This window comes from Chanodichthys erythropterus, chromosome 12, assembly GCF_024489055.1.
Source record: "Chanodichthys erythropterus isolate Z2021 chromosome 12, ASM2448905v1, whole genome shotgun sequence".
In the NCBI taxonomy this organism is placed as follows: domain Eukaryota; kingdom Metazoa; phylum Chordata; class Actinopteri; order Cypriniformes; family Xenocyprididae; genus Chanodichthys; species Chanodichthys erythropterus.
In genome coordinates, this window is record NC_090232.1 from 51,098,894 (window position 1) to 51,239,837 (window position 140,944).

A 140,944-nucleotide genomic window follows, 5' to 3' on the forward strand; every position below is an offset into this window, starting at 1 on the left:
AAGTAAAAAATTATGACTGATTACATCTCAGACACATGCTAATGTTCTTTACAATTTGTCCATTAGTTAATAGTTATTAATGATGGTAATATCATTAGGTAATTACTGATTAGTTAATAAGGAACTATCTTCTAAATTTGATATTACTTACTGATTAGTTAAACTTGATTCTATAGTAGTTAATAGTAGTAGCTGAAGTGTTAATGTAGATCTACTCATTAGTCCTGCATTACTTCCTGCATAGATGTTTGTCTATTTTGGTTTTATTTAAAAGATTGCACATTTAATGCACATTTGCATTTGCTAATTATTTATTTCATGTTTTGTGACAGTTTGTATACAGAAGTTTAAGAATAAAGTATTTTAAGTATCGATTTTCTTTATTATTTATTTTGTATTAATACATAACCTCACTGTATTCATTTATAATGTAACATTATAGTGTGACATTTGTGTCAATAATCTTCGACCACAGGTGACTTCACGTGGTGGGAGGGGGGCCCCCAAATCAAATGCTGCTCAGGGCCCCCAAGAGGCTCGGGCCGGCACTGGCCCGAATCAAACCCAGATGAAGAGGAAAAAGCAAAACCTCTGCAATCGCGGCTTTTAAAGGACGGTTATGAATGGTATTTAATTTAGTATTTGTGTCAAAGTGTTTAGATGCTGTCACTGCTGTTTGTTAGCTTTCAATATACAGTTTTATCCTGATTAAAGATTTACTGTAGCTGAATACATAACTGAGTAGTTGCATTTTTGGAAAGGTAGCATTTAATTTATAGCATGAACAACTGTTTGTCTATGAACATAGACATTTGTTGGTGTTTGTTGCACTAGAATTTAGCTAACTGGCTAGCAAAAACAAGTTGCTCTTTGTATATGTCCTTGATGCATTAAACATAGCAACAGAACTGTAACATTACGTTTAAAAGACATGTACAAACAATAAAACGTACTTACAGTTTGAAGCCAATAAACAGCAGCTTTTAAAGTAGGAATCTTTCAGTAAAAGCTTTTGTGTAAATCCAGCATTAAACTCGTGTAGATTCTGGAAGCTTCTTCAGCGCCGCATTCAGTGTAGAAAATATCACAGATTATAATGGGTTCTATATCTTTTATGTTTTTGTAGGCAATAAACTGCCATAACTTTAAAAGACAATATCTCTGTTTGCATTGAACTTTCAGTGCTGTAACTTTGCAGATACTGTTTATGCTCAAGCAGCAACATTACACACTATCTAAAGTTAAAAAAGTGAAATTGCATTGAACCACCCCTTTAATGGAGTTGCGAGCTTGGGGGCGGGGAACACAAGCATTTAAAGATGTACACACACCAAATCGGCAAATTTTTCCCACCCCAAAATAGGCAGTTAAAACATGGTTTAATAAAAAAAAAAATCTATGGGGTATATGGGGTTTTGATTCTGAAACTTCACAGACACATTCTGGGGACACTTTAGACTTATATTACATCTTGTGAAATGGACATTCTATGGCACCTTTAAGAAACACTGAAACAGTGTTAAAGTTAATGAGATAATTAAGAGATACAATTCATACAATTTCTGTTTGGGGGCATAAAGATCATTATTTACTCACCTTCACACTGTTCAATCCCTGTGTTCATTTATTTTTTTATTTTTATTTTTTTTTTCTGAACACAAAAGGTGATTTTGATCAAGTTTTTTCCTGCTAGTTTCTGTTCATACAGTATCAGTCAATGGAGCCTGATTTCCAGAAGCTTCATGACATTATTTGATGATGCTTTTGAAGCTCCATTGTATGAACAGAAACCAGCAGAACAAACTTGACCAAAATCACATCCTCAAACTCCTTTGGTCTTTGTCTAGATTCTCTCGCTGGATCTGGACTCACTGAGGATGAAGGGACCACAGCAACATCAGTTCAGATGAGGCAGTAAGGGAAGGAGGAGTGATGGAGGGTCTCATCCATGGCTCTACACCATTTCCAGGATCTGCTGTGACATACTACAAAAATGCACAAACATAATACAAAAGCAGTCATTTTAGCAGGACACAATGTCATCTGATTTCTGTATTAGAAGTAAGAAAATGATCTTACTTTATATTTTTGTTTCAGGCTTTCCAGTTTTGTTTTTTGTTTTTTTTTCTCTCCCACAAATGCCGCAGTCACCTTGCCTTGCAGGTCTTGCTCCACCACAAAGCTCTGCAGCAAATGCACAGAAATCAAGAACCAGAAAAGTGCTGTAATAACTGTTTAAATTACAATAATTAAAATAAACTACAACTTAAGATTTAAATAGACTTTGTATTCATTTCTGTAGTATACTCACTCAAAGCCTTTGATGGCATCATTCCTTCATCAGTCTCTCTCCACCGGATAAACACACATGATCATCTGTCCCTCTGTCCCTGTAACATCAGACAAGATTCAAGTTTCCTCTGTGATTTATGTGCTCCAATCTACATTTAAATGTTGAGGTAGTTGAAGATTTGTTTTAACTCACTTTTTATCCAACACAAATGTTCCTTGTTTGATTAACAGTACTAACAGACAAATAAAATAGGTAACTTATGTCTGTCTGGTTAAGTGTACATTTGTTTATTTACATTACTTGCATTCATGTGCAGTGTTGACAACAGTGAATTTTACATAATACCACACACACATCACTCATAGAACATAATCCATCACTCATAAGTCATAATACTTAAAAAAATATTTTCCTGTCAGATGTTAAATAAACATTTAGTAAGCATCTTTATGATGTATCCTCTTCGGAAAATTAAGTTAGGTGTGTTTACTAGAGCTCTCCTGTTATCTATACATAATAAACTTGTATTATTAAAATGTGTTTTACAGTAAAATCACAACTATAGAGTCTAGCATCTTTACACATTCAGCAGTTTACTCTACAGTAGTTCAACAAATGTGACTTTTACACAAGGAACCGTGTTTTTGGTTTTCAATACTCACATTTGACAGCATCCGCGTCGCTTTTCTCCTCTGTGTTTGATTATGACGTATCCTCTCCTGTGGCCTCCTGGGATAGAAAAGTATCCAGCGAGGAACACTTCAGAATCTAGGCGGAAGCAGTAGGCCATCCAGGAACTTCTCGACTACTCATTTATGATTACTGAGGTTTCTGACATACTTATTCGCTTGCCTACTGCTTTTTCCCTATTGTATAGTAGGTAAGTAGGCAGTTTCGGACACACTTTAAGTAGGCGCACGACCGAATCTAGCGAGAATTAGTACGTCACCTAGGCAATTTTCGCCTACTCTTTTTGCTTTGGACATACTTATTCGCTCGCCTACTGCTTTTCCTCTACTAAATAGGAGAGAAGTAGTCGGACGCAGCCTGAGTGCGTGACTGAGTTGACTCCCTGACACGCACCGCAAAAGACTTAAAAAAAAAACAATGGTTGAAATAAAATGTTGCATGGAGTCAACCAATCAGCATTTTTAGCGCCCAAGTCCCACCCTTGAAAGTTCCGGAAAAAGTATGACCTTGTGAGCAGGGACTTTCTAAGGGGGAATTTTTTACTAACTTCATTTAGACCCTGGTTCCTATGGTTGAAACACACCGAGTACCACCCCAAAGCTCCTAGTTCCTGGGGATAGTTCATGCTGTGGAAATGTGGCTTTAATCAGACTATATTCACATATTAACCAGTGTAGCTCTTACCTTGTTCTGGTGAGTCTGAGCTCCAGCAGGCATTAAACTGATGAATTTCATTCATTTATTACACACTGTTTATTTTTGGAAATAAAAAAAAAAAAAAAAAGTTTCTTCCTCTTTCTGGACTCCTGCCCACACAAGCAGAGTAACAAGTGATGTAACAATGCTCTGCCCTGCCCAAATGTTGAATGGTCGGTGAATCAGTTTAACTGCTCACTGAATCAAATGTACTGATATACAGAATGTGAAACTAAATTAGCCTTTGTGTAACACTTGTTTAATTTTAGGTTAAATCCCTGGTGTAAAACCCCTGCGGTGAGCTCAGATTGAATCACCGCAGCCGCAGTGACATCTAGACATCTAATCCAATGCAGAACATGCTGTTTGAATAGCTGCTTCCCACGAACCTGGTAGGCCAAGCACATAAAAAAGCTGGCCAAAAGAGCCTGCATCTGCTCAATGTTTCTGCGTAATACACGCACAGAGCACATAGCATGAAGTCTCCTGTCTTTCTCTGACTCAATAGAGAGATGTTATAAGGCAGGCAGCTCAAACAAGAATGCACTAGGCTTGACCCATCACGCTTGACCCATCCAACGCAAATTAGACTCACAAGGAATGCACCAACAGCACATGAAGAATTTCAGTGCATTTCGCTGATGTCAGCACCAGGACTGTTTTCTAAGACAGCATCCTTAGATCCAAAGATTCTAAAGACCTCACAAACTGAGGTTCACACATAGCCTCCAGAACTACAATCAGATCCCATGATGGCACCATTGATTTAGTAACAGGCCTATAATGCCATGCCTCTTTTAATAGGTACTCTCTTTAGTGCCTGAATCCTTTAAAATCACGTTATGATAAATGTTGTTTGACCCATTTTATAATGGACTATTAAAGTCTGTATTACCAGTTATGAGTCAGAACTAATGATGGAGCAGAACTGTTGAAGGAGGTTTTCAATGCTGTGCCACGTCACCACCTGGGTGGTTTCTGCCGCGACCACGTAACACTATCTTGGTCACGAGCCACTTCCTCTATTCATATTACTCAACTCCTGTAAAAGGTTTACCTTTATAGATTCAGGAGGAGTCAGGTAGGCATATAATATTTTCTTCTTAGATTATATTATCTCAGGGTCTACTTCTGATCACTACCGTACCTCCTAGGTCTACGGTTCAGATATAATCCAAGCCTACCTGGGTGGTGTGGGTTAGCCTCCCATTCAGTGCACCACAGCTGGCTCTTCGCCCTTAGAGGACAGCTATGCCTGCTAATGCACTCCCACGGCCCACTCTGTTGCGACTGGTTGGCAACCTTGACTGACTTTGTAAAGTCCGTCGAGATATCTTTATAAAAATATATCTATAACATAACACATTATCAATTTATATTTTCAAATCCGTTAAAGAATTATTAGGCTGCATAAATTAGGTCAGCCGGAACCGGGAACACTTCCTATAACACCAGATGTACTCGTTACATCAGAAAAAGAATGGCATCTACGCTAATATTAGTCTTTCTGTTTATCCCGAGGTTTACCGTAGTCAACCGGATCGGGGCCGTATCCAGCTGAGACCAAGGACCTGTGCCTTGACACGACCACAACACAGCCCTGAAGTATCAGCAGAGATCGAGTCGACTAGATCATCCATTGTGAAGACATCATCAACACGACAGCCAGTGCCACAGTTCCTCAACAAACCGAGCTATCATGAGCTGAGCTGCCAGGAGAGTGGCAACTCCACCCCCAGGTGGTCCAGCTGATCTGGAGAGAGTTCAGAGAGGCTCAGGTAGACCTGTTTGCCTCACCGGAAACCTCCCACTGCCAGTTGTTTTACTCCCTGTCCGAGGGAACACTCGGGACAGACGCACTGGCACTCAGCTGGCCCCGGGGCCTTCGCAAATATGTCTTTCCCCCAGTGAGCCTACTTGCACAGACCCTGTGCAAAGTCAGGGAGGACGAGGAGCAGGTCCTCTTAGATACATGTTTATACATTTCCCAAGTGGTTATATAGAGAATACATAAGATTAAGAGAGTTTATTTGTCCTTCTCAAGAATGAGTCACTAGTCTCTACAGCATTCTTCCGGATCATAAAAGTACCATATATCTGTAACAGGACACATAGGTTGGCCTGTGTGCTGGTTGCAGTTTTAGGGGGATGGGTTCACAAAACTTTGATAAAGTGAGTTCATAGGTAATTCATTAAAAATATTGAATAATTTTGTGTGCCTGATTGGTCCAGACACTACAACCTGTTCATCGAGTGGTGTTCTTCTCGCCGAGAAGACCCCCGAAGATGCTCGATCGGAGTCGTGCTTTCCTTCTTGCAGCAAGGGTTGGAGCATAGGCTGTCCCCTTCCACCCTCAAAGTCCATACTGCTGCTATCTCCGCATATCACGACCACATAGATGGCAAGTCTGTTGGTCAGCACGACCTGGTCGTCAGGCTCCTTAGGGGGGCGAGTCGGTTAAATCCTCCTCGTCCTCCCTCCATACTCTCTTGGGACCTTGCTCTGGTGCTAAGAGCACTCCAGATTGCTCCCTTTGAGCCCTTGCAATCAGCAGACTTAAAGATTCTGTCTATGAAGACTTTGCTGCTGGGTGCATTGGCCTCCATCAAGAGGGTAGGGGACCTGCAGTCATTTTCGGTCAACGAATCGTGCTTAGAGTTCGGGCCGGGTGACAGCCACGTGGTACTGAGACCCCGGCCTGGCTATGTGCCCAAGGTTCCTACCACTCCCTTCAGGGACCAGGTAGTGAGCCTGCAAGTGCTGCCCTCGGAGGAGGCAGACCCAGCCCTGGCTTTACTCTGTCCAGTCCGCGCTTTGCGACTGTACATAGACAGAACCCGAAGCCCCAGGACCTCAGACCAGCTCTTTGTCTGTTATGGAGGCCAGCAGAAGGGAAAGGCTGTCTCCAAGCAGAGGATGGCCCACTGGATAGTGGATGCCATCGCCCTGGCTTACCAAGCTCAGGGCGTGCCCTGCCCGCTCAGGTTGCATGCTCACTCCATGAGAGGTGTCGCATCCTCCTGTGCGCTGGCTCGTGGCGCCTCGCTGACAGACATTTGTAGAGCTGCGGACTGGACGACACCTAACACGTTCGCTAGATACTATAGCCTTCGTGTCGAGCCGGTCTCCTCCCGTGTTCTCACCACAGGTCAGAGGCACGGAGAGGCCCCGGCTTAGTGTCGGCTTGCTGCGCTACATGCGCTTCTTTTCCCGTGTCTTTCCCTCTGGGAGAACTTACCCTTCATCGGGTTGGAGTCACCCCAGCTCTTCCATATGTAGCACAGCCCTACAGGGTTAGTCCATATGTACTTCTCCAAATAACTCCTTCGGGGAAGGATGTGGCTTCTGCAGTGTTCCTTTCCCAGCGAAAGGGTACGCTTTCCCAGTGTTATCCAATAGTCTCACTGAATGGGTTTTGGGGAACAGCAGTGATCGACACTCTCTGTGTTAGCCCTGTCCCACCATCCTCAGGCAAGGGGGTTCAGGTGGCTTACAACAGAGCACTGGAAGGGGGCAGCTCCTGTGGCGCTTTGGTAGGGATTCCTATTCGTCGGTCTGTCCGACGTACGTCGAACGTAACCGACTGAATGGGAACGTCTTGGTTACAAAGGTAACCCTCGTTCCCTGAAGGAGGGAACGGAGACAACAAACCGTCCATACCGACATGATGAATACGATCCTCAATTGGACACGACCACAACGCAGCCCTGAAGTATCAGCAGAGATCGAGTCGACTAGATCATCCATTGTGAAGACATTATCAACACGACAGCCAGTAGCACAGTTCCTCAACAAACCGTCCATACCGTGATGAATACGATCCTCAACTGGATGGAACTGAAATAAATACTTTGAATGTTGCGATCCTATCAGATTTATGATAGCAACCTGATTCGTAACAAAGCACTGTTCGCCAGAGGAGAACTGGGCCCCCGACTAAGCCTGGTTTCTCCCAAGGTTTTTTTTTCTTCTCCATTTTAACACCTATTTGCCACTTGTTTGCCACCTGATGTCACCTGTTGGAGTTTGGGTTCCTTGCCCTTTGGCTTGCTTAGTTGGGGACACTTGACATTTGATATTCAACAGTATTCTTGACATTTATTCAACAGTGCTTTTGATCTGCCTGCACTATTCTTGAAGAGCTGCTGTGCAGCAAAAATGATGTACCAGTTATCAATGTAAAGCTGCTTTGATACAATCTGCATTGTAAAAAGCGCTATATAAATAAAGGTGACTTGACTTGACTTATATATATTCTAATCACAAAGTAAAACTGTTGAGAATCAGCTGAGGCTCTGTCATATTTTAGTTTACTTTATTTTTCTCAGGAGTTTTTACCATGTGGCTGGGAGTGGGAAAGAAAGTGCACGAGATGAGAGCGCTACATTTCGGTTATTAAAGGGGATGTCCAATGCTATTTTGTGCATTCTGACTTATAAACACTGATAAAGAGTTGGATTATCATGCTAAACATGGCCAAAAGTTTCAAATGTATGACAGAGTATTTCTGTGCCAAATACACTCCTTCAGGGTTCTTATAAGTTTCGGAAAGTTTTTTTTTTTTTTTTTTGAGTATGGCCCTGTATGACATCATAAAGGGCGGAATTCCTTGTACAGGCTCTTCTCCCAGAAATGAGCGCCACACAGTGCACAGCGGCAGCGGCAGTGCTACACAGGACATACTTGAGAAAGATTTGTCATTTTGTTTTTAGACCACGAAATTAACAATGTCACCAAAGAAATGTGTTTTTGGTTGTGAGGGAAAGATAACCTTGTTCAGCTTCCCAAAGAACCCAGTGTTAAGGGAACAGTAGAACTCGGGGGCAGCAACAGAGCTGTGTGAGTGTGTTTGTTAGTTCCCCACATTTTGATGACAAATGTTTTATAAACAAGGCCCAGTTCGACGCTGGATTTGCAGATCATTTGAAACCGAAAGATAGAGCAGTTTCAGTGAGAAAAGATCCCGTTCATGAGTCAAAACCGCAAGCGGTAAGTAAAACTGCATCAAAAGTCTGTGTTGTTGGCAACTGGCTCTATACTACTCAAGACTGACATGAGATTGGCAGAAACTGTCTGTATGTTTTATGTCATCTTTGAGAGAATGGATTAAGAACACATTTACATAGTTAACCAAACCATAATTTATTTTCATATTACATGACAATTACAGTACAGCTTTAAATATATTATTAATCAATCAATAGCTGTATTAGTCAAACAAGTATATAATAAGCATTTAAGTTTTGATTATATTTATTAGATTCATGTGTGTATATGTATTTGCATATTTTACATTTTGGTAAATTACAATATTTGTGTTATATCATAATCTGTGTGAACCTGTTGCTTTTCTTTAGCCTGGGACACACCAGGCCAATGTCAAAAAACTAGTGGCGATGAAAGCTGACAGCAGTGAACACTCTGTAGGGACCATGTCAATCAGAATGCACCTTTTCGTTGCTCATTCATTCACACATAAACAAACCTTTACTATCTTTTACAGAAGTCACTTCACTGCAGAATGTAAACTCTTCACACAAAGTTCTTAGTTTTTATTGGTAGTTGTAATGTGGGCATGTCCAGTGCTGCGACAAAAGGTGAGTAAAGTTTAACTTTTGCTTCATCTTAACGTGGTGTCTTACTATGTGTGGAAGATCATTCATTTGTTGTTAGTTCTTATTGGTTCACTGTCAGGTGTGAACTGGTGATCAATTTCCTGTGGCGGATTGTTTGTAGAAAGATCGAGTAGCAGGGACCTACTTTCTGTTGACTGTATTGCATCGATTTCTGCTGTATCGTATTTTCATCAAATATAATCTAATGTAAGCTAAGTTCAGCAGTAATTCATTTGATGATGACCAACAGCGAATGAGTCACAAAGGACTATCCCACTATCTTGCCCATATGTTGCGACTGGATGCTGCTTCAATGTGGCTACAACAGAAATAAGACAAGGGAAACACATTTACACAAACATGAAAACACATATAATAAATCTACAGTACAATGGTATAATAATTATTTTACTTTTTTAAGATTTTATTACTGACAGCTAAATGTCTATTGTCTGTTGTAACTGAAAGAAAATTAAAAATTTATTGACTGGTAGATTAAGGATATTTTCTTCTTTACTGATTATAAAGAGAAGATCACATTGAGGAACTCACACTCATGGATTCTCATATTCAATAGAGCCTGACTGGTGAAGAGCAGGTCTGGGATGGACAGTCTATGTGAAAGACATACTGACTATTAGACAGATTACCTGACTATAGAAAGCACAAACTCTATCACATGTATAGTTTTTGATATTTTACTTACTGTGAGTGTGTTGTACACATCAGAAGATCTTGACTTCAGCTCAAGAGCTGCATATGTTCCTGTACTGGGAGAATCATTCTACAGGGAAACAAAGAGAAGGACTTGCACTACAAAACAGGTGTTTTTAAATAGTTACCATGACAGTGAGTGTCCCTAACAACACAGATGCAAAAGTGTCAATCTTAAGCAACTCTGGACCTCGAAATCCACTTTTTCCTCTCGAGTTTAGCTCCAACCCTAATGAAACACACCTACCTGCGACTCTGTAGTAATGCTGAAGGCACTAGCTGCATCTGAAAACCTAGGCAGCTGATTGTTGCCTCGCTGCCCTATCAGGTAATGACTTAGCAGGCAGCATTTACTCACACAGGTACCTCATGAAACTGATTTCAGACAGACTAATGATGCAGTATAACGGTTAAACAATCGACAACAAAACAGAGACAGATTTGGTGACAACAAAGTGAGTATTTAATTTCTACAATTCTAATTTCTCACTAGAAATGGCATCAAAAGTGGACAAAGTTGGTCAAAGTGTACATTTTACACACAGACTGGCCACCAACCTCTATTTTTTAGCTCATCTGCCATGGAATGCAACATGCAGGATTGTGGGATATTAAAGGCATGAAGGGATACATCTGTGCTGCCTTCAAAACCTGTTCAGGTGAAGGTATCTCAGGAGACAGGATGTGGAATGATCATTGGATTCGCATGTGACTCGTTACCTTCCTATTTCCCTATCCTGCCTGCAGAAGCAGCATTTTTACGTTTCTGGACGCAGACCTTGAGTAGCTTGTTCAGGTGTGATTGATTAGGGTTGGAGATAAACTCTACAGGACAGTGGACCTCAAGGTTCAGAGCTGATCTAAAGTGTAATCCCTCCACAGTCTCTTTCTTCTCACATTTTGACTGCAACAGTAAATCCTTGAGTGTGATAATACACATTTTCTACATGTAGAAAGAAGCTCCAATTAATTTATTGAATTATTTGATCATCTCACCTCATACTCGTGTATTGCTGATCTTCTGTTTTTCATTTTCCTCTGACTGTTAAAAGGAAACACAAACAAGCCATTTATTTTAATAATGTCCTATTGAATTCATTTAAAAGCACATTTTATTTCTACTCTTTATTGATCCATTTTATTTACATTATAAATATGATGATGATGATGATGATGAATAATCCTCCTGATGTCGCTGCGATCACAATCACATTCATACCAGCACCATGATGAACTGAAAGAGGAAGATCATCATGATTAACTCTCCAAACTGATGAATGATGTGAAGATCCAGGAGTGTGTTAATAAAAGCTTCACCTGTGACAGTTACAGCGTCTGATCTCTGAGATCCATGTTGATTGTGAGCCTGACAGTAGAAGCGTCCACTCTGTAGTGCACTGAAACTCTGTCCAGATCCAACAGCTGAGCTTTCATTCTCCTTAAACCAGCTGAAGTTCAGAGCAGGAGGGTTTGAATCACTGCTGCAGATCAGAGTCACTGAATCTCCTGACACTATTTCACCAGATCCATTTATCAACACTGAGACGTTCCTGGGAGGATCTGAAACAGAAAACAAAATACATTTCACATCACAGACTTTGTTTATAGGATTTAACATCACAATTATTGAACCACCATTAACTCACACATGACATTTAAAGTTACAGCATCAGAGTATTTCTCTCCATGTTCATTGATGGATCTGCACTTGTATTCTCCACTGTCATCAGATCTGATCTTTGAGTTGCTGTAGATTCTTCCAGATCCTACAAACGTTCCTCCTTTAAACCAGCTGATTTCTGCAGGAGGGTTTGAATCACTGCTGCAGATCAGAGTCACTGAATCTCCTGACACTATTTCACCAGATGGACTGATGGACACTGAGACACTCTTTGGAGGATCTACAGGAGAAATATGTAATATCAAGACTCCACATGAATAATAAGAGTGTGAATAATATGTACATGGTGTATGGCATATTTTATATTCTTAGAAATATTCAAACTTTTGAATGTTGATACTGTTTTCTTAGCCTTTTTAGATTATATTTCTTATATTGCTAATTATTTATATTCTATTTATCATTTTGTAAGGAACCCCCCATCGGCCCAAAAACAGAATTCGACGGCCTGGGCGAAGGTTAACGCGTGTATGCCTTTTCAGCGCCTCTGTGAAGTTCACTTAATTTCACTCGTTTAATCTGACTCCAATTTCAAATGATTCTTATTCTTAGGTTGTGTTTCCAATTAGAAATAAATCATTAGTTATGCCTTAATTTAGATTTTTGATTATTCGTATTACTCTGAGTAAAAATATATCATGCCAATTACATTACAGTTAGACAATTAGAAGCCAATTCAGAAATAATAAATGCATAACATCAGTTGAATTGCACATGCACACAGTGGTGGATTAGTGTTTGAAGACACTTTTCCATCACTGCATGGGGGTTTCTGGCTACAAAAAATCCCCCCTGACTGCTTTGCAATTTACCTTATATACAGACCAGAACAGAAAGGATCATAAATATTTACTACACCAACACCTGTTTTGGGGGAAGAGGAGTGGGTTTTTACAAAAGGCACCACCCAAAAGAGGATAGAATTTTCCTTAGTTTTCAATCTTCTTCATAGTATCAGTGACTGCTGTGAAATTGAGACCATCTAACCAATCGCACTGAGACATTTAAAATGATACCAAACATGAAAAGGGAAAAACAATAGATACACAAGTTACATTATATGATTTGAATAACTTTCAGTGAGTTGAGTCAGGGGGAAGGGAAGGTGTGTGTGTGTGTGGGGGGGGGGGGGGGGGGGATGGGGGCATTGTCCTTTTGGGGTTAGGGCAAGGCGTTGTCCTGTACTACTTCTTTGAGATCTTTTTTCCAGATAAGTTTTATTATTATATTGCAGGATGCTTTATCTCTGTTTTTGTCTAGCAGGAAATTCAAGTCTTTACAATTTTATAATGATAATTTATATAACTGATATGTTTTTTAATTAATGTTTTATTCTTGATTCTAATTTTTAAATGTACTCTGGATTTGAAATGAACTCTTCTGGCTTTAGAAATAAAACTTCAAAGAATATACTGACACATGACATTGAGCTCAGCAGCAGGAGAGATGTGATTGTGTCCGTGTACAGCACAGCTATATCTGCCTGCATCCTCTCTTCTGACTGACTGCAGCAGGAGTTCATTGTTTCTGTCTCTTCTCTCAGTTAATGGCTGTGAGTTTCTGTACCAGATGAATGTTGCTCTGTCAGTCAGAGTGCAGCTGCTTTTACATGTCAGACGGACTGAATCTCCCTCTGTCACTCTCTCAGGAGACTCCACCTGAAGATCTGAACACAACACACACATTATATCTAGTGCTGCTGTCATACACTGATTATTATTCAACATAATGCACAGAAGAAGAGAGAAACCTCATGAAAGTCACCTGTGACAGTAAGAGTCACTCCTGGAACACCAAGCCATTTTCCTTCTGTTATATTAGTGATGAATCTGAAATAGTACTCGTGTGAATCCTTCAGTGTCACATGACTCAGTCTCATGGTGCAGTTCTGCTGTTTATCTCCCAGATACTGAAGCCTCTGACTGTATTCAGGGTCCTTAGACAGATCTGGAAACTCTTCTCTGTCCTTTTTATCTTTTGTTTTGGTCCAGAAGACTTTCATGATCTGATATCTAGTAGGGTATGTATAAGTGCAGTTCATTATCACTGATGAATCCTTTAGTGCACAGATGTGTGAAGGACTGTAACTCACACCCCAACCAGCACTAGAAACCCCTGAAACACACATTAAAGGGATAGTTCACATAAAAATGATTCTTCCATAACTGACCTGACATGTTAATCTTTTTTTTTTTTTTTTTTTTTTTTAACTTTACCGACATTCACTGAAATTTAAAAAAAAAAGGGTTTTAACAGAGGGTTCAGTAACTTTTGAACACTGATGATTTGTAAGATAGCCCAAATTAACAATTTCCTTTAACCCTCTACCACATAGTGTTGCCATATGGCAACATACTCTTTGTGTTCATTTCCTTGCCACTGTCTCTTTAACAGAACATTCTAGATTTTTTTTGTTGGTAAGAGAAGACCATAGTTTAGCCAATGATGTGCTTTGGTTAAGTCACATGACATGCATTTTTTTTCTGTGACGCGATATCTGACAGACTGCCGTCTCTTGTCGGTAGTTGCTGAAAGCAAACTAAAACGTCAGTAACAAACAAGGACCCGCCCATGTCACATTCACAAAAAAAATGTTAACATCATCTCAGGTCAGTTATGATAACATATTCACCACTCAAAAAAGTTTTTATGAAATTAGTTTTTGGTAAATTGAGAAAATGTCTGTGTTGCCATATGGCAACACTGCGCAATAATGGAATGACATTATTATAATAGGTTAGATAGCTAGCAAAGGCCAGCTGCAGTCTGTTAATTTGTAACAATAATAACATTAATGCTAGTGATATAATGTTGATTAGTCGTATGTCAAGGACTGCCATGACATTTGTATTATGAATTAAATCATATCAGAGATCTGCCATCACAGCCAGTACTGGCCCAGACCTACCACTGGCCTACCATGGTGTCTCAAAAAGGCAGGTGCAAGTGGATGTAAGTGTATTTTTAGGGTGAAGAGCATCAAATGTGATGACATGTGTCTCACCTCTGAAAAAAAATGCTTTTTGAAGTTTCGTACAGAAAAAAGGTGAAGTTTCAAGGATTATGGGGGTTCATGTTCATAACCTTCCTCTCATAAGATTGTGTAATGTTGAATTTTCATGAACTGCAATATTTTTGGTTTTATGTTGGATGTTGGAAAATAAGTATAAGGTGTTGTTTATATTTACTGCTAAAGCTTATAATAGCACAAATTGATTCAATACAAACAACATTTTTGAGGAAAAATATTAACTATATACACTTACACTTATTCTAAGTTATTTCCACTAGGGATGGGCATGATTAATCGACGATCGATAATTGATCGTTAAGAATTTCGTCGATCACGTTAATTTGTTATCGATTAATGCATTTTTTGCATTGCGTAGTGTGAGTCTTGAAGCAATTAAATGAATTTCACTGTGTGACAGCAATTAAACATTTTACCACCAGGGTGCAATATTTGACACCATACTCGGATCTGTGATCTTCCGTTTTGATTCTGAGGGAGAATCCCCCACCCCTGAATCGCACACCTACAGACTGGAAAGTGAACGGAAATAGGTTCCCCGGGCTGGCCAAGTTAGCGCGCAGGTACCTGTGCATCCCGGCAACGTCAGTCCCCTCAGATCGGGTGTTTTCCGCGGCTGGACTGACGGTCACCAGGTTGCGGTCGCGTCTGACCCCAGATCATGTCAACATGCTTATATTTCTCAACAAAAATCAGTAGACTGGTGCAGAAGTTGTATGCGAGTTACTAAAGTTAGTTATTTTTCACGAGGCTTTAAGTAGCCTAATTTGTTAAGTTAGCCTAATTGTTAGGAAGGCTAATATCTGGCTCTTTCTTCTGGCTTGGATAGTTTTGAGTTACATTTTGACAAAACCTGTCAGATCTGACCTGTCAGATCAAGTATTATTATGTTTTTTAAGTTATTGTTTAACATGATTCTTTTTTATTATTATTATTATTTTGGAACAAATGAGGTCTCTGTTTAGAAACGCCGGCTCGCAGCTGCAGGTTCCACTGCTTTAGAGCACCGCATATGCACGCGCATATATGTTCGGTTTGCCTAACTGAATATAGTTTAACTGTCTGCCACAAGTTGATCTTGTAATAAAGGTCTCAACGAGGAAAAACACGCCGTGTTTTTGTATTCATTGCATTTTTGAATTATAAAAGTTAAATAATTAATTGTATTATAAAAATATTAATGATTAATCGATAGTCGATCATTAATTCTTCCGACGATCGACTAAGAAAATTTAATCGAATGCCCATCCCTAATTTCCACTATTGTACATTGTTGCCATATGGCAACATATCATAAAGTACCTTAAAATAATATTTTTTTCCAAATTTCTTTTTTACAGCACTTTATGTTAAGCCATTCTAAGAAAAGAAAAAGAGTCATTTATTTATTTATTTATTTATTTATTTATTTTTTTATATAGATTTATCATAATGGGTGCGGTAGAGGGTTAAGAAATTACTTTAAAAAATAAACAAACAAACAGAAAAACCTCTCCAGCAGAAGCGACTCACCGTGAATCATGAGCAGAAACACCAGAGGAAGAGGAGGAGCCTTTATTATCAGTGACATCACTACAAGAACAATACAGTATAACACAAACACACACACACACACATCATGAGAAAAACAAACTTTAGGTTTAAAAATATGTAAAATACTTTAATACATTGAAAGTATGACGCATATTCATAGAGAATATGTCATATTGAATAGGTCAGAGGTTTCTACAGCAGTATTAATCAGACTATATTCACACAGTAACCAGAGTAACTCTTACCGTGTTCTGGTGAGTCTCTCCAGCAGACGATAAACTGATGAAATTCTCAGTTAAGATGGTATATATGTTTCTTCCTCTTTCTTGACTTCTGCCCACACAAGCAACTTTTCATCATGATCCAGTGACATTTACTGATTTCTAAAAATAAAATAAATAAAATAAAAAAGATGAGTGAATCATGCACACAGATTTACAGTGTTTTTCAACTGCTTACACACAAAATCCTTACTTGTCACACTTGACACTCAAACACCAGAGCCACACAAATCTGCAAAACCATACACGAATTCTCAGCCTTCGACTCAGTTTTCAATTTCATAAAACACTTTTTACAAAACACAACTGTAATGTCTTGTTTTGGTGTTATATTTCACGTTCACGTTTCATGGTTTATTTTCTAGTTATGCTTTGTTTGTTTCTTCGTCTTCTTCTTTCTTTTTATGATGGGTGGCACCAATGTTAAGGTGCATTATTGCCACCTACTGTATTGGAGTGTTAACCAGAGTTTACCCATTTCATAATTAAAAAAAACAAAACAAAAAAAAACTAAATTCTCTTAATCAGTGTAACACGGTTAGTAGTTATGGGAAGAAGGAGGCGGGAACCGGCGAACATTCAACAAAACTTTAATATAAAATAAACAAAGAACAAAACGAAAGTAATTCCGGCAGACCCTCGCGGACGTCTGCCGGCCACACAAACATAACAAAACATAAAATAAAGTCTAGGTCTGGACCTCTCTCGTCCTTCACTGACGTCGCTCCTCGTTTTATGCCTCCGGAGCTCCTCCATGAGAAACTCGAGGCCGGTGTATGGCGGCATTTTAATGCCATTAATGACCGAGCGCACAACTGATGCTTGCGCGCGCAGTAAATCACTTCCGCGAGAGGAAAACAGATCTGCACGCGAGGAAACGGGTATGGCGCTCCCTTTGTGTCATTTCTTTCCTAACCAAGCTAAAAGACGTGTTAACGTGCGTGTGGAGAACGTCTGCACGTCTGCCCGTCTGAACGCAATACTTAACGTGCCTTGGCTAATTTAAAAATAGCGCTCCTACTTTTATGCTTGTATGATGGATTAATAAATGACTAACTAACTAACTGTATTTTTATATGTAGGCTATTTCTGAAATGCATTTTCTGTAAAGCTGCTTTGAAACAATATGTATTGTGAAAAGCGCTACAGCCTACAACTAAATTTGAATTTAACTGAATTGAACGGACTTGTCTTACTTGAGACACTGTTCGAACAGTAATTTAAGCTATTATTAAATTAGATTAAGTAATTTTCAGCAGAGAAAATCACATTAATAGATAGGCTACATAGGCCTAGCTTTTAACATCCTCAAAGGATATTAAGAAAATACTATTTAGGTTTGGATACATTAAAAAAAAAAAACTAATCTCAACAGTAAAAAGCTTTGAATGTATTTTGAAATATCAATTATGCACGAGCTTGCATGGGAATAGGAAATAGGCTATATAGGCTCCAATAATAATTTAAAAAAAGCTAGTAGAGTGGATGCATTACTTAATTATATGTTATAAAAATCGTTCTATGAACTTCTAGTAACCTCATTTAAACCGAGTTGTAAATGCTGAAATGAAAGGAGGCTAAATAAATATTATACTAAATATCAATATAAAATTGCCAGTAGATGGCGCCAAGGCCCTGTTCTATAGAGAATACTGGTTGATGTTCAACCTATTCTTTCAAAAACACAAATATATATTTAACACCCACACAACTACTTCTTTCAGACAATTGCAATTGTTCTGCTGTGGCGCTGTTTGGAACTGTATTTTCATTGACTATTGTGTGAAATGCCAGTCATTAATATATTGTTTATTTACAGGCATTCTGGTTTTCTAAAAACTGTTCATTACAGAAACATTCAAACACATATGTATAAATTTGTGTTTTACTTGGTATTTTTCCTCAACTTGTCTCAGTTGGCAATTAATTTTCATTATATTTAAATAAATAAATAAATATATATATATATATATATATATATATATATATATATATATATACACACATATTTCTGTTACTCAGAAGTGAAACATTATGTGAATTTAAAGTGGCTGCGATACAAATAGAAACTGGGTATAGCCTAAATGTATGTGCTGATGTTGGTTCCTATGACATGCTATTTTAACGTTTTAATTTTTCATTTCACTAATAAAGGAGAATGTAAAGCATTGAATCAACCAGGGGTGCGTTTCCCGAAGCGAACTATGGTCGCAAGTTCCGTCGTTACCATTAGAGTTCAATGGGACTTACGACCATAGTTCACCAACGATGCTTTCGGGAAACGCACCCCAGGTCTCTGAAATAGCTCAGAGGTGCATCTCATGAAGCTTCATTTGACAAGCATATATTGACAGAGCACAACTCAGTGTCACACATTTAGATAATAGAAGAACAACACAGAAACCAACAGTGTCAACAGCCGTGAAGAAGAGGAGTAATAATGTGTGGTGGAAGGGTACGGAGGCAAAAGAGTGGAAGAGTTAAGATTATAGCCGGGGAATCGATATTGGTCTTATGAATGTGACCAAAACAGCAAGGAGACATTTTAATTGTTTATTAATAAAGTAATGTTTTCTGAATCAGTGTCGACTGCAAAGATGAAGCTGACATTGACTCTCATCATTTCCTCATAGTGGATGCGCTTAGAGAGAGAATGCACATTTCATTCGGTTTATTCTACATAAACAGAGTAGCCTATTTCTTTTCGTTTTGAATTATTTCGTTTTCGTTAAAGTAGATATTTCATGCTTTCTATAGAGATATTTCTCATGTCTCTGAGGCAAGCAGCCGCTGAGTTTCGGTTTATTCATGTAAGACGCGTTCCAGTTCACGCGCCAGTGATCGCGCCCGCGCCTCCATGTCATGATTATATTGTCTACTATAGTTACTTCTTATTTATTACATCCAGGCAATTGGTTGATGAAACCAATTGCCTAGAGAGAGCTATATACTATTTTTGGCAGCTGTTACAGAAACATTTTTACAAAAAAAATCTGATTTAACTTTGAGATTTCAAGTATTAGATATAGCTTAGATATTTGCAGCACTACAATGACACTAATAATTCTTAATTTTTGATAGAAATGCAAAATCAATCGCGTTTGGTCCCATTTATGTATACACGTTTACCTCAGATTTCATTATATAGAATATAAACTGTGCTGTACACAGGGTTTCATAATTACCAGGGTCAGACAATGTAGTTTACTAGGGGGAACGTGGGCATGCTCCCCCGAGAAAATTTAGATTTCCCTGGTGTACTTATGTGCATTTTTAGGACGTTTTACGGCCAACAAATTGGATAACAATAGCTTTAAAACCATGTCAACAAATACATGCATGCACAGTTTTGAGGCAGCTTTAATCGCATGTTTGGTAATTTCATGACTTAACAGAACACCGACGGCTATTGCTCGTAGTTTCTTTTGCGCTTTGTTTAAGCTATAATAAAGTAATCATGCAGCGCGCGCCGGCGCATTTGCGCATGCAGTTCTTGAGTGCGCGCCACGAGCACAGTATAACGGCTGATTGGACAGTCATGTTCATTTTTCTGAGTTTTACTAACAACATCTGACCGCAGTTTACTGTTGCTCAACTGAAGCTCACTCGTTGTCACCTGCACCTTTTCCGCGCTTGTTTGACTTGCGCCTGGCGCTGAGGCAAAGTCGGATAATGCGCGTCTAAAAAGTGTCCCGTTTGTTGTGGTCGTAAAGAGACAGTTCTATATAAACGCAGCATTTTATTTAAAAAAAAAAAAGATTTATATTTTTGGTATTTTATATGCTCTGTTGGTGGTTTGTGGAGTAGCATCACCCAGGGGGGATATTTTTTTATATAATTCAGAAAAAATAATTTAGCAGAGGCAGGGATACATAGACCAGAAGGGGGAAATCCCCCCCGTCCCCCCTACAAATCTTACCCTGTATATATATATATATATATGTGTCATTGTGATATAAGGAATATAAATATAAATTGTAGCCATAGTTTAAATCTGAAAATACTGAACACTTATATTGACAGCATGACTAATCATTTTGAATCTTGTTTGAATCAACATCCTTTTTGATCATGGAGTATAGGCTATGACTGCATGGGCTACATTTCATAGAGTGCCCGGCTTTATAAAAACTTTAGTGTAGCTCTATTAAATGGAACGTTTATGTTAAACAATTTTAATTATAAGAATAGGAGTAACCGGCAATCAGAAGTATGCTAATTATTTTAGTTTAAAATCTAATAAGCTTTAAAGTGGTTTCTGAATGGTTAATTAATAATAAATGCAGTATCTATAAATGAACTTGAGGCATGCAGACCGGCTGCTGCAGGGCTTTAACAAATCTTAAACAAACAAATAATGATATGACCCTGAGTAAACTGCCAAAATAAGATTATGATAATGTCTATAACAGTAAATGTATGAGAAAATAAGGAAAATTAGGCGGGCAGACGTTCAGACGTGCAGACGTTCAGACGGGCAGACGTTAAGACGTGCAGACGTTCACACGTAATCCACACGTTAACTTCTAACGTGACGCCGCCGTCACGTCTGTAAAGATCAACAGCTACACGTTATTGACGTGTCTACGTGACGTGATGTTTGCGTGTACGTCTCCATATAAAACAAATGGAGACGTACACGCACGTATACACGTGTGTTATCCGTAGTGCTTGTCAGTCTCGTCACCGAATGGAACATTTGGAGCGCCATAACGGGAGACCGCGAGCTCATTTTAAACCCGCGCGCGCGCATGACATCTCCTCTGCGCGCAGATCAAGCCCTCGCGTTCTCGGACAAGACTCGCAGCACGCGCGTCATCATTCCCCACACTCGCGCTCAATCTTCTATTTCACTCGCTCGAACACTTTTGATTTTTGTCAGTCGTGGGGCGGGACTTTACTTATTTCAGTGTAAGCTCAAATGTCATTGGTCAATTCAGTTTTTCGGAAGTCTGTTGTGATTGGATGCCTGTTGTAAAACGATTAGACATGGCTTGGACCAGATGAAAAAATACTATAGTAATTTATAGTAAATACTATAGTGTTTTTGAACCATACTAAAGTAAAGTACTTTAATTTGCTGTGGTAATTCTATAGTTGTTGAGGGTAATATAAACAAATTGACTTTACTCAAATACTGTAATTTTCTACATCTATAGGGTATATTACTACAATATACACTAGAGTTTACTGTAGTAAAAACTAAAGTAGCCTATACAGTATTTATTACAGTTTATCAGTTCATCATAGTTAATACACTGTATACTGAAACATTCATTAACAAAGTGTTGTAAAAAGTATAATGTGTATACTACACTTTACTATAGTATGGTCCAAAACACTATAGTATTTACTATTATTATGCAAGTGAGTTAAACTTTATTTATTGACTGATTGATTGCATTATTATATTATTATTATTATTATATGTCCTTATTATATACTATATTAACTTGATTTATTATTTTTTCTATGGAGCTGTAGCTGCTGGGGAAAAATGAGAACATAGTAGTTCACTGCTACATTATCATTATACTTCCACTAAACAGTCTGTTTACCCATGATAGTATACAAAAACAACAACAAAAAAACTAAATATGTCTTAGATATAAAGATTTCTAAATTGGGTTTCGGGGGGTATGATCATTCATACTGTGTACTGTATCTTAACTTTAGCTGCAACCTTTCAACATAGTGAAATGCTGAAACCATTTTGTACTGTATTTAATGGAAAATATATTAAGCTGATAATATATTAAACTGACAAAGAATGATAACAAAAAGCTTACACAACAACTCTTGTTGATATGTATCTTTCATCCAAAGCCACATAAAGCAATTCTGGATTTAGAATCATAGTTACAACTATTTAATGGACACTTTTGACATTTCTGTAGTTCTCAGAACTGACATAATGTTGGCTGGGTAAACAGATACTGTTTAGTGGAAGTATAGTGGTAATGTAGCGGTGAACTACAGCAAATATAGTATGTGTTCTCTTATTTCCCCAGCAGCTACATCTCCATAAAAATAATAATAAATCAAGTTAATGTATCTAGTAAGGCCATATTATAATAATAATGCAATCAATCAGTTAATAAATAAAGTTTAACTCACTTGCATCTGGTCCATTGATGAAGCCATGTCTAATCGTTTTACAACAGGCGTCCAATCAAAACAGACTTCTGGAAAAACTGAATTGACCAATGACATTTGAGCTTACACTGAAATAAGTAAAGTCCCGCCCCACGACTGACAAAAATCAAAAGTGTTCGCGCGAGCGAAATAGAAGATTGAGCGCGAGTGTGGGGAATGATGACGCGCGTGCTGCGAGTCTTGTCCGAGCACGTGAGGGCTTGATCTGCGCGCAGAGGAGATGTCGTGCGCGCGCGCGGGTTTAAAATGAGCTCGCGGTCTCCCGTTTCCTCGCGTGCAGATCTGTTATCCTCTCGCGGAAGTGATTTACTGCGCGCGCAAGCATCAATTGTGCGCTCGGTCATTAATGGCATTAAAATGCCGCCATACCGGTGTTACAATATATTCGGTTCCTGAAATATTCTGTTCCACTGGGTGGCGCTTACGCGAATATTCATGATATCCTTCTATTGTGGGCGTGTCCTTGAGACAACGCGCAAGCGAATGGAACTGAAAATATTAGTACACGCTCCTGAAATCGCATCGGTTTAATGGATTATTTCGAAAAGGTAATAAAATATTCCTTTGGAATATAAATCTTTGGAGCTTTGTTTTGATGACAGTCTTCATGCCAGCAGCTACTTAAAGAATGTTATTTTTGTTTAAAATATTATAATTATGATAAGAAAATTATAGTTTAATTTAGTTTCGTTTTATTTAAAGTTTGACAAGGCAGTAAGCGCCACCCAGTGGAACAGAATATTTCAGGAACCGAATATATTGTAACACCGGCGCGCCTCGCAGGTGATGCTCATTATCACTCGCGTCACCGGCCTCGCGCCGTTCCCTCACGGCTCTCACCCGCCCTGCTCGTCACAATCAGCTCTGTTCTTTTGAGATAAAAATAAATAAATAAATAAACTCTCTAATCCATAAATAAATATATTTCCATATTTTACATCCACTCCCACCTTTCTAAGTTCGTTCTTCATTGTTTCTCGTTCATTAGTATACTTTTGACAGACACAAATAACATGATCTACTGATTCCTCTATTCAACGGTGCTCACATAATCCTGTTGGATGTTTATTTATTCATTTTAAGGTTTAATTCAGCATGGTATGTCCTAGAATAGTTTCCTCTTTAGTATTCCCTCTTGTCTTCCTCACCCCTCCTACTTCCCATTGTATTTCATAAACCTGACGTCCTGTATTTCCTGTATCCCATTTTTGTTGCCATTCCTATATGCTTTAATTATTGCTTTTGCTTCATATTTATAAGTGAGATATTCATGATGTCCTCATTTTCCAAAGCCTGCTTTGCTAATCCATCAACCTTTTCATTGCCCTTTATCCCCCTATGAGCTGGTATCCACATAAATATTATCATGATGTTCATATTCTTAAATCTATACAGATTTTCATATATCTCATTTACTATATCCTGTCGACTGTGAGATGTGAATGATTGCAATGACTGTAACGCTGAACATGAATCTGTACAAAGTATAATCTTTTTGATTCCAGTGTCTTCTAGCCACTGTAGAGTGCAGTTGCTATTGCCATCATCTCTACAGTGTATACTGATCAATGATCTGATGTTCTCCTATTAATAAAGACATTTAAGGATGGAATACTAAAAGCAAAACCTGTTCTCCCTGTATTAGGATCTTTAGATCCATCAGTATATTATGGAGTAAATGCTTGATACACAGTTTGTAGTCTATCTTCAACAATAGCTGCAATGCATCCCGATTCTTTAAATACCTTCATTAATTCTAACATATAAAAATCCAAGAACACTGCAGGAAACATCCAAGGTGGAGTTATTGATAACGGTACTGTAGGAATGTATCTTTTCTGACTTAAAACCATTTCTCTTGCTTCTTTGCTACTATTCCATGCAAAACACTTCTGTTTAGATCTTTCCTTTTCCCAGCAAGGAAGGAGTACCTTTACTGTTGGATGGCGGTCTTCTGAATGACCTTGAAGACTTACCCAGTAGTTCATCATTAACTGCTTTCGTCTGATTTGTAACGGCATTACACCCACTTCAACCTGAAGAGCAGATACAGGAGTCGTTTTAAAAGCACCACAACACAGTCTCAAACCTTGAGCTTGTATCACATCCAGCTTCTTCAATAAAGTTTTTGCTGCTGAGTCATAAACAATACTTCCATAATCTAAAACTGATCTAACCAATGCTATATAGATATTTTTCATTGCCACTCTACTCTCTCCCCATTCTGATCCTCTTAGGCATCTCATCACATTTAAAATCTTTTTTAGTGGCTGTCTTTTGAATATGTTCTTTCAATGATAATTTATCAAACCACAGTTTGTCCATACATCTTTATCATCTGTGTGTCAATGCCTCTTTTCCTGAATTACTGAGAAAGACACTCAGTACAGGAACTTATATTGAGTAAGACTGGATGTCTTCACTTTGACCACAAAAAGACAAGTTATAATTGGAAAATCTTGAGATTTTTTTTTTTTTTTTTTTGCCTTTAGTTTACTGGTGAAAAGAATAGCATGTAGAGGTGGGTGGGACAGGAAATGACCTCATCCAGCATCAGTTCACACATAAGCACCAGCCCATAATGAAGAACACATGTACGACACACAGTGTCTCAATATACGTCACTGATCAAAATTAATTCTCAGATAATGTTGCTTAATACGAAGCCCATAAAAGGACATGTGTTTGAAACAGAATGAGATGGGAGGAAACATTATATTTCAAAGCTTTTACATCTGCTTACAAAGATTTCCTGGGGAAGAGAGAATGCAAAAGCATTGAAGCGTAATTTTTCATACTTTTTTTCATCACATGTCCCTTTAGGGGCTCTGTAAAACATCAGTATTTTCATTAAACCAATATTTTTTAACACACTTGCACAGAAATAACCACTCTCAAGCTTGAATTTGGTAAAACTGATATGAATTTTTTTTATTTGGTCAAAGAAAACATTGAAGTCAAAAGTTTAAATCGAATTACCAGCCAGTGACAAATGTTTTTTAGTCTCATCAAAAATTCTTCATCTCGTAAAAGATCATATTCACTGCATTCCTGTCATTATTTACCTGAATAATAAATAATAAATAACTGATTATGCTACATTGACAGCCCTACTTCCAGAACATTAATTATCATTTGTTTAGGCCTTTGTCTTCATGATGGTCTCTGTTACTCATTTGACACGGCTGTAGATCACAGAAGCGTCGTCCACAGTTTCAACATTTGATCGCCTAAAGAACATAAAATTAAATAAAGGAAAATAGAAACAATGATCAGAGTGCATGACGATACAGTCATTTTAAAAGTAAAGACATCTTGTATATCACATTACTTAAACCTCAGTGGGACACAAAGTTAAGAAAAATGTCCAGATTTAAAGAACTATAAATTCTCCTTTCATCACAATCATAAACGTAACATGCGGATGAGTGGATGACAAATGTTTTATTTTGGGTGAAGTGTCTCTTTAAGCTGGTTCTTCTCACCTCACAGCAGATTCAGGCTGGTGAATCCTGATATTGCCGTACTGGCTTTCGTTCTCCTCTGATCTCTTGGTCTGGTTGTTTCTGTGATGTTGTACAGTTGCGTACTGGATCTCCTCAGTATCTCTGCGATCAGGAGCGTTTCTGTCTCTTCTGGGTTTGCTGGAAGTAACAGTGGCGTACTGAGCATCATCACAATCAGCTGATTCAGAAACATGAACGTCTCTCCCTGTTATGTTAGAGTACAGACTGTCCTGTAATGGAAGAAAATTAATTATCTATTATTATTCACATTTAAGGACTGTTCACACAGAACATTTTCCATTTCAGTTTGCTACTTTTCCATTGTTTTTCTATGTAAACACGCACTAGATGGACGTGTTTGACCGTTGCGCTCATCTGACATGGTGTTCTATAAATGCAGCACTCATTAAAAAGCTGTATACTTTTAAAAACGCATCTCTAGGCTTTCCTCTTTTTTTTCTCCTTTCGTTGCACTGAATTGTCTCTCACGTTTTGTATGAATGGCCTCGTCTAAAGAGATTATTCACATGTTGAGTCTGGATGATTTACCTGTTTCACTGTGAGGTCTTCAGTTTTAGCATCTCTTAGTTTTCTCCTGAAATAACATACAATAAACTGAAGTAGTTAGTCTTTAAAAGGCTGCTTATCACATGACATGAGGCATTTCTACCAGCACTATTCTGAAAGTGAATTACTGTACATGCACACACTCACTGTAATTGAGAATGACTCACATTATAAACAGAATGATGATGATGATGATGAAGAATCCTAAACATGCCACTGTGATCCCCAACCAGACATGCCAACCAAGACCATGATGCACTGAAAGATGAAGAATTTGAGTTCAGATTAAAGCTACACAACTCTCTTGAGCTTATAAAATAAGATCTTCACCTGTGACAGTTACAGCGTCTGATCTCTGAGATCCATGTTGATTGTGAGCCTGACAGTAGAAGCGTCCACTCTGTAGTGCACTGAAACTCTGTCCAGATCCAACAGCTGAGCTTTCATTCTCCTTAAACCAGCTGAAGTTCAGAGCAGGAGGGTTTGAATCACTAGTGTCAGGAGATTCAGTGACTCTGATCTGCAGCATTTCACCAGATCCGTTTATCAACACTGAGACGCTCCTGGGAGGGTCTGAAACATACAAAAAAAAAAAAAAATTATATATATATATATATATATATATATATATATATATATATATATATATATATATATATATATAATAATTTACAATTTTGTAAATTTGTGAACCATCATTAACTCACACATGACATTTAAAGTCACAGCATCAGAGTATTTCTCTCCATGTTCATAGGTGGACTTGCACTTGTATTCTCCACTGTCATCAGAGCTGATCTTTGAGATGCTGTAGATTGTTCCAGATCCTACAAACGTTCCTCCTTTAAACCAGCTGATTTCTGCAGGAGGGTTTGAATCACTGCTGCAGATCAGAGTCACTGAATCTCCTGACACTATTTCACCAGATCCGTTTATCAACACTGAGAAGCTCCTGTGAGGATCTAAAACAGACAAATGAAAAAAATAAAAAAAAAAAACAAAAAAAACATTTATAATCATTAGTAATTACAATAATTTTGAAATGTAATGTCACAGTTACTGAACCATCATTAACTCACACATGACGTTTAAAGTCACAGCATCAGAGTATTTCTCTCCATGTTCATTGATGGATCTGCACTTGTATTCTCCACTGTCATCAGAGCTCATCTTTGAGATGCTGTAGATTCTTCCAGATCCTACAAACGTTCCTCCTTTAAACCAGCTGATTTCTGCAGGAGGGTTTGAATCACTGCTGCAGATCAGAGTCACTGGATCTCCTGACACTATTTCACCAGATGGACTGATGGAGATCACTGGATTCTCTGGAGGATCTACAGGAGAAATATGTAATATCAAGACTCCACATGAATAATAAGAGTGTGAATAATATGTACATGGTATATGGCATTTTGTATATTCTTAGAAATAGTCAAGCTTTTGAATGTTGATGCTGTTTTCTTAGCCTTTATATACTTATTACATTGTTATGTTAATTATTCATATTCTATTTATAATTTAATTTCGTATTTAATTAATATGTTTTATTCTTGATTCTAATTTTTAAAAGTACCCTGGATTTACCACAAGAGTAATTTTGTTATGCGTCACACAATGACAGTATATAAAGCGTTTGAACTTGATCATGCATGTTCATTCAGAGTCAAAATATGAATATTACATACACACACACACATTATATATAGATATATATTATAGTTTTTTTTTTTTTTAAGTCATTATTGAAAAGTCATTGATTAATTTTGCGCAAAATATAATAATATCCGTCGTATTATTCTGTCATGTTTTCTCCTTTACTTTCCAAAACACGACAAACGCCAGTCTCCCTACGCACTGTAAACATTGAAGGCTTTTTTTAAAAGCTATTTTTAATACCAATGTACTCGGCAAATGTTTAAAATGTTTATTTAACCGTGCGGTGGCGCTAGATACTCTTTAATCGGTAATGACAAATAATTTATAACATTAACAGGATGACCATTTTGGGAGCGACGGCTGAATGTATTTTTTAGTAAAATGTCTGTATATAAGATAAATATTGGCAAAGTTTAGACTCTGTCATATATGTGAATCAACTTACTTTGTTGTGTATTTTCAATTTGAAAAATAACTTTTTTTTTTTATTGATGGATTAATTGCATTTTGGGAAAAAAATAATATGTTTTTATAATAAACTTTTGTAGATTTAAATTTTTAATGTTTTTATATCCAAAAGATGCTATATGAAAGTTTGAAACAGAAAATAGGGGTTTTCATCTTGCCACTTTCTTGGTAAAGAAAACACCTTTTTACTCAAATTATTGCGTTTTGGAACCAAACTCTTCATATATACTTGACTAATTAGATTTTGCACACATGGTCTGAGTCTAGAATCGCTTCACAGTCATGCAAATGTAGATTTTCCCCCAAATGGCACAAAACACCCTCAAAATATGTTCAAGCATCATTCACCCCACCAATGTACTTTTATATCAGTTTTTACAGAATTTAGCATAAACAACATGAATTATTGGATCCAACATGAATTGGGACATAAAAGTGAAGCTTGTTATTTCAGAGAAGGATTTTGAATCATTCTTCCATTAAAATGTATGTATGTATTATTTGAGCTTTAAAATGTGTTTAAAATCACATATATTGTTCACATCTGTACTGTTGAAACAGTATTTTAACGTTTTAATGATCAGCACAGTTTACTTTCACTTTTAAACAAAAGGAGGGACAATTTTAGAAATAAAACTTCAAAGAATATACTTACATCTGATATTGAGATAAACATCAGGAGATCTGTAACTGTGTCCATATACACCACAGCTATATCTGCCTGTATCTTCTCTGCTGACTCTCCAGAGGTCGAGCTGGTTTCCATTAATTCCTGTAGTTAATGGCTGTGAGTTTCTGTACCAGATGAATGTTGCTCTGTCAGTCAGAGTGCAGCTGCTTTTACATGTCAGACGGACTGAATCTCCCTCTGTCACTCTCTCAGGAGACTCCACCTGAAGATCTGAACACAACACACACATTATATCTAGTGCTGCTGTCATACACTGATTATTATTCAACATAATGCACAGAAGAAGAGAGAAACCTCATGAAAGTCACCTGTGACAGTAAGAGTCACTCCTGGTTTACCAATCCATTTGTCTTTATTAGTGATGAATCTGAAATAGTACTTGTGTGAATCCTTCAGTGTCACATGACTCAGTCTGATGGTGCAGTTCTGCTGTTCATCTCCCAGATACTGAAGCCTCTGACTGTATTCAGTGTCATTAGACAGATCTGGAGGCTCTACATTATTTATTACCAGTGTTTTGGTCCAGAACACTCTCCTGATCTCATATCCAGTAGGGTATGTATAAGTGCAGTTCATTATCACTGATGAGTCCTTTAGTGCACAGATGTGTGAAGGACTGTAACTCACACTCCACTGACTACAAACTCCTGAAACAAGGAAATAATGAAAATGTCCATCTATAAAAACTTTCTAACTGGTGTTTATATAAATGAAGAACTACACGTATCATGTGTAAAATATACAGACAGACAGAAGGTGATGAAATACAGGAAGCAGAAGAGAAAACAGTCTGCACTACACTGTCAGAAATAGGGGTACAGTAGGAGTCAATTTCTGTCCCCCAAGGTACAATCTACAGTAACATACCCCATAGGGCTTATTATTGGACCTCAAGGCACATGTTTGTACCTTTTTGAGGGTCAATATATCTTCCCAAGTATTAAAAGGTATGTACCGTTTCTTTTAAAGGTTATGGTACAAAATCAAGAGACAGTCTCTGCTAAGCCATTTTTTTTTTCCTATCATTAAAATCTTTAATGATATATTATATATATATATATATATATATATATATATATATATATATATATATATATTATATATATATATATATATATATAGATAGATAGATAGATAGATAGATAGATAGATAGATAGATAGATAGATATCATATATCATTAAAATCTCTAAACAACTTTAAAAAAAAAAAAAAAAAAAAAAAAAAAACCTTAGCAGAGGCTGTCCATCTTGCCGGGTGTTAAAAAGTAACACTGAAGCAGTGTTAAAGTTAATGAGATAATTGATTGATGATTGAGTGATGATTGACAATTAGTGGAGACACCTGATGATAAGAAGCAGAATCATTGAAGGAAAGAGAGAAAAAAGGTGTTAATTAATGTTTTATGGAATGTTTCATTTCAAGAATGTTTCATTTTCAAGTCAGCGTTTCCTTTAGTTGGGCTCTTGACTCTTTACCTTTTATTATTAATTTTTCTCTGGCTGCTCCAACTTTGTGTTTGTAAAGCACATTTGTTATGGTTAGAGAAAATATGATCTGGTCACAATATAATTTGATGATATAATCATCATGTGATGTTGTTTAGAGTCTAAATCTCTGACTGTGTACTTGATGTGTAGCTTTAGTATTAATGATTGTAGTCCTGTGATTTTACAGCTTGAGATCCAACAATAGTATGACTTTTTTTTTCTTTCCTTTAAGAAAAATACATTATGCACTGAAGCTTCAGTGTTTAAACACACACAGACATCAAGAATCAGCATCTGATTCTCAAGAACGGTGACGATAAATAAATACAAAATACTGACAAACAGATCAACTCTGAACATCACAAAACAAGCTACTGTCACAACAAAACAAGGTAACACTTTAGATTACAGCCTGGAAAGTACTGCGTAATTACAACAAATTTACAGCGTAGCTTTCAATAATTATAGTGTAACTATACAGTAAGTATGTGTAAGTATAGGGGAACAATATGTGAAGTATTGGGAATAGAGGGGTAACAACCAGGAAAAATAACAAATTATTCATACTTTTAATATTTTATAACGAAGGGGTACGTATGACATATAACTAAGGGGTAAATATGACATTACGGGCCGTAAATTAAAATGGAGCTTGTTACCCTCTTATTTCATGTAGTTACAGGGTAAGTAATTAATAAAAATAAATAAATAAAAATGCAAACAGTCATATCACTTGGAAAACTTTATTTGAAAAACAACTTATTTCAAAACAGATTTAAAGTTAAAACACTTCTTATTTGTTTCTCTTGCTTGGCTTCTTCCTCTTGTTCCTCTTCTTCTTTCTTTCCACTGATGAATCTTAAGAGGGAATCCCATTTGCTATTCTATATTTAAAAAACACAGTACACCCGGAAATGTGCTCACCGTTTACTCATCTTTTACCCTCATGCCATCTGAGATGTATACGACTTTCCTTCTTAAGATGAACACAAAAAGGATTTTAGGAAAAAAATAAATCATCTGGGAACGCTTTATAATGCAAGCTCACGTGTTCCTAAAAGTCGAAGCATCAAACAGCACAAACAGCAATAACTACAGTAATCCATACGACCCTAATGGATGAATCGATGTCTTCTGAAGTGAAACGATACGTATTTGTAAGAAAAATACCAAATATTTGAATATTTTTAAAACTTTCGACCAGCTGTCTTCTGCGCTTGCATGTGAGGGTTGAGAGTTCATGCTTGACGTAACTTGAAGCGTGACGTAAGCGTGCCGAGAAACTCACACAGATGTTGGATGCCGTCAGTTTTTTTTTTTATTATTATTTTTTTCGTAATGCTCACAACAAAATACACAGAATAACAGATAATGAGAATGAGAAACAAACAAGACCGAATAACAGAGACGGCAGTTCTTGCGCGAGTTTCACACGAATCTCCCGCGAGAACGTCATGAAAGATTCACGTTGCTCATTTCAATATGCTTCATCGAACGCGAAGTCGACTCTCATGCAGGCGCTGGTGACAGCTGGTTGGAACCGAAAAGATGAATAGCCTAAACCATGAGAAAATTTCGGGGTGTACTGTACTTTCATATAATACCGAATAGCAACGGGATTCCTTCTTAAGATTCATCAGCTGAGAAACAAGAGCAGGAGAAAGACAAGCGAGAAACAACAACAACCAAAAAACGGACAAAACTTGTTACTTTCTGTCAGGAAAGTAACTCTTTAGAGTTTGAAATGAAAAGTTGATTTAAAAAAATGAATAATAAGTGTTGTAGACCTGTTTTTAATAAAGTTGTTTTTCAAATAAAGGTTTCGGAGTCAGTGATATCAGATTGTTTGCATTTTATCAATTACTTACCCTGTAACTAAATGAAATAATAGGGTAACAAGCTCCACTTTAATTTACGGCCCGTAATGTCATATTTACCCCTTAATTATAAAATATTTAGAGTATAAATAATTTGTTATTTTCCTGGTTGTTCCCCCTTTATTCCCAATACTTTACAAATTGTTCCCCTATACTTACACATACTTACTGTATAGTTACACTATAATTATTGAAAGTTGTGCTGTAAATTTGTTGTAATTACGCAGTACTTTCCAGGCTGTAATCTAAAGCGTTACCCAAAACAACAGAAAAATAAAAGCAAACATGAACAAAAGGAAATGCTTTTCACCATCATGGTGACTTCAAACTAAACTTTCATTAAAACATTAACATCTAAACATCTGTTAATTCTCAGTAAGAACTTTTGTTGATGTATGACAGAAATCAAATCAAACTGGTTAATAATAAGTGTAATAATGTTTAATGGCTGGAAGTCAGTTGTAGTTGTTGTGTCTCTCTCTTTTTCTCTTGTTGTTTCTTCAGTGATTCTGCTTATTATCATCAGGTGTCTCCACTAATTGTCAATCATCACTCAATCATCAATCAATTATCTCATTAACTTTAACACTGCTTCAGTCTTACTTTTTAACACCCAGTAAGATGGACTCATATGGAATGTTTAAAAATGTGTTTCAAATGAAATGTTGTAAAATGTGAAAATGAAAAGGATTTAATAAATTTTAATTCAGCGCGCGCGTGTGTGTGTGTGTGTGTAATATTACATATACATATATATACACATATATATATATATATATATATATATATTCTCATTATAGTCAACGATTGTATGCTGTCAAAGCCAATTTTGTAAAAATTTTGTTAAATAAAAAGGTACAAATCACAAGGGTACAAATGTGTACCTTTGAGGGTACAGCCCCAGTGACAAACCATTGTACCCCTAAAGGTACAATTATGTACTTTATTTTCTGAGAGTATTAATTAAAATAAAAACCGCATGCATGATAAGTCTAAAACAAGTAGACAAATGTTAAGTAGATTAAGCAGAGCATATGACTGACCCCTAATGTATTTCTACAGATTTTGATATTATTATAATAATAATTATTATTATTATTAAAAGTTAAGTTCTTTTTGAGAATTGACAGAGGTTTGATATATGTTCAATATATGAAAGTATGTGGTTACCATTATGGTGATCAGTGCTTCCTTTAGTTGGGCAGTTGCTCTTGGTCTCTATGTTAAGATTATGTTAAACACTTTGTAACTGTATTTACAAAAAACATATCCTCCTGAGACCCAGAAAAAAAGTTTTTTGAATTTAGTATTTTTTCATGTTATTATATTGTTTAGAGCATAAGAAACAAAAAATAACATTTTTGAAAAATTATATTTTATTCATATGTTATGCTATGTCCTCTGTAGTGGACACCAGGACTAAGTTGTTTAAAAAAATAACATGGCATGAAATGACATGTATAGGCAAAAACAATGGGATCACCAATCAATTTATAGGCTTCAGGATTGTTTTTAACCAAACTTTGTATAAAGATGATTCTCAACTATGTTATGAAACATATAATGGAATTAATTGATATACCTTTTTACTTTATGCAATATGTGGGTAAAATTGTCATACATGGATTTTCCCATTCAATACAATGTATCTATACACTGTATCTAATTTGCATATTAATGTATTCTTGGAGCAACATGCAATGAAAAGTGTAATAATGGGAATAATAATTGGCAACATTTTCATAATAATATCTAATAATTAATAGAAATATTGATGCATAATTTCTTTCCCTATTCACTTGTTGTATCTCCTAAAATGCCTGATAAACATGATTTAAGTCCCGGTGTCCTCTACAGAGGTCATGTATGAAATCAATGCTCTGTTTCATAATAGAAAGTCATATTTTGATTTGAAACCCCATAACATTTTCCTGAGATGTTGATTTATAACAAACAATTTGAAAATTAATCTGATTTAAATTATAATTACAAAATATTATCATATTTCCATAAGAGTGCTAATTTTCATTTTCAGTCATATTTAAAGACCAAGAAGATGTTGTTGTCATGGTGAAACCTCTAAAGATTTGGTATCTCTGCAAAGCCCTGAATGTGCTCTTTACAGGACATCCAGACTTAAAACTGTGACATGTATGATGTCAGAGAAAATCCCTAAAATATAATGTCCACTACAGAGGACAAAAGTCTATTCCTGGGTCCCAGGAGGATATAAGTTTATACAAATAAGACATCAGATAAGAGCAGTCTGGTGATAGTGTTTAAACCATAAATAATAAAATCTAATCCCATTGTAACCCCTTTGAATTGTACATTCATATTTTTTTTTTATTTTCTTTATTTTTTTGTTCTACAGTAAAAAAAAAAAAAAAAAAAAATTAACTACTTTTGATTTGTATACTACAAAAAGAAGCCGGTATCTTTGGTGCAGTACTGTGATTAACCACTAGAGGGTTAACTCCGCAGCATGTTGAGAGTTGATTTATATTAAATTCAGACGAAGAAGCCAGCTGAACATGCACGCACGAGGTTAGCATGAGATTGCACAGATGATTCAATTTAGATTTTTTTCTTCGTTTTTATGTGTATATTCTTTTATAAAGAATGTTATTAACCATTTAGGTTACTAATTCATCCTGTTACTGAGGGGGAAAAAAAAACGGTCAATGCTTTTGATTACTGGTCTTTCTTTTACGAGAACTCTGAGTTTTGCTTGTTTATGCTTTACTTTGACATTCAAATTGACATTTCTCTTTCTCTTTATATGTCCTAAAAAAACAATCAGTTATATATGATGTTTTAGAAAGTATTTGTGTATGTTTAAGAGTTAATTAATTCGTGTACAATGTTAGTTTAACTGTTTTGGTTAAATGATTGCATCATCCATGAGTATGTAACTGCAACAAATGGAACAAAAACGTGTTGTACAACAAGATATTTTGTATATTTAAGCACTTTTATGTGTTTAAGCGTGCTTATGTGCACTTGTTAGATTAACATTTGTGCTCACAGATATTTTGTGCAGTTTACAGTAAATATCGGTGTAGAAATTGATGACATTTAGAAATGTTTTATGTGACTGCATTGTTTTGTGCAGATTGTTTTTTTTTGTTTGTTTTTTTTTTGCATGCTGATTCTGATTGAGAGATTTACCTTTGAACGGCGAGCCAGACTCTGATCTGCGATTCAAAATAATCATCGTGATTCAACACGGATCCGAACTGAGAGCTAAGCACATACACACTACCCGGGTAGAAAACACAAAAAGGCCTTTATACACAATGGACATTTGAGTATTTTACACACACACACACACACACACACACACATATACACACATACATGGAATCCAGAAGGACTATTAAGACTGTTTTGTTTTATTTTATTTTTTCCTTGACTTCACATTTTTGTTGAGTGGAAACTGGACAATTGTGATTTCATGTACATTGTGAACAATTGTTCACTCAAAGTTTTTTTTTTTTTTTTTTGAGTCTTTGTAATAAATTTGCCGGCTGTTAATTGCTTGAATTTAAATTTGGCCCAAACTTCTCATTTAAATCCTCCCAGAGCCAAACCTAGGCCTTATTTAACCTCTGTTGGGTTAAATACACTAACCTCTTATTCTGTCGTCCCTGTTACACCATCACTGACTGAAAGTGGTTGTTCATTCATTATTAAGTTATTTTAACAACAGTACTTTCATGCAACAGATCAGGCATTTTGAATTGAAATCTTAAACACACTGGGAGAAAATAAATATTTTGCCAATTTTGTACCCTTTTTGAAGGGTCAAATTTTGTACTGTTAAATAAAAAGGTACAAAATTGTCACCACAGGTACAAAACTGGTCTCTTAAGGTACAAATCACAAGGGTACAAAAACTGTACCCTTGAGGGTACAGCCCCAGTGACAAGCCATTGTACCCCAATTATGTACTTTATTTTCTGAGAGTGTAAATATTAGAAGTTTCAGCAGTTAGCATTATGCCAGCAAAAAAAACGAAATAATATAATTTTGTTTGGATGCGACAAATACATTTCAATACATATTTAGTAGATATTTTACTGATGATCATTTTTCCCCAGGGCTAACAGCAGGACTAACTGGACCAAGTTAATTAGTCACAATCTCTGTTTCTAATATTGAGTTATTATCAGTCACACATTTTCAGGAGAGACTCACCTGGAATCATGAGCAGAAACAGCAGAAGAAGAGAAGGAGCCGGTCTCTGTGACATCACTGCAGAAAACTAAATCATTTACACAACAGCACAACATGTCAGCTTTAGCTTCAAAAACACAATAACTTCAGTCTATTGTACTGTAAACACTGTAAAAATCACGACTGTTAGCAGTTTTCCACCGTTGAAACTCATTTAAAGACAACATTAGGCACACATGAGCTCTGGATGTTCAGAGATTATTATGAAAGAAAATGTTTCTTCTGTGAATGGAGATTCATTAATTATTCAATATTCATCACTGAACAAGTGTAACTCTTACCGTGTTGTAGTTTCAGACACAGCAAACAGACTCCAGGAGAGTGAACTGAAATGTGAGCTGAAAACTTTCTTCTGTAGTTTTTGCCTTCCTCTTTTTAAAGTCTATTTTAGTGACCTTCCCCATGCCGAGACAGGAACAACCCAAATGAAACCACTTGCAAACAATGAAAAAGTATGATTAAAAATTTACATGAATGATTAAAAAAAAAAAAAAAAAGATATATAAAGCATGACTGCAGATCTTTCATAATAATATTCAAATGAAGCTCTCCGCGTAAAGAGACTCTTCCTGTCACCATGATCAGTATTCATGAGGTTTCTGAATAGTTAGTGTTTGAAGAGGCGTGTCTGCTGTAAGAGATGCACTGCTATGATTGGCTGAAATAAAGATTTTTCTGGTTGACTAATAGTCATTTATTTTAAGTGATTATTCAATTAATCACATTTTTATTAATAAACCATATAAATAATAATGAGCCTTTAATTGCCTACATAGCCTACTGGCGCTAAACCACATGCGTACTGCGTAACAGTTTAACATGAAGGCACCAGTGTGGTCACTTGCAAAAGCGGTTCCCTTCCATCTAACTCAACTTGTGAAATTTCATCTAAGTTTTTGTAAGAGTCACACCAAAGAACTTAGATGGAATAAGTAAATTCAACATTTTTTACAAATTCTTCAGAATAAAACATGTTCCTAAAGTCAAATTTTACTGGGCATCTCTATTGCGTTTATAGACTAGAAAAGTCTGGCTGTTACTGCATAAGTATTGCATTCCTAGTAAGACTAGTACGTTCATTGTAAGATCTTGCATAGAATATATCCTGTGAATGATACCATGGTAAAATATATGATGTTGACCGTTATTACTCATTTTGTGGGAATAATGATGAAACACTGATCCATTTATTTTTTTCAATGTGAAAAACTTTCCGTTAAAATATATAATCTGTTACTATAAAAGTGCATCTAATAATCTAATGATTTACATTTTTTTTTTTATTATAAGCAAAAAATCTAACTTGCAGACTACTTTTTCACATTTAATTGAAATTGACATTTCTCAAAATGTCTTACGTTGATTAAGTGCAAGAAAAGTGACAGATTCTTGAAATATTTTTTTTTTTTTTGCCACTGATGCATAATGTTTCCGCTATATGTGTTCATGTTTTTCTTTTTTTGTTTTTGTTTTCTGAAACTTTAAATGAAGGTTTGATGTAATTTAATTCCTGTAGAGGTTATATCTGTTCTGTCGTTTCTATCTTTTTATTATTTGATAAACTATAATAATAATACTAAATTAAAAAAAAAAAAAAAAAAAAATTGCTTTCTGACGTTTTAAATAAAAGCTGTTTCTGGACTAACAAGGAACTTCAATTCTGAAACTTACACAATATTCTTATAGTATGAAGGCCCTTATATGTCAAAAGATGAAGGAAAATTGGATTTCTCAATTCATGCCCACATTAAAAGAGAAGTAGTATTTCATTTTTAGACTCGTGTGTGTTTGCACAATAAGACCAAACCATGTTCAAAGACATTTTACACATCTTAAAGGGATAGTTCATCCAAACATGAAAATTATCCCATGATTTACTCACCCCTCGAGAAAAACCTAGGTGTATATGACTATCTTCTTTCAGTCAAACACAATCAGGGAGTTAATAATAATAATAATAATAATAATAATAAAATATCTTCTGTTGTGGCAAAAATCAACTCCGACTCTACTGCATAAGTGACAAACACGTCCAATTGTCTTTAAAGCTTTTATTTCTTGCAAGAAATGTCAGACAGGTCATACAGAAACACAAGTAGCTGCAGAGTGTAAGATAAAGAACGAAAGCTTCCCCTCACTTTTATATCTCTAACCTCCAAGGCCGAAGCCTCTGTCCTTTTACCATATTAGGATATCTCTTATATCATGACATCTCTTAGCGGCTGTAACTTTCCACACATTGCTGGCACAGACATGCTTTTAACATACATCTTGCATTTCCCCATACCATATCTTACTCTTTCTATTTCTAACATCTATGTTAACACTATGTTAAACATTACCACTTAAGCCAACATCATACCATGTTCCATAAGCATCATATTTCACAAGAATACAGGTAAAAAGCATATGAAAAATTTAAATTCCCACAACATCTTCCAAGGTTTATAATGGTTGTTGTGGCTCGAAATTTTTAAAAAATGCATCCACCCATCATAAAAGTAATCCATACGACTCCAGGGTGTTAATAAAGGCCTTCTGAAGTGAAGCCATGAGTGTGAAAAATATCCATAATTAAACTTTTGGTTTGAGGGTGAGTAAATCATGGGATAATTTACATTTTTGGGCAAAATAACCTTTTAACTGTCTTTAAACTAGTTAGACATTTGTGGTTTGTATTAGCGAACTCTGTGCTGAACTTGAACGCTCCTCCCTGGATCTCACGGTGCTGTTTAGTGCTCACGTAGCTGAGACAGTCAGAATAAAACTGCATTTGATCAGAGATTGTCTTTGTCATTCAGGCAGATGTTCTGTATGGCACGCGGCTCAAACGAGAAGTTTTGTGGATTGATGGATGGATGGGTTTGTGGTTTGGATTAATGGATGGATGAATTTGTGAATGAATTTATGGATGCAGATGGAAGAATTTATGGATGAATCAGTAGTTGGATGGGTTTATTGGTGGATGAGTGGGTGGATGAATCAATTTTCGCATTAATATATGGGGCAGGAATATGCAATTTAATTCCCAAATGTAAAATAATCAGGCAACAGTATTGATGGATGGATGGATTGATTAAACAATTTGTGCATTAATAGAGGGAATATGCATGAATATGTATCATCTCATTTCGGAATGTTAAGTACATTGATCTATCTGCTCTTTCTGATGGACTTCATAATTTTCTTCATGAGAGATGTCTTTTCTACTCCGGACGGTTTTCCATTATAATGAGGGACTGCATAGTGTTTGATACGCTTGCACCTCTAAAAACTCGGACTGTATATTTTTCTCATTCTGCACCTTGGTTTACACCTGAATTGAGGCAGCTTAAAACTAAGAGACATCGCTTGGAACGTCTATGCCTTAAAACTGAATTATTGTTCATAAAGATATGTATGCAGATCACATGCTCTCTTACAAGAATGCTCGTTTAAATCTGATTACTATTCTACTATAATCAGGTCAGATGAAGGGTACACTAGATCTCTGTTTACCACAGTAAACATCTTACGGCCTCCTTATACCCTTCCTTCCCGCCTATACTCTAGTGATTTGTGTAACAAATGTATGACATTTTTTTATAACTAAATTGACAATATCCATCAACAATTGACTCCTCAAAATAAGATGGCATGTGATCTGTCGTTTCTGTTTTACCATGACTCACTTACTGGACATGGCTCATTGCATAGTACAGAGAATACCATGGTAAAAGCCGTTAATGATCTGCTGATGGCAGCTGATTCTCTTAACCATCTTGTGTGATTTAAGTGTGGCCTTTGATGCTATTTCCCATCAAGTTCTTTTAGATAGATTACTCTCTATAGGTATCACTGGTGTTCCTCTCACCTGGTTCAGATCTTATCTTTCCGGACGCACTCATTTTTTCAATCTTAAAAACTTCAGGGGCCTGTACCATGAAGCCGGATTAGCTGGCTAGCCAGATAAATTTCAGATTAGTTTGCGCCAATCCTGGGTTTTAGATACCATGAAAGTGACTTGGCTTTTAGTGGTGTTCATCACCATAGTAACTTGCGCTCCACGGCTAACTTATGTTCTGGATTAGAGATCTCAAACCGAAATTGGACCAATCAGATGTGAGCAAAGTGATAGTGACACATCCAACGCAATAAAGTCACTCCACCAGTTTCTCTTCTTCCAAATTAAAAGGTCACTATATAGTAAAAAAAAAATTTAAAGATAAAATTGATAATTGGAATTATTTTATGATTTATATAATTAGTATATGATCTATATTGTTATTAATCCAGTACACACAAGCAATTTTAGTTTAACAGTTATTTAAGCATTTAGTTTAAATGAATATTAATATATACAGATAATATGTAATATAAATAAGCTGTATATAAACTTTAAATATAACTACATGTGACCTTACATGTCTCTATCACTATATATTATCGATTAAATAAACTAATTCAAAAGTTTCACTTGCACTGATCTTCAATATAAATTATTTTAAATTCTTCATTTTCTTCAATTTCTTAACCTTCAGCAAAAGAGTTTTGAATCACGCTGGCTCTCTCGCGAGAAGCGAATCATTGTTTCTCTCTGTTGCAAGGCATGTGATTGGCTGTTCACCACTAATGTCACGCAATAATGTGCACGTGCTCCACAAAGTCAGGATCAAAGCCTGAGTTGACATTGATAATCTCTCCATCTTCCCAGGTTAAGAGTCTGGGTGTTGTCCTTGATAGTACTTTGTCTTTTAAAACGCATGTGAACAATATTACTCGGCCTGCATATGTCCACCTATGGAACATCAGGCGTTTCCGTCCATTTCTCACATCAATTTCCACAGCCATTCTTCTACACGCTCTATTCACTTCACGCATTGATTATTATAATAACTCAGCTGCCCGTATAATCACTAGAACCTCTTCCATTGAGCATATCTCTCCTGTCCTCATCTACATTGGCTTCCTGTTAAATATAACATACAAAATACAACATTCTGCTTCTCACTTTTAAAGCATTTCACAATCTCGCACCCTCATATCTACACCCCAAAACATACACTTTGATCTTCATCTGTTTCTCTTGTTGTACCCTCTGTTCTTTAAGTCACCATGGGGTCCAGTGATGTTCCACGTCTATGGAATTCTCTTCCACAGCCTTTACAAGAAAGGGATTGCCTGGCTACTTTTAAATCACGTCTTAAAACTTACGTATTTAAATTAGCTTTCTCTGATCAATTTTAAATATATGTTAAATAGTTGTTGTTTTGTTGTATTGTGCCTTGATCTTGATGGTGTAACCTTGAGGATGGCCAGACTTTACCTCTACTGTCCTGAAGAGGGAGCTGTTTTTCAGATCATATTTCTGACACTGTGTTTGGGTTTATCCATGTGCATTAGGGAAGTGTAACTCACACACACAATATCTATCCAGTATTTAGTGTGAGAACAGGTAGTGGGAGTCGAGGTTGAAGAGAACCGTCACCTCCATCAGTTTCTCAGGTACTATATCTGTCCTCACACTAAATAAGAGAGAACTGCACTTTTTACTCTTCAATATCACTGATAAACAACAATTCAGCATGATAACTCTGAATCGGTCTCTGTCAGCAGTGCTTGGTCTTTCAGCGCTGTGGCTGATGGAGAACTCACTGGCTCTTACCGTCACTGGATCTGTGGGAAGCAACATCTCAGTCGCCTGCAGATATCTTGAAACGTACCAGAATAACAGCAAGTTCTTCTGCCAGATGAACGATTCGTTTGCTCAGAGAGATCCTCAGTGTGTTCAGACGACCCGGAGAGAGACGAGGTCTGAACGAGGGAGACTGGCAAATTAAATTATTTTTCTCACACCTTGCGATTGTGGTTCAAAATCACTGAGAACTTAATAATACAAAATTACAATCTTTATGCTTAAGGGCGTTTTTACACCTGTAGATTGTTTGCTTTGTTCTGAAACAGGGACTTAATTTGTTACAATGTTGCATTTTCTTCTTGGTTCGGTTTTCTTTCACAAAGCAGCATTTCAATGTGTCATCTGTGCCAACTGTCATCTTATTGGTCAGTTTCCTCACGTCATCAATCAAGATGACTGACAAGTAGGGCTGGGTATCATTTAAAATTTTTCTATACCAATACTGATACCTGGACTTCGATACCAGTTCCTGAACGATACTTTTTTTCTATACCAATTTTATGACATCCATTTTAACAAGATTACATTACCTCAAAAACATGGCATTTATCTCACATAATGTTATTAGCTCATTCAGTGTATTTGTGTTTTTACAATTGGGTTATGAAAATGAAATTAAAGCTTCAAGCAGGGCCCTCGCACCCGAGCCACCGCCACCTGGTGGCCTTAGGAAAACAGTGAACAGTGAGTGACGCATTTAAGCGGGCAAATATAAGAGAAAAATAGCAAAGTCATTTTGATGTGCCACACTTCATGCAGCCAGTAGGTGGTGCTTTGACTATAACTGAATATTGCCATGTAGACGTCTTCAGGATAGGACTAATATCAAACAGTGCAGTTTGGGACAGATCAGACATGAGTTACAACAATTTCCTGTTTCATGGTGAAACATCGAATTTTGTCAGCCTGCCACAGATATGCCCTTCAGCAAAAACTCAACTTCCTGTTTCATGGTGTTAATCACATACTTTAGCACTTATCAAAGTGTTGCATGATTTAACGTGTTAATATGTTTCTGAGAGTGAATTACAGTGTAAATCATGCCATTTCCTGTTGCCAACAGACTCTTATAAAATGTGAAGTTTGGGGCAGGTTGGACATTGTATGCCTGAGTTACAGCAGTTTCATGTTTCATGTCAGACTTTGTCAGAACTTTGCAAAAAAATTACATCTCACAGAAAGAATTGCTGATCATATTACTGCTCTGATCATCTATGTGGATTAATTTCCTCATTCAGTCCACAAACTATACCTGCAATGCTATACACCTGCAATTGCGGAGGAAAAAAGCAACTCATCAAAAGTTAAGGGCTCAAGAGCTCACCTAAAGCAACCACAAACCTCCATGATGGTGACCTCAAACTAAACATCTAAGCCTCTGTAAATTCTCAATAAGAGCTTCTGTAGACGTGTGACAGAAATAAAGCCAGTCTGGTTAGTAATAAGTGAAGCTGGTGATGCTGTTTGTGGAGTTGTTTAATCAGATCTTCAGAGATTTAATGTCTTTTATCTTCAGTTCATCTAAGGCTGTGGCTGAAGAAAGTTGTAGTTTGTGTTCTTATTTCTCTTTCGTTCAGTGTTTGTTCACAGCAGGTGTTTAAATGATTGAAAGAATGTTTCAGGAACATCATACTAACCTTTTACAAAGGTTAACCTAAACCTTTTACCTGTTACAAATCAGTGTTCCTACAATGTTGAATTTTAGATCAAAATGAAGTTGAAAGAACGTTTGAGGAACATTATACCTTATAAAAACGTTCCTGTAACGTCAAGAAAACTGGACGATTTTTTACATTCCCAGAACCGACACTGAATATTTAGAAAACGTTCTTATAACAAAATTGTGTTAGCTGGGTATATGGGTAAAAAATGAACCAAACCAAGGAGAAAACGCACCAGGTTCTGAAACAAATGTTTCAGTGTGAAAGCATCCTAAGTTTAGAAGATACTACTGATTATTAATTATTACTAAACATAAGTTAAACTTTGTGTGAATGCAGCAATAGTTTAACTGCTGGAAAATATACCTTCATGCTCCATCTAAAACTATTTTAAAAGCTCTTTTTACATTGTTCTTGTGGTTTTTCAGACCTTGTGTAAATTGAGACATGACATATTTGTTGAAACAAACTAGTGAAACCTAAAATCTTGATGATCTGTCATCAACACGTTATAATCATTTTTGCAATCCCAATTTGTCTGGCATCATGAAGAAACACTGACCTTTATATTTGTTGGTGTGAATTTTGAGGTGCCACTGAGACTCACACTGGTTTCAGATGGGATGTGATACAGCATCTTAAAAGTCTCATAATGAGTCAGTGTGAGAACTGAATTCACACGTGTGTTGAATGAATGCCAGCTGAGGTTTCAATATACTGAATGATGAACTGTTATGAGCCCCTGCTCTTTCTTTTGTTTTGTTTTTCCTTTCTGAGCATAATTGCCAATTGGATGGGGGCGGAGCCTTATTATCTCCAACACCTGTGGCCTGCTGCTTGTGCTGGTGGCACTCCACTTGGGCCTACCTCAAGAAACCTGTTGTTGGTGGTTTTGGAGTTTGTTTTTGTACAGGATGGTGAGATCTGTATGTTTAGATGTATTAGAAAAGCGGGAAAACATAGGTAAGTAAGCTGACCTGGAAGATTCTTTTGTGTTTGTAATTTTTTTTTTTTTTTCGAGAGTGAGGAAAGTTTAACTCTGAGTTGTAGTTTAGATTAGTTATCTCACCTGTCCTAATTTGAACTTTGTATGTTTATTTGTTGCTTTGTTTTTTTTTTTTTTTTTCTTTGTTTTAGTTGATACTTTTACTGGCAATAAATTTGATCTTTTTTGCCCTGGCCATTGCGAATTTTGTTTTATAACTTCTTTTGAACAGCTTTTTATGTTGGTCCCTAATTTGGGTCGTAACATGAACTATAGTCCTTTCACTTTTGTTTTCTGTTCAGGGGATCCCCAAGAACAAACCACAGACCTGTTCCTGGGAAAACCTGGTGGGTGAGGTTATGAAACACACACACACACACACACACACACACACACACACACACACACACACACACACGGTTTACAGGAAACCTTGAAAACTTAACCCTAACCCTACACATTTAGATGGTGTTTGTTTTAAGCCTACTACCATCTGTCTGTTTGCATCTGTAGATTTCTTCTAAATTAACCAAAACAAGCTAATCTGCATATTTAAACACATCAAGAGTGTTTTTTTTTTTTTTCCTGAAATGTTATAAATACATTATATAGTATAACAAATGCCTGCAGAGGGTGCCAAAAGCCTGCTGATTTTTGTTGTTACACAGCACAGCACGATCAAAGCCAACCATCATAATTAAAAATATTATTAGTTAAATAATAATATTAGGCCACTTTTTTTTTTTTTTTTTTTTTGATAGAAATGCTACAGCCACTGTAATTTCAAGAATATGTGGACATCAAACATGCAAAGACAGAGCGAGGGTTTAAACAATGATAACATTATGCAATGCTGTATTATGATTTTTAAATAGTTTTAATAAATCGTGCATCCTTAAACTTCTAATAATGCGGTTTCCTTGATGCTCCTCTTCTGGTATTGACAGCCCTACAGATATCTTTACCATGGTCCAAAACGCAATGCGTAGCACATTAAAATAATTTAAATTATAATATGACATAAACTGCATTAGTATCAAATCAGGCAGATGTGTTGATGGTGGTTAACCCTTAACACAGTTGACTTACCCTTCCAATGACGACAAAGCAGGTTTTAGCCAGCAGACTCCAAAGTTGAATATTAATCACAAAATTTGATTGTGTCCATTTGTACCCCTCCAGGTTTTTGTAAGTTTTTAAAGAGTCTCTGGAGTAGGTTGATGAGGCAGTTGTACATATCTGGATACTGCAGGTCAGAAAAGCTATCCATTCCTTTATTGATATGTTAAAAGGGGACATAATAAGGATCTTTTATGTTTAATCCATTATATTTTGCTGTGTACATGTCTATGATTTTTTTTTTTTTTATTAAAGTGCACAGTGAACTCTGCTACCTTGAAACGGATGCTGGCACCATTCATTTCATATTCTCTCCCGGCTGTCATTGCCTGCCAGCATGGTGGTGTAAACACAAAGGGTCACGTGACTGCCGGAGCTCTATTGCAGGTTTCAAACAGAGATGGCGACTAAGAGTTAAATCTTACGGACAGCAGCTTTAACATAGATGATACCAGACAATGAACTGGACACAGGCAGGAACTTAAATACACAGAGGGAAATGGCGAACAGCGGTGATGATTGATAGTGGCGCTAAATGAGAATGAAAACAAACAAACAAAGGTCCATGACAATAAGAGACTTATTTAAAAGAACATCAAAAAATAGTAATGTGTCCAAACTTTTGACCGGTACACTGTAAAAAAAAAATCCCAGTAAAATTTACGGTAAAAAAAAAAAAAAACGGCAGCTGTGGCTGCCAGAAATTTACCGTAAAAAATACAGTAGCAACATAAAAAAAAATCAGTTAAACTTACGGTAAAATAAGGTATTTCATTAACTGATATAATGTTAATTTACCAACCTAATGAAGTACTAATATCTGTTTTGTACCTTTTATAATACACTGACAGTCACCAAACACAGTGGTGATGAGAGTCACATGATGAATCAAAGTTCATCACAAGCAGATTTCCCACAAGCTGAGAAAGACAACATTAACGTATAGAAGGCACACACAGTGTCATTCACACACCCACTAAACACCATCATGGTAACATGCATGAAATTTTAAAAATGCAATAAACATTAATTTAACAACATTAGATGTAACATAAAACCCTAATGTACATAACTGATTAGAAAAAAATGAGAAAAACTAAGAAGAAACAGAGTTATTTCAACGAAAATATATCAAATGTGAAGTGTCACGCAGGGAATTGTGGGAATGTCAATTTACGGTTTTTCACTGTAAATTTTTACAATTAATTGTTATTTTTCACTTCCAAAAACTGTGAATTTAACGGTATTTTACATTAATTACATTAAATGTACCGTTAGATCTATCACAGTTATTCACCGTATATAGTACGGAAACTTTCCTTAAACCAATTGACAGTTTTTCACTGCAGCATTTTTACAGTCTTTTACTGTTAAAATCACGGCCATTTTTTACAGTGTATAAAGAAAAATCACTGAACTGTATTGAATAAATACAGTTAGTCTTGATACAGTTAGTCTGTCTTGAATAAATAAACTTGAATGTCTAATAGTTGAAAACTGTAAGCATGGACATTATTTAGCAGTGCTGAGATCAGCACGGAAGTGTGAGTTTAGTGTGATCTTGTTACGTCACGTCTGCATCACTGCAGATGTCTCGAGGATGGAGAGACAAAAGCAGAAGTAAATACTTTTATCGTACCACAAAGAAGGAAGGCGAACTATACTATAGATTTCACTGTTTTAACTTTTATGAAAGTGTAAAGTATGGTAATTTTTTCAGCATGTAGAGCTTTCTAGTTGTCCTATCCTGCATATTTACAGGTGAGTCAATATTCACTAATCTTTTACAAGGTTACAAGATTACATTCATGACATTGATTCAGTTGATCATGTGATGTCACATAATTTCCAGTGGTGTCTTTGAATCCTGTAACTGCTCCAGTGGGAGGGAACGCCACATTTCGGTGTTCTCATTTTCTGGCCAGTGGAAACATCAAATATTTCTGCAGAAACTCTTGTGAGGATGAGTTTATTCTCATTCGATCTAATAAAAAACAAAACCCGACTCGCACAGACAGATTCACTCTATATGATGAAGGATCAGACTTCACTGTGACCATCACACGCCTGCAGCTTTCAGACTCTGGCACTTACATCTGTGCAGTGGACAGACTTTTTAAAGACACTTACGAACATGTGACTCTACATGTATTTAAAGGTAAGTTATTCATTGAATAAACCGTTATGGTTCATATCGTATCTGCTGTACATTTCTAATTATTTGTCGTGTTTATTGTTTGAGTCATGGCGTTCTGGGCGTGAATGTGGTCCTTACGTTTTTGTGCTCAGTTATTCAAGAGAGATTAATTTTTGTAATTTAAAAATGCTGCATTATGGAGTGCCACCAGCGCTGCACATTTTGTGCGTCTCCCTATTTCTGACACCCATTTCAGGTCTTGCAGTCTCTACTAATGAGGTGAGTTGAATCAAAACGTGCAAGGAGGAATTGAAGTTATTGTTACTGCAAAGGTCATTTACCTTTCATGCTATGTAAGACTTCACTAGAAGTTGGTTCAGACTACTGTAGTTGAGAGTTTTACCTCTTCAGTGTGTGGAAATATGAACACCAACAGGAAACATGATCAGCAACACCAGTTTGCTGTTAAATCAGCATATTTCAAGTTTATTTTAGGACATCCACTTATTTTTTATTTTTCAGCAATATTTTCATTATCCACAGTCTTTACATCAACACCAGTAAGTGCATCCAGACCACCTGCAAGAACAACAACTAGAAATGCAGCAGGTAATTGCCATCCATCCATCATCTTCTTTCAGATGAACGCAATCGGTGTTACATTAAAACATATACTGGCTCTTCCAAGCTATATAATGGTAATGAGTAAGGTTTAAGATTTTGAAATCCAAAAAAGTGCATCCATCCATCATAAAAGTAATTCACGTGGCTCTAGGGGGCTTCGAAGCTGAGTGATGGGTTTTTGTAAGAAAAATATCCATGTTTAAATTATAATAAACAGCTTCCGCCAAAAAGTCGAGTTGCGGTGGAAGAGTAAACTTTGCAGAGGAGAGAGCAAAACAAAACACCGGTCACGAATTATAAGTGAAAAACAAGAATTTTTAAAGGGAAATGTCAGAGAATTTCAATATAAGAGAAGAGGAGCTTGTTGTCCAGCCCTATTTGTTTGAGCCGTGAGAGGCATCCAAACTTACGCTACTCCTACGTGTGAGGTTATGCTTTCGCTGTAATGACTTGCATTCAGGCCGTTTGCCGGAAGCTGGTTATTTTAGTTTATAAAGTTTTAAATATGGATATTTTTCTTACAAAAAAATGCATCACTTCAGAAGGCCTTTATTAACCCCTTGAGCTGTGTGAATTACTTTTATGATGGATGGATGCACTTTTTTTTGGGCTTCAAAATCTCGAGTCCCATTCATTACCATTATAAAGCTTGGAAGAGCAAGAATTTTTATTTTTGGAATATATCTCTGATTGTGTTTGTCTGAAAGAATATACACCTACGATGGCTCGAGGGTGAATAAATCATGGGGTAATTTTCATTTCAATAGTAAATATTCATTCATATTTATATATTTTAGAGAATAATGAAAGATCAGTGACGATGCAGTCATCTGCAGACACATCACCAGAAACCATGCATGGATCAGCACTGTCTGGTAAACGGATAAATATAAAACTACTCAAAAATAAGATTGGAAAGAAGGAAATGTTTCATTTATGTGCTCGTTTCTGTCCTCAGGTCCTTTGTTTTATGTCGGAGTTGGTCTCGGTGTTCTCGCGCTGATTTTTACAGTCATCTTCATATTTATCCAGCTGAAGTATAAGCAGAAGCGATGCTCCTCCAGTGTGACAGCATCTACACATCAGCCCGACTCTCTGAATCACTCCACACTGAACATCACTGCACAATCAGACAGTCTCAACTATTCCTCTGTGCTGTTTATCAGAAAACACAACTGCACTGTGAAGAACAGCGAGACGTTTGAAATGAACCTGAATGAAACACTTTATTCATCTGTTCAAACTCCACTCCAATCAAACATCACTGATCCAAACTCACTAATCTATTCCAGAGTTACTAAAGGACTGTAGATCTGATATTTTAAATAGCTTTCTATTGTTGAAAATGCTATAAACCCTCTATTGAGCATATACTGTACAGTATAGAGGTGATCGCTAGAACATTGTTTTATCTACATGAATGGTTTCATACAGTAGAAATAAACTACATGTACTTTAAATTATGGGTCAGTATTGGAAGGTTAAGGATATTTAAATGTGTGGTTAGTCAATTTTGGGTGCTAAAATACATTCTTGTTTTCCAGTTGAAGTGCAGAGACTATAAATAAGCCAAACATAGGCTAACTTTTGCATAGGTGACTCATATGGGATTATTTTCCCGTTTGGAGAGACTTAAGTGTACAATGCACTATTAAATATTAAATTCTTCTATGATTTATGATTCATCATGCCCTTGAGTCACTGTAATTATCTCTGTGCTTATGTTAGGGAAAGATTCGCCAGTGCTTTTAGATGAAAATATGGGGTTGTTTTTCTTAGAACTTCACTGTATCCATTATATAGTGATCACACAACTTGCTTGTACTTGATAATCTTTATAGTTAACAGTTAACAAAATATCAAGTGGCATTTAAGAAACATGTACGTGATTAAGTTAGTGAAATTAGTTCTGCAGAATTTGCTATTTTATCTAATGCACTGACATTAACAGATTTATAAGTGAAGTATCTACATACTCTCTGAGGACACATAAAAAACACTGAAACATTGTTTTGAGCTAGAGCTGTGGTTATATTGTTTTGAAATGCAGTTAATGTCAAGCTATTTTAGGATGTGGAAATAGATGTGGAGTTTAAAGGGAAAGGAGAAGTTAAGCACCAGAGAAGTTGCACCATACTGTGTGTCAGCACGGAAGAAAGAGAAGTTTGTCAGTGTTTAAGGATTTTATTTAGTCAAAAAGTGCCTTAAATCTTCACCATGTGGAACCTTATTCTTCTTCTCTGGCCCTGCATTCATATCGGTGAGTTCAAGATTCGTTTGTGTGACTGTTTTATGAATTCTCTCATTTTCAGCTGGTCTTGTATTCCGCAATCAGCAGTCCGTATTTCTTAATATTGTAAATATGCTAATCCCGGCTAATGATATTTGTGTTTCAGCTGTTGTTGTAGGAGCTCGAGTTACAGTTACAGGACACAGAGGAGAGAGAGTTGAGATCAGATGCTCATATAAATCTGGATATGAATCAAATTCAAAGTATTTTTGTAAAGGCAAGTGTAGCTTTGTAAATAAAAACATCATGGTTAAATCAGGATTTCCAGCTAAAGACGAGAGATTCTCTCTGACTGACGACAAGAAGAACAGAGTTTTCACCGTCACCATCACTGATCTGAGAACAGAGGATGAAGGACAATACTGGTGTGCTGTGAAGAGGACTTTTAATACTGATGTCTATTCAAAAATGTTGTTGCTGGTTAAACTGGGTAAGTGCGACTTCTACTAATTTATCTATTGGAGAAATGTACTTGTAAATCACCAGCGGATATTAGAGGTCCAGCTGTGCGCACAGAAACATTCAGGAGCACAGAAACTTGCAACTTTTTTAATACATAAATTTGCTTCACTATTTAATAGCTAAGCAATGAGGTTGTTGCTGTTTTTTGAAGTAATTAAACTGACAGCAGTGTTAGAGACGCGACACAGATGCAGGTAATTCATACACACACATTTCTCCCTCTTTCTCTATCAATAGTTCTTCCCAGTAAACGAATAATTCATTCAAATAAGTATAGTCTTGCTCTACTTCATATGTGTGTGTCTGATTTAAAGTGAGAAGAATGCTCGTTCCTAACCATAATTTTTATCCTTTGGGACAGATTTTGTACTGCGGTCATCAGTTACAGCTTTAACTTGCATTGTATGCATGGTTATTGTATCAGATTTAATTCAAATTAAGTGTGCTAATGTATAAGTATAATAACTCTCGTCCATCCTTATTGTCACCCCTTTAGATAAGAAGACAACTGAGGTATCGACTATCAGCCCATTTTTTTCTTCAAGCACATCAGCTCCACTGACTCCTCAAACCCCTTTACCCCAAACCTCTTCACCTGACACAGGTAAACATCTCCACACACCTCACTCGCTGCTTTCTCTCTCACTCATGTAAACATCATTCAGTTAATCCTGTGAACCATTTAAGTAGTTTATTTTGTCTTTTTGTGTTTTCAGGTTCATTTGGTATCATCATCGCAGGAGTTTTGGTTTTTCTCCTGATAGGTGCTGCATTGCCTATAGTGGCCGTACGAAAGAAGAAGTTGACTTGTGGTAATACTTTTCAATCAATCTTATTTATTTCTATAGAACACTTAATAACAACACATGTTGGCCAAAGTGCTTTACTATATGTACTGATCTTAACTGTCTAGAACATGTGTTTTTCTGAGGAAGTGAAGTAATATAACTTGGTGCCAAGCCATTCAAACCCTTACAAACAAACAATAAAATATTGCGCTGAATTCTGAATTTGACTTGGACGTGCAACTGCAAATGTGATAATGAGGAATGAGGGACATGATAATACAACACCTGAAAGTAGACCAGTCTAGACGTAATAAATGCATGCATAACAAAGACAGAAAAGGTTTTTATTTTGCAATAACCCTTAGTTGAAAAAAGCCACCTCTAACTTCAGTTTATATGCTTATCAAACTGTAACTCGGCATCAAAAATAACACCACGGGTCAGATTTATTAACAGCTTGTGATAGCACAAAACCTTTATTGGTGTTAAACTACCGTCAGGATTTACTAAAGACACACAGTAAAAAAAAAAAATGTTCTGAAAAGGTGTGGACATGGTTATTTTTGCAGCTGACCTTATTGTGTACGCATTTGTAGAAGTTTCCCTTTCAGATGCAAAATTTATAGGAGGAGAGTATTTAAATGAATCACGCAACACCATTTACTAAGGTTTGTGCTAGTCAATTTACTGGTATTTGCACCCAAAAAAAAATAATAATAATAATAATAATTTGCGCCGTTCTTGGTAGATAATGTTGGTAATTATGGAAATGATCCATCTGCATCTGTGTTCTTTAATGTGCACATTGTCAGTAAATCACCCGCAGAACTTTACACTCCCATCGGCGCTTTTATTGGATTATAGCACCGATACGCTCATTTACCCTGTTTAGTAAATCTGGCATTAAGACTCCTTACTTGGCTATGTACATTCATTTTGAAGAGGCCTAGTTGATTAATTAAAATGTTTGGACCAAAGTGATATTTAAGTTATTGATTCATTCAAGTGAAGAAAATTGTCTGCCATCCACTCTTTAATATCATTAAAACAGTCAAAGAGTGAATGTAAAGCCAAATATTCCCTGTTTTAGAGAAAGATAATGTTGAGTGTCATCTACATAAAGATGACAGAATATACTGTGTTTATGATAAATATCAGCCAAAGGAAGCATATAAATATAGAATAAAATTGGGCCCAATATAGATCCTTGGGGAACTCAGCATTTAATAGAAGTAGAAGAGGAAGAAAAGGTTCTCAATTTTTCCCTTAAAAAAAATGGAATAAATTACTTTCTTCCTAAACAAAGCAATTGAGACATTGATACAACCTCCAGATTCAAGCTAACATGAAGGACTGAATTTTTCTGAGTTTTGAAACTTGTATAACGTTCATCTTCTGACAGGCATGGCGTCTTCCTCCACTGAAGCACTTCGTCACACATTTAGAGGAGAAGAGGTGAGTCAGGATCGTCTTTGTTGGACATTTCCTTCATGAACTGCAGTTCTTCTCATGTAATAGTCAAGGTTCACTTTCTTGCTCAATAATGATGATGCAATCATTGTCTTCTTCCAATTGACAGAATGACTACAATGAAGGGAACCCAGCTGTCCTGCCGAACTCACACACAGCTCAAAATGATTATATTTCTTTGGAAAACGAGCTTCACAGACCTGTGAACCCAGAACCAGCCGACACAGACCTTGACTACACAAATGTTACTTCTGCAGTGACAAACAGTCAGAATTTGGATCAGATCTACACAGATCTCGACGCCAGTAGACAGAGTAACATTTACCAGTGTCTCACAGCTGATTCTGCTCAAGAAGAGTCGATCTATCACAATATTGATCAAATGACTGACTGAACACAATTTATTTTGTTTTACACTGGGTTCACACTTCACAATATTTCTGTCCGTTGTGATAGTCACTCTGTCAGATTATGCAATTTTGATGCCTAAATTCTTGTCATGGACAAGAAACATGTAAGACCACACATTGCTTCCCCGCAAATCATTGCTTGCTGTCTTTAACATGAGTGATATCAAGAAGGCAGAGCTAGCGACTGACATCCAGCGGTAGGTATTCTAAAAACTGTACTCAAGTAAAAGTATAAGTACTTATAGAGACTGAAGTAAAAGTAATAATTTTATAGTTACTTGAGTAAGAGTAAAAAATTAACTGTGTCGTTCAATGTGACACACTATATGGGGTAAAATGATTCTTGCTCCCCGACGCCCAGGGTCATTTACGGCGACTGTGTCTGATATTGTGTAGTCTTAAAATGATTTTTTTTTTTTTTTTTTTTTAATGCAATGGTTGGGTTTGTCCATACTTTACCCAAATTAGGGTAGAAACAACCCAGCATTTTTTAGAAATATAATGGCTTTCCAGAGCTGTGACAATAAAGAGAGTGCACATCTACTGGAATATTATGAAAACTCTTCAATGTAAATGTTGCAAATGAAAAAAAAAAGTATGTATTTGTGCAGGAAGCACATTTTGAATGGCTGTTTGATCGAGAATTTAAGTGACTTTTAATTGAGTTGTCAGATTTGTGGAGATGCTGTATGCATAATACATTTTCTGTTACGACACCTCTCAGAGCGTTTGGCATGGTAATGGGTATGAGCATGTTGATATGTTTGGTCTTGGTGGAATAGATCTGCTGCTGCTGAGCAAGTACAGGACTACTGCCAATACACACATGACATGCTGCTGCTGTACAATATAGTGTACATGAATTACCTGTAGCAGATCTATACAGGTGGAGCTGGGGGAGGTGGAGGGTTTCTGAATGCACACTGCACTGCTAAAGCAAATGCTACCAAGTGTTTGAATGTTGAGTGTGTGAACTTATTGGCTATTGAAACAGCAGGAACCAATCAGCTGTGCCCTATAGAGAATGTTGTGATTGTAAGCAGACTGAGTCAAGGACCTATTAGTCTGCGCCATCTAGAGGAAGTCTCCAAGCTCAGTCCTGGAGGGCCGCTGTCGTGCAGAGTTTAGCTCCAACCCCAGTTAAACACACCTGAAGGTAATCAAGGTCTCACTAGGCATACAAGAAACTTTCAGGCAGGTGTGCTGGAGCTGGTTGGAGCTAAACTCTGCAGGACAGTGGCCCTCCAGGACCCTTGATCTAGAGCAGGGGTGCCCAACCCTATTCCTGGAGATCTCCCTATCTGCAAAGTTTAGCTCCAACCCTGATAAAACACACCTGAATCAGCTAAGATCTTCAAGACAGGTGTGTTGAGCAGGGCTGGAGCTGATCTCTGCAGGAAGGTAGATCTCCAGGAACAGGGTTGGACACCCTTGATCTTGAGTTTCATGACAGAACTTTGTATTTATGCCAAGCTTTTTCTTTTTCTTTCTTAAAAGAAAAAAAAAATACACATGTAAATGAATTAAAACAACAAAATCCAGGTTAGTTCATCTTTCATATGTACATATAATCTGTCATATCTGTCATTATGAAGTCTTAAGCGGGTTAATGTTACTATGTCACTTTGTCATTGTCTTGTTTCTGTAGCCTCTGTGATTTAATAAAGATGTATGGAAGTGTAATACATTGCTTTGGTTCAGTTTCATGTGTTGTCCATTAGAGGTCAGTGTGGAATGGAATCAGTTGCTGAAGCATTTTGCTCTCTCAGTTTTTCACTTCTGGTAGAAAGGAATAGGATTTCTATAACTGGTGTTAGCATTTCCCATTCTTGGGTACTGCACTTAAAGAGTGACTCCAGTGTCATGAATGAGTTTTAGACCAAAAGAGATGTAAAAATATCACATTCATTTATGAATTGTGGAAAAACTAATGCATGGATTTTTAAATGTGTACATATTTGAGGTGATTGTAGTGAATTTACTGTTGAATGCTGTCCCACGAATGACCTGTAACTGCCAAAAGTAAAACGTCACAGATGTGCTCTTGTGGTTAAAGATACAGAAAGGGGAAGGAGATTGCATTTAGGTTGCTGATGCAACTGTCGTTCACTCAGTACGGAAGAGAACAACTTAACGTTTGTCACACAGAATTTGGTGTTTTATTTTAGCGAAACTCTTGTCAAAGTTGATCATGTGGGACGTTCTGCTGCTCTTTTCCAGCATCTGTACAGGTAAGTTTGAGACTCTGAGCTCTTTTACACACAGTTTGACATGATCTCTTGATTATCACATGATCATCAGACTCATATGAATGATATTTGTAAGTTATTATTCTGGCCTGCTGATGTCTCTTGCTCACACATAACAGCTCTATATAATGATATTTGTGTTTCAGCTGTTGTTGTAGGAGCTTCGGATACAGTTACAGGACACAGAGGAGAGAGAGTTGAGATCAGATGCCCATATGAACCTGGATATGAATCAAATTCAAAGTATTTTTGTAAAGGCAAATGTGCATTTATGAAAGGAATCATCATGGTTAAATCAGGATCTCCAGCTAAAGACAAGAGATTCTCTCTGACTGACGACACGACCAACAGAGTTTTCACCGTCACCATCACTGATCTGAGAACAGAGGATGAAGGACAATACTGGTGTGCTGTGAAGACGAATTTGCCTGTTGATGTCTATTCAGACATTTTGTTGCTGGTTAAACAGAGTAAGTGATTGTGACAATTTATCTATAGTAGAAATGAATATGGAAATGGGTCAGCAGCTTCATGTTACTATATAGATGTCAATCTGCTGCTTAATTCTTTAATGCAGTTTTCAGATGAGTGTGCAAGTGTATAAATGTAATAACCAAATTCAGGTTGCTCTTTCCATTAACTTTCAGAAATAACCACTGAGGTTTCAACAATCAGCTCCTTTTCAGTTGCAAGTACATCGGAAATGAATCCGCCCAGCAGAATCACAGACCATCTGATCTCCTCAACTGGTCAGTTCATCTCTTTCTGAAACCCTTCCTCTCTCACCTGACACAGGTGAACATCTCACCACATCTCACATCCTGGTCTGACAGATGGTCGTCATGTCAACATAACTTTTAATGAGCCTTATATCTGTCTTTTTTTTTTTTTTTACGCAGCAGTCATTATGTGAACCAAACTTTATTCTGATTCCTCTTGTGTTTTTTAGTGATTATTGTCACTGCAGGGGCTTTGGTTTTAGTCCTGATATCAGTTGCATTGATTATAGTGGCTGTGCCAAAGAAAAAGAAGTCTAAAGGTAATATTTTACATACACAGTTGGGTTTAGCATGTGTGAGAACTGAATTCAGTTGAAAGATAATTATAATTTTTTGAAGAAGTATCTAAGAAAGACTAATGCTGATATCTTTTATCAGGTCTGCTGTCATCCATCGAAGAGTTTAATCCAGTGTTTTATGAACTGGTGAGTCAGCAGAAAATTATGATTCTTGTACAGTTTCACTCAAAAATGTGCATGAATTACATGTAAATTTTCTCTGAAACACTTTTATTTCTTGGTTTTAACACCGTAATGATACTGAAATACGACTAATTGCAGTGATCTACTACTTTGACACTGAATCTCTATCAGCTCATGTCAATGATGTGTTAAAACTAGAAATAGATCAACATTGAGGAATTTTCTCTATTGACGAACTCTTGTGTCCTGTGACTGTAGATCAAAGACGCTGGACATCACTGTGATCCAGAGGACAGAGACACAATTACAACTGTTGTTTTTAGATGTGTTTCTTAAACTATTGTGTCATATGAGATTCAAGCACTCCACAAACTCCAAAACACACAAGTTCATTATATTATATTATATTATATTATATTATATTATATTAATTTATCCTTCCTCTTTCCTCATTATTTTATGTTCTTCATTATACCATATGGAGGTTGTGAAGTGTCTCAGACGTGGCATCAGTTGTCGTCCACTGTGACACACTACACAAGATACACTCTTAAAACAGATGTGTTAAAAACAACACAACCTGTGTTATATTTTAACACATCCGTGTGTCTAGTTAAGGACAACACATTTTGTGTTACTTTTTTTAACTCAACCAGTGTGTTATTCTTCTTAACACAGGCAATGTGTTAAAATATTTAACACACTAATGTGTCATAAATCACACAATTTGTGTCATAGATGTGCTGTTTTTGACCAGTTAAAATGAATGTAATACACACTCTTAGAAAGGATGTGTTAAAACTGACTCAAAATGTGTTCAATTCTTACACATCAGTGTGTGAGTTTAGGGACGACACTTGTGTTAATTCTGACACATTCACTGAGTCAATGATTTTAACACAGTAAATGTGTCAGGAAGGTGATCTGCCGTTAACAAGCAGAATCAAAGGAGAAAATCACAATTTTAAGCCACCATCGTGGAGATGAGTGTTTGCTTTAGTTGAGCTCTTGACCCTTGACTTTTTAATATTAGATTTTGTTTGGGCTGTTGTAACAGCTAGTCAAGCAAACAGAAAAGATGATCAGGTGGTGTTTATGTTTTCACATAATCATTATTTGATCTGAATCTCTGAGTTAAATTTACATTATTGATTACAGCAGCACTGTGATTCTACAGCAGAAGATCAGCTTTATCAATATAATCTGATGAATTTCTTAAAAGTTGTTCTGATTTAAAAAAGAAAAAGAGCTCTTTCATTTCGAGACACAGACATCAAGAATCAGCCTGTGAATCTCAACAGTGGTGAGGATAATAAAGTATGTTGCAGTGCATTCTGGGAGCCACCAATCAAAATTCATCCATGGCTCCCATCATGCATTGCTGCATGAATAAATTATGAGCTTAATTGTTTTAGTAATTTCCTTTATTCTCACTATTATTTTTTCTTTCTCTGTTTTATGTGACTTTTTAGTAGCTTCTTTTCTAATGTTTCTAAAATCAGAATATGTTGCCTGTCACCACTGTTGAGATTGACAGGCTGATTCTTGATGTCTGTGTGTGCCTAAAAGCATATATATATATATATATATATATATATATATATATTTTTTTTTTTTGATCAGAACAACTTTAAGAAATACCTTTGAATTATGTAGAAAAAGCTGATGATCTGCTATAATCAATAATGTAAATCTAACTCAGAGATTGGGCTTTAAATGAGTTCAAGACAAATAATGATTATGTGAAAACATAACAAACACCACCTGATCATCTTTTCTCTTTGCTTGTCTGGCTGTTATAACTTGATTACAGCAACCCAAACAAAATCTAACATTAAAAAGTCAAGGGTCAAGAGCTCAACTAAAGCAAACACTCATCTCCATGATGGTATCTTAAAATTGTGAATTTCTCCTTTGATTCTGCTTGTTAACATCAGATCACCTTCCTGACACATTTAATGTGTTAAAATCATTACACAATGAATGTGTCAAAATGAACACAAGTCCACCGATGAAGAAAGAGGCACAAACTTGCTTAACGGCTTGTGGAGTGACGTAGCAGCAATGTGATTGGATGATAGTTAACACATGTTGTGTTGGACACAGTGTTGTTTCTCTCTCTCTACACATGATCAACTTAAATTGACACAAAAATGTGTTAAAATAGCCATAACACACAAAAAAAATGTGTTATTAATTAACACATCCCATTTGAGAGTGTAACAAGATTGATTCTTCTGCCCCTAAGGCCCTTGGTCATTTATGAAACACCAAAACACTCTATGTCGAATGTATTGTGCCAAACTCAGGTTGATGTCATGTAGTCTGAACCCGGCATTAAACATTTGTTGCATATGTTTTTGTTTCCTCTTGTAAACTCAGTAAATGTATTGTAAAGTGAGATGTTCACTAATTAGGGAGTGGCTAATCAGGACGAAGTCACCATGACGCTACTGATTAGCTGATGACATCACAAGATACAACAGTCTTAAACCTTCACTAATGGCTTTCCTGAGCTGTGACATTATAGACAACACAACTGTAATTTCATCAAATATCTTCAAATTAAATGTTGCAACTAGAAAGTACATGCACTTTGTTTGTTACTTCAGTCATTATAAAGTCTTCTGCAGGTTAATGTTAGACTCTGCATCACTTAGTGGTGAAATAAAGATGCATGGAAGTGTAATTACATTGCTTTGGTTCAATTTCATATGTTGTCCATCAGAGGTCAGTGTGGAAAAATATCAGTTCAAGTTTATGCTCAAGTGTATCTTCTGAATCTTTTGCTTTCTAACTGATGTAAACATTACCATTATTAGGTAATGTACTGTACCATAAAGAGTGATTTCTGTCTGATTTAACTCATAAAACATTGTTTTGTTGGTATCAGTCAATGTATTCAGCTTGATCAAATGACACAGAATATTTTAGACACAAAACCTGTTAGATGTTACCATTTTTTTGTTGTTGTTGTTGTTTTGTTTGTTTTTATTTACATTTCATAGTGGCTGTAAGAAAGAAAAAGACAAAAGGTAATATTTTACACTAAACAGTATGTTTAGTTTCCTAAACTAGTATGTCATATGAGACTCAAGTTCAGTACTTCTTCATCAACTCAACACAACTGAGTTCACTTCAAATAATATAGTATATTTTAACATACACCGATGAGCCACAGAGGATCACCTGCCTAATATGCGGTTGCTCCTCCGTGTGTTTCCAAAACAGCGCTGACCCACCGAGGCACGGACTCTGCAAGACCCCTGAAGGAGTGCTGTGGTTTCTGACAACAAGACGTTAGCAGCAGATCCTACAAGTCCTGTAGGTATCAAGGTGGAGCCACCATGGATCAAAGTCCATGTCAAGGTTCCTCAGATCTTTATTTTTGCCCAATTCTCCTGCGTCCAACACACTGATTACGAGATCTGATTGTTTTACCATCTAATCTACCCAGACGTTACTATGTGGCCTTGTAAGGAAATGATCAATGATATTCCTTCACCTGTGAATGCTCATAATGTTTTGGCTCTTAAGTGTATATTACATTCATAAGCATATTAAGAACCAAGAAAAAACATCATATTTATAATTTTTAATTGTTTTACTGAACATGAGAATTGATCTTGTTTTGTCTGGCAGTTTTTAAGACTTGATTCTGTTATGAAGCATATATTTTAGTTCATTATTTAGTATGTGTGTAATTTTTAATGCGTATATACTGTATAGCATTTCCTTTTTGGATGTTCGATTGAAGGTGTTTCTGGTTAGTTTCATCCGTTCACTCCTGCTGGTTGATTTTGTAACTGCAATAATCCGCTGCCAAAGAGCATCTTTCTCCATTCATAACCATTCAAAAATAGTTGTACATTCTGATGAATCCTTGCAAGTAACTTAAAATTGGCACATATGGAGACTCTAATAATAATTCATAGCTTACTCAACATAACACTCGAAAGCCTTTTGCTTCAGTGTAACATGATATGTTGCTGTACACACATTTCCCAAATGGGAAGTGAAACTACAGCCACAGAAACAGCTAAACATAAAAAAACTTCATTTCCCACAATGCATCTGTTAATGTTCAAAATATTTCATAAACTTTTCTTATTTGCCTCAGTGCTTTTTAATTTGTCTTTTTCAATTAATTTGGTAACAAACTTTACAAAATCAGTCCTGTGGTTGGTGTAAAACATTGTGTCCATTTTGAAAATCGCTGGGATCACATTACCTAAACACGCTGTCGAACAGGGCATTCGAGATTAACCCATATGATTCTGTTAACGGGAGAAGATCGTCCTTTATGCCTGTGATAGATTGAACTCTGTTAGAATCCTTTATTTTTTAGTTGACTCTCTGGCCACGGCAAGCAGAGGATGCAGGGAAGAGCTGAAGGTTGCCTGTTCAATGATGGTAAAGTTGCAATTTTCTTCCAAGTTGGAATGAAGAAATTACAGTCTGACTCTGTTGGGAGATTTCTCTCTCCCGGGCTGAGAGAGAAGACAGTATTCTGTGGTCAAGGCCTGCCGGGCGATGGTCTAACATGTAGTTTGTTGGGAGTGTGAGTTTGCTGGATTGTTCATTATACATAAAAATTAATTTGTGTGTCTGATTGGTTCATCAGCCATTACAACGTTTTTTTCATTAGTGGATGATGTAATTAACATGGTCTAAAATGTTACAAAATGTCCTTTTGTAGTATAAAAGGAACAGAAAGCACTCAAACATATCAAACACTGAACGGAAACAGGGAGGACGGGAAATGGGTTGTGGCTTGTTAGTTCACAGATAGTTTCCTGGTCAAAATTGAGAGGAGTTTTCACACCTAACCCCATATGGAAACACAGACAAACAGTCACTGAACAGCAGAGTTTGACTCTCAACACGTGAGATTTGAACTGATTTTCTGAACTGAACTGATGAAGAAATGAAGTTTCCACTGACAGTTTGTGTGTTTCTGCTGACGGGTAAGAGCTCAAGATCTCTAACACAAGTGTTTATTATCTGTTATTATGGCTTATTATCAGTGTACATGAGTAAAGCTGTGTGTGTGTGTGTGTGTGTGTGTGTGTGTGTGTGTGTGTGTGTGCAGTGATCAGTTCACTGTCTGTGGACATTACAGTGAGAGGAACGGAGAGAGGACGAGTGAGCATTAAGTGCCCTTATCCAGGAGGATATAAAAACTCTTACAAATACTTCTACAAAGGAGTTTTCAGAGAGAGTGTCATTATACTACGATCTGATGGAGGAAAGTCTAAGGACAGATTCACACTGCAGGATGATCGTAAGACCAGATCATTTACAGTGACCATCAGAAACCTGAAGATGGAAGATGCTGGAATATACGGCTGTAGAGCTGGATGGGGAGAATATAAAGAAATCCGGCTGATTGTGAACAGAGGTGCCTGATGTTCATTATTAAACAACAATCTGCTTCATCATTCATGTTTATGTGTCATGCTGTTATTAATATGTATGTGTCATTTGAATGACGTGACCTTGTTTCTCAGCTCCACAGAAGCCAAAACCTGTCCAGATCTCAACATCCACCATTCGTCCATTTACAAACACCAGCACTGAACACACCAGCACAGGTACCTGTACTCATATAAAACACTAGCTTCAACCTCAGCCATCTTCACACACATGCATTTAAGTGAAAATATTGTTAAAGTGAAGTTATTGTGTTTGCATGCATAAGTCATAACTTCAATAAAACATTAATAGTCTGATTATATTGAGTACAGAGACATCAAAGCTTCTCTACACAAATCTAATGCTGCATTCATGGTCATGATGAAATTCCTGTAATTACGAGTTTTCCTCGAAGTTGCATTAGCTTGGAAAGTCTCTATTTCATCAAATGTCCAACTTCTCTCATTTGACATCTTGTAAAAACAAACTAAATGGCAGTGGCTTTGATTGTCAGAGATTAACTGTTTACACCTGGTATTTTTCGTTGTTCCGACAACTGGAACGTTTTGAGCTTGTCCAGTTTCAGTCACTTCCAGAGGTTGTTGAAAATACATTCGACCGGGTTGTGTTCATGGTGTAGATGATCATGTGGTCGCATATGGTTGAACAGCCACAACTCTGACCTACAGCGTAAACATTATGGGAAGAGCGCTAGCCAGACGGGATTTAAACTTTGTCAGCTGAAGACACAAGATTGGTTTTAAGATGAATAAATGTACCAAGCACAATGTTCTCTCACTATTCCTGATCTCTAACACACGCTCACAGCGTTCGGCTGGCAGAAATGAAAGCTGCTGCTCTCCATGTGTTTTTCTGTCATCTCCGGTCTCATTCCTACATAAGTTGCATGAGCTTATTTCATCTAATAGATCAAAAGATATGAAAAGCTTATACATTTACCAACCCATAGACTCTGCCCTCATAGAAATCAGGACAGAAGTTGTTGAAAATGAACATCGTCTACTTGTCTATCAGCCAAAATGCATCGTAATACCAGGTGTAAACAGGCTCTAAGATGCTCCTCTGAACTTCATTCAGATGTATAACAACCGAGCATTTGACATCATTTTACAGCCAGTGTTTTCTTTAGCACTTTCTTTGTTCTGCAGTTTCTGAGAAAAGTAAAAAAAAAAAAAAAATCATTGTGACGTGATTGCTGCATTAATTTACATGGGTTTTTCTTGCATTTGACAGACACATTACAAAAAAGTCACTGTATCAGTTCAGATAAAAAAGTATCTTCTAAATATATTGTATATATCACTAATATATAGTAATTATCACATGACAATAATCCGTGTTAACAGAAAACTTCATAATTTATATGAAGCAATAATATGGCAAACAATGTTATTTGCTTGTTTATGTCTTCATTTCATGAGCGGCTCATTCACACGCCACTGGTGTTTTTCTCTCTGTCAATGACTCAAACAGAAAGTGAGACAAGGACAACAATAGGAAATGCTACATTTGAACTCCATCAGCAAAACACTAGTAAGCACAAATTACACTACCCATAATGCAACTGCCCTCTCTTTGATCATATGATCACACTTTCATCATAAGTAATTGTTTTGAACATTTGTGGAGACACATTTTAGCACCTGTGTAAACATAAAATGATGCACAAATCAGTTTTGATTTGGTTATTTCAGTTTGACGTCAACCGTAAAGAGAAGTGTTTTCTTCTGAAGAGTTGAGGTTTACCATTACAGTTTCACTTTCGCTACACTATAACAACAAAATATTAGATTATTCTTCATAGTGCAATAATCAGAATGAATTATTTCAGCTATGTGATTGTTACTGTTCATTTAACAGTATAATCAGCAGAGTGTTGTTTTATGTAAATATCATGTGTTTATCGATGTGTTCAGACCTGGCTTCTGTTGCTGGCGGTCTGGGTTCGGTTCTGCTGGTTCTGACTCTGTGTTCTGGAATATTCCTCATCCTGAAAAAGAGGAAAAGGAAATGTGGGACAGGTAATGCTTTGTTTGTGATTAGTATTAGTATTATTAAAGTCATGTTTTAGTGTATGAATTGACTTAGTGTTTCTCTGTTTTCATTCAGCTTTAGTTCAGCTAAATGTGCAGCACAATACAGAGGTGGGTGTTCAAATTTTCACCTATAGAAGTTCAGAAATTTGATTGTTTATCGATAAACAGAGAGTATTATCTATATAAACTAGTAAATTATTGATTGTTTTTCAGACTGACCGCATGTATGAAGAGATTCCAAACAGTGACGTCGCCGCGGTAACATATTCATCCAATCAGATGCCTGCATCACACCTTAACAACCGCCCAGAACTCTCTACTGTTTACGCCAAAGTAACCAATCAGCAGCCCGATTTAAACCCCAGTCACACCAACTCGACCAATCAGGTGACAGATACAGACTGTGATTATTATGCCACTATAAAGTCACCTGACCCAACACAGGACAGCAGGACAGAACTGATCTACGTGACAGCAACACATCCACAAAAAATCTCAACAAATGAGGGTCCGATATATTCACTGATCAATGATGAATAAAACACTATACACAGACATTGTGAATGATAAAAATAAAATCTGTTAATCTACATTTCTTTACTGAACTGATTTTTTGACACACTTTTCTGTACTGTTATCTGTAAGTGAATAACATTACTAATCAGAAAAGTTACTAACAACTAAAAAATACGTAGATAAAATGTAAAAATAACATGAAATGTGATATTCTTTGTAATTAATACACCACATCCACAGTTCAATAAAGCCAATAAAAAAGTGAAATATAGCTGCAAGCAGTGATTATGGGGCCAAAAGAGTCAAGGGAGAATGAGAGCATGACCATGATTTGAAATATGAAGTCTGAGTGCAAAATTCAGTGACCTAGGCAAGATATTGCATAAAACACTACACAGATGACACATATCAAGTTTTGTAATGATATGCTATTGTGTTAGGGCATAAAATACAGCATGCAGGTGCTGGTCATATGATTAGAATTTCATCAAAAAGTTGATTTATTTCACTAATTCCATTCAAAAAGTGAAACTTGTATATTATATTCATTCATTACACACAGAATGTTATATTTCAAATGTTTATTTCTTTTCATTTTGATGATTATAACTGACAACTAAGGAAAATCCCAAATTCAGTATCTCAGAAAATTCGAATATTACTTAAGAAAGATAAAATTACTTAAGAAAGATACAAAAAAAAAAAAAAGAAATACAAAGAAAGGATTTTTAGAAATCTTGGCCAACTGAAAAGTATGAACATGAAAAGTATGAGCATGTACAGTACTTAATACTTAGTTGGGGCTCCTTTTGCCTGAATTACTGCAGCAATGCGGCGTGGCATGGAGTCGATCAGTCTGTGGCACTGCTCAGGTGTTATGAGAGCCCAGGTTGTTCTGATAGTGGCCTTCAGCTCTTCTGCATTGTTGGGTCTGGCATATCGCATCTTCCTCTTCACAATACCCCATAGATTTTTTGGTCAGCAGCAGGAAGCATGAAGCGCTCTAAAACTTCCTGGTATACGGCTGCGTTGACCTTGGACCTCAGAAAACACAGTGGACCAACACCAGCAGATGGCTCCCCGAACCATCACTGACTGTGGAAACTTTACACTGGACCTCAAGCAACGTGGATTGTGTGCCTCTCCTCTCTTCCTCCAGACTCTGGGACCCTGATTTCAAAAGGAAATGCAAAATTTACTTTCATCAGAGAACATAACTTTGGACCACTCAGCAGCAGTCCAGTCCTTTTTGTCTTTAGCTGTCTATTATTCAAGAGTGGCTTGACACAAGGAATGCGACAGCTGAAACCCATGTCTTGAATACGTCTGTGCGTAGTGGTTCTTGAAGCACTGACTCCAGCTGCAGTCCACTCTTTGTGAATCTCCCCCACATTTTTGAATGGGTTTTGTTTCACAATCCTCTCCAGGGTGCGGTTATCCTTATTGCTTACACACTTTTTTCTACCACATCTTTTCCTTCTCTTCACCTGTCTATTAATGTGCTTGGACACAGAGCTCTGTGAACAGCCAGCCTCTTTTGCAATGACCTTTTGTGTCTTGCCCTCCTTGTGCAAGGTGTCAATGGTCGTCTTTTGGACAACTGTCAAGTCAGCAGTCTTCCCCATGATTATGTAGCCTACAGAACTAGACTGAGAGACCATTTAAAGGCCTTTGCAGGTGTTTTGAGTTAATTAGCTGATTAGAGTGTGGCACCAGGTGTCTTCAATATTGAACCTTTTCACAATATTCTAATTTTCTGAGATACTGAATTTGGGATTTTCCTTAGTTGTCAGTTATAATCATCAAAATTAAAAGAAATAAACATTTGAAATATATCAGTCTGTGTGTAATGAATGAATATAATATACAATTTTCACTTTTTGAATGGAATTAGAGAAATAAATCAACTTTTTGATGATAATCTAATTATATGACCAGCACCTGTATTACTACAAAATTCTGAATGGCCGATATGGGAAAGATGGGTATCATTTGACTCAATGTGTCACACTGAATGTCAAGAGATCAATCTTATGATCTTTAGTCTTACCCTTTAGAAGTTATAGGCAAAAATATCAATGTTCCATTATTCAGCAACACTAGGTGGGGCTGTGCCGAAACTCCTCACTTACTCTCAGAGTATGATGGCTATTAAGTGTACCATTGTTTTTCTTCTTTATATGTCAAAATATGTCCCTATCTCATGGACACTTTACTATCCCATGAGGCCACGGGAGAGGATTTGTGAATGGAGGTGAAGCGACACTGGTAGGTCACATGATAACGACAGCATTGTGAATATAGTATATCCAGATTAGATTCATGCTACACTATTTTATTCTATACAGAACATGCCTTTCTGTAAAGTAATTACTTACGCAAAATAAGTACCTTCTCAATGCCAGAGTATGTACTTGCTTCCAGAAGACTGAATACAAAATAATATCTTTCTAATCAAATATATGCCATATATTGCAGTTATAATATTCAGTAAGCAACTTGACTGGAGTGTTGTGTAAAGCACATTTTATATACTGTGTAAATGTCACACGTACTCCTTCCCCCTTCTGAAGAAATGGATCATTCCTTCATCCACCTCTCTCTGCAAACACTGCTTAATAAAGTTATGTTTAATAAAGTTTGGTGAATTGGTAAACCATTACAGAGGACATGTAGAGCTGATGTGGTTAGAGAGACAGAAAAGGGAAGGAAATGTTCATTTCAGTTTCTGATGCAGCAAGGTTTTTCAGTCAGAAGAGAAACGACAGTAACGTTTGTCACACTGAATTTGTTTTTTTTTTATTTTAGTGAAACTCTTGTCAAAGTTCATCATGTGGGATGTTCTGCTACTCTTTTCCAGCATCTGTACAGGTGAGTTTGTTTATTTGTCTTTCTTTTTTTTTCACATGATCATCAGTCCCATATGAATAATATTTATAAGTTAAGTCTCCTGTTCACACATAACAGCTCTATATAATGATATTTGTGTTTCAGCTGTTGTTGTAGGAGCTCCAGATACAGTTACAGGACACAGAGGAGAGAGAGTTGAGATCAGGTGCCCATATGAACCTGGATATGAATCAAATTCAAAGTATTTTTGTAAAGGGCACTGTTTATTGTCAAACAAAATCATCATTAAATCAGGATCTCCAGCTCAACACAAGAGATTCTCTCTGACTGACGACACGACAAACAGAGTTTTAACCGTCACCATCACTGATCTGAGAACAGAGGATCAAGGCAAATACTGGTGTGGTGTGCAGAGGAATTATGCTGTTGATGTCTATTCAGAGATTATGTTGCTTGTTAAAGAGGGTAAGTGATTAATTTTGTTAATAGCAGAAATAACTATGGCAACAGGTCAAGAGTGATTGACCAAGTCATTAATCTTGTAAGTTCACTGATGTTGTTCTGTTGAGCTGATGTCTGTTTAGACTAGAGTTTGTTAAATATACAGCAATAATCCACCAGTGGTAGTGTGTTACAGTGACTTTAATTTAATGAGCACATCACAAAAACAGAGTGATAAAATCAGAGATTAAATGTAATCAAAATGAATTCAGTATTTTTAAGTTAAATCCAATGTCCGTGTTTTAAGTTGATCTTTTCTGTGATCCTTCAGATAAAAAGATCACTGAAGTTTCAACCATCAGCTCTTTTTCAGAAACACAGTCGTCTTTCAGCACAACAGATCTGAATCTACAATCAGGTCAGTTCATCTGTCTGTCGCTCTATATGACTCTATTTTGAACATCTAACAGTACTTTAATATATATGTTACATGATTCCTTTGAGAATAAATATTATTAATAAATGTGTTAAAGGTGTTGAAGACTGACGATTTAGTCCACAGAAATTTGCTCCGGTGGGATTTTCCCTTTTATTAAACATTTGCAAGTTGCTTTGGATAAGGAAGTGTCTTTAAAATGAACATTAAAATGTAAATGTAGAGCTTCGTTTATCTGTTCATGTTTGTATCGCGTGAGCGGCTCGTTCACACGTCACTGGTGTTTCTCTCTGTCAGTGACTCATCGGACAGTAAGTGAAACAGCAAGAACAGGAAATACTACAGTTGAACTCCATCAGCCAATCACTAGTAAGCACACAAGCTACACTACCCATAATGCAACGGCTCCCTCTTTGATCACATGATCACTCCTTTGCGAGGAAATGAGTTTGATGTGTGGAGGCACATATTCATGTGGTTAATTTGGCTTGACATCAATCATAGACAGAAGTGTTTTCCTCTGAAGAGTCGAGGTTTACCAGTGCAGTTTCACTTCAGTTACACAATTTTATTACAATAATACAATACTTTATCATTACTGTGTTTCAGTGCATAATTTTACACCTTCACCTTATTTTTATTATGTTCAGGTTAGTTAGGTCAAATCTGACATATAATGATTTTAAAATACTTAAGGTCAGACATGGAGACTTCTCCTTGGTTCTTGCTCCAAAAAAAATATCAAAAGAAAAAAAAAATAATATATATATATATATATATATATATATATATATATATATATATATATATATATATTGACATATCAATGATAAGATTATAGTTCATTTAACAGTATAATCAGAATCACTACTGTTTAATATTGTGTTTGTTGCGTTCAGACCTGGCATCTGTTGCTGGCGGTCTGGGTTCGGTTCTGCTGGTTCTGACTCTGTGTTCTGGAACAATCCTCATCCTGAAAAAGAGGAAAAGGAAATGTGGGACAGGTAATGCTTTTTTTTTTTTGCAATTAATGTTATTATTATTAAAGTCCTGTTTTAGTGTATGAATTGACTTAGTGTTTCTCTGTTTTCATTCAGCTTTAGTTCAGCAGAATGTGCAGCACAATACAGAGGTGGGTGTTCAAATCGTTACCTGCAGATCAGAAATACATGTGAAATGATTGTTTATTAACAAATAGAGTATTATCTAAATAAACTAGTAAATTATTGATTGTTTTCAGACTGACCGCACGTATGAAGAGATTCCAAACAGAGACGTCGCCATGGAAACATCCTCATCCAATCAAACGCCTGCATTAGACCTCAACAACCTTCCAGAAGTCTCTGCTGTTTACGCCACAGTAACCAAACAGCAGCCTGATTCAAACCTCAGTCACACCCACTCGACCAATCAGGTGACAAATCCAGACTGCGATTATTATGCCACTATAAAGTCACCTGACCCAACACAGGACAGCAGGACAGAACTGATCTACGTGACAGCAACACATCCACAAAAAATCTCAACACATCCACAAATCATTTCAAGAAATGAGGGTGTGATATATTCAACAATTAAACATAAATAAAATCTACATGAGTTTAATGATTCAATAGTTTGACATACTTTTGTGTACAAAACAATTTATAAAGTGTATAATGTATTAATAAAGTTTATTATTATTATTATTATTATGCTTTAACAAGCGGCTAACAACAAAAAAATAAATGAATATAATTTTAATATTTTTTTTTGTAGTTAGTGCACCTTATTTACAGTTAAAGCAAATCAGGTATTTTTAAGTCTCCTCTCCTGTAGCTGCTGTGTGAAGTTATTATGGAGCTACACTTTTTGTATAAATTTCAGTCAAATCCTATAGATTTACTTTTGCTGTAATACTTGAGCTTTCAAATATTAAATGCACATTTGAAACAGTTTTTTGTACAGGTAAGTTAAGTGTCATCCTAAACAAATGAGCCGCTGCATTGTAAAACATGTAAATACAGAAAGCAGCTTCCACAAATGTCCTATCGAATGAAGATGCAAAAAAATGACAAAAAAAAATGTTATTTTTTGTAACCGCTCTGCTATGATATCTGCCACAGTTGTTGAGTCTCTGCTCGAGGTTCAGGCTTCTCAAGCAAGCATCAGAGTTTGATCACACACTTTAGCCTCTAGCTGAAAATTGCAAAGCATTCCCATCTCGTGATTTTATGAATTACATCATCAGTGATTAGTCATCGTCAACTTGACTCCACTGTCAAAGGTGCTCAGTGGATTTAATCCATAAATACCTTCATAACATCTCGCCCTCTACAGGTGATGTCAAAGCCCTACACAGAGCTTCATAACAAATCTCCAAGTAAACGACTGAAATCAGCTGAAAAGGGACGGTGAACTCATGAAAAGACAGTAGTTTCACTGTCAATGTATGGCCTTGAATTACACTCTTCTTTATTTACTTGATAAATAACTTTATTCTCAGGTGAATGTTCAGTCTTCAGCAGATTTCAAAACTCACCATCCTTACATTCATGGAAATATTGACCTGTGCTGTGCTGTGATGTTTTATACTCCATATTAAACCATTATGAACAGCAGTTTGCTCATTACATTAAGATTTAAAGATAGTTCAGGAGCATTTAAAATGAACTATTGACAGTTAGAAGGGATTAAAACTCAATAGAAAAGCACGTGCAGTTTGTCAGAGTAAATGTGCTCTTTTTTTAAGACGTCCTTTAGAGCTAATGTGGCCAGACAGACAGGAAGGGGAAGGAAATGTGAATTTTAGCTGCTGATGCTGCTTGTTGGTCACTGTGAGAATGACAGTAGCGTTTGTCACACAGAGTTTGGTGTTTTATTTTAGAGAAACTCTTGTCAAAGTTGATCATGTGGGACGTTCTGCTGCTCTTTTCCAGCATCTGTACAGGTGAGTTTGAGACTCTGAGCTCTTATACACACAGTTTGACATGATCTCTTGATTATCACATGATCATCAGACTCATATCAATGATATTTATAAGTTATTATTCTGGCCTGCTGATGTCTCTTGCTCACACATAACAGCTCTATATAATGATATTTGTGTTTCAGCTGTTGTTGTAGGAGCTCCAGTTACAGTTACAGGACACAGAGGAGAGAGAGTTGAGATCAGATGCTCATATGAATCTGGATATGAATCAAATTCAAAGTATTTTTGTAAAGGCGAGTGCATCATTGGAATTAAAAACATCATGGTTAAATCAGGATCTCCAGCTAAAGACGAGAGATTCTCTCTGACTGACGACAAGAAGAACAGAGTTTTCACCGTCACCATCACTGATCTGAGAACAGAGGATGAAGGACTATACTGGTGTGCTGTGGAGAGGACTTTAACTTCTGATTTGTCTTTAAGTGATCTCTATTCAGAGATTTTGTTGCAGGTTAAACAGGGTAAGTGAACAAATTAATGTAATATGTGTTTTGAATTGAATTCAGTGTCACTTTAAGTTGATCTTTCCTGTCATCCATCAGATAAAAAGACAACTGAGGTTTCAACAATCAGTCCATTTTCAAAAACTTCGTCATCATATTTCAGTACAACACCACTGAATCCACAATCAGGTCAGTTCATCTGTCTGTCACTCTTTATGACTATATTTGAATGTGATGCATGTATATATCAGTTTAAAGACATTAAATGTGTGTTACAGGTCACGTCTCACATTCAGAGTCTGTCATCTATGTCTGTGTTGGGTTAGTCATCATGGTGATCGTCTTCCTCATTGTGCTGACGGTGTTGTGCAAACAGAAAAAGAGCAAGAATTTACCAAAAGTTACACAATTAGGACTTTCCCAGCATGGTCAGCATGGATCACACACAAACACACACTCATTTACTTAGAGATTCTAAATGGGAATATGCCATAAGCTTTTAAAAGTGCTGTATGTACATTTTATTGTTATTTTACTAAAGCATAAAAAATGACATAATACACTCTAACAAATGCTGGGTTAAAAACAACCCAAGTTGGGTTGAAAATGGACAAACCCAGCAATTGGGTTGTTTTAACCCAGTGGTTGGGTTAAATGTTTGCCCAACGTGCTGGGTAGTTTTATTTAACTCAACTGTTGTATAAAAATTACTGTATTGCTTGCTTAAAATGAACCCAAAATATGCTGGAAATTAACATTTATTAATATGTTTAATAAATGAGCATTTATTAATAAGATAATGAATAATAAACAATAAACATTTATTAAATTGCTTATTAATAAATGTACACCTTTTGATTATTATTGTTGCCTCTAGTAATTATGTGTCTGATTTTTAATTTCTCACCTATTTTAGATTCATTTTAAGCCACACATATAGTCATTTTTAATCTGTAGTTGGGTTAAATAAAACTACCCAGCAGGTTAGGCAAACATTTAACCCAACCACTGGGTTAAAACAACCCATTTGCTGGGTTTGTCCATTTTCAACCCAACTTGGGTTGTTTTTAACCAAACATTTTTTTAGAGTGTACGTTTGCAGGTATTTAGGAAACATGCTAAGTTTACATACTTGTTTCTCTGAAAAAAACAAAAAACAAACAAAAAAAACAATGCTACAGCCAGTTATTTGAAATGTGCCTTCCATATGGGAATGTCTGTTCCTGTCATGGTGATCCTGCCCACTGCCAGTTTACCCAATAGTATTTCGACACCCTGGGTTGCCAAACACAGTATATTTCAGTCATGCAAGCCAGCAGATGAACTGGATCAGAGATAGATTCTTCTCATAGATTCTATCCAACATAAAATTTATCCGCATCCATCTAAAAAGCTATTTTAGATAAATCAACTTATTAATTTACAATTACAATTATAATTGAATGAGTTACAATTTACAATTGCGCTTGTTCATGTCCTCAATCTGGCAACCCGTGTGAATGTCGAATCTGAGGAGGAGGGGGAAGGGGAAACAACTTCATCTAAAATTTTGAATTTGGACTGCAGTATCCATTTAAACCACAAGCTCTCAATATTGCATACTGCTCCTTTAAATGCAGCAATAAATACCATTTTAATCCAACAATAATAAAACATCCTAATGCTAACAGAAAATGTTCTGCATTTATACAATTATTTAAAGAAACCTTTAAATAAATACTTTATGTTTCAACTAGATCTCATGAGAAAACTATTTTACAAAATGGCAATTTCATATGAATTTGTACAACCTTTTCTTTATAGAAATAATGTAAACCTAAACATAAACTTCATACGAAAAAGTACAGAATTAGCCAGCAATTTACCAAAATGTAAAAATGTTACAACTTGCCATGAAAGTGTGTTTTATATTTTTATTGTTTTTACAAATAAGGTCATCATGGCCGTCCCAAATAGGTGGATTTGATAGGTTTATCTCACTTTATTTAGGGGACCAAAATCCCCTAAAAATGATTAAGCAGTTAACACAAGTTTCTCTCTTCACTTTCTAACATTTAATGTTTGAATATTAATTCTCCTCATGTTTTGACAGTCTCCATCGGGCTTTTGCCTTTGAATACAACTGCCAAGAACGCTGCAGAGGTGAGTGATGATGATCTTATGTTTATGAGCTCCTGAAAACACCTGCCTGAAGGTCTTTATAATTGTTGCACATTGGTTTGGAGCTGCTGACTCTGGACGTCTTTCTTCTGCTCACCAGAATCTAAAACTCAACATATATCTTCTAGTGAAATATCAACTTCAAATAATGATGCAGTGTACAAATGTCGATGGGTTTGGAAAATAAAATTAGTTCTTTTGCAGGACATTGACTGGAATGACCATAATTATCAGGAAATCAGTGAGTTTCAGTGCAAGAACAAAGACATCTCTACTATCTACACTACAGCAGAAAGTCCAGATGATCCAATGATCTACTCCACTGCAGATGCACCAGATGATCCAATGATCTACTACACTGCAGATAAACCAGATGATTTCACAATCTACTCAACTGCAGATAAACCAAACTCAACCGTCTACTCAACAGTAGATAAGCCAGTTTCAACCATCTACTCAAAGGCAGAAAGTCCAGATGATCCAAAGATCTTCTCAACTTCAGAAAGTCCAATGATCCAATGATCTTCTCAACTTCAAATTCACCAGACGATCCAATGACCTTCTAAACTTTAGAAAGTCCAATGATCCAATGATCTTCTCAACTTCAAATTCACCAGATGATCCAATGACCTTCTAAACTTCAGAAAGTCCAATGATCCAATGATCTTTTCAACTTCAAATTCACCAGACGATCCAATGACCTTCTAAACTTCAGAAAGTCCAATGATCCAATGATCTTCTCAACTTCAAATTCACCAGATGATCCAATGACCTTCTAAACTTTGGAAAGTCCAATGATCCAATGATCTTCTCAACTTCAAATTGACCAGATGATCCAATGACCTTCTAAACTTCAGAAAGTCCAATGATCCAATGATCTTCTCAACTTCAAATTCACCAGATGATCCAATGACCTTCTAAACTTCGGAAAGTCCAATGATCCAATGATCTTCTCAACTTCAAATTCACCAGATGATCCAATGACCTTCTAAACTTCAGAAAGTCCAATGATCCAATGATCTTCTCAACTTCAAATTCACCAGATGATCCAATGACCTTCTAAACTTCAGAAAGTCCAATGATCACAGTAGATCGACTGCCTCTCATCATCTTAATGTAGTGGAAACTGAACCCACAATGCAACAGTGATGGGACAAAAAAATCCCAAATTTTAAGAAGACATTTTGGATATATCAGGGTTTAAATGATGTCCTCATCTGCTTGACAGTCAGTCCATATCTATATTCTTCAGCTTTTGTAGGTTTATTGTAAATTTAGTAAATTCATTATTTTACTATTATTGTTTGTTACACAATGAGCAGTGACCTAAGTTGTATGTTATATTATGCACATTGCATGTGTTATTTGTTTATTTATGTGAAATACAGACAATGTTGCATCTTATCCTATGGGTTTACAGGGATATATTTCAATGAACTCTATATAATTAAACAATGATGTTTATAGCAGTTGTCTTACACTGGAGTGACACACAATGAAGTGTTTTGACTTATTAAATGACAAGGAAATAGACACAGAGAGACAAACTCAAAAGATCTATATAGATGAATCTTCGGTTTATGGACAAATGACTATATACTTTATCTTCAGGTAAATGTGTCTTCTTATTGAATAAATGTAATTAATTCAACTCTAACTTAATGGTCGCGTGATTTTTAGCATGCCTTCTGTAAAGTGTGAGTGTGTTTTCTGTTGTTTCTGCAGAACCGAATTAATCCATGTGGAAATTGAGTATGAGAGACGGGAAGTAAAGTGAAATTGTGAGAAGTGTGTTCGGTTACTACTTCTTGTTACTAATGAAAGTTTTTTCATTCAAAGCCACAAGGAATAAAGAGGAACTCATGCCACATAGGTCACAGTATGACATAAGTCTTCATCAACAAAACACTTTATAAGTCAATAGTTCTGTGTTTTGATTGCTTCTGAAGCTGTTTAGTCTGAACCTGAGACAGAGCAGCAGAAGACAAAAGAAGAGGTCACAAGAGGACACATCTCGTCACATTCATAACAAAACCACAACCCAGAAACTACCTGAAACACACCAAAAGCTTCGACAGATCATTTAATAAGAGAGAAGAATGAAGATCATCTCAACTTTCACACTACTGATGATTCCTGGTAAGTATCTGAGGAAATCAGCTGGTCTCATTTAAGCCTCATAAGGGAAATTTTTAATACATTTTATTTTGATCTGTTGTAGGAGTCGTGAGCTCCATCAGTGTGACAGGATATCCGGGAGGAAGAGTCAACATCACATGCAAATATGATGAAGAGTATACACTGAATATAAAGTATTTTTGTAAAGGTCGGTGGGCAACATGCTCTGACCGCATCAGAAGTGATAAGAAAGATAAATGGGTTCATTCTGGAAGATTCTCTCTGTATGACAGCACAAGATCAGCAGCTTTCTATGTGACCATCAGAAATCTGAGTCAGTGGGATTCTGGAACATACTATTGTGCGGTCGATAAATATGGGATAGATTTCCACACCGAAGTGAAGCTGAAAGTTGGAACAGGTCAGTAACTCAAATGCATTTAAGCCTTATTTTGACCATGACCATCACAAATGCTGTTTTTTTGTTTTGTTTTTTTGGTAATTTGGTGCACACATTTTATTTTCTGACCCTATTGGCTGATATTTGCTCTTGTTTACTTACTTAATTTTAAGATTTTTCATTTTGCATGTCAAGTAAATCTTGAATTAAGAATGTCAAGTCTCCTTTTTTATTTCTTAAGCCCTTTATACAATAGAGATCGTAATAATAGATTATATAATAGTAGATTCACAGAAATAAACAGAAAAGCAACAGAATCAATGATGCAAACTTCATCAAATAAGAAACAAATTCAAATTCTGTAAAATGGCTATATACCCATTTTAATTTTTTTTTTTTTACATTTTGTTGTATTTATTATCCCCCCAACCTCCAACTAATCATACACACATTTCTACAATCCTTAACTTCATGAAAAGATTTGGTCTTACCAAGGATTGAGAGCGTTGAATGACGATTAGAGGTTTCAAGGTGGAGTCCACGCCGGCTCAGTCAGGGTTCGGTGCTCTTGAGGCTCGATGGAGTAAAGTAATTGCAGGTTCAGATAATAGTCTTATGTAAAAAGTAATTTCACTCTGAGTCTTGTTTAGAAAAGTTTACGAATCGCCAAATACAATAGCTTCGATTTAATAACAAGATACAGAAATAAAAAATTACAAAGAACATAAAAGCGAGTAAAGTCTTCACCCGGGGTGTGGCAATCTTCTGTTGTACAACTTCCAATATATATAGTCTAAACACATCCTCCTTCCTGACTTAAAAACATCTCCTTGTTTGTTAGAGTACAAGATACAGAGGTCATCTACAGGTTGCACACATGCAGCACGTCTTAACACATTTTCTAACTTAAACTCAACGACTTTCATATTAAACATTGTAGTTCTGCAAAAAGACATATAGCTTGTATTAAAAATATACATTTCGATTAACTTGTGGTAAAAAACATACGTTAGCCTTGCATTAGTTCTTCTTAAATCTTCCCCTTTCTGCAACTAAAGCATACACTGTCGTTAGCTCTGCTTATCACTTCTAAGAAAAATAAGAAAATTTAGAAGAAACAAAAATACATATTGGCCATTCTAAATGTTGACCTCTTTGGCCTTTAACTATAATACTCAGACTGAACCGGCGCTGAAGCTTTTATATTCAAAGCCTCAACCTCGTTTGTAATCTGTTCCAAGTCACACATAAAAGTATTCAACATACATGATTGTTTAATAAGCATGATCAATCTCAAATTAATTCTTTGCTGTTGTCTCAATAATTTAAGCATTTCCTTGGCCTTCGGATCCATCTTCATTTCTTCCACTCTCGTGGTTCTTCTTCTCTTCCTCATCTTGTTTCTTCTTGATTTTATCTTGTTCTTTTTGCAAACCTTGAGTAATCAGATTGAGCATATCAACTCTAGGTTTCTCCTGATGAATTAGTTCATTTAGTAGGAAATTTTCAGTACAGTTCATATTTGTTAGAGCAGTTTCCACAACAATTTCTATAATATACTTAAAGTGCTCTATTTTCATGCACTAATTTTGTACTTAACATACTAAAAATTCTTCTTTAGGACTGCTTAAGATCATCTTAAGAACATGAAAGTGTACTCAACTGTGCTATTTTGAGACAGCATGAAATATGAACTAAAATGTGCTTTTAATATACTATCTCTGTATTTAAAAAATGTATTTAGATACTACTTATAGTACATTTGAACCCATAGTGTACTACAAGTGGTAACTAAATATATATTTTTAAATACAGAGATAATATATTAAAAGCACATTTTAGTTCATATTTCATGCTGTCTCAAAATAGCACAGTTGTGTACACTTAGATGTTCTTAAGATGATCTTAAGAAGTACTAAAGAAGTATTTTTAGTATATTAAGTACAAAATTAGTGCGCGAAAATAGAGCATTTTAAGTACATTAGAGAAGTGTACTTTTTTTCACCTGGGAAAAGACAATAGTGTCATTTTTCAGCTAGAGTTAGTGTTGGTTCAGATTCAGTTCAATGTAAAAATGAATTGCAAGCAGCTCTACTGAAGACACTGGTGTTGTTATCAAGTTCAGATGTGTATATATTTGTGTTGTCAAACAAAAAAGATACTGAGGAAGAACAACTATTATTTTAAGCGATTTGGTGCACAAATCACATTAAAGTTCAGTAATGAAACTCTAACAATCGCTGATTGGTTCTTTCAGTACTGCGACACCAACCAATTGGAGGTACTTCCTCATTTACGTGGCTTTATTTATACCGTATCCTAGCTGCGATCAGCACGCCGCACAATATGAGAACTCCTATCATCCCACCTCCTCCCCAGCACCACCTGTAGAGATCTGCTACGGGGTTTCTATCATTCTGCAGCAGCCTGTCCTTTGTTGTTATTTTGACTAAGCTGAACAATTATGTATTTGCTCAGCAGCAGCGTAGCAGATCTCATCCGCCACAATCAAGCCTATGTAGATTCCATGTTCCTAGCTAATAAAATACTGGTTGAAATATTCACTCCGAGAGTTGTCATGATTGAACTGCAGAGACAATATTAGCTCAAATGTGTTTCAGATGTTTTGATCTTCTGTTTTTTCAGATCCGTATTTGATCATCGGTCTGTCTGTCCCTCCAGTTCTTATCATCATGTCATTCATAGTGACTCACTGCAAGAAGCGTCAGACTCGAGGACAAAATCTCTCCACAAACCCCTCTGATCCTTCTTATATGGTTTATACTATTCCACATTCCACAACGGTTTAATCTACTATCGCAGAGGTCTTCAACACTGCTCCTGGGGACCCACTGTCCTGCAGAGTTTAGCTCCAACCCTAATCAAACACACCTGAACCAGCTAATCAATCCATCTCTTCTGGAATGCTTGAAAATCACAAGCAGGTGTGCTGAAGCAGGTTGGAAATACATTTTGCAGGACAGTGGGTCCCCAGGAGCCGAATTACCAATAAAATTCTCAGAGTCAGAGAATGAAGAAACATGTTCAGACTATAAAATGGTGAGCGTCAGTCAGTGATTATAGCAAATACATGTTAGTGATCAACGTTTTCAGATTGTTATTTGCTCAATAAACAAAACTTCCTACTAGTGATTTATGTAATTTGCTCAATAAACTTATCCTAAATTTGCATGTATTGTTTGTGTATAACTAACAACAAAATAAAAGATAATTGTATTTTATAGCATTGCAGTCTTATTATTCTAACATCAATCTGGTTGGCAATGTGTGAAAGTGTTATAATTCCTCAAATTTTATTAAATAGATGAGCAATTTCATATATATATATATTATATTGACATATTGAAATCCTACATAAAATTTGAATTTGAGTTCCAGAAGACGCAGTAAGTTCAAGTGAACGTCATTTATCAGATTAGCCTCATTTAAACTGATTTTTACACCACAGTAGAGTTGATGTGGTTAGAGAGACAGAAGGGGAAGGAAATTATAACATCAGTTGTTGATGCCACATCGTTCACTCAGTACGGAAGAGAACGACAGTAGCGTTTGTCACACAGAGTTTGATCTTTTATTTTAGCGAAACTCTTGTCAAAGTTGATCATGTGGGACGTTCTGCTGCTCTTTTCCAGCATCTGTACAGGTGAGTTTGAGACTCTGAGCTCTTTTACACACAGTTTGACATGATCTCTTGATTATCACATGATCATCAGACTCATATCAATGATATTTGTAAGTTATTATTCTGGCCTGCTGATGTCTCTTGCTCACACATAACAGCTCTATATAATGATATTTGTGTTTCAGCTGTTGTTGTAGGAGCTCCAGTTACAGTTAAAGGACACAGAGGAGAGAGAGTTGAGATCAGATGCTCATATAAACCTGGATATGAATTAAATTCAAAGTTTTTTTGTAGAGGGGAGTGTTTATTGTTAAATAAAAACATCATGGTTAAATCAGGATCTCCAGCTCAAGACGAGAGATTCTCTCTGACTGACGACACGACCAACAGAGTTTTCACCGTCACCATCACTGATCTGAGAACAGAGGATGAAGGACAATACCGGTGTGCTGTGGAGAGGACTTTAATTTCTGATTTGTCTTTAACTGATCTCTATTCAGAAATTTTGTTGCAGGTTAAACAGGGTAAGTGATTATATTTATTACAAGTGAAGCTATAGACCACAGAACAAATGAATATTAATGTGTTTTAAATTAAATTCAGTGTCATTGACTTTAAGTTGATTTTTCCTGTCATCCATCAGAATCAAAGACCGATGAGGTTTCAACCATCAGCCCTTTCTCCAAAACACCATCACATTTCAGTACAGCAGATCTGAATCCACAATCCACCGATATGAACCCCACAGATCATCATGTCTCAGCAGGTCAGTTCATCTATCTAAAGCTATCATTCTTCTTTCTTGTATATTGTGCATCTAACTGTACTTGAATATTTCAATACACGTTAGATCAGGGATGGGCAACTGGCGGCCCGCCATCTCTTTAAATGTGGCCCACTGAACTACTCAGGTGATCAATTTAAAATAATTTGAAAAGTAAGTAATGGAAAGATTGCCTTCAGCTTATGATGTTACTACTAAATCAAACCAAGAGAGGTCGCTATTTCTAGGTGATCCCCATATTAATTACAGCGTAGAATGTGAATATGTGCTAATGTTAGTTTACTAAAATGACCCAAAATTTACCAACCGTGCCAAACAGTAGGCTACAGTACTGCTAGATTGCGAGTGATGTCGCCACTCAGGATCGGTCACCTGTCTGTTGACTGGCTGCCAGTTTTCTCCGTAGCTTACTAAACATGATATTTGAGCAACGTGAACACAAATTAATCATACAATTAAAAGTCTCAAGTCTCGATTTATTTATAAAGCACATTAATAATTAAAAGAAACTGATAATCCTCCATAACGCAGTCACTATTTACACCGCATTTCGTGTGTAAACTATTGCGTTACTAAGGCAACGACTGCAGAGCTCCGTTTTCATCCTTCAGTGGAAAACGTCTCAGGTTACGTATGTAACCATGGTTCCCTGTTCTCAGGGAACCAGACTCTGCATTTGACAGAACGCATTGGGGAACCGTCACGTGACCCAGGTGTCGAAAGCACTATCCAACAACTCCAATTCCTATTGGCCTGCGACAGCCTATGACGTCATACGGCGTGACCCGGATGTATAAAGGGAGCGCCTGGAGAGACAGTCTCTATCTTTTTCGTCTTGAGGGACTGTTCTGAAGGCAGGCAACCTGAAGCATGGCAAAGGAACGCAGAGTCTCGTTCCCTGTTCTCAGGGAACCATGGTCACATGCGTAACCTGAGACGTTCCCTTTCGGAAGGGAACTCCACTCTGCGTGTGACAGAACGCATTGGGGAGCGATATACCCACGCCGCCATGCTGGAGGGGAGTGCCTGCCAAAAATATGGCTGAGGCAAAGGCCTCAAAGCAGTTCTCAAACTGCCCAGCAACTCCCCCTCGGGTCACACCAGGCTGTCAGTGACAGCATTCCCTTTGGCCAACAGCCCAAGCTGAACTTCCCAAAGGCTTCTATCTTTCTCTTCTAGCAAATAGAGCCTAGAGAAAACGCTAAGGCGTCTAGAACCCAATTTTCTTGTAGGAAAAGTGGTCCTTTTAAGGGAATGTGGCCAAGGAACCAAAGGGAACCTCGGCCAGTCACTCATGAGCGGAGCAGGGTCACCCTCATTGCCACCAGGGAGGCCGACCTGGTCTTCTCAGGGAACAGACTCAGTTCAGGCCAACCCTGTCTGAATACAGAACCTCTAAAACGCATTCCTCAGGAAGATAGTAGGTAAAAGTGACTGCAGAAAGGCAGAAACCAGCTCAGACCCACGCGTAGAGACGGGCATCCTGGAGAGCAGAACTCAGCTGAGTGCTATGAACCCTCATATCGAGGGGAGATAATCCGCTCACCTAGGATCTACCCAGTGCTTAATTAACGCATTGAGGAGGCCGTGTGCTGAAAACCCTGAAAAGGGGAGCACAAACCAGCCTGGGGCTGACGCTAAAGACAGGGCCTGATCAAGGCCGAACCATCATAATCAGCTTAGGGAGCTAAGCACTATTACAAACCCCAAGGGGAAGCGCAGAGCTCACCTTACAGGTAGACTATGCCAAGAGCACATACTCATGGAGGCCCGAGAGGGGCTACAACATGACAACAGTTCTATATACATAAAGACAGAAGTAAACTTCAGAAAGAGGCCTGTTTCTGGTAAAGCCATTCTGAACATCTGTCTAAGCCGGCAGCAGACAGACAACTTCCATGGCAGCAACAGAAAGCTGCACAGTGCTCTTATGATAATCCACCCAACACAATCCAACGAGCAGTGTACTCAGTAAAAGCACCTTTTACTCTTTAAGCAAGAGGAGTACAGCGTACGCCAACACGTATTAAGGAAGGCCTGGAAGGCCTATAACCTCAACAGACACATGGCATCAGCTCGTGGCAGTGTTTAGGTCCCCTGATAAACAGCCCGCAAAAGAGGGGGTTGAATCTACCACTTGGGCCCCTGGCCAACGGAAGTGTATAGAAATAGTTCTCAGAGAGAAATACACCTAAACAAACACTAGTGTATCCAAAAAAGGCAGCCCGCAGGCTTAGCATCCTTCAGGACACATGGCGTAAGTCTCGTGGCCGTTTCCAGGAGCACAAAGATCCAACCTAAGCGCTAGGTGGCTCTTAGCTCAACTAGAATCATCGACTCAGAGGCAACAATAGGTTAAACCAAACCTCAGTAAGGTTTCACTACTGACATCTCATCCAGAGCCGCACAGAAAAACACAATCTGTGCCAACGTGCAAACTAAAAAGGAGGCCTGAAGTGGCCTGCCGATTCAGTGACACGTGGCTTCAGTTCGTGAATTTCCAGGGAACCAAGCTTACAGGGAACCAGCTCTAACCCACTAACTATGGGAAGCCAACTGCTACCTGTGCTAGACTACACTTTCCAAACAGGCAAAGTACCCTAAGTTCTTGTGACTAAGGGGAGCCAATACAACCAACATGGTCTAAGGGAGGCTAATTAAGCCTACTATCTCAAACAAACATGCTGCAGGGCCTGAAGCAGTGTAATATGAAAACAGTATGTGAGCAAACTGATATCCATTAAACAGCCAATATGAAATTATTGCAAACTAGAAGGAGGCTGAACAATCCAGCCTACAATCACCGTTATATGCAATATAGCTGATAAACAGATAACTGAAAGCGAGCTGACAGATACAAACTTTTCTCAAAAAGTGATCTAGCTACCCTGAGTATGCAATCCGACAGGCGATGCACTCGGTAACACGGGGAAAGGGTTCATCAAACACTTACATAGAGGCCGCTTTTCTTTCAAAAAGGGCCTGCTATATATAAGCGGGTGCCAACCTGTGGCAGCATATTAAGCTCACATACAAACTAAACATTCCAACAGGCAATGTACCCTAAACATGTGACTAAAGGGAACCAAACAAAGCCAACGTGGTCTAAGGGAGGCTATAAGGCCTACTAACTCAAACAAACACATGGCAGGGCCTGTGGTAGTGTACATATGTGAGCAAACCATGATCAGTTAATCAGCATTGCAGAAAACAACTGCTAACAATCTGAGTTATATGCAATATAACCACTAACAAGATCACCAGGGAGCTAAAATAGATACCAACTTTCCTCAAAAAGTGGTTCTAACTACCTTGAGTATGCAATCCAACAGGTGATGCACTCAGTGACACAAATACACCTCTTAACTGGGGAATATGTAGTCACCATCCTCTCAAATAGAGTCCGCTTTACAGCAAAAAGGGCCTACTATTAAGAGAACAGGTGCTAACCTGTGGCAGCATACGTAAGCTCACATATATATATGTAGGGAAAAAATCTAGAACTCAAAGTAACATAAAAACTTTGAAATACATGCTGTTTAAAAGGAAAAACTAATCTGTTCTAAGCCTAGAAGATGAAAGGCTAAAAACTAGCATTGTCCAATCAAACTTGATAAATACAGATATCAAGTGGCTCAGAGAAATTCATTCCCTTAGCATAAAAGTTGTAGGAAGTGGGGCCTAGCAAAAACCTGCATAACTTATCTACGCAAAGATAAGGGCCTACCACCTGAGAGTCAGCATCAGGGAGTCAAAACAGTCTACGACCTAGCTGTTAATCTCACAATTGCACCTACATAAGCAAGGGGATAATGGCTTACGGCCTAACAACTCCCTCAGGAGGATACCCGAAATAGGAACTATACAACCTAATCAGGGATAGTAAACATAAGGTTATGTAAATAACAGACCAAACCTAGCTCTAGCCTAGCCGCTAAGCTACGGGCCTTCTTACAAGGCCACAAGCCTAGTGAAGCCCGGGCTTCACCTCCAAATCTCATGGATAAGAGAAAGAAAGTGAAGCTCACAAGCAAACAATGTCAGGCGGCCAATTAATGCCGACCGAAACATATACATATTAGCTTAACTTCAGTTTGCCAAAAAAACCCTAATTTTCCTGACTACATGCTCAGAAAACTATACAGGAAATAAGGTTTTATTTTAAATGAATAAAATATAGACCCTCCTGCGGCTCAAAAACCAAAAACTCCTAATGCTCCTTTTTACATAAAAGGATGGAATCTAAGGTTCTTTAAACTTAAAGATCCTCTTACTATCAAACAGAAACAGCGGGCTGATAGAAACAATGACTATAGGCCCAGCCATCAGTCTGACCATAAGAAGCATCGGAGCATGACATATGCTTATATATATCTATCTATATCTATATCTATCTATATCTATATCTATATCTATCTATATCTATATCTATATCTATCTATATCTATATCTATATCTATATATATATATATATATATATATACACAGGAGGTGGAAGAAGAAGAGGAGAGGGTAGCTATAAATCGCCCTATATAGCTGGGAGATCGATTACAAACGCAACAGTGTTTACAATCGATCAACCGTCTCACTCGCTCTTCCTTCTCCTCCCGTCTGTCTGGGTTCAGATACAAATCTGAATGGCTAGGGTTTTTTCCATTCCTCACCGATCTCAAACGCGGAGATCAGAACGGAATGGAAAGTATGGAAGCTGCCGTATCAATGGACAGAAAGGAACCGCTCACTGAACCGTCCGTGCGGCCCCTTTCTTAACGCGCCCTCCCGGCAGCCGCAGCCCGCCGAGAAGCGCGTCCCAAACACACAGCAGCTCGCATACACCCGCCAGAGGAGCGCTCGCCGCCGGACGCGATGACGTCAAACACGAACGTCATTGTCATCCGGGTGCTCTCGCCAGCCCCAGGGAAGTTAAGAGAATAAAACTTTCTCAAACTTCCCAACGAGCTCATCTGTGAGCCCTATGATTGCAGCCACCGCTAAGCCTTAGCAAAAACTGGGGCCAGAACCACCAGGCAGAGATGCAGACAGCTCTTCCCTCGGGAAGAGTGCCAAACGAGTAAAAACGGTATGCGTGCTCCTCTCCAGACAGAAAATGCTCAGAAAAATATGTATATCAAGTGTCAAACCCTGGGACACGGACAAACACACTCTCATGAACGTTTGTAAGGTATATATAGAAAACCCTACCGGAGTCTTTTGGTATAGATGCAATCAGACAGAACAGGACCGAAAGACGAAAAAGATGTCTCTCCAGGCGCTCCCTTTATACATCCGGGTCGCGGCCTATGACGTCGGCCAATAGGAATTGGAGTTGTTGGATAGTGCTTTCGACACCTGGGTCACGTGATGGTTCCCCAATGCGTTCTGTCAAACGCAGAGTGGAGTTCCCTTTAGAAAGGGAACCGGCCGCTCGGAACGGAATGGAACGGTAAAGCAAAGAGAACGGTTTTACCCCATGGCGGAAAAGCGGCTAACGAGAAGTGTGAAAGATACACATATCCTACACATGTGACATCAGAGTTGCACCATTTCAAAGGTAAAATGCACAGTCAGCAAAACCATTTTTGCCAAATGAATGGCAGGAATGTATGCACTTAATTATGTTCTTATACATTTTTTTAAAATAGTATTTTCATAGTAGGATGTGGTTTATGGTAATGCCATATGGAACAACTATTTTAATATAAACACTTTTTAACGAGGCTGAGTTGAAAATGTTCTTTAGGCTTCTTATCAAAAATAGACTGTACATTTGTTGCAAATTTACAGAAAATGCCATTGAGATGTTAATATTGTTAATCAAGAAGTTAAAGGTATAGTTCACCCAAAAAATACAAATTCTGACATTATTTACTCACCCTCAGGTTGATCCATACCTGTATAAATTTATTTGTTCTGTTCAACACAAAAGAAGATATTCTGAAGAATGTGGGAAACTGAACAGTTCTGGGGCACCAATGACTTCCATAGTATTAGTCCCAAAGCAACCTGGTTACAAACATTCTTCAAAATATCTTCTTTGTTCAACAGAACAAATTTTTTACAGATTTGGAACAACTTGAGGGTGAGTAAATGATGACAGAATTTTCTTTTTTGGATGAACTATCCCTTTAATATTGCTTGTCAACTGAAAACTAAGTTTCACCATTTGTACTACAGTTCATAAAATCTTTAAAAACAAATGACATTAATTATACATTGATTTCCCTTAATAAAAAGTAAATTGAGTAGGACGGTGTAAAAGGTGCGAGTGTGGATTAGTAATCTGGCCCCTTGGCATCAAGGAGAAAAAATGTTGGCCCTCGTCACTATCGAAGTTGCCCATCCCTGTGTTAGATGATTCCCTTTGAGGTCAAATGTGTGTTAAAGGTGAATGTCTTTACTGTACATGCAGGCGCTGAAAACTACTTCTGTGTTGAAGATTGAAGGTTCACTAGAGGTTTTCTCCAGCGGGAATGAAGAGATTACAAACAGTATCATTTTTATCCAGTCAGACGCCTGCATCACACCTCAACAACCAGCCGAAAGTCTCTATGGTTTACCTCACACTGACCAATCACAGTCACACCCACTCGACCAATCAGGTGACAGATCCAGAGTGTGATTATTATGCCAATATGAAGTTGTTTCACAGGACAGAACTGATCTACGTGACAGCAACACATCCACTAAACATTTGCAAAACGCTGAATTTCCTATTTCAGCTCACTAGCCTGTTTTTGTAACATTTCTGTTCCCTTATTGCCTAAGTTAAATCACAACACAGTGTATCATTTCGTAATAATAAAAATTTAAACCTTAATGCTATGTATGGAATGATTGATCACTCTGTAACTCAGTGTTGTTTTAATTCTTCTACATCGGATTTGGTACATTTTTTAAATGACAGTTTTCTCTAATATTGACATTGTGTCACCGGTGAAAACTGAGGAAAACAGCTTCCGATCTCTGGATTTACCAAACACTTAGAAAACACTTGTTCATCAATTGAGTGCATTATTTACTCCCCCCTGCATATGTCATGTGCGAAGCTCTGTACTTTCAGTGAAAAGGGTGTGAAAAGTTGATAATCTAGCAACAAAGTCTTTAATTTATTTTAAAGAAAAAGCCTCTTCCTATGACAATAAACACAGGAAGTGAACAGACACATCAAAAGTTGTCCAATTCCTAAAATACGATACAATAATCACATGGTTGAAACATTTATACAGTGTATTTAACATGAGTAAACCTTCATTTAATAAACCTTCATATTTAATTTCAAGCAGTAGTGCACCAACAACATTCAAACAGCAACAAGACTGGAGTGCTGTGTAAAATACACACATTGTACATACTGTGTAAATGTCACACGCTATACCTCCTTTAATGAAATGGATCATTCCTTCCTACATCTCTCTCTGCATCAGGTCAAACACTGTATAATAATGTTTGGTGAATTGGTAAACCACAGACGTCATGTAGAGCTGATGTGGTTAGAGAGACAGAAGGGGAAGGAAATGTTCATTTCAGTTTCTGATGCAACAAGTTGTTCACTCAGAAGATCACGAGAGTAAAGTTTGTCACACAGAGTTTGGTGTTTTATTTTAGAGAAACTCTTGTCAAAGTTGATCATGTGGGACGTTCTGCTGCTCTTTTCCAGCATCTGTACAGGTGAGTTTGAGACTCTGAGCTCTTTTACACACAGTTTGACATGATCTCTTGATTATCACATGATCATCAGACTCATATCAATGATATTTGTAAGTTATTATTCTGGCCTGCTGATGTCTCTTGCTCACACATAACAGCTCTATATAATGATATTTGTGTTTCAGCTGTTGTTGTAGGAGCTCCAGATACAGTTAAAGGACACAGAGGAGAGAGAGTTATGATCAAATGCTCATATGAACCTGGATATGAATCATATTCAAAGTATTTTTGTAAAGGCAAGTGTACAATTAGAAATAAAATCATCATGGTTAAATCAGGATCTAAAGCTAAAGACGAGAGATTCTCTCTGACTGACGACAAGAAGAAGAGAGTTTTCACCGTCACCATCACTGATCTGAGAACAGAGGATGCAGGACAATACTGGTGTGCTGTGGAGAGGAGTTTACCTTTAGCTGATCTCTATTCAGAGATTTTGCTGAAGGTTAATCAGGGTAAGTGATTCATTTTGATATCTGTAACAGAAATGATGTAGAGTGAGTGAACAGTTAGTCATTAAGTCATCTTGTAAGTTGACTCATATTGTACTGTTGATCGTCTGCTTAGACTCGAGTGTGATGAGTGTAAAATACTATTACAGACTGTGTGTTACAGTGATTTTACTGTGTTTAAAGGGTTTTCTTTGGCACAACATGAAACGGAGATTAAAACAGAGTGAATAAAAGATTATATGCATTTTTAAGTTGAATTCAGTGTCAGTGTTTTAAGTCGATCTTTTCTGTGATCCTTCAGATAAAAAGACCACTGAAGTTTCAACCATCAGCCCTTTTTCAAAAACACAGTCGTCTTTCAGCACAACAGATCTGAATCTACAATCAGGTCAGTTCATCTGTCTGTCGCTCTATATGACTCTGATTTCTTGAATATTGAACATCTAACTGTACTTTAATGTATTTAAATATGATAGATGATTCCTTTGAGATGAAATGTGTTAAAATCTGAAGATTCGGTCCACAGGCATTTGCTCCTTTCTTAAAAATGTACAAATTGTGTAGGATAAGAAAGTGTTTTTACAAGAACATAAAATGTAAATGTGGGGTTTGTTTATGTGTTCATATTCATGATGCATGAGCGTCTTGTTCACTCACCACTGGTGTTTCTCTCTGTCAGTCACTCAAACTGAAAGTGAAACAGCAAGAACAGAAAATACTACAGTTGAACTCCATCAGCCAACCACTAGTAAGCTCAAACTACACTACCCATGATGCAACGGCTCCCTCTTTGATCACATGATCACTCTTTTGAACGGAAATTGCTTTGAACATTTGAGACACACACTGATTTGGTTAATTTGGTTTTTTGGTTGAATCATAGAAAGAAGTGTTTTCCTCTGAAGAGTCGAGGTTTACCAGTGCAGTTTCACTTCAGTTACACAATAATGACAATAATACACAATAATAATAACATAGATTGTTGTTATTCATGTAACAGCACAATCATAATCAGTATTGTGTTATATATATATATATATATATAATTTAATGTCATGTGTTTAGCGATGCGTTCAGACCTGGCTTCTGTTGCTGGCGGTCTGGGTTCGGTTCTGCTGGTTCTGACTCTGTTTTCTGGAACAATCCTCATCCTGAAAAAGAGGAAAAAGAAATGTGGGACAGGTGACAGTTTGTTCGTAATTAGTATTGTATAAGCTCTGTTTTAGTGTATGAATTGACTTAGTGTTTCTCTGTTTTCATTCATCTTTAGTTCAGCAAAATGTGCAGCACAATACAGAGGTGGGTGTTCAAATCTCTAACTGTAGAAGTTCAGAAATATGATTGTTTATCGATCTGTAGAGAGTATTATCTATATAAACTAGTAAATTATTGATTGTTTCTCAGACTGACGTCGCCGCGGTAACATCTACACCCAATCAGACGCCTGCATCACACCTCAACACCCACCCAGAACTCTCTACTGTTTACGCCACAGTAACCAAACAGCAGCATGATTCAAACCCCAGTCACACCCACTCGACCAATCAGGTGACAGATCCAGACTGTGATTATTATGCCAATGTAAAGTCACCTGACCCAACACAGGACAGCAGGAGAGAACTGATCTACGTGACAGCAGCACATCCACAAAACATCTCAACACATCCACAAATCATTTCAAGAAATGAGGGTGTGATATATTCAGTGATCAACAGTAAATAAAAAGTCTGTCAAAGTCTGTTAAAATCTATCATGAATCAATATTTTGAGACTTTTATGTACAAAACACAGTTTATAAGTTTATAATGTTCACTATGCTTCACCAATAAGATAAGCAGCTAACAACAAAATAAAATTGTGTGATTTTTTTTATGTAATTGATACACTTCTTTTACAGTTAAAGCATATAAAAAAGTCAACTTACCCTTCTTTTTAACCTGTTTAGCTCCAGTCCTGTATCCTCTGTGTGAAGTGATTCATGTCTCAGATTCAGGGTTGCCAGATCTGAGTAACAAAACTAACCCAATGACCCTGATCCAAACATCAGAACTCAAAACATGACTCTCCTGTACCTACAACAGATATTTCACACTCAATGTTATGCATTACACTAAAACACTGTATGTTCTCATCATCTTATACTGTTTTATCATTGATAGAATAAAAAATGGGTAAAAGTATTCCAAATATAATTTATGAAAGGTCAAACCTTCAACCTGCGGGGAAAAACGACACACTTGGCAACCCTGATCTGAGTGTATTTCAGAGAGCTGAGCTCCATCTCGCCCTCTACAGGTGATGAAAAACATTACACAGATAAAAAAAATCAAAACCTGACACTTAGAAGTCATATAATGGTCTGTGGTTGTATCTTCCATCAGGACCATGATCTAAAACAAACATCAAAACCAACACAAAAATGTGTCACTGAACACAAAACCAAGCTTCTGCCATGGCCATCCCAGTCCCCTGACCTGAACCCTAAAGAAAATGAGTGGAGTGAACTGAAAAGAAGGAGCACCAGCATGGAGGTGGAATCTGAAGGATCTGGAGAGATTCTGCATGAAGGAATGATCTCTGATCTCTCCTCAGGTGTTCTCTAAACTCATCAGGCATTATAGAAGACGAATCAGAAATGTTATCTTGGGAAAAGGAGGTTGAAAAAAGTATTGAATAAAAGGGTATGATTAATTGTGAGCAGTGTGTATTAGAGAAAAACATTTTCTCTCATAATGAGATTTTCCTCCCCATTTAAAATTCTTATTCTCCAATGAAAGTTGGATTTTTGTAGATTTTATAAATAAAAGATCAAAACTATTAACGATGCAGATTTATTTTCACAGCCTTCTTTGGTCATATTTACCAAGAGTATGAATAATTTTGAGCACGACTGTACATATATCTCTCTCTATATTATATTGATGTGGTACTTAAAATGTTTTACACAACAATACCTCAGACTATCCTTCCATTCCATACAGTAATCTGGGAATATGTGTGACATCAATGCATCCAACCACATTGGAAATCCTAAAGGAAATTTGAACTATGTTAGTTCCAGAAGACGCAGTAAGATCAAGTGAACGTCATTTATCAGATTAGCCTCATTTAAACTGATTTTTACACCACAGTAGAGTTGATGTGGTTAGAGAGACAGAAGGGGAAGGAAATTATAACATCAGTTGTTGATGCCACATCGTTCACTCAGTACGGAAGAGAACGACAGTATCGTTTGTCACACAGAGTTTGATCTTTTATTTTAGATAAGCTCTTATCAAAGTTGATCATGTGGGACGTTCTGCTGCTCTTTTCCAGCATCTGTACAGGTGAGTTTGAGACTCTGAGCTCTTTTACACAAAGTTTGACATGATCTCTTGATTTACTCTGTTATCACATGATCTATATAATCATTTCTGTTTCAGCTGTTGTTGTAGGGGCTCCAGATACAGTTACAGGACACAGAGGAGAGAGAGTTGAGATCAGATGCCCATATAAACCTGGATATGAATCAAATTCAAAGTATTTTTGTAAAGGGGACTGTCTCATCATTGGATTTAAAAACATCATGGTTGAATCAGGATCTCCAGCTCAAGACGAGAGATTCTCTCTGACTGACGACACGACCAACAGAGTTTTCACCGTCACCATCACTGATCTGAGAACAGAGGATAAAGGACTATACTGGTGTGTTGTGGAGAGGAGGACTTTAATTACTGATTTGTCTTTAACTGATCTCTATTCAGAGATTTTGTTGCAGGTTAAACAGGGTAAGTGATTATATTTATTACAAGTGAAGCTATAGACCACAGAACAAATGAATATTAATGTGTTTTAAATTAAATTCAGTGTCATTGACTTTAAGTTGATTTTTCCTGTCATCCATCAGAATCAAAGACCGATGAGGTTTCAACCATCAGCCCTTTCCCTAAAACACCATCACATTTCAGTACAGCAGATCTGAATCCACAATCCACCGATATGAACCCCACAGATCATCATGTCTCAGCAGGTCAGTTCATCTGTCTAATGCTATCATTCTTCTTTTTTGTATATTGTGCATTTCTATACATGTTACTGTAGATGATTCCCTTTGAGGTCAAATGTGTGTTAAAGGTGAATGTCTTTACTGTACATGCAGGCGCTGAAAACTACTTCTGTGTTGAAGATTGAAGGTTCACTAAAGGTTTTCTCCAGCGGGAATGAAGAGATTACAAACAGTATCATTTTTATCCAGTCAGACGCCTACATCACACCTCAACAACCAGCCAAAAGTACCTACATTTTATGTCACAGTAACCAATCACAGCCTGATTCAAATCACAGTCACACCCACTCAACCAATCAGGTGACAGATCCAGACTGTGATTATTATGCCAATATGAAGTCGCTTCACAGGACAGAACTGATCTACGTAACAGCAACACATCCACGAAACATTTGTAAAACACTGAATATTTCAGATCAGTAGCCTGTATTTTTAACGGTTCTGTTCCCTTATTGCCAAAGTTAAATCACAATACAGTGTATCATTCCGTAATAATAAAATTGTAAACCTTTATATTGTGTATGAAATTATTGATCACTCTGTAACTCAGTGTTGTTTTAATTCTTCTACATCAGATTTGGTACATTTTTTGCAATGACAGTTTTCTCTAATATTGACATTGTGGAACATGTGAAAAGACATTCTTTTCTGAGTTTTTCAGATCCAATGTCAACCATATACACCAATAACTACTTAACTATGTTTCAATGTCTAATGAGTATCAAATTTGATACAATCTTTGTTGTAGGCCACAAATCAAGTGTGTATTACTGAAAACTGAGGAAAACAGCTTCTGATCTCTGGACTTACTAAACTCTTGTGTGTTCTCTAAAAATTGCAACATTGCATTTCTAATCAACTCTTGATGAACATTAATAATATATTTTTTTAATTATGAATAATTTAGAGAGTAATTTAACCATACTGTATATCACTGTCTTTGGAGGGCTTTTGCCTTTCAAACACATTAAAATGTACAAATTTACAGCGTTTCATTTACATGTAATGCAGCTTTTTTGTCAGCTGAACCTGTTTTTTGACCTAATGTTTACTTGAAATAATTAAATAATTAAGTTCATGATTCTCTGATGCTGGTTAGTGGTCACATGACATGCAGGTAAGCAAATATAGTTTTTAATATGTTTTTAGTAATTTATTTTTGTATTTTATTTATTTATTTTTTTGACTTGATAGCTTTTCATTAAACTCATTAACACATGGCAGTTCCATCACAAAGCCCAGTCTGCATGTTGTTGAAAACAAAGAATGGATGGAATGTTTTCTTTTGCTTTTTTATATTGATTGTTATATCAGTGTGGTACAAGAATATCCTAAAAAAGTAGGTCAAAGTTAATCGAAATATATATGACCTAAAATGAGTGATCTAGACAGTCTCTCCAGAATTTAATCAAATAAATCAAGCAGACTTCACAATTTTCAGAGGAGCTTGCATTTTTTCTTAATTCCTGCACATTTTACCGTTACTGGTGCCGTCAAACAGCCTGGAGCCCTGCCGTGGTTCTTGAGGTCGGAAAAGTAACAACAATGTTAGAAGGAGAATGCTGTCTGTGGTGTATTTTTACTGCAAAACCACAAGAAATTATGCAAATATCACTACAAATTTCTTAGAAAAGCCACAGCAAATTCATTTTAGTCCTTCACAATTTGTATGTTATTATTAAAATATAACCTTATGTCCAATAAAGCTGTTCTTGTTTGCATATATTTCCTGACAAAAATGTTCACCCAAAAATGAAAATTCTGTCATTAATTACTCACCCTCATGTCGTTCCAAGACTTTCGTTCATCTTCAGAACACAAATGAAGTTCCCTTTCGATACTTCACTCGTACTGCGTATGGGGAAAAGTCTCCCTTTTTCCCCGTTACTGAAGCCTTTTTCAATAATGCAGTGTAACTGCACCGTCATTGGTTCACTCATAGACAAGTTGTTGAACCAATGATGGCACGGCATAGCTGCGCGACCTATGGCGACAGAGTGAGCGAACTTTCCCGCCGAAAGGGGCGGGGAAAGGGGCTATATAAGCAGGCGTTTCGCCATAGGATTTCAGTCCTTTCTCCTTCAGCGACGACAACATTTCTCTTAGCTGATCTCCGTTTGAAGCTCGCCGCCGGGGAAAAGAAGCTCTCGCCTCCATCTGAAGAGGCCCTCGCAGCAGATCCAGCTGAGCTCGCTGGTCGGAGACAGCGCTGGTGCCCTCGCAGATCTGCCCAGAGCGCCATCCTCGAGATGCCTGACAACCAGCCTGGTTGTGCTTGAGCGCCATCTCTGGCTCAATCTGACGGAAATTAAAGATCTGAATAAGACGGCCTTCCTGGACGCCCCGGTCTCCCCTTCCGGTCTTTTTGGGCCAGCGGAAGAGGGCTTCACCGAGCGATTCACTGCGGCACAGAAATCATCTCAGGCCATGAGACATTTCCTGCTCAAACGCTCCAGCTCTGCGTCTGCTTCGAGCCGCCCCAGGCCTGCGCCGGCTCAGTAGAGCAAGCCCGCTCCCTCTATCTCTCAAGCAGCGCCGCCTAAGGAGCATCGTCAGCGCCTTCGCCCTGCAAAGCGCCAGACTTCTTTTCCAAGAGGCCAGGGACCCCGGCCCAAGATTGTGCTGAACCCGGTGACTCCGAAGTCGTCCTGATCTGCCAGGAAGGAAGAAGATTGGGGAATGTCTCGTTGCGACCGGACCACCCCAAAACTCTGGTCATGGGAGAAATGCTGTGTTCAAGCTGGGCCCACAGATGTTGTGCCCACACAAAACGCTGTTTTCACGGCGAACAAATTTTTACCTCCTCAAAAAGAGAGCAAATTTCCTCTTCCGCTCTTCTCGATGTACGGCCCCCTACCCGGCGGCCTGTCATCAGACACCATTCAACCCCTCGCCACCCGGGCCGAGGCCTGGCAGGCCATCCCCGGAGTGTCAAGTTGGGTCTTAGGGATCATTACGCAGGGCTACTCGCTCCAGTTCGCACGAAGGCCCCCACAATTCGGCGGGGTGCTTCAAACCTCAGTGAATTCCCGAGGTCATGGCTTTGCTGAAGAAAGGAGCTATAGAGATAGTCTCCCCCTCAAAGAGTTGGGCTTTTACAGCCATTATTTTCTGGTCCCCAAAAAGGATGGCGGTCTCAGACCCATCCTAGATCTCAAACTTTTGAATCGCTCCCTCATGAGACGGAAGTTCATAATGCTGACGCTGAAGCAGATCCTCGCACAGATTTGTCACAAGGACTGGTTCTTCTCACTGGATCTGAAAGATGCATACTTTCACATCCAGATAGCCCCCCAGCACAGACGATTCTTGAGATTCGCATTCGAGGGGGTGGCATACCAATATACGGTTCTGCCCTTCGGGCTGTCTCTGGCTCCCTGCACCTTTACCAAGAGCATGAACGCGGCGCTTTCCCCTCTGAGACAAATGGGAATCCGGGTTCTGAATTATCTCGATGATGGGCTCATATTGGCCCATTCGAGAGTCGAGCTGGAACACCACAGATCCGTGCTCCTCAGCCATTTACAATGCCTGGGTCTCAGGGTCAACCTGGCCAAAAGCTTGCTGCTCCCCAGCCAACGTATATCGTTCCTGGGGGCAGTTTTCGACTCAGTCTGCATGACGGCAGTGGTCTCGCCAGAGAGCACTCTGGCAATTCAGGCTTTGTTCTTGACGGAGGCCGCAAGCTGCTATCTTCCTCTTAAGCTTTTCCAAAGGCTGTTAGGGCTTCTTTGGATGCGGCCTCTGCAGTACTGGCTGAAGTTCCAGGTCCCTCCACACGCTTGGCGGCATGGCCGCTCGTGTCTCAAGGTCAATCAGGCCTGTCTTTCAGCCCTGAAATCTTGGATGAACCCTGCTTGGTTCAATCTCGGAGTACCCCTACAGGCGGTATCACTTTCGCATTGGATACTCGATGCTATTAACCTCTGTTACTCCTTCATGGACGTTGAATGTCCCATAGGAATCAGGGCCCATTCCACTAGAGGAATGGCTTCCTCCTGGGCCTGGTCCAATGGAATTTCCATTAAAGACATCTGTGAGGCGGCCGGCTGGTCTTCGCCGTCCACTTTTGTCACGTTCTATCATTTGGACGTTTCAACCTTACAAGCTCGGGTCCTCTCGGTGTGACCAGGCGGCCTCTTTCGAGCTCCGCTTCATGCCAATTCAGGAGTTATCTCCTCTTGTAGTGTAACAAGGGTTAACGGCGGCTTCGGCCTTCTTACTTGTTCTCATGGTCCCCTCTCGGTGTACAAAACAAGTTGTCGTTCCCTGCCGTGGCACGACGCGGTTGAATTCGTTCCCCATACACAGTACGAGTGAAGTATCGAAAGGGAACGTACTCGGTTACTAACGTAACCTCGGTTCCCTGAGATACGGAACGAGTACTGTGTTACTTGCCGTGCCACGAGGCTGCGGCTTTAGTGTTGTCGCTTCTGTCGATATGGCCTGAAATCCTATGGCAAAACGCCTGCTTATATAGTCCCTTTAAAAAAGGGAGACTTTTCCCCATACGCAGTACTTGTTCCGTATCTCAGGGAACCGAGGTTACGTTTGTAACCGAGTACGATCTTAAGGTATATGACTCATCCATAGACAGCATTTTTGGGTGCACTAACCCTTTAACATTATGATATATTTTATTTACCCTCAATTTTTGCTCTCTGGAATGGATCATTCCTTCCTACATCTCTCTCTGCATCAGGTCAAACACTGTTTAATAACGTTTGGTGAATTGGTAAACCACATACGTCATGTAGAGCTGATGTGGTTAGAGAGACAGAAGGGGAAGGAAATGTTCATTTCCGTTTCTGATGCAACAAGTTGTTCACTCAGATCACGAGAGTAACGTTTATCACACAGAGTTTGGTCTTTTATTTTAGCAAAACGCTTGTCAAGGTTGATCATGTGGGACGTTCTGCTGCTCTTTTCCAGCATCTGTACAGGTGAGTTTGAGACTGAGCTCTTTTACACACAGTTTGACATGATCTCATAACAGCTCTATATAATGATATTTGTGTTTCAGCTGTTGTTGTAGGAGCTCGAGTTACAGTTACAGGACACAGAGGAGAGAGAGTTGAGATCAGATGCTCATATAAACCTGGATATGAATCAAATTCAAAGTATTTTTGTAAAGGAGAGTTTACGATTGGAAATAGAAACATCATGGTTAAATCAGGATCTCCAGCTAAAGATGAGAGATTCTCTCTGACTGACGACAAGAAGAACAGAGTTTTCACCGTCACCATACTGGTGTGCTGTGGAGAGGATGATTTATAATGTCTATTCAGAGATTTTGTTGCTGATTAAAGAGGGTAAGTGATTCATTTTGATATCTGTAATAAAAATGTCCAGTTAGTGTGTCCAGTTAGTCATTAAGGCCCAATCCGAATTCTATTTTATACCCCTTCCCCTTGCCCCTTGAAACAGAGTGTCAAGGGGTAGGGCTGAAAATATTCCCCTAAGAAATGGGACACCACTACCAGACTGTTACACGTCATCATAAGTCATCGCTAGCTCCTACGTCATAGATGCGCCGATGTTTATCACACACTTCTAAAGGCCAATTCACACCGCACCGACAACACTAGTCTGTTGGAGTTTGTTGGATCGGTGTGATACCCCTGTTGGCGTTGGTCGGAGTCGGTTTTCACCCGACTGAACATGTTTAATCAGCGTTTGTCGGGTCGTGGAATGTCTGCGCGGTGTGAACAGTTTTCCAACAGACGGCAACAAACTCTGACGTAATCTGACCTGGCCACGAACCGTTGCCATGAGGATGAGGCAAGTCCCCTGCAAAGACAGCCGTTTAATCGTGCCCGCGCCTCACACACAACAAAGTACTGGAAACCTGACATCGCAGCTTGTTCATTATAAAAAATAAAATACTGTTAAAAGAGCAGCAAGAGCAGCTGCTCCACTTCACCGAAAGAGAGAGGTAACGTTAACCACTATGAGAGCAACGCAGGTTTACCTTCAGTTTCGTTTTTAATAATTTGTTTTGGCTTGTTTAGCTGCATGGTTGTATATGCTTATGGGTTTCGTTGATAAAAAGGGTCACGCTAAATAAAATTGTTTGTTGGTGCGGTGTGAATTGGCCTTTTAAGATGCCATCGATAGCTGTAGTGATCTCTGTTGCTTGGGCGACAGCTATTTTTTTGCATTTGTCTTCAGTTCTTCGCATAAGACAAAGGAGACGAGCCTGCGTGTTTCCTCAGGAGTCCCTGGTTGATACAGAACATACAATACTGATGAATAAGCACGCAAACTGAATGCACTTTTTGTTTATTTCATGTAACGTACACGTATTTATGGACGTAACCACAACAAAACAATACATTAATCAGGCATGCGGCAAAAAGACATGTTAGCTGCCACCGGATTTGAATTTATGTTGTCAAATCAACGCGGGTTTCAATAAAATATAAAAAAATATGTTGTAGAACTATCATAAAGTAAAAAACATTAGCGAACTGTTTTCATAGCGATTTTAACAAATCTGTTTTCGGAGAACATAACCGTATACATAAACACAACATTAAAGGCAACATAAAACAAGTGATTATTTAAAAATAATATATATATATATATATATATATATATATATATATATATATATATATATATATACTTACATTTATGGGTCTCTCTGCTCGCTTGGTCGGCCATGTTGGAAATTTATCATACCCCTTCATCTGAAGTGTGGTCCCGAAAAATCTTCGTTTGAAGGGCTACCTGGCCCTTCCCCCTACCCCTTCCCCTCCAACCAAATGAGAATTGGGACACCCCTACCCCTTCACATGAACGCGAGAAACAAAGGGGAAGGGGCAAGGGGAAGGGGTAAGGGGAAGGGGTAAGGGGTATAATTGGGATTGGGCCTAAGTCATCTTGTAAGTTGACTCATATTGTACTGTTGATCGTCTGCTTAGACTCGAGTGTGATGAGTGTAAAATACTATTACAGGCTGTGTGTTACAGTGATTTTACTGTGGTTAAAGGGTTTTCTTTGGCACAACATGAAACGGAGATTAAAACAGAGTGAATAAAAGATTATATGCATTTTTAAGTTGAATTCAGTGTCAGTGTTTTAAGTCGATCTTTTCTGTGATCCTTCAGATAAAAAGACCACTGAAGTTTCAACCATCAGCCCTTTTTCAAAAACACAGTCGTCTTTCAGCACAACAGATCTGAATCTACAATCAGGTCAGTTCATCTGTCTGTCGCTCTATATGACTCTGATTTCTTGAATTTTGAATCTAAATATCTAAATCTAAATGTACTTAATGTATTTAAATATGTTAGATGATTCCTTTGAGATGAAATGTGTGTTAAAATCTGAAGATTCAGTCCACAGGCGTTTGCTTCTTTCATAAAAATGTACAAATTGTGTAGAATAAGAAAGTGTTTTTACAAGAACATAAAATGTAAATGTGGGGTTTGTTTATGTGTTCATGATCATGATGCATGAGCGTCTTGTTCACTCACCACTGGTGTTTCTCTCTGTCAGTCACTCAAACTGAAAGTGAAACAGCAAGAACAGAAAATACTACAGTTGAACTCCATCAGCCAACCACTAGTAAGCTCAAACTACACTACCCATGATGCAACGCCTCCCTCTTTGATCACATGATCACTCTTTTGAACGGAAATTGCTTTGAACATTTGAGACACACACTGATTTGGTTAATTTGGTTTGACATCAATCATAGACAGAAGTGTTTTCCTCTGAAGAGTCGAGGTTTACCAGTGCAGTTTCACTTCAGTTACACAATAATAAGAATATATTGCCATGTTTTATAGCACAATGATGAAAATGATTTCAGTTATAAGATTGTTGTTATTCATGTAACAGTAAAATCATAATCTGTATTGTGTTATATATTTATATAAATCAATCATGTGTTCAGACCTGGCTTCTGTTGCTGGCGGTCTGGGTTCGGTTCTGCTGGTTCTGACTCTGTGTTCTGGAACAATCCTCATCCTGAAAAAGAGGAAAAGGAAATGTGGGACAGGTAAGAGTTTGTTTGTAATTATTATTATTATATAAGTCCTGTTTTAGTGTATGAATTGACTTAGTGCTTATCTGTTTTCATTCAGCTTTAGTTCAGCAAAATGTGCAGCACAATACAGAGGTGGGTGTTCAAATCTCTGCCTGTAGAAGATCAGAAATATGATTGTTTATCGATCAGTAGAGAGTATTATCTATGTTATTAATTGTTTTCAGACTGACCGCATATATGAAGTAATTCCAAACAGTGATGTCGCTGTGGTAACATCTTCATCCAATCAGATGCCTGCATCACACCTCAGCAACCGCCCAGAACTCTCTACTGTTTACGTCACAGTAACCAATCAGCAGCCTGATTCAAACCTCAGTCACACCCACTCGACCAATCAGGTGACAGATCCAGACTGTGATTATTATGCTGCCTTCACGCTACCTTGTAGTTACCGGAATCTTGAAATGACAACACGTGATGTTATATTCGGAGCTGTTCGTCCTTTTTGTCCTTGTAGTGGGAATGATGTGTTTCTTTGGCGCCACTATCAACACCTTAACAAAGACTATAGAATAGCACAAAATATGTCATTCGTATTGTTTTGAATGGGAGAAAATGCAAAGCGCAATATGGCGAAATAAATCCCGCCTTCTAAATAAGAGCCAATCACTGACTGGTAAAGTCACATCACTGCAGCGGCCGTTAGAAACTCCGGTTTCTATAGAAACAGTCAGATGCCTGCCTCCGAAATGAAGCTGAAGAGATGCACATTTAGGTCTGTGGATGCACATTAGCTTGATCCAGCCTAAAAAATTCATTTTTTTATCATGCTTCGAGCGTTTGGAAACAAAATTTATGAGCCAGTTGTTGTCAGATTTCATTGGATATTTCAAATGTGAAATTTAATTGAAAACTTGGCAAACAGCTTTGGAGAAATGTTTCCCCATTCAGAGAGATAGGAGCTGCACTTGAATGGCCGAGAGGCGTCTCAAAGATGGCCGCAGAGTGAAATGACTTGTCTTAATGGGACTTTGGCCTAAATTAATCTACATGTGGTACAGCGGCCATGTGGTACATGTGGGAGCTTTCAGAAAGCTTCCAGTTTACAAGCTGTAATTACGATCTCTACGAGGACGTGAACGCTTTTTACAAGCTAGAATCTCGTAACTACAGGAATTACAAGGCCCCTTTATGCCAATATAAAGTCACCTGACCCAACACAGGTGATCTATGTGACAGCAAGATATGCTTTCTAACTGATGTAAACATTACCATTATTAGGTAACATACTGTACCTTAAAGAGTGATTTCTGTCAGATTTAACCCATAAAACATTGTTACATTGGGATCAGTCATTCCATCTCCCTCCGTGATAAAGTGAGGGCAGGGAGGAATGCACGGTCTAAAGTTCTTCTGTTGTTTTTCACTCACCATTTCTGATTATATATATATATATATATATATATATATATATATATATATGGCGATGCAACACGAGTTCCCTCAAAAGGGAATTAGTATTGTAGTAATTAAATATTCACTTTGTTGTCACCAAAGCTCTCTCTGTTTTTTTGTCCATCATTTAACCGTTATGCTGCATCATTAGTCTGAAATCAGTTTCATGAGGTACCTGTGTGAGTAAATGCTGCCTGCTAAGTCATTACCTGATAGGTCAGCAACGACTTTCAGATGCAGCTAGTGCCTTCAAGATTACTACAGAGTTGCAGGTAGGTGTGTTTCATTAAGGTTAGAGCTAAACTCTGCAGGAAAGTGATCTCGAGGTCCAGAGTTGCTTTAGATTGACACTTTTGCATCTGTGTTGTTAGGGACACTTACTGTCATGGTAATTATTTAAAAACACCTGTTTTGTATTGTAAATCCTTCTCTTTGTTTTTATGTAGAATGATTCTCCCAGGACAGGAACATATGCAGCTCTTGACCCGAAGTCAAGATCTTCTGATGTGTACAACACACTCACAGTAAGTAAAATATCATAAACTATACATGTGATAGAGTTTGTGCTTTCTAGAGTCAGGTAATCTGTCTAATAGTCAGTATGTCTTTCACATAGACTGTCCATCCCAGACCTGCTCTTCACCAGTCAGGCTCTATTGAATATGAGAATCCATGAGTGTGAGTTCCTCAATGTGATCTTCTCTTTATAATCAGTAAAGAAGAAAATATCCTTAATCTACCAGTCAATAAATTTTTAATTTTCTTTCAGTTACAACAGACAGTAATTTAGCTGTCAGTAATCAAATCATAAAAGTGAAATAATTATTTTGCCATTGTACTGTAGATATATTGTATGTGTTTTTTAATGTTTGTGTAAATGTTTCCCTTGTCTTATTTCTGTTGTAGCAGCGTCCAGTCGCAACATATGGGCAAGATAGTGGGATAGTCCTTCATGACTCATTCGCTGTTGGTCATCATCAAAAGAACTACTGCTGAACTTAGCTTACATTAGATTATATTTGATGGAAACACGATACAGCAGAAATCGATGCAATACAGTCAACAGAAAGTAGGTCCCTGCTACTCGCTCTTTCTACAAACAATCCACCACAGGAAATAGAGAAAACGGATATGATCACCAGTTCACACCTGACTGTGAACCAATAAGAACTAACAACAAATTAATGTTCTTCCACACATAGTAAGACACCACGTTAAGATGAAGCACAAGTTCATCTTTACTCAACTTTTTCACTATAGAGTTTGCATTCTGCAGTGAAGTGACTTTTGTAAAAGAGAGTAATGGATTGTGCTCATGTGTGACCATGTGATGAATGAGCAACCAAAAGGTGCATTCTGATTGACATGGTCCCTATGGAGTGTTCACTGCTCCCTGAGCACTGAATATCCATTATCAAAAGCCTGGGACAAACTAACCCAACGGTCAGCTGAGAGGCAACAACACAGTCAGCTTTCATTGCAACTACTTTTTTGACATTGGCTTGGTGTGTCCCAGGCTAAAGAAAAGCAACAGATTATCATATAACACAAATATTGTAATTTACTTTGCTTAAAAATGTAAAATATACAAATACATACACACACATGAATCTAATAAATATAATAAAAACCTAAATGCTTATTATATGCTTGTTTGACTAATACAGCTATTGATTGATTAATTATAGATTTACTGTAAGCTTTACTGTAATTGTCATGCAATTTTAAAATAAATTATGATTTGGTTAACTATCTAAATGTGTTCTTTATCCATTCTCTTAAAGGGGACATAAAACATACACAATTTCTGCCAATCTCATGTTAATCTTGAATAGTATAGAGTAGTATTGCATCCTTCATATCTCGGAAAAGTTTTTAGGTTAATCAGATTTATAAAAGACAGATACACTGTACCACTTAATTCTGAAAACAGTCAAGTTCTTTAGGAAGCTGAACAAGATTATCTTTCCCTCACAACCAAAAACACACTTCTTTGGTGACTGTTATTTCATTGTCAAAAACAAAATGACAAATCTTTCTCAAGTATGTCCTGTGTAGCGCTGCCGCTGTGCACTGTGTGGCGCTCATTTCCGGGAGAAGTGCCCGTACAAGGAATTTTCTTTCCCATTCACAGCCACATGGTAAAAACTCCTGAGGTAAATAAAATAAACTAAGAAATGACAGAGCCTCAGCTGATTCTCAACCGTTTTACTTTGTCATTATAATACAGAATACGCAAATGAGAAAATCTGAAGATCTTTCCCCAAACCCGACGGGACCCGACGGATTTGGTCGGGTTCTGGCTTAATTTCTATCATTTTACAAGGGCTTGGGCTGGGCTCGGGCTTGCCTGGTAAATGAGCGATTAGCGTGAGAAAGATGCGAAAATGGATGCTGAGGTGGTGCAATGGAGGCTTGCCTCTGGCGATTAAAGTTTGGTTGCACCAGCAACTAAAGCAAAGTCTGAGGTGTGGAAAAGTTTTGACCATGTGCATAATTGTTACAATAGCCGGTTAGGAGCATAAACACGCACGGCGAGGAGGATAGAAGTATAACTTTCTTTAATAAATCCACAAGGAGAGTAATCCACAAACAGGTACAACAGGAAGATAACCACACTATACATGAACAATACCGGACAATACTAGACAAGAAACACAGGGCTTATATACACAGAAACACAAGGGGGTGATTGGACACAGCTGAATGTGATGATGAAGGTGATCAGTAACCATGGTGATCAACTAGTGGTGGGAAATGGAACAACAACAAGTCCAAAACTGAGTGCACATGTAACAATAATGAGAATAATGAGCCAGTGGGTTGAATGCAAAAAAATGTGAAATGCAAAAAATGTGACATTCTGTTAAAGTATGAAAACAAAATGATCATCGCTGATATAATTTCCATAATTTTGTGATTCTGCGATTGCTGAATTTATTACAACTAGACTTTGCCCTTTTTTAGGAAGAGCAAGCTTTGTTTCTTAATTGCTGCACATTTTACTGTTACTGGTGCCGTCAAACAGCCTGGAGCCCTGCCATGGTTCTTGAGGACAGAAAAGTAACAGCAATGTTAGAAGGAGAATGCTGTCTGTGGTGTATTTTCACTGCAAAACCACAAGAAAAGACGCAAATATTACTAACATTTCTTAGAAAAGATACAGCAAATTCATTTTAGGCTACAGAAATCAGAAAAAGTCCTGTGAAATTTGTATTTTATTATTAATATATATATATATATTCTTGTTTGCATATTTCCTGACAACAGGACAAGTATGATGTAGAGTGACTGATGTTAACCAGGAGTCCAACAAGATCCTATAGATTAGTCGCTTTTATATCGCCGTGTGTTCCTGTAGTGTGAGCGATGAAACAACAGTAACCTGCTGTGATGATATCATTCACCTTAATGTACATGAATGCAAAGAGACATTTTGATCATTATTTTTATACTAATAAACTAACAAGAACAATATTTTTAAAATTTAAATAAATGGCCTTTGCATTATACTTAAAGTGATCACCCAAAAATGTCAATTCTGTCATTAATTACTCTCCCTCATGTCGTTCCACACCCGTAAGACCTTCATTCATCTTCAGAACACAAATTAAGATATTTTTGATGAAATCTGAGAGGTATATGATTCATTCATAGACAGCATATTTGGGTGAACTAACCCTTTAACATTATGATATATTTTATTTACCATCAGTTTTTGCGCTTTGTTGAGGTCATGTAGAGCTGATGTGGTTAGAGAGACAGAAGGGGAAGGAAATGTTCGTTTTAGTTACTGAGGCTGCATGATGTTCACTCAGAACGGAAGAGAACGACAGTAGCGTTTGTCACACAGAGTTTGGTCTTTTATTTTAGAGAAACTCTTGTCAAAGTTGATCATGTGGGACGTTCTGCTGCTCTTTTCCAGCATCTGTACAGGTGAGTTTGAGACTCTGAGCTCTTTTACACACAGTTTGACATGATCTCTTGATTATCACATGATCATCAGACTCATATCAATGATATTTGTAAGTTATTATTCTGGCCTGCTGATGTCTCTTGTTCACACATAACAGCTCTATATAATGATATTTGTGTTTCAGCTGTTGTTGTAGGAGCTCCAGTTACAGTTAAAGGACACAGAGGAGAGAGAGTTATGATCAAATGCTCATATGAACCTGGATATGAATCATATTCAAAGTATTTTTGTAAAGGTGACTGTAGCTTTGGAAATAAAAACATCATGGTTAAATCAGGATCTAAAGCTAAAGACAAGAGATTCTCTCTGACTGACGACAAGAAGAAGAGAGTTTTCACCGTCACCATCACTGATCTGAGAACAGAGGATGCAGGACAATACTGGTGTGCTGTGGAGAGGAGTTTACCTTTAGCTGATCTCTATTCAGAGATTTTGCTGAAGGTTAATCAGGGTAAGTGATTCATTTTGATATCTGTAACAGAAATGATGTAGAGTGAGTGAACAGTTAGTCATTAAGTCATCTTGTAAGTTGACTCATATTGTACTGTTGATCGTCTGCTTAGACTCGAGTGTGATGAGTGTAAAATACTATTACAGACTGTGTGTTACAGTGATTTTACTGTGGTTAAAGGGTTTTCTTTGGCACAACATGAAACGGAGATTAAAACAGTGAATAAAAGATTATATTCATTTTTAAGTTGAATTCAGTGTCAGTGTTTTAAGTCGATCTTTTCTGTGATCCTTCAGATAAAAAGACCACTGAAGTTTCAACCATCAGCCCTTTTTCAAAAACACAGTCGTCTTTCAGCACAACAGATCTGAATCTACAATCAGGTCAGTTCATCTGTCTGTCGCTCTATATGACTCTGATTTCTTGAATATTGAACATCTAACTGTACTTTAATGTATTTAAATATGATAGATGATTCCTTTGAGATGAAATGTGTTAAAATCTGAAGATTCGGTCCACAGGCATTTGCTCCTTTCTTAAAAAAATGTACAAATTGTGTAGGATAAGAAAGTGTTTTTACAAGAACATAAAATGTAAATGTGGGGTTTGTTTATGTGTTCATATTCATGATGCATGAGCGTCTTGTTCACTCACCACTGGTGTTTCTCTCTGTCAGTCACTCAAACTGAAAGTGAAACAGCAAGAACAGAAAATACTACAGTTGAACTCCATCAGCCAACCACTAGTAAGCTCAAACTACACTACCCATGATGCAACGGCTCCCTCTTTGATCACATGATCACTCCTTTGAATGGAAATTGCTTTGAACATTTGAGACACACACTGAAGTGGTTAATTTGGTTTTTTGGTTGAATCATAGACAGAAGTGTTTTCCTCTGAAGAGTCGAGGTTTACCAGTGCAGTTTCACTTCAGTTACACAATAATGACAATAATACACAATAATAATAACATAGATTGTTGTTATTCATGTAACAGCACAATCATAATCAGTATTGTGTTATATATATATAATTTAATGTCATGTGTTTAGCGATGCGTTCAGACCTGGCTTCTGTTGCTGGCGGTCTGGGTTCGGTTCTGCTGGTTCTGACTCTGTGTTCTGGAACGTTCCTCATCCTGAAAAAGAGGAAAATGAAATGTGGGACAGGTAAGAGTTTGTTTGTAATTATTATTATTATATAAGTCATGTTTTAGTGTATGAATTGACTTAGTGTTTCTCTGTTTTCATTCAGCTTTAGTTCAGCTAAATGTGCAGCACAATACAGAGGTGGGTGTTCAAATCTTTACCTGTAGAAGATCAGAAATACTTGTGAAATTATTATTTTTTGAGTAACAGAGAGTATTATCTGTATAAACTAGTAAATTATTGATTGTTTCTCAGACTGACGTCGCCGCGGTAACATCTTCACCCAATCAGACGCCTGCATCACACCTCAACACCCACCCAGAAGTCTCTACTGTTTACGCCACAGTAACCAAACAGCAGCATGATTCAAACCCCAGTCACACCAACTCGACCAATCAGGTGACAGATCCAGACTGTGATTATTATGCCAATGTAAAGTCACCTGACCCAACACAGGACAGCAGGACAGAACTGATCTATGTGACAGCAACACATCCACAAAACATCTCAACACATCCACAAATCATTTCAAGAAATGAGGGTGTGATATATTCAGTGATCAACAGTAAATAAAAAGTCTGTCAAAGTCTGTTAAAATCTATCATGAATCAATATTTTGACACTTTTATGTACAAAACACAGTTTATAAGTTTATAATGTTCACTATGCTTCACCAACAAGATAAGCAGCTAACAACTAATAAAATTGTGTGATTTTTTATGTAATTGATACACTTCTTTTACAGTTAAAGCATATAAAAAAGTCAACTTACCCTTCTTTTTAACCTGTTTAGCTCCAGTCCTGTATCCTCTGTGTGAAGTGATTCATGTCTCAGATTCAGGGTTGCCAGATCTGAGAAACAAAACTAACCCAATGACCCTGATCCAAACATCAGAACTCAAAACATGACTCTCCTGTACCTACAACAGATATTTCACAGTCACTGTTATGCATTACACTAAAACACTGTATGTTCTCATCATCTTATACTGTTTTATCATTGATAGAATAAAAAATGGGTAAAAGTATTCCAAATATAATTTATGAAAGGTCAAACCTTCAACCTGCAGGGAAAAACGACACACTTGGCAACCCTGATCTGAGTGTATTTCAGAGAGCTGAGCTCCATCTCGCCCTCTACAGGTGGTGAAAAACACTACACGAAAATTCAACACACTCCTGCCACTGTTGTGTAGCAAATCTCCATCTGAAACGACTCAGTTTGACTCAGTTTCATGGAAATATTGACCTGTGCTGTGCTGTGATGTTTTATACTCCATATTAAACCGGTATGAACAGCAGTTTGTTCATTACATTAAGATTTAAAGATTACATGGAATCGCTTATTTGTACTTTTAGAACTAGTGAAAGTTAGAAGGGATTAAAACTCAAAAAAGCACATGCAGTTTCTCAGAGTAAATGTGCTGTTTATGATGTCCTGTAGAGCTGGATGTGGTCAGAGAGACAGGAAGTGGAAGGAAATGTTAATTTTAGCTGCTGATGCTGCTCACTACAGAAGAGAACGACAGTAGCGTTTGTCACACTGAATTTGATCTTTTATTTTAGCGAAACTCTTGTCAAAGTTGATCATGTGGGACGTTCTGCTGCTCTTTTCCAGCATCTGTACAGGTGAGTTTGAGACTCTGAGCTCTTTTACACACAGTTTGACATGATCTCTTGATTATCACATGATCATCAGACTCATATCAATGATATTTGTAAGTTATTATTCTGGCCTGCTGATGTCTCTTTCTCACACATAACAGCTCTATATAATGATATTTGTGTTTCAGCTGTTGTTGTAGGAGCTCGAGTTACAGTTACAGGACACAGAGGAGAGAGAGTTATGATCAAATGCTCATATGAACCTGGATATGAATCATATTCAAAGTATTTTTGTAAAGGAAAGTGCATCATTGGATTTAAAAACATCATGGTTGAATCAGGATCTCCAGCTGAAGACGAGAGATTCTCTCTGACTGACGACACGACCAACAGAGTTTTCACCGTCACCATCACTGATCTGAGAACAGAGGATGAAGGACAATACTGGTGTGCTGTGGAGAGGACTTTACCTTTAGCTGATCTCTATTCAGAGATTTTGTTGCTGGTTAAACAGGGTAAGTGATTATATTGATTATATTTATAAGTGGAGCTAGAAGACAATTGAACAAATAGATGTTTATCTGTATTTTGAATTGAATTCAGTGTCACTGACTTTAAGATTATCTTTCCTGTCATCCATCAGATAACAAGACCACTGAAGTTTCAAACACATCATCATATTTCAGAACAACAGATCTGAATCTACAATCCACCAGCATGAATCACTCAGGTCAAACAGGTCAGTTCATCTGTCTGTCACTCTATGACTCTTATTTCTTGAATATTTGAATGTGATGCATCTATATATCAGTTTAAAGGACAGTAAATGTGTGTTACAGGTCACGTCTCACATTCAGGGTCTGTCATATACGTCAGTGCTGGGTTAGTCATCATGGTGATCATCTTCTTCATGACGCTGATGGTGTGGTGTAGGAAGAGAAGCAAGAAACCATCAAGAGTTTCACAATCAGGCCCTTCACAGCAAGGTCAGATTTAGATACATGAAACACACACACACACACACACACACACACACACACACACACACACACACACACACATTAATTTACTTACAGTTGCTTCCTAAATGGGGATTTTCCATAGACATCTATTGCTTTTATATACAGCTAGTTATAAATACTATGTGAGCAGTGACAGGACTAAAACTATCCCTGAGTTTTTTAAGACACTTTGGATAAATCAGGGTTTAACACTAGAACCACCACAGGGTAAAATTTACCCAGATGTTTTTCAAATGTACATAACAGATTTTCAATAAAATATCCAAGTCTACCCATCATTGGCTTTTACTAAAACTGTTTTTTTACAATCCCCTGTTGCTAAAAATTGTTTAGATAAAACCAGATTTAAAAATGGGGCATTTATACCTAAAACCGCCAGCAGGTCAGATTTACCGTTATTTTCGTGATGCGTTTGAGCAACATGTTGGATTGCTGTAAGCGTTCAAATGAAGATGTTTTAGCCTACTCATAAATGTTCAAACTTTGCATTATATATTTATTTATTTATTTATTTGCAATTTTTATTGTGTATTGTTTGCTGCTGTGTTGCTGTTTATTCTAGTCTGCCCATTTCCTGAAAAAAAAAAAAAAAAAAATTCCGATCTATGATGTCATGAATAGAAAAAAAAAAAAAATATGATTACACCAAGTTTATTGGTGTTGTTCTCTTATTAAAATTATAAATGATATAACTAAACAAATTCATATTTAATTAGGTTAAACTGTGCGCTTGAATTTGTCGTTGTGTCACACATCCTATGCAGTGCAGTGAATTATTATTGGTCTTTTTTGTCTATTTAGGGAATTTTAGTAATTTTAAATAACATGGGTTATCTTAATATGTGATTAATGTCATTTTATTATAATATTACAGCACCCAAATATGTATTTATTTCCTTCTAATTCACACGTTGTCATTGCAGGCTGGTTTAGCCAACAGGACAAAAACATAGTTGATGACTAAAATAATCATTTCGTGGCTCTAGACAATATTTTGTGGAGACAGTGGCATAATACAGTGACATAATATGATTTTTAGCCATATCAAAACAATAATCATGTGCACGGGTAAATTTTACCCGCTGGCGGTTTTAGGTAAACAACGTCCCCTGGCGGTTCTAGCGGTAAATGAGGAATTAAGTCTTCATCTGGTTGACCTTGTGGAAAAGATGCTGACTGTCACAGATACACTCATGTTTCTTTCTAACGTTTGCTGTTTGAATGTAACTTTATTCCTCATTTTCTACAGTCTCTGATGGGCTTTTGCCTTTGAATACAACAGTAGAGATCACTGCAGAGGTGAGTGTTAATGATTATGATAATGAACTCTTGAAAACACCACATGTGATGTCAGTGCTGGTAAAAGCTCATTGGTTTGGAGCTGCCGACGTCTGTTTCCTGTTCACTAGTGTCCAAAACTAAACATATATCTGCTAGTGATAACAAATACTGTTGAGATGTTCATGTGGAAGGGTTTGGAAGATAACATGAGTTATTTTGCAGGACATTGACTGGAATGACCATTATTATCAGGAAATCAGCAAGTTTCAGTGCAAGAACAGTCAAAGCATCACTATCTACTCAACAGCAGAAAGTCCAGAAGATCCAATGATCTACTCCACTGCAGAAGAACCAGGAGATCCAATGATCTACTCCACTGCAGAAGAACCAGAAGATCCAATGATCTCCACAGCAGATAAACCAGATTTAACGCTTTGCTCCACTGCAGAAATACCAGATGATTTGACGATCTACTCCACTGCAGAAATCCCAGATGATACAACGATCTGCAGATAAACCCAAGTGTGTCCGACTGTGTCCTGCAGTATTACAAATCATACAGATTACACCCTCTACCTCAAGTCATTCTCCCTACAACGAATCGGCGATCCAGGATTTCATCAGAGCTCCTCCATATGGAATCGTTTAAGATGTCCTGCTGCATGTTTTTCCCCCCAAACCAGTTCAGTGGAAATCCCGCCCCGGGAGCCTATTCTTCTGGATTTCATTGGCCATGTCAATCAACGACTGCCTACTCCAAACACTGATCCCTAAACCTGCCGTCACTGTAACCTCAGCAAATTAAATTGGTTGCAGGGCGGGATTTCTGCTGAAAAAAATCATGCTGTCACTATAGTACTGCTTTTCTTCTACTTCACTTTCCTTGGTTTTTAAGTTTCACTTAGTTTCAATCAAAATTATTCAACCCCCTTAACCTGCAAGACATTTTGCTGCTGAGAACAAAATTTTATGAAAAAAATTAATCAACGGTTTAGAAGCTTCTGTCACCTTCTCTACTGCAATCTTGGTCCATTCCTTGCTTGAAAAAGCTTCCAGATCACTGATAGTCTTTGGTTTACATGTTAACACTGCTTTCTACACGTTCTACCAAATATTTTCAATGAGATTTCAATCTGAAGACCGTACAAGCCACTCAAGAACATTCTACGACTGATCCCTGAGCCTAGCTTAAGGAGATTTGGATGTATACTTTGAGACGTCTGTCCTGCAGAAAGTCCATTGATTATCAAGCTTCAGTCTCTGCACCGAAGGCATCAGCATCTTTGCCAAAATGGCTTGATATTTCTCAATGCATGATGTCCTTCATACAATCAAGATTTCTACTTCCTGTAACACCAAAGAACCCCCATAACAAGACTGGACCACTCATATTTGATCATGGAGATGGTGTTCTTCTGCTCATAAGCTTTGCCTTTTTTGCACCAGACATACCGTTCCAGTTTGATCACATCCCTCCATAAAACACTCTTCCACAACTCCACAGGTATATCCAAAAGAACTTGAGCATATTCAAGACAGCCTTGTATGTTCTTCTTGGTCAAGAGTGGCATTCGGTAAAGCTGCAAAGCTTATGAGCAGAAGAACACCATCTGGTCAAACATGGAAGTGGTCCAGTCTTGTTATGGGGGTTCTTTGCTGTTGCAGGAAGTAGAAATCTTGACTATATGAAGGACATCATGCATTGAGAAATATCAAGCCATTTTGGCAAAGATGCTGATGCCTTCGGTGCAGAGACTGAAGCTTGATGATCAATGGACTTTCTGCAGGACAGACGTCCCAAAGTATACATCCAAATCTCCTTAAGCTTGGCTCAGGGATCAGTCGGAGAATGTTCTTGAGTGGCCTGTACAGTCTTCAGATTTAAATCTCATTGAAAATATTTGGTGGAATTTGTAGAAAGCAGTGGTATCATGGAAACCATCAGTGATCTGGAAGCTTTTTTAACCGAGGGAGGGGCCAAGATTGCAGTAGAGAGGTGACATTCTCGGAATTACATTCTTGGGATCATTCAAATGTGTATTAATTGACTTTGTATAATAGTTTACTGATGCCTTTGATTAATTTTTTTCATAAAATTTTGCTCTCAGCAGCAAAATGTCTTGCAGGTTAAGGGGGTTGAATCATTTTGATTGCAAATGTAACATAGATCACCAGTTTGTTTTAAAGTATATTGATTATGAATCTCACAGTAAATGTTAATTATATGTAAGGATTTAGGTTAGGGTAGGTTTAGGGTTGTGTGGTAGGCCGTATTAATTTGATTGTATAATTTGTTTTACTAATAGCTGTTATTTCATACTTAAGATTTGAAAGGATTACAAGTCAATGACATCCATGCTTGTTTCTTTGCAAGAGGTGTAACTTGTTGTAGTAGGTGTAACGTGCAGATCCATGGTTTGTAGTACTGCGGGATGCAGGCAGACTCTTCTCAATAAACCAGCTGATCCAACTACAGATAACCTACACTGCAAAGTGACTGTTAGGACATTTTTACAGACTGTCTCTGAGCAGCTTCATGGAGTGGAAGTTCGACTCACAATCCAACAGTGACGGGACAGAAACAATCCCTGATTTTAAGAAAAAAACTTTGGATATATCAGAATTTTAATGAGGAATCATGTGCTTTATCTGCTTTACTTTGGAACAGATGTAGACTGTCAGTCTCTGGAGTTGACGCTCTTCAGCTTTATTTTTTTATTTTTTAGTATACGTATTGCAGTTGTTATTTATGTATTATTTGTAGATTTATTAGAAAAATACATGCATTGGCTTGTCTTATATGGGATTACAGGAATGCAGCTCAATATATTTTGCATAATTACTCAGTCATTGTCCAGGCAGCTGAAGTGACGTACAGGAAGAAATGCTTTGACTAATTAAATTACAAGCAGAGCAGAGAACAGACTCAAAGAGACATTAAACTAAATATTAACAAATAGTATTGCAAATATTTCAACTTTGTTTGACAGTTTTACTTCTGCTTTAGCTGTTATTGACTCTTGATAAATTGCTGGTGTTTCTTCATTTGTATTAATGAGATGGGAAGTAAAGTGAAAGAGTGAGAAGTGTGTTCACTTACTACTTCATATTATTATGTTATATTTATTTTTCATTTAAAAGTTGGGAGTGTAATAAAGAGGAACTCATGACTAATGATTACAGTCTCGCAGTGTGATAAATATGCTCATCTTCATCAGCTAAACTCTTTATGTATCAGCCGTTCTGTGCTTTGCTTTCTTCTAGTTTGTTTTTATGATGATGATGCACTTTTTCCATGATCTCTCTCTCTCTGTTTCAGTTTAAGTTGTACCTGTGTCACATACCGCACAGCAGCAGAAGACAAAGGAAGAGGAAATCTGCATCTCATCACATTCATGACGAAAACACTACCAGGAAACACTGAAACACACAGAGAGCTTTAGAAGAACTGAATCTACTTTTACAAGAGAGGATCATTTAATAAGAGAGAAGAATGAACATCATCTTGACTTTTACTCTGCTCATGATTCCTGGTAAGAATCTGATGAAACATTTGAAAGCAGCTTGAACGCTTTAGCCTCATAGTAAATGTATTAAAGTGTATTTAATGCTGGTTTGTTGTAGATGTCGTGAGCTCCACCAGTGTGACAGGATATTCAGGGTCTGAAGTCATGATCAAATGCACGTATGATAAAGGATATAGAAGAAATACAAAGTATTTTTGTAAAAGACAGTGGCTAGTATGTTCTGACCTCATCAAGACTGATATTGAAGATAAATGGGTTGATGCTGGAAGATTTTCTCTGTATGACGACACAAGATCAGCAGTCTTCACTGTGACCATCAGAAATCTGACTGAACTGGATTCTGACACGTACTACTGTGCCGTTGATATTCCTAAAGAAATAGATTTCTACACTGAAGTGAATCTGAACATTATAACAGGTAAGAAAGGCAGATGTATTTTGAACTTGACCATCAGCAATGCTGTCATATTTTTGGCAATTTAATATTAATTTGTAAAAATAGTTTTCGTTCCAAGTGAAGTTTATTTTTTCTTACCCCGTTGGCAGATATATTTCCTTGTTTTAAGATTACTATTGTGCAGTTGATATTCCTAAAGAAATCAATTTTTATCACATTATAACAAGTGAGAAATGCAGATGTATATTCATTTTCAGTCTCATATAATCCTCTGTATCAAAATGAGTTCTCAATAAACTGAAGGTTTTATAAAAATCAAGGCTGATGAGCAAAATTTGCCATTTAGAAACTTAATGGAGTTTTGAAGGTGTTTAAAGTTTAAAACAGTTGTTTGTCACAGCCATGCCTTTTTCTGTTTTAAGAACAAAACACACTTCCACCATCCTTGTCAACTTCATCATCACCATCATCAATCCAAACTACACTCGTTTCACTAAGTTCCCAGCCATCATCAACATCTAGTGGTTTCACATCAGCTCTTCCATCTATCTCAAATGGTATTCTGGTGATGAACAGTTCATTCATTTTAATACATTTGCCTGCAGACATTAGAGAGAATCAGATTCTCATTGTTTTCATCTCTTTTCTCAGGTTCGTCTCTGATCATTGGTGTTTCTGTGATTCTGCTTCTGCTCATCACTGTATTCGTATCATGCACAGTGACTCTTTATAAGCGTCATACTCAAGGTAAAATAGCTAATGTTGTTCTTAGAACTTCTGTGAACATTCTGACAAGGTTCTTGCAAAGTTCTGAACAAACGTTCTTCCAGAAACATTAATAAAACATTTGTTATCTGGTTTTTAATAATTTTCTTAAAATGTTGGAACAAAATTGCTATTTGTTCATCCTTCATGGAGCTTTTTCTGAAATGCTTTAGTTAGGACGTTCAATAACATTTTAAAAATGTTACTACTTGTTTCAGAGAACATTCAGAAGTAACATTCCCATATGGTTTAAAGAAAGATAAAATTGAATGTTCTCTGAATGTTCAAATAACCAAGAATTAATGTTAGAACATTTGTGTTAGAAACATCCAGGCAAAACTGATAAATGAGACCATTAGGGAGGAGGAGAGGAGGTGGAATAGTGGGAGGGATAGAGGGGCTGGCCCATGTTGTGGGAGAAGGACTGGAGACTGAGGCAGATTGGGAAGCCAGGATGGAGCAGGCTGAGCTGGCAGCTGGGGAGACGGGACACAGGCTAGAAAGGCAGCCAGGGTGGCGCTGACGGGACTGAAGATCCCCATGGTGGAGCAGAAGACCACCACAGCAGTGTGGACAGGTCTGAAAACCTCCATGATGGACCAGAAGACCACAACAGCTGCGTAGATGGGTTTGAAGACCTCCATGGTGGAATAGAAGACCACAACAGCAGCACAGATGGGTTTGAAGACCTCCACAGTGGACCAGAAGACAATCACAGCTGTGCAGAAAGGTCTAGAGACCACCACTGTGGATCTGGCGAGGCTGGCTGAACATTAACAGAGAGCTCGGATAGGTTGGCCCCAAAAGCCAAACAGGGAGGGGGATTTAAAATCTGCCTCCTTGGCCAAAGCAGGGCTGGCATGGAGTTCAAGAGTGATCCAGGAGAATAGGATGTTCAGGAGTGACCTCTGTGGTCATATGAGTGCAGACAGGCAGTTCAGAAACAACTGCGGTCATGTCAGGGCAGACAGGAACCTCAGGGACAACCTCCGTAGTCGCACCAGGGTAGACAGGAAACTCTGGGGCAGGAGTGGGCTCTGGAGCAGCATGTGGCCCAAACACAATTGGCCACGGGTATAACAGGCAGCACTGAGGAGAACGGCACAGCCTCAGAAACAGTGAGCACTGCAGTAGACAGATTTAAGGCGCAGGCTTTAGAATGCCGGCTGTTCTTGCCAAGATCATCTGTGGGTCCACCAAGATGGAGATCAGATGGATAATGTCTGAAGTTTGACAGTGATTCACATTGTTGTCTGTGAAATGAGTGAGTAGAAAGATGTTGCTTCCCCCTGCTGGTCACAACTAGTCAGTGCACTGAGAAACACATGCTAGTCTGATATCCTGAGTGTCACTGAAACATTATATACTTTTATTTAATGTCAATTATTATTATCATTATTACTATATTTAATGTAGTATATTTATTTTTTACAGACCCTGATTCAGCCTCTGAAATATCTGAACCTGGAACAGAAAACAGTGAAGCGGTTTGTAAAGTCACATTGTTGATCAGATTGTGTTTGAATGAATGACTTTAATCAAAAGCTGTGAATAATTTCTCATTCTCAGGTTCATCAAACGCTGTATGAGGAGATTAAAGACACCAGACTTCACACTGACTGCAAAACCACCCAGTTACCCATAAAACCCTCTGATTCTTGTAGCACTGTTTATGATACTTCCCAATTACCCATAAACCCTGCTGTGAAGTGGCATAAACAGTGCAATAATCAGTTACCCACAAATCCCTCTGAAACTAGAACTATTTATGCTACTTCACAATTACCCATAACCCCCTCTGATACTAATACAGTTTACGCTAACATTGAACAGTGCAGAAGTTCACACTCCATCATCCTGTACTGAATGACACAGATGGTCCTGATGATCTTGATCAGGATCAGAGTCATTATATGCAGTTATGAGTCTGATTACAGCAGATTTATGTTAGATCTCACCCATTTGTTATTTACTCAGTAACTATTGTTCCTTCTCATGTGATGTAACTTGCTTAATATCCTTAAAATGTGTGTATTTGTGTATAACTAAAGATAATTGTTCATCACAACAATAAAGTGGACCGTTATTCAGTGTTATAAGATGTTTCAGAAGCGTAATTTCATGTCTATGAGAACAGGAGATCTTCAGGACAGTCTGTGAATGTGTGTGGTGATGAATCTCAGTCATGTGATCAGTTGCTCTCCATGGTGCTGAACATCATCTGAACACTAGATGGAGCTGCTTCAGTCCTCCAGACTTCAACACTTCAGTTTCAGTTTTGTGTCTCCCAGCTGGTTTAATCTGATGTGTTTCATGTGTGTCCCTGTGGAGACCAGATTCACTGAAGCAGTAAAAGAGTCATTCAAACAAAGATACGCTGGAAAAATGAAGAGATGGTGAGTTCCCTTTCATGGGAACATCGACGCATTGGGATCACCTCTGCGTGATTACGTCTTGAAGCACTTGTGCAATCGAACCAATGGCGTGACGGACGTCACGGACCAGGAAACTATAAAGCATTCCAAGAACAAAGAACGCCAGCTTCTGTGTCTTCAGCAACTTATTTGGTGTTGTCTGTTAGTTATATACAGAAAACGGTCTCTTCGTCTGAGGACAAGAGTATCTAGTAACACCAACATAAGTAAACAAATCATCCATTTAGATATCACCGCTTTATGTCACGTCAAAATCAAACTTGAAATGGACTAAAAGCATGATGACTGCGGGGATTTTTTTAGTGCAATCAGCTTGGCGAAATTAAAAATACAATTTGTGTTTGTAACAGACAGTGTTTATGGAGGATGACTGATGATCCAAAATAGCCTAAGTTGACAACCAAAAAGAAAAACATCAATGCGCAAAATGTATTGTTTAAATTATTATTGCCTTTGGTTATTATTCTGGAATGAATGTAGAAATGCTTAAAACACTAACTTGATGAGATTTAGATTGTTTGATAAATAGTACATTACATTGTTAATGTAAAATTACAAAATAGAATTGTATTTGGTTTCTTTTTTTTTTTTTCTTTTTTTCTTTTTTTGATGTAATGTTCATTTAACAAGGAAGATGTGTCAACTTTAAGAGTAATGCATGAATTTACATCGATTCATAAATAAATATAAAATGTGCCTCCTCATTTCAGAACACCACTGCACGCCACTGATGTATACAGTGGGTACGGAAAGTATTCAGACCCCCTTAAATTTTTCACTCTTTGTTATATTGCAGCCATTTGCTAAAATGTTCTTCGTGAACATCGGACCAAACTCAGGGCTGCAGAGAGGAAGTGGCACAAATCAAAAGACCAATCTGACCTAAGTAGCTATCAATCTCTGCTCTCATCCCTTTCTGCTGAAATTCATGCTGCTAAATCTTCCCGTTTCCACAACAAAATCAACAGCGCTTCAAACACACGCACACTTTTCAAAACATTCAACTCTCTCCTCTGCTCCCCTCCACCACCACCCACCTCATCTCTAACTGCTGATAATTTTGCTAAATTTTTTCACTGACAAAACATCTACCATCAGCAGTCAGTTCTCCGCTCCACACACACAGGAACTCAGACCAACCACACACACAGCCACACACCTCCTCTCTTCATTCCCCCCCTCACTGAGACAGAAGTATCCAAACTTCTCCTCTCCAGTCATCCCACCACCTGCCCTCTAGATCCCATCCCCTCACACCTTCTACAAGCCATCGTTCCTACACTTTTACCAGCACTGACACACATCATCAACACATCTCTCCACACTGGCAATTCAAGCAGGCTCGGGTAACCCCACTGCTTAAGAAACCCACATTAAACACGTCTCTTGTAGACAGCTACAGACCTGTTTCTCTCCTACCATTCATAGCAAAAACACTTGAACGAGTTGTTTTCAACCAGGTGTCATCTTTCCTCTCACACAGCAACCAATTGGATGTCAATCAGTTTGGTTTCAAGAGTGGCCACTCGACTGAGACTGCACTGCTGTCGGTCACTGAATCCTTGCGAATTGCAAAGGCTGATTCCAAATCATCAGTTCTCATTCTGATCGATCTGCTGCCTTTGACACGGTGAATCATCAGATCCTCCTGTCCACCCTCTCATCACTGGGCATCACAGGTACTCCACTTCTCTGGTTTGAATCCTATCTCACAGGAAGGTCTTTCAGGGTTGCCTGGAGAGGGGAGGTATCCAAAGCTCACCAACTGACCACGGGTGTTCCTCAGGTTTCAGTGCTTGGACCCCTCCTCTTCTCCATTTACACTACATCACTTGGTCCCATCATTAAGGCACATGGTTTCTCCTACCATTGCTATGCTGATGACACACAACTCTTCCTTTCATTCCAGCCAGATGATCCCACAGTAGCTGCTCGAGTCTCAAGCTGTCTGGCGGACATCACGGCATGGATGAAAGAACATCATCTACAGCTCAACCTGGCTAAGGCTGAGCTTCTCGTCTTCCCTGCCAATCCAACTCTAAATCACAATTTCAGCATCCAGCTAGGCACATCCTCAATTACCCCATCAAATTCGGCCAGAAATCTTGGAGTAATCCTTGATGACCAATTGACATTCAAAGACCACATTGCAAAGACAGCTTGGTCATGCAGATTTGCACTATACAACTTAAGGAAAATCAGGCCCTTTCTAGGCTTGATTACTGCAAATGCTCTTCTGGCTGGACTGCCATCATGCACAATCAAGCCTCTACAAATGATTCAGCAGCACGTCTCGTCTTTAACGAGCCCAAAAGAGCCCACGTCACGCCTATCTTTCTCTCTGCACTGGCTAACACTTGCTGCTCACATCAAATTCAAGGCATTGACGCTTGTTTACAGATTTACCACAGACTCAGCACCCTCCTACTTCCACTCACTCTTACGAGTCTACACTCCTACCAGAAGCACAAAATCACAAAATCACTTTCCAGAACATTCTCATTCACTGTCCCTTGCTGGTGGAATGATCTTCCTGCCTTCATCCGGAATGCAGAATATTCAAAAGACAGCTGAAAACTCATCTCTTTCATGAGGTCTGAATACTTTCCGTACCAACTGTGTACACTTACCTAAAGGATTATTAGGAACACCTGTTCAATTTCTCATTAATGCAATTATCTAATCAACCAATCACATGGCAGTTGCTTCAATACATTTAGGGGTGTGGTCCTGGTCAAGACAATCTCCTGAACTCCAAACTGAATGTCAGAATGGGAAAGAAAGGTGATTTAAGCAATTTTGAGCGTGGCATGGTTGTTGGTGCCAGACGGGCCGGTCTGAGTATTTCACAATCTGCTCAGTTACTTGAATTTTCACGCACAACCATTTCTAGGGTTTACAAAGAATGGTGTGAAAAGGGAAAAACATCCAGTATGCGGCAGTCCTGTGGGAGAAAATGCCTTGTTGATGCTAGAGGTCAGAGGAGAATGGGCTGACTGATTCAAGCTGATAGAAGAGCAACTTTGACTGAAATAACCACTCGTTACAACCGAGGTATGCAGCAAAGCATTTGTGAAGCCACAACACACACAACCTTGAGGCGGATGGGCTACAACAGCAGAAGACCCCACCGGGTACCACTCATCTCCACTACAAATAGGAAAAGAGGCTACAATTTGCACAAGCTCACCAAAATTGGACAGTTGAAGACTGGAAAAATGTTGCCTGGTCTGATGAGTCTCGATTTCTGTTGAGACATTCAGATGGTAGAGTCAGAATTTGGCGTAAACAGAATGAGAACATGGATCCATCATGCCTTGTTACCACTGTGCTGGCTGCTGGTGGTGGTGTAATGGTGTGGGGGATGTTTTCTTGGCACACTTTAGGCCCCTTAGTGCCAATTGGGCATCATTTAAATGCCACGGCCTACCTGAGCATTGTTTCTGACCATGTCCATCCCTTTATGACCACCATGTACCCATCCTCTGATGGCTACTTCCAGCAAAAAAATGCACCATGTCACAGAGCTCGAATCATTTCAAATTGGTTTCTTGAACATGACAATGAGTTCACTGTACTAAAATGGCCCCCACAGTCACCAGATCTCAACCCTATAGAGCATCTTTGGGATGTGGTGGAATGGGAGCTTCGTGCCCTGGATGTGCATCCCACAAATCTCCATCAACTGCAAGATGCTATCTTATCAATATGGGCCAACATTTCGAAAGAATGCTTTCAGCACCTTGTTGAATCAATGCCACGTAGAATTAAGGCAGTTCTGAAGGCGAAAGGGGGTCAAACACAGTATTAGTATGGTGTTCCTAATAATCCTTTAGGTGAGTGTATATTATTTATATATATATATATATATATATATGTATGTATATGTATATATATATATATATATATATATATATATATATCAAAGGGCCACTGAGGCCTTCACTTCTTACAAGAATTCCGGCCTGGGACGTGGCGATTGTGTTGGAAGGGTTAGCTTCCGCTCCCTTTGAACCATTAGAGGAGGTTTCTAAAGAAATTCCTCACTCTAAAAACTATTTCATCTCTCAAAAGAATTGGAGATCTTCAAGCACTTTCGGTTGCTCCCTCTGTCACGGCCAGCTCGGTTTTGACCGTAACATAAAGAGGATCACACACACAAATGAGTTCTTTGAATTGCCATGTTGTTTATTACAAAATTATCTGTTCCAAAAAAAATAGCTCAATGTCTAGGGGAATAAATAAACCAAAAGAAAATAAGAATCCAGTGGGTAGGAAAGGTTGGGAAGAACAAAAATGAAAACAGGTTGGAGCAAACGACTTCTCTGGAGAAACACGTTTTACCAGAGGAAGTACTGTTGAGTAGAGCAGCCGGCTATTTATACTCTCCACCCATGAATTATCCAATTGGACATTTACACCACATCCAAACGCCACACTGCCACCACCAGGTGACGAAGGAAAAGACAGGGTCGTAACACCTTATTTTTGGAATTTGTGCCTGGTATGGTCAAGTCTTTTCTTCATCCTAGACCTGGTTATGTACCTAAGGTCCCCACCAATGTCCCAGGGCTGATTGTACTGCAGGCCTTTTTTCCTCCTCCATTTTCCAGTCCGGATCAGGAAAGACTTAATCTGCTTTGCCCAGTCAGGGCGCTAGACACTTATGTCCACAGAGCTGCCCTGTGGTGTAAATCTGAACAACTGTTCGTCTGTTACGGGTCTCCAAAGAAAGGAGACCCTGCGCCTAAGCAGAGAACAAGCAAGTGGTTGCTCACTTGCTTATGAGTCTTCCCATTCTACCAGGGGTATGGCTGCCTCAAAGGCTTTAATCTCGGGGGTCCCCCCTCCATGAGATATGTGATGTGGCTGGGTGGTCCTCTCAGCATATGTTCATCAGGTTTTATAACCTAGACTTGGGCTCCACTCCAGGGTCTGCTGTGTTCTCATCTTAGGAAAACAGACAGGCACTAAGTATTATGGCGTAGTTGGGATAGGGATAGTTATCTTGATTAGTCTTAAATTGGTTTCCATTTTAATGTTTAGATTATTATCAAAATGTAAATGTTTACCATATTAATGTTAAATATTTACTATGTTAATCAGTTAGAAATGGTCATCTATAAGGTGACCATGTGAACCACTGCTGTTAGCGTTTGTGTCCATCAGATGTCACTGTCTCACTTCCCTCTTTATTAATCTCTCTCTCTCTCTCTCTCTCTCTCTCTCTCTCTCAGAGGAAGTGGGCGTCTCCGTCACATTCAGCACTTCATGTTAAACATGTAACCAGGAAAGAAACACTCAAAACTCATCTGAACACACATCGAGAGCTTCAGAAGAACTGAATCTACTGACAACAGAGAAGATCATTTAATAAGAGAGAAGAATGAAGATCATCTTGACTTTCACTCTGCTGATGATTCCTGGTAAGAATCTAAACTTCATGATGTTCAACTGACTTCGAAAAACTTAAAAGATATTTGAAAGTTCATTTCTGTTCAGTCTTATGAATATATTAGTGTTTTTAATGCTTTCTTTCTTTCTTTCTTTCTTTCTTTCTTTCTTTCTTTCTTTCTTTCACACTGGGGAGAAAGATCACATATAAATCAGTAAATCTAGAAATATAATAAATCTATAACTGATGTATCAGCGCACAGCTAAAGGAGATGACATCATTTAAGAGCTAATTTAATCAGTCTGCACTGTTTAATCAGTTACTATGGGAACCGCTGCTGTTTTCAACATCAGTATCTTTAAAATGAATGTGATACACTGAAAAAAAGCTTCAATCTGTTAAAAACACTAAATGTTACAGTTCTGGAAAAACATAAAACTAAGCCTTTTAAATAACAGAATTATTCTGTGAAAATCTTTGTAAAATAACATGAGTTTTATCTGCACACGTTTGTTCTGTGTCTGTGTGTTCATGTGAAGCCTGTGTGAAGAAATAGTTTGACTTCCCTCTTTATTAATACACACATGCATGCTGGGAGGTTGTGGGTGAGAGCAGTGTTGGGCAAGAGTCAAGCTGTGAATGTTCACCATTTTCTCTCTCTCTCTCTTTCTTATTCTTTTGCATGGTTTGGTATTGATACAATTTTTGTGAGAAAAGTGTGAGTAGTGTAAGAGGATAGGAGGATAGGAGGATGGGGTTGCACACAGAGACACCATCCATTTCTCTGTGCAGTGGCTTTAGGTGTGTGCCGGAGGAAGGAGTGATGGTGGAGGATGTTCTAGAGAATGAAGGCCATGAGAATATTTCCAGAATGAATAACATCTTGTTAATCAAGTGACTGACACAGGGCTACATATACATCTAGTAAAGTAGTGATTTCAAATGTGTCGCCGTACCTCTGATGACGTATCAGAGCATGAATTACTGCGCTTTGACGGGATTGCGAGTCTGTTCAGACTTCAGAGTGATTTCTCTGGTGTGTAAAAACCCGGCATTGAAGCAGGTTATGTCTTATAGGAGACAGGTTTACATGTTTTTAAAATCACCAGATCGTACACTTCCCTGATAGCACACATACATCTCGGAGACGTCTATTTGATGTACATGTTTACATCTGGAAGACATATTTTTTTTGAGTGTTTACTCATCTGCAAAAGGACGTTCCTGTCAGATGTCAAATAGATGTTTCGAATTTGTCTTTAAGATGTTTATGACTTAGAGTGTATGTAAAATAGACATCTTAAAGACGTCTTTCAGCTGTTTGTACACAGCAGATGCTTTCCACATGAAGTGATCTTTAACAGACATCTTGCAGACGTACATGTGCTAAATTGGTTACAGTCTCCTTTCAAATAAAACATGAAGGAGGATCATATATGATTTATGTGACTACTGTCACTATGTGACTACCTGCTGGTCTTGGTTATTAGAGGAGCCACTGTTTTTGAACTCCTTTTTACCTTCAAGACTGTTGTCCTCTTAAAACAAGTGAGCTCGACTGTCAGCGGCTGGGTGTGATAAGCTGGGACATATCCTGAGAAGTAATGTGTGAGATTTGAGCCAAAGAAGTGGTGTGAAATCAATCTGTTTTTTATAACAGTGACCTGCAGAGATATTCAAGGACTTGAGAGCAGACTATGAAGTTGTCCTAAATGAATGAGTGGAGGGGCATGGATATATATTTTCCTCCATCACTGTAAGTGTGGCTGTGGAAGACTGAGTGGAAGATGAAAGCTGTCATGTTGGGGTGGGATGTCCTTTTTGAGGCAGAGTCAGTTTTTCATCTTTTTGTACAGTGTTCATGATTAAGTAATCTTTTTGATTTATTAAGTAATTGGTTCTTGTCACTGTGTGAAGAATTTTCTTTTCAATTGTTCATTTTTGGCACACAGTATTCAGTTCAAAAGAAAAATGTGTCAGTTTTAATTAATTTTTCATCTGCAAAATTGGTAATTTGGAAGACAAGAAAAACAGACTGTTGGGGCAGTAAGTGTTGTGGCTATGGTTTTAGGTTTTGTAGCTTCTCGTTTGAGGGTGGAGTATGCATACTATAAGTTGGTGAAATCTCTACCAAAGTTCATATAATTATGGGGATTAAATGAAGAATTATGTACACTGTATGACAATGAATTGGTTTTGATGTTTTTTTGTTTGTTTGTTTAAATTGTTTTAGTTTTTTGTTTATGTAAATCATTTTTTTATATTTTTGTAATAATAGTAAATCTTTTGTAATAATAAAGGTTAAATTAAAAAACAAATTCTCTCTCTCTCTCTCTCTCTCTCTCTCTCTCTCTCTCTCAGAGGAAGTGGGCGTCTCCGTCACATTCAGCACTTCATGTTAAACATGTAACCAGGAAAGAAACACTCAAAACTCATCTGAACACACATCGAGAGCTTCAGAAGAACTGAATCTACTGACAACAGAGAAGATCATTTAATAAGAGAGAAGAATGAAGATCATCTTGACTTTCACTCTGCTGATGATTCCTGGTAAGAATCTGAACTCAGAGTAAATCACTAAAAACAGCACAGATTTGATGAGGAGAGTCTTTCACTTCACTTCATGATGCTCTAGTGACTGCTGAAGAAAGTTCATTTCTGTGTAGTCTCATAAATATATTAAAGTGTATTTGATGCTGGTTTGTTGTAGGAGTCGTGAGCTCCATCAGTGTGACGGGATATTCAGGAGGAGGAGTCACGATCACATGCAAATATGATAGAGGATATACAGCATATGAAAAGTATTTTTGTAAAGTACAGTGGCCAGAGTGCATATACCAAATCAAGACTGATGAGAAAAATAAATGGGTTCGTTCTGGAAGATTCTCTCTGCATGACGACACAAGATCAGCAGTCTTCACTGTGACCATCAGAGATCTGAGTGAACTGGATTCTGGGACGTACTGGTGTGGAGCTGAAAGATTTAGTTATGATTTCCACACTGAAGTGAATCTGAAGGTTATAAGAGGTGAGTAACTGAGAGCCTCAAACCCATGATGATCTCCACAACATCACGATACTCAACACTGACTGGAATTACTGCCGTTCACACGTGAAACTCATAACAGACGCCATCAATAACCTTTTTATCTCCTGATGTAAGATTTACACTCATAATCTTCATTCATAAATGTTTCAGTAAAGTGAGCAGATATGTGTTTATATTGAGAACAAAATGACAAATAATCTGAGTTTGTGTTCGACAGATCAACCAATCAGGAGTGTGAGAGGATATTCAGGAGGAAATGTCATTATAAACTACAAATATGAGATGAAACACAAGAACCATGTGAAATATTTCTGTAAAACTGGAGGTCAATGTTTTACTGTAATAATCACTAACAGAGCAGCAGGATGGGAACAGGACAGACGATTCTCCGTTCAGGATGACAGATCTGCAGGTCTCTTACGTGTGTTTATCAGAGATCTGAATGAGAACGACTCTGGAGAATATCAGATTACAGTCAAAGTCTCTGAAGAATACAGTTTCTTCTCTGAGTTTAATCTGATCATCAGAGACGGTGAGACGCTTTCATTCATTTCTGCATTATTTGACAGAATCCATGAATATATCTGGTCATTGTAACATTGCTGCACTTGATTTGGATCTGAAACAGATGATTGTTGTGTGAAGAGCATCAGTCTATCAGCTGCTGCAGGAGGATCTGTGAACATCAGCTGCAAATACCCACAATCCCACATTAGTGATGTGAAGTTTCTCTGCTGGAGATCTGGAGCTGATCTCTGTGCTGAAGAGACGTCTGTGAAGGAGAGCAGAAGATGGAGTCCTGAGGGAAAGATCCAGCTGTATGATGACAGAGAAGAGCAGCTCCTGACGGGAAGCATCAGTCATGTGACTGAACAAGATTCAGAATACTGGTGTGGAGTTCAGTCTGATCAAGGACACAAGAGCTTCATCACACGAGTCCTGATCAGAGTTACAGGTACAGGTGATTTTCTATAACATGCTGTTCATCTTATTTATCATGTTGCTTAAAATCACTGAGGTTTGAAGCTGATTTTATTCCAGATGAATTAGATGTTCTTTCTGATTAATAAAGCAGAAACACAATCTGCAATTAAAAAGGGAAGTGTTTGTCTAAAACTAAATGCAGTTAAAAAGAGGAAGTATAAAAACAAACTGCAGGTCACATGTTTACAGTCTATGCAATTAAAAGTGCAGCTTTGTGTTGAATGATGCTGATGGGGCAGCTGTGGCCTAATGGTTAGAGAGTCGGACATGTAATCCGAAGGTTGAGGGTTTAAGTCTTAGTACGGGCGAGGCACCTAACCCCCAATCTGCTCCGTGTGTGTGTGTGTGTGTTTTTTATTCTACAGCACTATTCTAATGCAGGACCTGGAGATCTCGCAGTTTGAAAGCATTTAGTGTGTAGTTGTCTGTGTTAATCTCGTATCACTACAGTGTTTGGTGTTGCAGTATTTTTGTGGTAATTTGGACACATTATTACAGCAACATTAACTGTAGTTCAGGTGTGGTCATCTGGATACTGTAGAAGTGCAGGTTTATACTGCTCCTTTTACCACACTTGAACTATAGTTAACTGCAGTAAATGGTGTTCATCCAGTAACTCTGCTGTACTGTATTATTCAGTGTGAAACCACTGGTTTAAGTTCCAGAAACAGTTTATGATTCTGTTTTCTAAGTGTCTGTGTGTCAGCAAACATGAATTCTGGGTAGTGAGTGTATGAAAGGCATCAGTAACAAGTGTCTGTATCATGAGAAAAGTGTGTCAAAAATCATTTAGAAATGCATTGTTTCATTGTTTTATATACAGACTTTCCAGAAACTACATCATCATCATCATCATCATCACCATCATCTTCATCAGCAGGTGATCTTGTGCTGAAATACAAACATGATCAATGGGTGTAGTTTGTGAGGAGGCCTGACCCCTTATAGCATTACATTAAACATTAAAATAAAATATATTTTCAACTGTAATATAAATAAATAATATTATATTTAAATAGTTAGTTTTTAAATACTCATTCAATTTTAAATAGTTAATATGTAAAAATAAATAGCAGTAATAACCCAATCATTCTCATTTGCTTATTGAGTTTAATCTGCATTTTAGTGGTTCATAATGGAATGCCAAAGCTGCTGAAATAATAAATGAATAAATAAATAAATATATGAATAAATGTAAAAAGAAATGTATATTTAAAAAAACTCAAATAAATTAATACAAAAATGAATATATAAATAAATATAGAAAATGTATTTTTAAATGTGTAATTGTTTACTTATTTATGTATAATTGTATTGTTCCCACATTTATTTATTCATTTATTTATACATGTATTTCCACTTTTATTTATATCCTTATTTATTTATTTAATTATTTAGTTAGTTAGTTAGTTCCTTATTTATTTATATATTTATACACTTATTTATTTTCACATTTATATATTTCTACATTTCTTTTTCTGTCTGCTAATGAGCAGGGTGTATTTTTATATCAATAGAGCTCAGATTAGCAAGGATGAAGCTTTGAGGACACAGTGACACCTTGTGGTGCAGGAGGTGTGCGGACATGCCTTTGTAACTTACACAACACAGTAAATTCACAGTGTTAAATTAACACCCCTCTGTGTGGGAACCACCAGCAGGGTGATAAAGCAGTGTTAGATTTAATTAGATACTTAAGTGATTAATTAAGTGATGATTGTTCGATTATTGAGGACACCTGATGATAATGAACAGAATTACTGAAGAAAAGAGAAATATAAGAACTACAACTGACTTCAGTCACAACCTTAGATTAAATCAACTGAAACGACATTAAATCTCTCTAATAACCAATAATAACCAGACGGACTTTATTTCTGTCATTCATCTACAGTTCTTTTTGAGAACTACCAGGTTTAGATGTTGATGTTTATCAGAAATGTCTGATCACCATTATTGTGATCAGTGTCTCTTTTAGTTGGGCAGTTCTCTTGGCTTTTATGTCTTTGGTTTTTGTAACAGTGTTTACCAGAACACATAATTTGGTCTAAGCATTCTAATATTCATCATGTTACAGTGTAAACATTTATATTACTTTTATATTGTACTGTGTTTTATATTATAGGGCATAAAATACACGTCATACATTTATATTTATTTAGCATTGAACGTTTTCTTCATAACGGTTTTCTATGGGAGGAAGATATCCAATTAACCTCATTGCTTTCATATTCTGGGCTCTTCTGCTCATCTGTATGCTTTATTAATAAGGTGTGTGCTAAATTTTGTCCTACAGTATCACTGTCTTAGTAGGCCTACATTAAACCACATCCAGTGTTTTAGAAAGTCCTTCAACGTGAGCTTCATATTTTCTTCCATGTTGTTTTAGATCACATAAAAGCCAAATGCAGTTTTATTGGTTATGAATAAAGTCATCTCTGATTTGTCAATGACAAACAGCTGCTTCGAAAACTTTTTTTTTTTTTCTTGTTCTGTAACAATGGACAAAACATGATAAAAAATTTCAGCTCTGCAATTGAAAGCCGGCTTAACCACCATCATTCATCTTGAAGTCATATGATTTGATTCATGTCTTCTGATTGGTTGTTCTGTGGACTTAGAGACTTTTGCTGACAAAGGGAAGTGACGTTTAGCGGTTTATGCCTACGGACCAGTATTTTGAATGGGCTGATGCTGGGATTCAGCAGATTTGAAGAGAAAGTATTTAATGAATGTATACAATGTGTGGAGAGCATTCACTCAGTATCATATCTCATTTTTGACGGAGGTGGTGTTTAGTGGCTTTTGCATCTCTTCAAATATTGTCAAAAATACATAGGCTATATAAATAAACATGGAAATAAAAAAAAAAAAGTATAAATAAAAGAAAAAAAATAATACATGTAGAAAAATACAATTATGCATAAGGATGCATTATCTTTACATTTCTTTATTTATTTCGGCAGCTTTTATTCTATAGTGGAAAATATGTTGATTTAAGGGAAGAATAATTCCATTTTTACACACACTACTTGCTGTTACATATGGTTCAAAATGTTTTTAATGACAAACTGGCTGGTACATTTAGTTATATACAAGAGCAACTGATGCACAAGACAAGACAATTGTTATTTAAACGGTTCGCATGAATGTACAATGTGATACCTGGCATCCTTGAAATCCAGTATCATGGTCTGGTCAATCCTATTCCAAACGTAAAGCTACGCCCATGATCTGATCTGATATTTAGCTGAAAGTGATCATATTCTAAGATTATTTCTCTTGTTTTCAGGCTCTTCTCTGATCGTTCCTCTGGTTCTGGTTCTGGTTGTTCTGGTTCTGATCATTGCTGGACTCTTATTACTGTTACTCTGTAAGAAGCATCAGTCTCGAGGTAAAACTCCTTCTTAACCTCTTTAGATGCAGAAACTCTTTATACTGAGATTTCTTGATCTGTTTTCCCACTTTCTGTCGCCACCTATAGGCTACAACAAGACATGAGCAAAAGACAGAAGTTTGATGATGTGTGAAAACATTTACACAAGACTTCAGTGTTGAAATGTGATATAACGTCATTAATTTAAGATGCTTGTTTTTATCAGGCGGTGATTCATCATCTCAGACTGGACCAGGAAAACATGAAGTGGTGAGTCCAGTTACTGTATAAAATGATATTAATGTCTAATGCCTTCCATCCTGTAGATCTTCAGAGCTGTAAATGATTTCTCTGTCTCTCCTCAGGTTTCTCACACTGGTTGTGATTATGACGAGATTAAAGACACTCACAAACAATTACCCACAAGCCCCTCTGATTACTCTAACTGTGTTTACGCTACAGTTGAGAAAGCCTCTGGAGACTCTCAGTGCCGCATCTCATCTGCTGAGGATCTGAATTATGCAGTGGTGAATTTCCACAAGAGATCAGACTGTCCTGACAGTGTCAGTTTCAGGAATGATCAGGATTACACTGAATACGCTGCTGTCAATCATCTCACTGCTTGAAGAGCCACAGCAGAGAATATAAATGAGCTGAATGTTTTTATCACCTTGTCTTTGGCGTTAAGTTTGTGTGTTTGGTGTTTTTTTGTTAGTCTTCAGTGATGCTTCTTTGCCTTGTATTTAAGTTATTTGACTGTTGGCATGAAGTCTGATGAATGTTTAAATTACAGCACAGTGTTTTGTTCTGCAGACGACAATGAAAGAAATGATCAGAAGCTTTTGGTCAGAGTTTGATATAAATAAGTACTGAATGTTTCAGACAAAAGTGAAATTAAAGCAGAATATGCAGATGTGCTCAATGTTATAAACAAACTTGGGAAATACAGCAACTGTTGTTTTTTCTCAGTTCTCATTTTAACAGCCTGATAACCTAAACAAATAGTTGTGATATTGTTTTGTAATGTGATATGAATGGATTATGGAAAGCTGAAATGCATATAAAAGCACATCTGAGCTTTGTGAGTGTCTGTTGTGAAGCCTGAATAATGTTTATTTCAGAACATTGACTCTCCACTGATGTAATAAAACAAGAACATTTTGTTTCTGACAAAGATCTTGTGTAATTCTTGTGAAAACTCAGCTGAGCTCATTTTAAAGGAGAACTTCATCATACTTTCAGCCTTTCTTTACATTTCTTACCAAATTATAACGTATTAAATTAAAAATAAAATAATAAATGACATATAATCAACAGATCAGCACAGCTAAATGATAATTGACAATAATATATGCTGTATCAATCAGCAGTGTTTATTTAGTTGCCATGGGAACTGCTGCTGTTTGCATGTGTGTCCACTAGATGTCACTGTCTATTTCTAGTCTTTGAGATTTTAGTAATCTATATCACTCCCTGTCCCTTGTGTGACAGGTGAACACAAACTGTGCTAGAACGCAGCCGTCCTCACATTCTCCTGTAACATGGGCAGTTTCTCATTGTTAGACAGAGCACTTCCAGAACGCTGAGTCATTATTGGCCGGTGTTACAATATATTCGGTCCCCGAAATATTCTGTTCCACTGGGTGGCGCATACGCGAATATTCATGATATCCTCCTATTGTGGGCGTGTCCTTGAAACAACGCGCAAGCGAACGGAACTGAAAATATTAGTACACGCTCCTCAAATCGCATCGGTTTAATAGATTTTTTCGAAAAGGTAATAAAATATTCAGTGTTAATCAACAGTTCACTTGTTCAAAACAATGCATAGTTTGTGTAAAATATATTATAAATCGTCAGAGCTAATTGAGTACAGGACAGGCATTCAGGTAAGTAGCTATACAGCAGAGCAAACATGAGCGAATAACCTTGTTTTACACTGATGTGTTCTCCGTTTAGCTTTTTTTTTTTTTTAATTTGAGGCTTTAAAAAGTTTTTGAATATTTTGATAAGTCTGCTTCCTTCGTTGTCATTCTGTGACTACAGTACTGCATAGTGACTTGGTCTTGGTGACTTAGTCTGATGTGAGATGTTACTCCACTCTTCCATCAAGGCAATTCACATTCTCAAACATGTCTGGGGTACTTATGGTCACATGTGGTTTGGCACTGGAAGGACAATCAGTGTCCTTCTGTCTCCCTGCACTGTCTCAGGCATCTTACATTACGGACATTACAGTTTATTGCTCTGTTCTCATCTGCAGTCCTCTTGTGTCCTGCAGCAGGACTAAGGCACGTTCACGCAGGTGATCAGAGACCCTGGGCTTCTTTATTCTGGTGTTTTTCAGAGTCAGTAGAAAGGTCTCTTTAGTGTCCTAAGTTATTGTTACTGACCTTGATTGATCTATAGATGCATGTGCAATAATTGAAAAACAATGACAAGACATTGTTAAAACCCTTTCTAAAGATCTGTAAAGCTCATTTGGATTGTACAAAATTATCTTTAAAATATTATCCTGAAAATTGACTCTTTTTTTTTTTTTTTTTTTGCATATTTTTTCATCTTTTCTTAGTTTTATTTTTTTTTTTTTAAATAGCAAATTCAGTTGTAGCCTATATAAATATCAATTACATTAAATGTTATAACAAGTACAGAAGTAATTACTTGTTAATTGAAAAGACATTTAAAAATTCAAAACAATGTGTGAAAAGAAGCAATGCTAAATGTGAGCTTCTGAGGTAAATATTAAAACAGGGCCTTGGCACTCGGGAACAGCCTTCATGCATGTCTGGATCCCACACTGCCAGAGCTCTCCAAGACTTCAGCTCTCACATCCAATCTGAAACAGACAGTGACTTTACAAGATGATGAGTATAATGTGGAAACATCACAAGAGCAAAACAGAACCATATTATGACATGATGATGATAATAATAAATAACGTCATCTTGTAAAGTAGCTTATGTTTGACACATTTCAGGGTTTTGTGCTGCAATATTGTCAAATAAAACGAAACTAAACTATATTTTTTATATCATAATTATAATATTTTAAACAAAAATAACATTCTTTAAGTAGCTGCTGGCATGAAGACTGTCATCAAAACACAGCTCCAAAGATTTATATTCCAAAGGAATATTTTATTACCTTTTCTAAATAATCCATTATACCGATGCAATTTGAGGAGCGTGTACTAATATTTTCAGTTACATTCGCTTGCGCGTTGTTTCAAGGACACGTCCACAATAGGAGGATATCATGAATATTCGCGTAAGCGCCACCCAGTGGAACAGAATATTTCAGGAACCGAATATATAGAGGGTATGCACGTGACGTCACCGTCGACAGTTACGACTGCGGTCACGCCCACTGAATGGCAAAAGACTGAGTGGCAGGATTGGTTTTCAGCGTGAATGCCGCAAAAAACACACAAAACACATCCAAAACAGGAAAGAGCTTTGCGACTGATTGTACAAATAGCTTTGACACAAAACCTGAGGTATATATTTAAAGACTGCCGAGAGCTATACAGAAAAAAAGAAGCAAATGGATCACTGCAATTAACATGGATTTGCAGTTATCATTTTGTGTGGAATTGTTGGATTTTGAGGTAAAATCATACCGTAAATATTGAATTGTTATATATTATGTTGACAACTCATCAATTAAATATTTTCCATCTTATATTCTGCATAATTGGGTGTTTTTAAATAAACTGACAAAAACTATACTATTAAACTATATATGTTTTAGGGCTGGACAATATGACGATATAACATTGATATAAGTGATTACGCGGATTTAACTTTACCTATATTGTAGTTATATAAAATATTCACAGGCAGATTTGCTTTATGTATTCCCCAGCGTCGAAATCAGGCACACATAAATGTCAGGAAACACGACTCCAGGCTGCATGTTAATATCCATAGATTAGGTTTATTTGACAAGTTGTAAGAAACACTTTCGAGTCCAACCTTTAGTGTAATTCGTTAGTTTTACTCGTGTTTTCGCAGTTTCCCCTATTAAATCCAGTCATGCAGCAGGTTCTTTTGCCACTCAGTCCAGCTGAGGGAGCGCGCTTTCGGCGGGAAAGTGACGTCGATGCATACCCTCTATTGTAACACAGGTGTTATGAAATATTTGGTGTCTGAGATTTTCGGTGACACTGGGCGGAGCTTACATGAATATTCACGAGTTTCCTGTTTTGAGTTAAAGCGCCACTGAAAATGTTAGCGCACGCTCTTCGGCTTACATTAAAGGTAATGAGCCTATGTTTCAGCGTTGAACGAAGTCAAGCTTATATTCTAACTGTTACTGATGCACAAGATTTTATATATTGTGTTATGTCGTGTCATGTGTTATCTATGTTTGATATGAACACAGCCAATGATTCGCCAGAGGTGTTGTTAGGATTGGCTAAACGGGCCAATAGCGTTTTAAGTAGACTGTTTTTTGTTGTTTCTGTATTGAGTCTTATTATGGTAGCATAATAATATTAATTGTAAACTCTTGTGGTGAAGGGAGTAGTGAACTTTCCTAGTTTGCAGAAGCACTTCTAATCTTGGTAGACTTGAATTTCTATATGTAATATGTTTCAAAAATTGCACACATGCAAGAAAACATGTTAATGTACTTTAAATATAGTTTATTTATCATCCAAATAGGCCACGGTGAATTATGCATGTGATAACTAATATAATATCTATATCCTTTTATTCCCAAATAAGACTTTTGCCAATAAATATCCCTGTACACCAGACAAAGCAGACACTTTTATTTTTCACTTTGTTTTGAACAAATAAATATTCAAATAGAAAACAGTTATTTTAAATTGTAATAATATTTCACAATATTACTGTTTTTTACTGTATTTTTAATTAAATAAATGTAGCCTTGGTGAGCAGACGAAACTTATTTTAAAAACATTAAAAATCTTAGTGGTTCCAAACTTTTGGACTGTACTGTACATAATAACATTTCAATAACTGTTGATAGTGTTACAGTTACCCAAATGTTTCAACTGTTGTGTTTGGTGTGTATGTAATAAACTGGGCTGGGTTTCCCGATAACGTTGTCTCTTAGCGCGCTACGAAGACTCTAAAGGTAGACCTTAACTGAAGATGTACCGTTTCTAGGCGTGTTCCCCGAACTATCCCTTAGGAGGTTGCTTAAGGTATATCTTCTTAAGTGCCACGTTACCAGGTGCTGTTCATGGTGGCGGTGCTGAATTGGTTGATATCGATGGCTCGAGAATCGATAATTCACTCTATACAGTCGCTGCTTCACTGCGTTATGTGAGAAATCAGTGTTCTTTATAAAAATAAGCATTTCAGAAGTAGAAAAATTGCATTTATCAGGACTCATGGTATGTTATAAAAGTAATCTAAATTGCAAACTAAATCTATATTGTAATTTATCTATATTCTGGGGGCGCGGAGCTCCCATCAGCGTGAGTTTTATTTAGAATAAAGTTTTAATTCCTTGGAGACGCGTCATGCAGCTGACAGACATGTAGGTATCTCGTTTATATCGTTTTTTTTTTTTTTTTTTTTTTAATATTCACAAACTTGTTCACTGTATCACGAATTTACGATTGTAAAATATGTGGAAGTGAATGTGTTTTGTCACGCGATGAGTTTGCACGGCAGTTAGAGCTGTCTGATAGCCTATACGAAATCTTCCCCGAAATACATAAACGTATGTGGCCGGTGAACTGGGAGAAGAATGGAGTAAACTTTATTGTTTCATAAACAATGTGTATCTGATATGAATAAAACATATCAAATATGAAAAAAGGGTTACTGTTGCAGCTTCCGTAGACATCACTGTAATTTGAATTTAACAAACTATAAATGTATTTTTTATGCAGTAGCCTACTTAATTCAAATGTGTATTTAAATGTCTGAAACCTAAAATAAAGCGCGATGAGGTTAAAAACACCGAATAGTTGTGATAAAGTTACATGACAAGCGCAGAGCGCGCATCTGTCTCTGGATCAGCGCTAAAGCACATTTGAATTTAGCAGTGAATTTTTTTGCATTTTATTCTTTGCCATAATCCTAATCGAACACTGGGTGTATTACAGCTTCAGAATTATATTCGTATTGACTATAAACAGTGATAAGGTATAGCTAAGAGTGGTCCAGACCAACCTTACGAAAGTATGACTTACAGAAGGTATACTTAACTAAGAACGTTTCGGGAAACACGTATTAACGTTAAGGTACAGCTTAAGGTATAATTTAAGAACGACGTAGAGTTAAGAAGATTTCGGGAAACCCAGCCCTGTACATTAGTACACTTACCAGGTCTTGCATGGAACCCAATGAATGAGGACCTCATCTGTTCCTTATAGAATAAACACAAAACAACACAATTTTATACAATTTATTTTTTCCACAACACAATATCAAGCAACATTTGTATTGGGTCAAGTCTTGCAATTGTAAGACCTATTTCACGTCAATACTTGCAAAAAAGTACTATGGCTATGAAGGAAAATCAAAATCCAAGAATTACTTGCAAAGTACATTTATTTACAGAACTGTGTGTGCAATTGTAGGTTTCATATTGATCAGACAGTCAGACAACAAAGAACAAGTAGCGTTAAATGAACAGCAACATAAGCTTGAAATTAAGACCTACCTAAACATATTTAAACCCTACCACATAATACATTAATGTATGTAAGACTTTTTCTACATATTTGATGGGTGGTAACCGAGTATTGATCGGATAGTAGTCTACATCATATGAGCAATACGTACAGCCAAATTCTTGTCTGCTATTGCAAAGTAAATTTTGTTGTAAAACTGGTTACATTAGAGTTCAATGCATGAACACTAAATATAGATTGTTCTCCGGACATCCAGTTGTAGAGTCAAGTGCTCAAAAATGCAGATTTATTATTCATTGTAAAATAAAAAAAGGATTAAATAAAATAATAATAATAATAATAATAATAATAATGATTGAATGCAAGTACATTGATATAAAGCAAGACTAAAAAGTCTTTAGAAAGACAAACCTCTCTCACTCTTCTTTTCAAAATCTTGGAGTAGTCAAAGTTGTTTTCCCTGGCTCTCCTACAGCATTCTGGACACTCATCTAAAATACAGGCAATATGACATTGAAATAAGTATACCAATATACAAGTATAGACAATATAGCAAACAGTGACTCCAGAATCAAAGTGTAGTTGATACATCATATTTTAAATTCAGACAATGTACTTAACACTTTTTTTTTTGCTTCATCTTGCTGGCTCCCCTCTGTTGGACTAGATCTGTATAAAGAATATACAAGATATCACACATTATTAAACATTATATATAAATACAGTAAGTCATTACAAAACTAGAATGTACCGTATTAGTCAAAAGTTTGG

General features: G+C 37.4%; 14 protein-coding genes across 24 annotated transcripts; 12 read left to right on the forward strand and 2 right to left on the reverse strand.

The window, feature by feature from the left end:
• Positions 1-8,986: 8,986 nt before the first annotated feature.
• LOC137032654 (B-cell receptor CD22-like) lies at positions 8,987-16,291 on the reverse strand. Its single transcript, XM_067404509.1, has 10 exons — positions 16,234-16,291; positions 13,455-13,805; positions 13,108-13,356; positions 11,656-11,910; positions 11,327-11,569; positions 11,156-11,243; positions 11,006-11,051; positions 10,002-10,079; positions 9,848-9,909; positions 8,987-9,614 (listed from the first exon to the last, which is right to left on the reverse strand). Exons 1-9 carry the CDS (start codon positions 16,289-16,291, stop codon positions 9,850-9,852), a joined length of 1,428 nt encoding a protein of 475 aa, XP_067260610.1. The 3' UTR covers positions 8,987-9,614; positions 9,848-9,849.
• A 9,321-nt stretch (positions 16,292-25,612) lies between these two features.
• LOC137032718 (B-cell receptor CD22-like) lies at positions 25,613-37,641 on the reverse strand. 4 transcript variants are annotated; one of them, XM_067404618.1, is made up of 11 exons: positions 37,466-37,641; positions 37,146-37,212; positions 29,888-30,226; positions 29,544-29,789; positions 27,844-28,098; positions 27,472-27,726; positions 27,095-27,337; positions 26,932-27,022; positions 26,747-26,792; positions 26,177-26,427; positions 25,613-25,921 (listed from the first exon to the last, which is right to left on the reverse strand). In XM_067404618.1, the coding sequence occupies exons 2-11, from the start codon at positions 37,198-37,200 to the stop codon at positions 25,864-25,866; spliced, it is 1,839 nt and encodes a 612-aa protein (XP_067260719.1). In that variant the 5' UTR covers positions 37,201-37,212; positions 37,466-37,641; the 3' UTR covers positions 25,613-25,863. The 4 variants fall into 4 exon arrangements, with proteins under 4 accessions (XP_067260719.1, XP_067260722.1, XP_067260720.1 ...); XM_067404621.1 differs by lacking the exon at positions 29,888-30,226; XM_067404619.1 differs by lacking the exons at positions 37,146-37,212; positions 37,466-37,641 and adding an exon at positions 36,117-36,573.
• A 5,107-nt stretch (positions 37,642-42,748) lies between these two features.
• Positions 42,749-50,749, forward strand: LOC137032451 (CMRF35-like molecule 8). The gene is made up of 6 exons (XM_067404214.1): positions 42,749-42,975; positions 45,300-45,439; positions 48,479-48,784; positions 49,307-49,372; positions 50,185-50,262; positions 50,346-50,749. Exons 1-6 carry the CDS (start codon positions 42,749-42,751, stop codon positions 50,696-50,698), a joined length of 1,170 nt encoding a protein of 389 aa, XP_067260315.1. The 3' UTR covers positions 50,699-50,749.
• A 775-nt stretch (positions 50,750-51,524) lies between these two features.
• LOC137031701 (CMRF35-like molecule 5) lies at positions 51,525-56,482 on the forward strand. Its single transcript, XM_067402873.1, has 6 exons — positions 51,525-51,647; positions 51,784-52,107; positions 52,636-52,743; positions 52,856-52,951; positions 54,330-54,382; positions 54,507-56,482. The coding sequence occupies exons 1-6, from the start codon at positions 51,605-51,607 to the stop codon at positions 54,789-54,791; spliced, it is 909 nt and encodes a 302-aa protein (XP_067258974.1). The 5' UTR covers positions 51,525-51,604; the 3' UTR covers positions 54,792-56,482.
• A 419-nt stretch (positions 56,483-56,901) lies between these two features.
• Positions 56,902-59,196, forward strand: LOC137031704 (CMRF35-like molecule 8). The gene is made up of 6 exons (XM_067402877.1): positions 56,902-57,038; positions 57,203-57,526; positions 57,704-57,805; positions 58,006-58,095; positions 58,214-58,260; positions 58,516-59,196. The coding sequence occupies exons 1-6, from the start codon at positions 56,999-57,001 to the stop codon at positions 58,591-58,593; spliced, it is 681 nt and encodes a 226-aa protein (XP_067258978.1). The 5' UTR covers positions 56,902-56,998; the 3' UTR covers positions 58,594-59,196.
• A 938-nt stretch (positions 59,197-60,134) lies between these two features.
• On the forward strand, positions 60,135-71,684 carry LOC137032452 (polymeric immunoglobulin receptor-like). The gene is made up of 15 exons (XM_067404215.1): positions 60,135-61,292; positions 61,489-63,224; positions 63,350-63,658; positions 63,768-63,851; positions 65,167-65,226; positions 65,610-65,714; positions 65,803-65,837; positions 65,943-66,266; positions 69,050-69,116; positions 69,240-69,560; positions 69,868-69,954; positions 70,270-70,341; positions 70,872-70,976; positions 71,070-71,104; positions 71,213-71,684. The coding sequence occupies exons 2-15, from the start codon at positions 63,185-63,187 to the stop codon at positions 71,558-71,560; spliced, it is 1,992 nt and encodes a 663-aa protein (XP_067260316.1). The 5' UTR covers positions 60,135-61,292; positions 61,489-63,184; the 3' UTR covers positions 71,561-71,684.
• A 148-nt stretch (positions 71,685-71,832) lies between these two features.
• On the forward strand, positions 71,833-81,272 carry LOC137031698 (protein CD300H-like). 3 transcript variants are annotated; one of them, XR_010896598.1, is made up of 9 exons: positions 71,833-72,901; positions 73,066-73,404; positions 73,486-73,575; positions 73,665-73,814; positions 75,479-75,528; positions 75,751-77,157; positions 77,272-77,685; positions 77,768-78,085; positions 80,711-81,272. XR_010896598.1 is itself a non-coding variant. In XM_067402868.1 (6 exons), exons 1-6 carry the CDS (start codon positions 72,862-72,864, stop codon positions 76,066-76,068), a joined length of 987 nt encoding a protein of 328 aa, XP_067258969.1. In that variant the 5' UTR covers positions 71,833-72,861; the 3' UTR covers positions 76,069-77,203. The 3 variants fall into 3 exon arrangements, 2 of the variants coding, with proteins under 2 accessions (XP_067258969.1, XP_067258970.1); XM_067402868.1 differs by lacking the exons at positions 77,272-77,685; positions 77,768-78,085; positions 80,711-81,272 and having other exon boundaries at positions 75,751-77,203; XM_067402869.1 differs by lacking the exons at positions 73,665-73,814; positions 77,272-77,685; positions 77,768-78,085; positions 80,711-81,272 and having other exon boundaries at positions 75,751-77,203.
• Positions 81,273-81,609: 337 nt separating this feature from the next.
• On the forward strand, positions 81,610-92,730 carry LOC137031694 (CMRF35-like molecule 8). 3 transcript variants are annotated; one of them, XM_067402858.1, is made up of 11 exons: positions 81,610-81,728; positions 81,893-82,231; positions 82,351-82,473; positions 88,901-90,159; positions 90,324-90,650; positions 90,949-91,035; positions 91,327-91,395; positions 91,713-91,829; positions 91,918-91,946; positions 92,052-92,337; positions 92,593-92,730. In XM_067402858.1, exons 4-11 carry the CDS (start codon positions 90,120-90,122, stop codon positions 92,706-92,708), a joined length of 1,071 nt encoding a protein of 356 aa, XP_067258959.1. In that variant the 5' UTR covers positions 81,610-81,728; positions 81,893-82,231; positions 82,351-82,473; positions 88,901-90,119; the 3' UTR covers positions 92,709-92,730. The 3 variants fall into 3 exon arrangements, with proteins under 3 accessions (XP_067258959.1, XP_067258958.1, XP_067258960.1); XM_067402857.1 differs by having other exon boundaries at positions 91,713-91,820; positions 91,891-91,946; XM_067402859.1 differs by having other exon boundaries at positions 91,713-91,820.
• Positions 92,731-93,001: 271 nt separating this feature from the next.
• LOC137031702 (CMRF35-like molecule 3) lies at positions 93,002-95,688 on the forward strand. The gene is made up of 5 exons (XM_067402874.1): positions 93,002-93,239; positions 93,911-93,973; positions 94,070-94,414; positions 94,534-94,656; positions 94,786-95,688. Exons 1-5 carry the CDS (start codon positions 93,002-93,004, stop codon positions 94,815-94,817), a joined length of 801 nt encoding a protein of 266 aa, XP_067258975.1. The 3' UTR covers positions 94,818-95,688.
• Positions 95,689-99,512: 3,824 nt separating this feature from the next.
• Positions 99,513-105,889, forward strand: LOC137031703 (uncharacterized). Of its 3 annotated transcripts, none has more exons than XM_067402875.1 (10): positions 99,513-99,635; positions 99,716-100,004; positions 101,805-101,891; positions 102,196-102,264; positions 102,596-102,700; positions 102,786-102,820; positions 102,913-103,086; positions 104,590-104,667; positions 104,760-104,821; positions 105,050-105,889. In XM_067402875.1, exons 2-9 carry the CDS (start codon positions 99,959-99,961, stop codon positions 104,817-104,819), a joined length of 654 nt encoding a protein of 217 aa, XP_067258976.1. In that variant the 5' UTR covers positions 99,513-99,635; positions 99,716-99,958; the 3' UTR covers positions 104,820-104,821; positions 105,050-105,889. The 3 variants fall into 3 exon arrangements, 2 of the variants coding, with proteins under 2 accessions (XP_067258976.1, XP_067258977.1); XM_067402876.1 differs by having other exon boundaries at positions 105,053-105,889; XR_010896599.1 differs by lacking the exon at positions 105,050-105,889 and having other exon boundaries at positions 102,913-104,667.
• A 2,041-nt stretch (positions 105,890-107,930) lies between these two features.
• On the forward strand, positions 107,931-110,677 carry LOC137031697 (CMRF35-like molecule 3). 2 transcript variants are annotated; one of them, XM_067402867.1, is made up of 7 exons: positions 107,931-108,079; positions 108,244-108,570; positions 108,867-108,953; positions 109,247-109,315; positions 109,635-109,739; positions 109,825-109,859; positions 109,974-110,677. In XM_067402867.1, exons 1-7 carry the CDS (start codon positions 108,040-108,042, stop codon positions 110,289-110,291), a joined length of 981 nt encoding a protein of 326 aa, XP_067258968.1. In that variant the 5' UTR covers positions 107,931-108,039; the 3' UTR covers positions 110,292-110,677. The 2 variants fall into 2 exon arrangements, with proteins under 2 accessions (XP_067258968.1, XP_067258967.1); XM_067402866.1 differs by having other exon boundaries at positions 107,932-108,079; positions 109,623-109,739; positions 109,974-110,417.
• Positions 110,678-110,842: 165 nt separating this feature from the next.
• Positions 110,843-114,550, forward strand: LOC137031699 (CMRF35-like molecule 3). Its single transcript, XM_067402871.1, has 6 exons — positions 110,843-111,347; positions 111,512-111,838; positions 111,967-112,062; positions 112,163-112,309; positions 113,595-113,644; positions 113,849-114,550. The coding sequence occupies exons 1-6, from the start codon at positions 111,308-111,310 to the stop codon at positions 114,140-114,142; spliced, it is 954 nt and encodes a 317-aa protein (XP_067258972.1). The 5' UTR covers positions 110,843-111,307; the 3' UTR covers positions 114,143-114,550.
• A 1,038-nt stretch (positions 114,551-115,588) lies between these two features.
• LOC137031700 (CMRF35-like molecule 3) lies at positions 115,589-120,385 on the forward strand. The gene is made up of 6 exons (XM_067402872.1): positions 115,589-117,159; positions 117,251-117,571; positions 117,973-118,107; positions 118,202-118,297; positions 119,750-119,802; positions 119,885-120,385. Exons 1-6 carry the CDS (start codon positions 117,120-117,122, stop codon positions 120,179-120,181), a joined length of 942 nt encoding a protein of 313 aa, XP_067258973.1. The 5' UTR covers positions 115,589-117,119; the 3' UTR covers positions 120,182-120,385.
• Positions 120,386-128,633: 8,248 nt separating this feature from the next.
• On the forward strand, positions 128,634-134,377 carry LOC137031693 (polymeric immunoglobulin receptor-like). Its single transcript, XM_067402856.1, has 8 exons — positions 128,634-128,695; positions 128,856-129,173; positions 129,412-129,726; positions 129,823-130,149; positions 131,002-131,058; positions 133,471-133,572; positions 133,781-133,824; positions 133,920-134,377. The coding sequence occupies exons 1-8, from the start codon at positions 128,656-128,658 to the stop codon at positions 134,178-134,180; spliced, it is 1,464 nt and encodes a 487-aa protein (XP_067258957.1). The 5' UTR covers positions 128,634-128,655; the 3' UTR covers positions 134,181-134,377.
• The last annotated feature ends 6,567 nt before the right edge of the window (positions 134,378-140,944 follow it).

What these genes read in the sequence shown, in the direction of transcription:
- LOC137032718 (XM_067404618.1), bottom strand. Translation starts at nt 37,200, where the DNA reads ATGTCACAGAGACCGGCTCCTTCTCTTCTTCTGCTGTTTCTGCTCATG. An exon ending in GTTTCTGCTCATGATTCCAG is followed by an intron (nt 30,227 to 37,145) that starts GTGAGTCTCTCC and finishes TCCTTGTTTCAG; the next exon opens with GAGTTTGTAGTCAGTGGAGT. An exon ending in ATCATCATTCTGTTTATAAT is followed by an intron (nt 26,793 to 26,931) that starts GTGAGTCATTCT and finishes ATGTTATTTCAG; the next exon opens with GAGAAAACTAAGAGATGCTA.
- LOC137031698 (XM_067402868.1), top strand. Translation starts at nt 72,862, where the DNA reads ATGTGGGACGTTCTGCTGCTCTTTTCCAGCATCTGTACAG. An exon ending in ACCACTGAATCCACAATCAG is followed by an intron (nt 73,576 to 73,664) that starts GTCAGTTCATCT and finishes TGTGTGTTACAG; the next exon opens with GTCACGTCTCACATTCAGAG. An exon ending in CTGCCAAGAACGCTGCAGAG is followed by an intron (nt 75,529 to 75,750) that starts GTGAGTGATGAT and finishes GTTCTTTTGCAG; the next exon opens with GACATTGACTGGAATGACCA.
- LOC137031704 (XM_067402877.1), top strand. Translation starts at nt 56,999, where the DNA reads ATGTGGGACGTTCTGCTGCTCTTTTCCAGCATCTGTACAG. An exon ending in CTTTTCCAGCATCTGTACAG is followed by an intron (nt 57,039 to 57,202) that starts GTAAGTTTGAGA and finishes TTTGTGTTTCAG; the next exon opens with CTGTTGTTGTAGGAGCTTCG. An exon ending in CCATCTGATCTCCTCAACTG is followed by an intron (nt 57,806 to 58,005) that starts GTCAGTTCATCT and finishes TGTGTTTTTTAG; the next exon opens with TGATTATTGTCACTGCAGGG.
- LOC137031700 (XM_067402872.1), top strand. Translation starts at nt 117,120, where the DNA reads ATGAACATCATCTTGACTTTTACTCTGCTCATGATTCCTG. An exon ending in TACTCTGCTCATGATTCCTG is followed by an intron (nt 117,160 to 117,250) that starts GTAAGAATCTGA and finishes GGTTTGTTGTAG; the next exon opens with ATGTCGTGAGCTCCACCAGT. An exon ending in TCTTCCATCTATCTCAAATG is followed by an intron (nt 118,108 to 118,201) that starts GTATTCTGGTGA and finishes CTCTTTTCTCAG; the next exon opens with GTTCGTCTCTGATCATTGGT.
- LOC137031701 (XM_067402873.1), top strand. Translation starts at nt 51,605, where the DNA reads ATGTGGAACCTTATTCTTCTTCTCTGGCCCTGCATTCATATCG. An exon ending in CTGGCCCTGCATTCATATCG is followed by an intron (nt 51,648 to 51,783) that starts GTGAGTTCAAGA and finishes TTTGTGTTTCAG; the next exon opens with CTGTTGTTGTAGGAGCTCGA. An exon ending in AAAGAAGAAGTTGACTTGTG is followed by an intron (nt 52,952 to 54,329) that starts GTAATACTTTTC and finishes ATCTTCTGACAG; the next exon opens with GCATGGCGTCTTCCTCCACT.
- LOC137031702 (XM_067402874.1), top strand. Translation starts at nt 93,002, where the DNA reads ATGGTCTGTGGTTGTATCTTCCATCAGGACCATGATCTAAAACAAACA. An exon ending in GATCTCTGATCTCTCCTCAG is followed by an intron (nt 93,240 to 93,910) that starts GTGTTCTCTAAA and finishes CTTTTATTTTAG; the next exon opens with ATAAGCTCTTATCAAAGTTG. An exon ending in AGATCATCATGTCTCAGCAG is followed by an intron (nt 94,657 to 94,785) that starts GTCAGTTCATCT and finishes CTGTACATGCAG; the next exon opens with GCGCTGAAAACTACTTCTGT.
- LOC137031693 (XM_067402856.1), top strand. Translation starts at nt 128,656, where the DNA reads ATGAAGATCATCTTGACTTTCACTCTGCTGATGATTCCTG. An exon ending in TAATCTGATCATCAGAGACG is followed by an intron (nt 129,727 to 129,822) that starts GTGAGACGCTTT and finishes GATCTGAAACAG; the next exon opens with ATGATTGTTGTGTGAAGAGC. An exon ending in GACCAGGAAAACATGAAGTG is followed by an intron (nt 133,825 to 133,919) that starts GTGAGTCCAGTT and finishes GTCTCTCCTCAG; the next exon opens with GTTTCTCACACTGGTTGTGA.
- LOC137031699 (XM_067402871.1), top strand. Translation starts at nt 111,308, where the DNA reads ATGTGGGACGTTCTGCTGCTCTTTTCCAGCATCTGTACAG. An exon ending in TTTGTTGCTGGTTAAACAGG is followed by an intron (nt 111,839 to 111,966) that starts GTAAGTGATTAT and finishes GTCATCCATCAG; the next exon opens with ATAACAAGACCACTGAAGTT. An exon ending in CAGTAGAGATCACTGCAGAG is followed by an intron (nt 113,645 to 113,848) that starts GTGAGTGTTAAT and finishes GTTATTTTGCAG; the next exon opens with GACATTGACTGGAATGACCA.
- LOC137031694 (XM_067402857.1), top strand. Translation starts at nt 90,120, where the DNA reads ATGTGGGACGTTCTGCTGCTCTTTTCCAGCATCTGTACAG. An exon ending in ATGTGCAGCACAATACAGAG is followed by an intron (nt 91,947 to 92,051) that starts GTGGGTGTTCAA and finishes ATTGTTTCTCAG; the next exon opens with ACTGACGTCGCCGCGGTAAC. An exon ending in AATCATTTCAAGAAATGAGG is followed by an intron (nt 92,338 to 92,592) that starts GTGTGATATATT and finishes TAACCTGTTTAG; the next exon opens with CTCCAGTCCTGTATCCTCTG.
- LOC137032451 (XM_067404214.1), top strand. Translation starts at nt 42,749, where the DNA reads ATGATAACTCTGAATCGGTCTCTGTCAGCAGTGCTTGGTCTTTCAGCG. An exon ending in GACTCTACATGTATTTAAAG is followed by an intron (nt 48,785 to 49,306) that starts GTAAGTTATTCA and finishes CATTATCCACAG; the next exon opens with TCTTTACATCAACACCAGTA. An exon ending in GCATGGATCAGCACTGTCTG is followed by an intron (nt 50,263 to 50,345) that starts GTAAACGGATAA and finishes TTCTGTCCTCAG; the next exon opens with GTCCTTTGTTTTATGTCGGA.
- LOC137032452 (XM_067404215.1), top strand. Translation starts at nt 63,185, where the DNA reads ATGAAGTTTCCACTGACAGTTTGTGTGTTTCTGCTGACGG. An exon ending in TTGTGTGTTTCTGCTGACGG is followed by an intron (nt 63,225 to 63,349) that starts GTAAGAGCTCAA and finishes GTGTGTGTGCAG; the next exon opens with TGATCAGTTCACTGTCTGTG. An exon ending in AGATCTGAATCTACAATCAG is followed by an intron (nt 69,955 to 70,269) that starts GTCAGTTCATCT and finishes TCTCTCTGTCAG; the next exon opens with TGACTCATCGGACAGTAAGT.
- LOC137031697 (XM_067402866.1), top strand. Translation starts at nt 108,040, where the DNA reads ATGTGGGACGTTCTGCTGCTCTTTTCCAGCATCTGTACAG. An exon ending in ACTCCATCAGCCAACCACTA is followed by an intron (nt 109,316 to 109,622) that starts GTAAGCTCAAAC and finishes TCATGTGTTTAG; the next exon opens with CGATGCGTTCAGACCTGGCT. An exon ending in GAAAATGAAATGTGGGACAG is followed by an intron (nt 109,740 to 109,824) that starts GTAAGAGTTTGT and finishes GTTTTCATTCAG; the next exon opens with CTTTAGTTCAGCTAAATGTG.
- LOC137032654 (XM_067404509.1), bottom strand. Translation starts at nt 16,291, where the DNA reads ATGTCACTGATAATAAAGGCTCCTCCTCTTCCTCTGGTGTTTCTGCTC. An exon ending in TGTAACTTTAAATGTCATGT is followed by an intron (nt 11,570 to 11,655) that starts GTGAGTTAATGG and finishes TTTCTGTTTCAG; the next exon opens with ATCCTCCCAGGAACGTCTCA. An exon ending in AGACGCTGTAACTGTCACAG is followed by an intron (nt 11,244 to 11,326) that starts GTGAAGCTTTTA and finishes TTCCTCTTTCAG; the next exon opens with TTCATCATGGTGCTGGTATG.
- LOC137031703 (XM_067402875.1), top strand. Translation starts at nt 99,959, where the DNA reads ATGATTTATAATGTCTATTCAGAGATTTTGTTGCTGATTAAAGAGG. An exon ending in AGATCTGAATCTACAATCAG is followed by an intron (nt 101,892 to 102,195) that starts GTCAGTTCATCT and finishes TCTCTCTGTCAG; the next exon opens with TCACTCAAACTGAAAGTGAA. An exon ending in ACACCCACTCGACCAATCAG is followed by an intron (nt 103,087 to 104,589) that starts GTGACAGATCCA and finishes GTTTTTATGTAG; the next exon opens with AATGATTCTCCCAGGACAGG.